General features: G+C 44.6%; 2 protein-coding genes across 2 annotated transcripts; both read right to left on the bottom strand.

Moving 5' to 3' along the window:
* Nucleotides 1-26486: 26486 nt before the first annotated feature.
* On the bottom strand, nt 26487-92112 carry LOC133151130 (uncharacterized). Its single transcript, XM_061273896.1, has 9 exons — nt 92006-92112; nt 61060-61625; nt 60008-60980; nt 38597-38658; nt 38473-38502; nt 37779-37852; nt 29673-29869; nt 26749-26958; nt 26487-26510 (listed from the first exon to the last, which is right to left on the bottom strand). The coding sequence occupies exons 3-9, from the start codon at nt 60599-60601 to the stop codon at nt 26487-26489; spliced, it is 1191 nt and encodes a 396-aa protein (XP_061129880.1). The 5' UTR covers nt 60602-60980; nt 61060-61625; nt 92006-92112.
* Nucleotides 92113-113517: 21405 nt separating this feature from the next.
* Nucleotides 113518-140879, bottom strand: LOC133151129 (H/ACA ribonucleoprotein complex non-core subunit NAF1-like; the record flags this gene model as incomplete). The annotated part of the gene is made up of 7 exons (XM_061273894.1): nt 113518-113930; nt 114029-114101; nt 136931-136982; nt 137404-137564; nt 139514-139596; nt 139784-139877; nt 140778-140879. Coding segments are annotated over 7 exons (978 nt in total), but the record flags the coding sequence as incomplete, so codon positions are not given.
* Nucleotides 140880-141451: the final 572 nt, after the last annotated feature.

The following is a 141451-nucleotide window of genomic DNA, read 5'->3' as shown; positions in this document are numbered from 1 at the left end:
AATGAATCCCCTCACAATATTTATGAACGTGTCGTAAACAAGCACTGTCAAGCTACGACGTAAGCTGATTTTAAAAGCAAATAAAGTCGATCTTCCATGATACATGTCCTTTAAATATTTATTTTTATCTTGTACACAAACAGTTGCAGAGAGCAGCTTACTGGTCAAATGTTCTGATGACACATCACCATTACCACTTCCTAATGTCTCTGAGTCTAACCGTGGTGGTGCCCTCACTGACTTTTTTTAACTGGTTTGCTGATAACCTTCCTGACTTAAATGTTGCCAAAACTACAGAAATTGGCATTGAGTTCAGGAAAATAAAGTCAGAACCCAAAGCCAGCATTATACACAACCAAGATGTTGAGTTGTGGATCAATATACATAAATGCCTGGGAACTAGGTATGGGAATCTTCACCATCAAAGCGATACGATACACATCTCGATACACTGCCAACGATTCGATGCATTCACGATTCATGGAATTGCCAATGATAAGATGCGATACGATTCTCCCAACTCCTGCGATACGGTGCGATACAGTACGACTTAATTTTAAAACAATGCGATCCAGTGCGATACGATACGATGCAATGCAGAAGAAAAATACACCTTGGAATACATACAGTGCCTTGCGAAAGTATTCGGCCCCCTTGAACCTTTCAACATTTCGCGACATTTCAGGCTTCAAACAAAGATATAAAAGTTTAATTTTTTGTCAAGAATCAACAACAAGTGGGACACAATCATGAAGTGGAACAAAATGGATTGGATAATTTACACCTTTTTAACAAAATATTTTAACTGAAAACTGGGGCGTGCAATATTATTCGGCCCTCTTGCGCTAATACTTTGTAGCGCCACCTTTTGCTGCAATTACAGCTGCAAGTCGCTTGGGGTATGTCTCTATCAGTTTTGCACGTCGAGAGACTGGAATTCTTGCCCATTCTTCCTTGCAAAACAGCTCGAGCTCAGTGAGGTTGGATGGAGAGCGTTTGTGAACAGCAGTCTTCAGCTCTTTCCACAGATTCTTGATTGGATTCAGGTTTGGACTTTGACTTGGCCATTTTAACACCTGGATATGTCTATTTGTGAACCATTCCATTGTAGATTTGGCTTTATGTTTTGGATCATTGTCCTGTTGGAAGATAAATCTCCGTCACAGTCTCAGGTCTTTTGCAGACTCCAACAGGTTTTCTTCCAGAATGGTCCTGTATTTGGCTCCATCTATCTTCCCATCAGTTTTAGCCATCTTCCCTGTCCCTGCTGAAGAAAAGCAGACCCAAACCATGATGCTGCCACCACCATGTTTGACAGTGGGGATGGTGTGTTCAGGGTGATATGTGTTGCTTTTACGCCAAACATAGCGTTTTGCATTATGGCCAAAAAGTTCAATTTTGGTTTCATCTGACCAGAGCACCTTCTTCCACATGTTTGGTGTGTCTCCCAGGTGGCTTGTGGCAAACTTTAAACGAGACTTTTTATGGATATCTTTGAGAAATGGCTTTCTTCTTGCCACTCTCCCATGAAGGGCGGATTTGTGCGGATTTCCCCTCCGGACGGCGTTACAGAGCTCGGTACGCCAAAACCAGCAGACACAGAGACAGCTTCTTCCCCCAGGCTGTGGCTCTGATGAACTCACACCACTCTTAGAGTCTCAGAGTTATTACTGTGCAATAACATCCTGCTCTCCACACCTTTTTTGAATTTGTCTACACTGTTTGTACTATGCGTCCTCTCTGCATCCATTGCAGCCTGGTCATCCTGGAAGAGGGACCTTCCCATCTGTGGTCTCTTCTCAAGGTTTCTCATTTCCCCTAGCTGGAGTTTTGAGTTTTTCCTTGCCCTTTTGGGAGTTTAAGATCAGGGGATGTTTGAGAATATTTGCCATTTTTCACATGTCCTGTGTTGTTAGTCACCTAAATGTTGAACAGAGGGTGTGATTTACCAAAGTCAAATTCCTTGTTTGGCACGCTCAAACATGGCGAATAAAAACTCTTGAATCTTGAATGTTTGGTGTGTCTCCCAGGTGGCTTGTTGCAAACTTTAAACGAGACTTTTTATGGATATCTTTGAGAAATGGCTTTCTTCTTGCCACTCTTCCATAAAGGCCAGATTTGTGCAGTGCACGACTGATTGTTGTCCTATGGACAGACTCTCCCACCTCAGCTGTAGTTATCTGCAGTTCATCCAGAGTTATCATGGGCCTCTTGGTTGCATCTCTGATCAGTCTTCTCCTTGTTTGAGATGAAAGTTTGGAGGGACGGCCGGGTCTTGGTAGATTTGCAGTGGTCTGATACTCCTTCCATTTCAGTATAATTGCTTGCACAGTGCTCCTTGAGATGTTTAAAGCTTGGGAAATCTTTTTGTATCCAAATCCAGCTTTAAACTTCTCCACAACAGTATCTCGGACCTGCCTGGTGTGTTCCTTTGTCTTCAAAGCGCAGAGAGGCTTTAAACAGAACCCTGAGACTATCAAAGAGCAGACGCATTTATACGGAGACTTGATTACACATTCCCTCTGGAAGAAACATGGCCCACAAGGGACAAGGAATAGTGAGGCAACACTGAGTTGATAATGACCTCAAGTCGACGCTTCAAAGTGCCCCTAAGGAAAACCAATAGGTAGTCCAAGTCATTTATCTCATTTACTATCAGGGTGCTGAATACTGACATAAGTTTGGTTTAAATTACTATGTGGGTGGAGTTTATAACTAACCTATTTAGGCTATCCCTCTCTTGTGACAAGGATTATGTGAGACCTGCTGTCTGACTTTCTTATGAGCTTGAGAATTTTTGGAAATTCTTATTTATGTCTTCATGCACGGGATTAATTCATGAACCTGTTCTGAACTTGAATTGCCCTGAGCCCTTGTGTGCACCTCTTGTCCATATGCTGTCTGTGTATCTCTAACACTGTGGTTTACTGGTTTTGTAAGATCGATTGCGTTTGTGTGCAGTAGACTGAAAAAATATTATTTCCTATTTTCAGGACAAAAAAGGCCATTTGAATCAGAAAGTAAACCTGATGGAAATGATCAGTTCATCAGCAAGTACTTCAGAAGACCCTGATGATTTGAATTTGGTGTGTCAAGAGATGGAAAGCATCTAAAACATATGTGTCAAACTCACGGCCCGCGGGCCACATCCGGCCCGGCATGCAATTATATCCGGCCCGCGAGATCATTTTATATTATTGTTACTAGTGGCCCGACGATATGAAGCGATGATAACACAATAAACTACAGATCCCATAATGCAGTGCTTTCGCTGCCTTGCCGAGCGTTTTTCCGCGGCAATCAGGACAAGTGCTTGTTGCTGCAAGTTATTGCGAAGCTGGCCCTTCATGATGCCGAAAAGAAAAGTTGATTCTGAAAACAGAGCCTTTAAAAACCGATGGTAGGTTGAGTACATGTTTACTGACATTGCCGGTAAACCCGTTTGTCTCATTTGTGGCGCTAATGTGGCTGTATTGAAAGATTTTAATCTAAGACGGCACTATGAAACAAAACATCTGGATAACCTGAAAGACCTGAATGCAGAGCAGAAGATACAGAAGGTAGAAGAGTTAAAGAAGAAGCTGACATTCCAGCAGACGTTTTTCACCCGCGCAAAGTCACAAAGTGAAGCTGCTGTGAAAGCGAATTTTCGAAAAGATCGCCAAAGCAGGTTGTTACTGCTGAAAAGCACATATTATTTTTATATTTCCAGGTTTTGTTTTGTTTTGCAGCATGTTCATATTTCTATCTTGTATAATTTTGACAGGAAATATTTTTATGGAGAGTAAAATCATTTGGGATATTTAAAATGTAGGTTTTTTATTTAAAATGACATAAAAGCAAAGAAAATCAAACATTTTGATTTATTATTTTAATGTTTACTTGAAGTACAAGCACTGTCACCATTTTAATTTATTTTTTCAGGCGGTTTTTTTGCAGCGTGTTCCAATTTCTAACTAATTTTAACGATATATTTTTATGGAGATCAAGATATTAAGTTATTTAAAGTTTAAGTTTATTTATTCCAGAATAACATTCCTGTCCGTTTATGTTAAAAGTTAGTTTTAGTGTATTCAATAAATGTTTGTTCTGTTCGGCCCGCGACCTGAAGTGTGTTTTGAATTTTGGCCCCCTGTGCAATTGAGTTTGACACCCCTGATCTAAAACATGCAGGACAGTGGCCTTCGAAAACTGGGTCTCGACACCCCTGCTCTAAGCCATCTGGAACTCATTCTTTCTCCATGACCTCACTGAACTCCTCCACCGCCTATCTTTTTTTTTTTTTTGCCGAAAAGATAAACCAAGCGGCACTTCTATTTGCCTGTCAACACCAATCAGGTACTTCCAAAGTCCCAGAGGCCAACAAGGCCAATTGAGACTATCCCTTCATTTTGATAGTTGGTGTCAATCAATCTAGGATTGAAAGTTCTAGGATTAGATAGTCAGAGCTGTGGTCAGCCGCACGCACGCAGGCACACACACACGCACGCACGCACGCACGCACACAATTTTTAAGAATATTTTATTGTTAAAGCTTAGCTGCAGCAAAACATCTGGTTTCTACTATTTTATTCAATAGTTATTTCATGTTTTATTTAAGTTTTCATTGAACCCATACTCTTATTATATCAAGATATCTGCCGTGATTATAGTGCTTCGAAACTTTGTTCAAATCATTCAGCCCTAGACGCAACCTGAACTGTGTTACACAAGAGTAAAAAACAAAAAATCTGATTTCTCACCAGAGTCTTTCTTTTGAGAGTTCTTGTCTGAGTCTATAGTAGGTCTACTGTAAACAAAACAAAAAAAAACACAAATTCAGAGAAGCCAGAGTGAGTTTAACAATGGTAACAGGTGGAAGAGAATGTGGCCTTTAAAAACACAAACCTGTTACTGCAGACAGAATCAATTGTTGGCTCTGGTGTCTAAAAAGGGGAATTATAACAATTTTGAGTGCAATGTACATTTCACAGACATTAAATATATTACCTTAAGAAAGTTTCTGAAAATCAGTTCCCAACATTTAAGTAATAAAAAGGAGATTCAGTGATTTTTTAATCACATACTTCGGTGAAATATAATAGTCCTGGTTTTGCATCAATGATCATATTTTATGCTCTAAAGCAGTGGTTCTTGACCTGGGTTCAATCGAACCCTTGGGGTTCGGTGAGTCGGACTCAGGGGTCAGCAGCGCGACGACGCGTCAGCAGCGCGACAACGCGTCAGCAGCGCGACAACGCGTCAGCAGCGCGACGGGTGTTTACATAAAGGACAAAGATTGACTCGACGGAGCTCTCTTTCACTTCCGTGGATTGAAGTCGGGGGCCGGCGCTCGGCCGGGTGGCTGTCCAGGGACGGCGGATGGGGCTCGGACAATGCTTTAACGCACGCCCGGTCCTACTCTACCGAGCTGTCTTTCACCTCCGTGGATGGAAATCGAGGGCCGGCGCTCGGCCGGGTGGCTGTCCAGGGACGGTGGATGGGGCTCGGTCATGGCTTTTACGGACGCCCGGTCCTATTCTATGGAGCTCTCTTCCACTTCCGTGGCTGGAAGTCCACGCCGCCACACGCCTGGAAGTTTGTTTTGTTAAATAAAGAGCCGTTTACCAAACCCACGTCTTTCCTTGAACTTTGTTAACGCTACAATATAGTTATATAGTAGATCTGTGGAATAACGACGAGGCTGACGTCAGGGCGCACGCCCGGCGTTGTTCAGAGACAAAGGACGAGGAATTTGATCGATGGATTTAATGATTTAGAGTGCACAGATGGTTTGCTAACATTATTGCTTATATAATAGTTATTTGATATACAATTCATATATCGTTATATGGGCCTGTGGAATATTTTGAAGTGCAAGAGCCGTCAGCGGCGCGCACGAATTGTTGACAAAGGACGATTGATGGATTTAATGAATTGGAGTGACACAGATGGTTTTATTAACGTGTTATTTATGTAATCGTTTTTTTTAAATAACTGAATTTTACGTCAGGCCCGTTCTCAGCTCCTCGTTTGTGTTTGTCACATTAGCATACCGTATCGTTTAGCCTGTTGTTGCTCGTTCATGACTGTTCTTGGTGTTGGATTTTGTCGAATAAATTGCCCCCCAAAATGCGACTTATACTCCGGAGCGACTTACCGTTTTTTTCCATGTGTAATGCGCAAAATTTAACTAATTTATTGTCCTAAAATCTGGGGTGCGCATTATACATGGGTACAAAAAAAAAAAATTATTATTATTTTTTTAATTTTTATTTTTTTCTCCTGATATGATACGGAGGCTGCCATTACAGATGCGCTTTCTTCTCGGCTGTTCACTTCAAACACGCTCCATACGAACACAACGCTCTCATATCAGACGCTTGCTCGATCACCTCCTCGTTTGCTGTCACAATGTACCCTAGACAAATCCGAAACATTTCTTCGCTATAGAGTTTGCTAGCGCATGCGCAGTGATACTGACCGGCAGAATAACATCCGGTTGTTCACAAAGATGATTTTTCTGAAATAATTTTAATTCATCACAATTAATTACAACGCATGTGCCTTAAGTTGCAAAGTCTGTCACTTTCACCATCCCGGTGAATTATTGTCGAGAAGAAAGGGACCAACATGGTAGCTATACGCCCAATGGGGCACGAGAAGACGGCTTTTACTGTGGTACTAGCTTCCCATGCTAATGGACAGATACTGCTTTTCAAGATGGTGCTTTTCAAGAGGAAGACGCTGCCTAAAGAAATGTCTCCATGTGGACTCGGGAAATCAAAAGGGCTGAATGGACGAGGAGAAAATGAGAGAGTCACTGAGTGAGGTCTACATAATGAGACCGGATGTTTTTCCACACGTCAGCGTCCTTGTTGAGCTGTGACTCCATGCGCGCCCATCCCACAACCCCTGTTAAAAACCTCGTGCGGCAAACGAACTCTGGGTTTGCCATCATTCCATGAGGCTTAACAAGCACTCGTATGCGCTGCTGTGACAAGTAAATTTCCCCACTGTGGGATGAATAAAGTTCTACCATCATCATCATCAACTCCAACCGCTGGACATTGATTTAAACAGGGCGTTCAATGTGAAGTTGCGAGCGTCATGGGAGTGATGGATAACAGATGGTGAACACGGCTTTACAAAAACTGGGAGGCAGCGTCGAGCAAGTTCATCCCTCCATCCATCTTCTTCCACTTATCCGGGGTCGGGTCTCAGGCGCAGCAGCTTTAGGAGGGACTTCCAGACTTCCCTCTCCCCAGCCACTTCGTCCTGCTCATCCCGGAGGATCCCAAGACGTTCCCAGGCCAGCTGAGCGACATAGTCTCTCCAGCGTGTCCTGGGTCGTACACTGGGTCTCCTGCCAGTGGGACATGGCCGGTACACCTCCCCAGGGGGCGTCCAGGAGGCATCCTGATGAGATGCCCGAGCCACCTCATCTGGCTCCTCTCAGCGTGCAGTTGCAGCGGGTCTACTCCGACTCTCTCCAGGATGACCGAGCTTCTCAGCCTATCTCTAAGGGAGAGCACGGACACACAACGGAGAAAACTCATTTCGGCCGCTTGTATCTAGTTCTTTCGGTCACGACCCACAGCTCGGGACCATAGGTGAGGGTAGGAGCATAGATCGACCGATGAATTGAGACCTTTGCCTTTTGGCTCAGCTCTCTCTTCACCACGGCGGACCGGTACAGAGTCTGCATTACACATCACTGTCTGGTTTGGATCGGCCACCAAACAAGACAAGCACAGACTGCAACGGACAATCAGGACCACGGAAAAGGTAATCGGGACCAACCTCCTATTTATCCAAGACTTGTACCTGTTCAGGACCAGGAAACGTGCAAGTAACATCTCTACAGACCCTTCACACCGAGGTCACAGTTTGTTCGAACTACTCCCCTCCCGACGGCGTTACAGAGCGCTGTATGCCAAAATCAACAGACGCAGACACAGCTTCTTTCCCCAGGCTGTCGCTCTGATGAAATCACATGACTCAGAGTGTCAGAGACATCACTGGGCAATAATATCCTGTTCTTGCCACTTCAATGTTGTTAGTCACTTAAATGTTGTACAAAGACTGAGATCAACCAGAGTTAAATTCCTTGTTTGACATGCACAAACTTGGCCAATAAAGCTGATTCTGATTCTGATTACAGCCGACGTTGCTCCGATCTGCCAGTCGATCTCATGCGCCATCCTGCCCTCGCTCGTGAACAAGACCCCAAGATACTTGAACTCCTCCACCACCCTTTTCCGACCGAGGACCATGGACTCAGATTTGGAGGTGCTGACCGCTTCACAATCGGCTGCGAACCACTCTAGTGAGAGCTGGAGATCATGGCTTAAAGAAGCCAACAGCACCATACTGTCTGCAAAAAGCAGAGACGCAATGCTGAGGTCCCCAAACCAGACACCCTCAACGCCTCGGCTGCGCCTAGATATTCTGTCCATAAAGGTTGTCCCCCACCGGTGGGTGAGGTTGATGCTGACTTCCTAAATGGTCTAAATAACTTATTTGGGCGGTTTGAGGCACTAAACAGCACTCCTGCAGTTAAATCTGTTCCTCATCAGGAAGAGGAGGCACTCTGCCTTGACTCAGCCGACATGTTGAAGACTCTGAGAAGAGTCAACCCACGTAAGGCCCCAGGCCCCGACAACATACCTGGGCGGGTGTTCAAGGAATGTGCAGGTCAGCTGGCTGGTGTCATCACAGACATTTTTAACATCTCGCTGGGCCAAGCCACAGTGCCTGTATGCTTCAAGGCTGCCTCCGTCATTCCGGTGCCGAAGAAACCTCAAATCACCTCATTTAATGACTACAGACCTGTGGTACTGACTCCCATCATGATGAAGTGCTTCGAAAGGCTGCTCAAAGAACACATCGTCTCCAGACTCCCCCCAACATTTGACCCGTTCCAGTTTGCCTACCGGCAGAACCGCTCTACTGAGGATGCCATCTCCTCCGTTCTCCACCTGAGCCTGGCTCACCTGGAGGAGAGGAACACCACGTGCGGTTGCTGTTCCTGGACTTCAGTTCAGCGTTTAACATCATCATTCCAACGCATCTGGTGGGAAAACTGGAACGCCTGGGCTTCAGCACCCCCCTTCGAAACTGGCTGCTAGACTTCCTCACCAACAGACCTCAGTCAGTCCGGGTCGGACAGAACACCTCAGATGTCATCACCCTCAGCACAGGCTCCCCTCAGGGCTGCGTCCTGAGCCCCCTGCTGTTCACCCTGATGACACACGACTGCGTCCCCAGGTTCACCAGCTCAGTGGCCTAGTGGTAGAGTGTCTCCCCTGAGACTGGAAGGTTGTGGGTTCAAACCCCGGCCGGGTCATACCAAAGACTATAAAAATGGCACCCATTGTCTCCCTGCTTGGCACTCAGCATTAAGGGTTGGAATTGGGGGGTTAGATCACCAAATGGTTCCCGAGCGCGGCACCGCTGCTGCTCACTGCTCCCCTCTCCCCCAGGGGATGGATCAAAATCACATGGGTTAAATGCAGAGGACAAATTTCACCACACCCAGATGTGTGTGTGACGATCATTGGGACTTTAACTTTAACTTAACTGTCACCATCAATCACATCGTGAAGTTTGCAGATGACAACGGTGGTGGGCCTCATCAGTGACAACGACGACCTGGACTACAGAGAGGAAGTGGAGCAGCTGGTGGGCTGGTGCAGAGACAATAGCCTGATCCTGAATGTGGAGAAGATGAAGGAGATCATCGTCGACTTCAGGAAGAACCAGCCTCACCACGCTCCACTGATCATCAACAGCTCAGCTGTGGAGGTGGTCAGCAGCACTAAATTCCTGGGGGTCCACATCACAGACGACCTCACCTGGACTGTGAACACCACGACACTGGTCAAGAGGGCACAGAAGCGCTTGTACTTCCTGCGGAGGATGAGGAGAGCCCACCTGCCCCCACCCATCATGAGGATGTTCTACCGAAGCACCATAGAGAGCATTCTGACAAGCTGTCTCTCGGTGTGGTGTGGAGGTTGCAGCGCCTCCGATTGGAAGAACGTGAGGAGAGTGGTGAGGAGGATCATCGGGGCTCCTCTTCCCTCCATTCAGGACTTGTCATCCCAGCGCTGCGTGTCCCGAGCTGCGTTATCAGTCACCCATCACACCCCCACCATGGCCTGTTCTCCCTGCTGCCCTCTGGGAAGAGGTTTCGCAGCATCCGCTGCAGGTCCACCAGGTTCTGCAATAGCTTTTTCCCTGCTGTCGTCAGACTGTTGAACATTCAACTTAGCATTCCTCTGCACACTTTATAAATACTGTTTTTGTTTCCTGCACTGTTTACATACTTTTTCACTGCTGCACTTTATACTTATCTTATTTCATATTTTTATATAGAAATTTCACTTTTTTATTCAGCCGAAATATCACTACATTGTTGAAAGCCGTATGCAACGAAATTTCGTTTTGTGTGCACCCAGTGTTTACAAAATGACAATAAAGTTTGTCTAAGTCTAAGTCTAAGAACAGAATCGGTGACAAAAGGCAGCCTTGGCGGAGTCCAACCCTCACTGGGAACGAATCCGACTTACTGCCGGAAATGCGGACCAAACTCTGGCATCGATGATACAGGGACCGAACCGCCCTTATCAGTTGGCTCGGCACCCCGGGCTCCCGAAGCACCCTCCACAGAACTTCCCGAGGGACACGGTCGAACGCCTTCTCCAAGTCCACAAAACACATGTGGACTGGTTGAGCGAACTCCCATGCCCTCTCGAGGATCCTGCCGAGGGTATATAGCTGGTCTACTGTTCCACGGCCAGGACAAAAACCACACTGCTCCTCCTGAATCCAAGGTTCGACCTCCCGACGGACCCTCCTCTCCAGCACCCCTGAATAGACCTTACCAGGGAGGCTGAAGAATATGAATCCTCTGTAGTTGGAACACACCCTACTGTCCCCCTTCTTAAAGAGGGGAACCACCACCCCAGTGTGCCATTCCCGAGGCACCGTCCCCAATGTCCACGCAATGTTGCAGAGGCGTGTCAGCCAGGACAGCCCCACAACATAGAGAGCCTTTAAGAACTCCGGGCGGATCTCATCCACCCCTGGGGCCTTGCCCTCGAGGAGTTTTTTAACTGCCTCAGTGACTTCAACCCCAGAGATTGGAGAGTCCACCTCAGAGTTTCCAGGCCCTGCTTCCACAATGGAAGGTATGTTGGTTGAATTGAAGTCTTCGAAGTATTCTCTCCACCGACTCACGACGTCCCGAGTGGAGGTCAGGAGCACACCATCTCCACTGTAAACAGTGTTGAGGGTGCACTGCTTCCCCCTCCTGAGACGCCTGATGGTGGACCAGAATTTCCTCGAAGCTGTCCGGAAGTAATTCTCCATGGCTTCGCCGATCTCCTCCCAAGCCCGGGTTTTTGCCTCAGATACCGCAGAAGCTGCGTTCCGCTTGGCCATCCGGTCCTGTCGGCTGCCTCCGGAGTCCCGCAGGCCGAAACGGCCCGATAGGACTCCTTCAGCTTGACGGCATTCCTTACCGCCGGTGTCCACCGGCGGGTTCGGGATTACCGCCACGACAGGCACCGACCGCCATACGGCCATAATTCCGGTCGGCACGTAACATGGTCTACTCTGACCCAACGTCCTGCGCCTTCTCCAGGACGTGGGAAAAATTCTGCCGGAGGTGGGAGTTGAAGCTCTTCCTGACTGGGGATTCTGCCAGACGTTCCCAGCAGACCCTCACAGTACGTTTGGGTCTGCCAGGTCGGACCGGTATGTTTCCCCACCATCAGAGCCAAACCAGCACCAGGTGCTGATCAGTTGACAGCTCCGCCCTTCTCTTCACCCAAGTGTCCAAAACATGCGGCTGCAAATCCGATGACAAGACTACAAAGACGATCATCGCACTGCGGCCTGGGGTGTCCTGGTGCCAAGTGTACACATGGGCACCCTTATGTTTGAACATTGTGTTCATTATTGACAATCCGTGTCGAGCACATAAGTCCAATAACAGAACACCGCTCGGGTTCAGATCGGGGGGGTGTTCCTCCCAATCATGCCCTTCCAGGTGTCAAGTGGCATGGTGGTACAAGATGGTGTATAATTGGGTATCGGATTTGGTCCAGGCTGATTGGCTATCCTAAAACATGTAGTCGTTCCAAAATGTCACAAGGAGATGATGTTAAAGCTTGACATAGGGGTGACCTGATGGAAACTAAAAAATATAATAAATTAAATTGTTCGCAATTGCGAGGACACGACCTGTTCAAACATGAAGCAACACACAACTTTTGAATATGATTTTGCTTTGGTATAATTTTAATCTGTAACATCTTGAGCAATATCATTATATGTGTTAAAGTTAGAAGAACCCATGATTACGGCTAATGAGGATTATCTGTTAAGTTGACTATTGTGAAAACATGGTTTATTGGTGTTGCAATGTTTAATCGATATCCAACATGTACAGTGCCTTGCGAAGTTATTCGGCCCCCTTGAACTTCCCAACATTTCGCCACATTTCAGGCTTCAAACTTAAAGATATAACATTTTAATTTTTTGTCAAGAATCAACAACAAGTGGGACACAATCGTGAAGTGGAACAACATTTACGTGGTCAAAACGGCCACTCAGCAAACTCACTCCAGAAGTTCAGTGAGGATCTTTGAATGATCCAATGTTGTCCTAAATGACTGATGATTATAAATAGAATGCTCCTGTGTGTAATCAAGTCTCCGTATAAATGCACCTGCTCTTTGATAGTCTCAGGGTTCTGTTTAAAGCGCAGAGAGAACCATGAAGACAAAGGAACACACCAGGCAGGTCCGAGATACTGTCGTGGAGAAGTTTAAAGCCGGATTTGGCTACAAAAAGATTTCTCACGCTTTAAACATCAAGGAGCACTGTGCAAGCAATTATATTGAAATGGAAGGAGTATCAGACCAATGCAAATCTACCAAGACCCGGCCATCCCTCCAAACTTTCATCTCAAACAAGGAGAAGACTGATCAGAGATGCAGCCAAGAGGCCCATGATCACTCTGGATGAACTGCAGATAACTACAGCTGAGGTGGGAGAGTCTGTCCATAGGACAACAATCAGTCGTGCACTGCACAAATCCGCCCTTCATGGGAGAGTGGCAAGAAAAAAGCCATTTCTCAAAGATATCCATAAAAAGTCTCGTTTAAAGTTTGCCACAAGCCACCTGGGAGACACACCAAACATGTGGAAGAAGGTGCTCTGGTCAGATGAAACCAAAATCGAACTTTTTGGCCACAATGCAAAACGATATGTTTGGCGTGAAAGCAACACAGCTCATCACCCTGAACACACCATCCCCACTGTCAAACATGGTGGTGGCAGCATCATGGTTTGGGCCTGCTTTTTCTTCAGCAGGGACAGGTAAGATGGCTAAAATTGATGGGAAGATGGATGGAGCCAAATACAGGACCATTCTGGAAGAAAACCTGTTGGAGTCTGCAAAAGACCTGAGACTGGGACGGAGATTTATCTTCCAACAGGACAATAATCCAAAACATAAAGCCAAATCTACAATGGAATGGTTCAGAAATAGACGTATCCAGGTGTTAGAATGGCCAAGTCAAAGTCCAGACCTGAATCCAATCGAGAATCTGTGGAAAGAGTTGAAGACTGCTGTTCACAAACGCTCTCCATCCAACCTCACTGAGCTTTTGCAAGGAAGAATGGGCAAGAATTCCAGTCTCTCGATGTGCAAAACTGATAGTGACATACCCCAAGCGACTTGCAGCTGTAATTGCAGCAAAAGGTGGCGCTACAAAGTATTAGCGCAAGGGGGCCGAATAATATTGCACGCCCCACTTTTCAGTTTTTTATTTGTTAAAAAGGTTTCAATTATCCAATCAATTTCGTTCCACTTTACGATTGTGTCCCACTTGTTGATTCTTGACAAAAAATTAAAATTTTATATCTTTATGTTTGAAGCCTGAAATGTGGCGAAATGTTGAAAGGTTCAAGGGGGCCGAATACTTTCGCAAGGCACTGTGTTTAACTTTGTTGTTCCATCTATACATGAATGTATTAAGTTGTGGGGAGACACAAGAGGTTGTTTGCTATACTGGTGGAGTCTGCTGAAAGAACGAGCTAAACAGGAAACAGTTGCATCCGGTAGCAGGGAAATTCACTTGTCACAGCAGCGCATATGAGTGCAAGAATAATACGAGTGCAAGAATAAAACAAGTGCCGAAATTTCAAAAAAGGGTAAATAACAGACAAGGACAAACAAGTGCCGCTAGTAGAGACGAAACACATTAATCTTATCAGGTGACACACATGTTGTAAAGTCTGACAGCAGAGGGAATGAAGAACCTGCAGAACCGTTCCTTCCTACACGAGGGTGCAAAAGTCTGCCACTAAAGGAGCTGCTCAGGGACCGCACAATCTCACGGAGGGGATGAGAGGTGTTGTCCATGATGGATTTAAGCTTAATCAACGTCCTCCTCTCACCCACAACCTCAATGGAGTCCAGGGGACAGCCCAGGACAGAGCTTGCTCTTCTGACCATCTTATTCAGCTTCTCCGTCTTTTTCCTATTCCCTGCTTATATCTTAATATTTCACGCCCCGACCTGGAAACTCTCGTCTCCCCATGACAGCTGCGTTACAGCAGAGGGGTCAAAAGGGAGTAGGGTCGGGTCACTTACATTGGATAAATGCGGATTTGACACAGGTCTCACTGTCATTGCATTGAAGTCACCCAGTAGAACGATGGAGTCCCCAGAAGGAGCGTTCTTCAGCACTTTTTCTAAGGACCCCAAATGGGTGGGTACTCTGAGCTGCTGCTCGGTGCATAGACACAAACAAAAGTCAGGACCCGCCCCCCCCACCCGAAGGTGGAGGGAAGCTACCCTCTCGTTCACCAGGGTGAACCCCAATGTGTAGGCGCCCACCCGGGGGGCAGTAAGTATGCCCACACCTGCTCGACGCCTCTCACCGTGGGCAACTCCAGAGTGGAAGAGAGTCCAGCCTCTCTCGAGAGGGCTTGTACCAGAACCCAAATGTGTGTGGAGGCAAGTCTCGTCTGAACTTTTCTGCCTCACACACCAGCTCCTTTGCAGCCAGACAGGTGACATTCCATGTCCCTAGAGCCAGCTTCTGCAGCTGGGGATTGGACCGCCAAGTCCCCCGCCCTTGGCCGCCGCCCAGCTCACTATGCACCCGACCCTTTTGGCCCTTCCAACAGGGGGTGACCCCATGGGAAGGGGGACCCACGTTCCCTTTTCAGGCTGTGCCCGGCCGGGCCCCATGGGCGAAGGACCGGCCACCACACGCTCGCCTTGGAGCCCCACCTCCAGGGCGTCGAGCAAGTTACGCCACAATTTGTGAATGGATTGTGGTTGTTTGGGCTAAAGTCTGCTTGCATTGTTGTTTGAGCTGGCATCATTTTTGAGGAGACGCACAGCAACGAAAATGACATGAGGAAATCTGGCGTGTTTTATGGAGAACATGCCCAGCTGTTCATTTCAGACACAGACGATGAGGACTTTGATGGCTTTGTGGACGAGGATTGATAAAAAAATAATGTGCGCACATTGTTAAATACTTCAATTAAGTACAAAGAAACTCAGCTTTGCCCCTGCCGCCTTTTCAAAACAACTTGCGTCCATGTACCATATGTTTTAAGCTAGCATATGTTGTACCATGCCATACCAATAATACGGTGAGCCTTATGTATGTGTTAAATACAGAAATAGCACCGGTAACTGAGACTCCACCTTTTAATACAGTGCACCCTACAGTTGTGAAAAGACGGTAGGAAATATACAAAGGGTACCTTGGCCCTAGAGGCATCAATTGGCTGCTCTCCAGTGAGGTTATTTGAGTTTACCAAAGCCTGGGGATCAGCAGCTTTCAATATGCACAGAGATGCCTGAAACATGAAATGACAACATGACTATGAGAGAAAGATGGCATTTTGATACATAGAATCTTGCAATGTTAAACAGAGTATGATGTATCAAAAGTGATTGACGGGCAGATCTGGACGGAACACCATTCAACTGCAGTAGGGCTGGGCAATATGGCCTTAAATTTAAATATCTTATTTTCAACCGTCCAAAAAAATTCAGATTTTAATTGGATATTTATTACCTAAATCAGGGATGAGAACGGCAAATGAAAAAAAACACTGACAAGTAGCTGAAGCTCTGGGGGCCGCATGCCCCACTGGGGGGGCCGAAGGCGCCCCACTTGCCTCAGAGGGCCAGGGGCCACAGGCCCCCATTGGGGACTAGAGGGGCCACAGGGCCTACAGGCCCCCATTGGGCGCTGCAGGGGGCCAGGGGCAACGCCCCGGAGGGAGCTCAGGGGGAAAAGTTCCCTGGAAACTCCTGGATTGTGGCAGTATAGCAACCCCAAAACCATTAATTTCATCACTCAATTTCAGCAGTTTTGTTAAAAAAGTATTCCTTCTTAGTGGGCTACCAAGGTGAATATAATACAGTCAAGCCTCGGTTTTCGACCACGATCCGTTCCAGAAGGCGGTTCGAGAAGCGAATCGGTCGAATTCCGAATCTATTTCTACCATTACAAATGATGGAAAATTTTTAATCCGTTCCGAGAATTTTTTAAGCATTTTCTAATTTGCGCATATTTGTCCGATCGCGCGACTGCAGCGCACCGCTGAACCCGCAAAAGTACTGTGTCGCCGACCGCGTAACTGCACCACGCTGATCGCATTATTGTGACAGAGCCGTCGCTGAATTTTAGAAAATATTTTTAAAGTCCTGATGTATTTTCCAAAATTTAAGTGGACCTCAGTGCGCAGGGAGCTTAATTAAGTCCGATCGCGCAAGCGCAGCGCGCCGGGCGCTCACTGTCGTATTGCTTTAAGAGCGTCTTTGTGTTCCGAGTTGTAAGATGACGCTGCTCTCGAGCCATGTCCATCTGAAGCAGTTCCTGATCCCGTTCGACTTGTCTATTTCCCTGGCACGATCTTCGTCTTTTTTCTCTAAAACTTTCACCATGCTGGCTAAAACTTTTGCTAACTAGGCAAATGAGTAGGCAAAGCTCAGTGGCTAATGGTAGAGTGTCCGCCCTGAGACTGGAAGGTTGTGGGTTCAAACCCCGGCCGGGTCATACCAAAGACTATAAAAATGGGACCCAATGCCTCCCTGCTTGGCACTCAGCATTAAGGGTTGGAATTGGGGTTAGATCACCAAATGATTCCCGAGCGCGGCACCGCTGCTGCTCACTGCTCCCCTCTCCCCCAGGGGATGGGTCAAAATCACATGGGGACGGGTTAAATGCAGAGGACAAATTTCACCACACCCAGATGTGTGTGTGACGATCATTGGGACTTTAACTTTAACTTTAAATGATGTGACGAAAGTAGCGCCAAAATGCTGCCAAAAATAAGGCGGCTGTTGTCGCAATACTGCTGCCAGCCCCCCCATATAAATTTTAAACATATAATTTTCCATCATTTATATCTAAAATGTAACTGATGAGGTGAAACACACAATGAAGTCAACTTTTGGCCCACCCTGTATATCCTGTAGCAGTCCAGGTACATAGCTTTATTTTAATAACGTTTGTTTGGCAAGTAAAATTATCTTCAACATGAGGCATTATGTTGCACAAGCTGAGCGTAGCTGGCGGCGTGTTTCCATTATTTGATAGGTTCTCTGTCAGGCACATTTGCTTTGCAGGCGGCACGGATGAAGCATTTGAAGCGAAAATTTGGTCCTTTACCCATTTAGCTGACGTGAACTTCTGTCATGGGGGCATTGCCCACAGCCAATCAACGTCAAGAACATACTATGTATGTCACTATGTCCTTCTGTTATTACCGTATTTTCCGGACTATAAGCCGCACCGGACTATAAGGCGCGCCTTCAATGAATGGCCCATTTCAAAACTTTGTCGTTATATAAGGCGTACCGGACTATAAGGCGCACCATTAATGCATCATGTCAGATTTTTAATCCAAATCAAATCATTCTCCATTTTATCTTTAAGTCAACTTCAGACGCAACAAATTACTTTATAATCACAAAATAATGATCTATAGTCTTTTTGATTCATGATTCATAGTCTTCAGCGGGCCACTTATGATTGATTTCATGACACAATGCTTCGAGCCAGTTTAAATTTAGGAATTTGGTCCATATATAAGGCGCACCGGACTATAAGGCGCACTGTCAGCTTTTGAGTAAATTTTAGGTTTTTAGGTGCGCCTTACAGTCCGGAAACTACGGTCCAACGAAAATGACTACATACCGTATTTTACGGACTATAAGTCGCTTTGGAGTAAAAGTTGCAACAGCAATAACATGCATAATAAAGAAGAAACACAGTTCTGTAAAATTAGATGGAGAAGATGGCGGCGCACGCAGTTGCAGCGGCTCAGTGCTCTCCCGATCTACGCATTGTTTGTTTTTGTTAGTGTTTGTACCCACTGTATGTCGATCATACACAACCTACAACCGGCAGGAGCTCCTCAGGATAGGTGTTTGCTGCGAGTTGAGTGTCGCAGCGGAGTTTCACCGCTCGAAAAACATACCGAAGGATATCATCAGACGCCCCGGCTCCCCTTGGATCACCATCCCCGCTGGGAGGAAGCGAAGGCAGCACAGAGAGAGGAGGCAGAAACGAGGCTGCAGGGCCGGCGCGCTAACCAGGCTACGGAAGCGGCCGTTCAAACCACCGCTCCCTAGCCTGTTTCTTACCAACGCCAGGTCTCTTGCTAACAAGATGGATGAACTAAGGCTACAGATGTCTGCGAACCAGACCGTGAAGGACTGCTGCATGGTACTGATCACCGAAACCTGGCTTCATCCACTCATACCGGACTCTGCTATCGAGCCAGCAGGCTACACCACACAGCGTCATGACAGGACTGAGAACTCCGGCAAGAGCAAGGGGGGGGGGGGGGTCTGTATGTACGTCAATAACAACTGGTGTACTAATATGGTGACTGTAGACAGTCACTGCTGCCCGGACCTGGAGTATGTGACTATTAAATGCAGGCTCTTTTACCTCCCTCGTGAATTTACCGTAGTCATGACGACTGTTGTTTACATACCTCCGGATGCTAATGCTAAGCTAGCTGTTGGACTATTACATGGCAGTATTAGCAGCCAGCTGAGCAGTTATCCTGACGCAGTCCACATCCTGGCAGGGGACTTTAATCATGTAGATTTGAAAGCAGCACTCCCTAGTTTCCACCAGCATGTTAAATGTGCCACTAGAGGAGTTAACACTCTGGACAAGGTCTACTCTAACATTAAGCTAGGCTATAGGGCAAAACAGCTACCTCACCTGGGCCAGTCTGACCATATGTCACTGCTATTAATCCCGGCATATACCACCATCAGGAGATCAGCTCCTGTCATCACTAAAACTGTTAAAACCTGGCCTGATGACGCCTCTCAGCAGTTGCAGGACTGCTTCGACAGGACTAACTGGGACATCTTCGAACACCGGGACTTGAACGTGTTCACGGACAGTGTTCTGTGCTATATCAAGCACTGCACAGACACTGTCACAGTGGACAAACCTATACGGATATACCCCAACCAGAAGCCCTGGATGACCCGGGAGGTCCTTCGGCTGCTGGAGGAGAGGGACATCGCTCTGTCCCTCAGGTCTGAGGACGGGGCTCTCTACAGCACAGCCAGAAGCAACCTGCGGAGAGGCATCAGAGAGGCCCAGCTTGCCTACAAAAAGAGGATTGAGGATCACCTGGACAACAACAACAGCAAGCAGGTGTGGCAGGGAGTTCAGCATCTCACCAACTACAGAACCACCATCGGAGCTGCTGAAGGGGACGCCTCACTGGCAGGGGTCCTCAATACCTTCTTTGCCCGGTTCGAGTCCGAGCCACCTGAAGCGGCCACATCACATCCCGCAGACCACAGCAGCTTCACCTTCACAGTGAAGGAGCACGAGGTGAGGCGTACGCTGCGGACCATCAAGGAAGCCTGCGGGTCCTGACGGCGTCACTGGGCGTGTTCTGAAGGACTGCGCAGATCAGCTGGCTGGAGTTTTCACAAAGATTTTCAACCAGTCCCTTACCAAGTCCACCGTCCCATCCTCCACTATAGTCCCCCTGCCCAAGAAACGTCACATCACCAGCCTTAATGAGTACGGGCCAGTCGCACTCACCCCAGTGGTCATGAAGTGTTTTGAAAAGCTGGTACGGGGTCACATCACACACACATCCTGTTCAGAGGTTTTGACCCCCACCAGTTTGCCTACAGGGCAAATAGAGGACGCAGTAGCTACAGCCCGCCACGCTGCACTGTCCCACCTGGAGCAGCCGGGGAGCTATGTGCGGATGCTCTTCGTGGACTTTAGCTCTGCTTTTAACACCATCCTCCCCCACAGACTGGTGGACATACTGGAGGGCCTGGGACTTCCACATAATACTTGTAGGTGGATTAAAAGCTTCCTGACGGGTCGCAGCCAGAGGGTGAGAGTGGGCCGTCATACATCCACACCTCTCAGTCTTGGTACCGGCTCCCCACAGGGCTGCGTACTGAGCCCACTGCTTTACACGCTCTACACACATGCATGCACCCCCGCCCACCGCAGCAACATCATTGTGAAATTTGCGTGGTGGGACTCATCTCAAAGGGGGATGAGTCTGCCTACAGGACCGAAGTGGTCCGGCTATCGAATTGGTGCGGAGAGAACAATCTGCTCCTAAACACGGCTAAAACCCAAGAACTGGTCATTGATTTTAGGAGGAAAAATAAAACGAACATTGCACCACTTATCATCAACGGGGTCTGTGTGGAGAGGGTGTCCTCCTTCCGCTACCTGGGTGTCCACATCGAGGAGGACTTCACCTGGGGCGTGAACACCTCTGAGCGGCTCAAAAAGGCCCAGCAGAGACTCTACTTCTTAAGGGTGCTGAGGAGAGACAGCATTATACAAAGACTGCTGGTGTCCTTCTATCGCTGCTCCATAGAAAGCACTTTAACGTACTGTATATGTGTTTGGTACTCCAGCTGCACTGCTGCTCAGAGCAAAAAAATCCAAGGGGTCATCAACACAGCACAGAAGATCATTGGCTGCCCTCTCCCCACACTGGAAGAGCTACACAGAACCCGCTGTCTCAAAAAAACACAGAACATTCTGAAGGACACTTCCCACCCTGGCCATTCCCTTTTCGAACTGTTGCCATCAGGCAGACGCTACAGAGCAATTAGGTCAAGGACTAGCAGATTTGCCAACAGTTTTTACCCTACAGCGGTAGTCGCATTGAATGCAGCTAAACATAAATGATTATTTCTGTGTATGTTCTTCTGTGGGTTTTAGCTTGTATTTTTTTAATCTTTTTTTTTTATTCTATTTATTCTGTTTATTTTTTTTTATCTCATGCGCGGATCGGTTCGCACATTTTAAATCTCGTTGTACAGGTGACAATGACAAATAAAGATCTATTCTATTCTAAGAAAATATATATATATACAAGTCGCACCGGAGTATAAATTGCATTTTTGGGTAAATGTATTTGATAAAATGAGACGCAAAGAACAGACATGAATAGGCAACAACAGGCTGAACTGTATAGTATGCTAATGTTACATAAACACCGCCGCTGACCATCGACGGCGCTGTGGTGGAGAGAGTGAGCAGCGCCAAGTTCCTGGGGGTGCACATCAGTGAGGATCTCTCCTGGTCCACCAACAACGCATCACTGGCAAAGAAAGCCCAGCGCCGCCTGTACTTCCTGCGGAAACTCAGGCGAGCGAGCACTCCTCCGGCCGTCATGACTACATTTTACCGCGGCACCATTGAGAGCGTCCTCTCCAGCTGTATTGCTGTTTGGGGTGGCGGCTGCACTGACTACAACTTGAAGGCCCTGCAGCGCATAGTGAACACGGCTGGTAAGATTATTGGTGCTTCGCTCCCCTCCTTGAAGGACATTTACACCTCCCATCTCACCCGCAAGGCGACCACGATCGTGAGTGATGCGAGTCACCCCGCTCACTCTTTGTTCGAGCTTCTGCCCTCTGGGAAGAGGTACAGAAGCCTGCGCTCCCGCACCACCAGACTCTCAAACAGTTTCATACTCCAGGCTGTTAGGATCCTGAACTCGCTTCCCCATTCTGCGTAGCGTCCTGTACTTTTACTGTCTGTATGCACACTGGCTCTTATTTGTTGTGTTATCTGTTTATTTATTATTTATTATTACTCTTATTATTTATTGTTTGTGCCTTCTTGTTTTTTATATTGCGTCGTTTACTTGTATGTCTATCGTGTAATATGTCTTATCACCGTGGGATAGAGAAAACGTAATTTCGATCTCTTTGTGTGTCTCGGCATGTGAAGAAGTTGACAATAAAGCAGACTTTGACTTGACTTTGATATTAAGGGTTATTCAAATAACTATAGCATAAATAACATGCTAACAAGTTTTTTTAACCATTCGTGTCATTAAATCCAAATAAATCTTCATCCTTTATGTCAGTGGTCCCCAACCACCGGGCCGCGGACCGGTACCGGTCCGTGGGTCACTTGGTACCGGGCCGCGTTTTTTTTTTTTCATTGACGATCAATTCATTCAGGTTAAGACGCTCGTCCCGGTCACGTGACATGTTTCCCCAGTCGAGCCCGCAAAGCTAGCAAGAATGAGTAAGAATTTATTTTGAAAAATATAAAAGAATTGGCGAATCTCTCCCAATTACATCTGTCGGTGCATCTGAAAAATAAGGACTCTTGACACAGGGCGCTCGTCTCGGTCACGTGACATGTCACCACAGTCAAGCCCGCGAGGCAAGCAAAAATGAGCAAGAAACAGAGAAGTTTGGAAAGCTTCTTCGGAAAGGGAAAAACGTCCAATGAGGACACTGAAGAAGAAGAGGCTACGACTTCTAAGACAAGGAAAGCTGCATTTAAAAGAACATTTCTGGAGTCCTACATAAAAAGCATGCTGCATTTAAAGACAAACCTTAACCACTTCGGGTGTCATTGTCTCCGATTACGCCTAGATGGGAACGGCTCATTTCTGAGAAAAGAGCTCGGTGCTCCCACTAATTCAACGTTTTATTTTTATGTGGTTTATATTTGTTTTTATGCCAGTCGTATCATTTTATTTCATCCTATTTATATATATAAATATTTAAATAATAAATATGTAAATATATTTATTTATACAAAGGCCGGTCCGCGAAAATATTTCTGACACGTAACCGGTCCGTGGTGCAAAAAAGGTTGGGGACCACTGCTTTATGTCACTTATAAACAACTCTGATAACCCCGGAAGTACAAGATGCTTCCTCTTTTACATGGCTTACTTCACACTCATAGTCAGTTTCAGTTCCAATTATTCCACATGCCTCATGTTATTTAGTGTGAAAATAACATGTGAAGTGATATAATGTGTATAAGTCGGTCCTAAGTATAAGGCGCACCCCAGGCCAAACTATGAAAAAAATGTGACTTAAAGTCCGGAAAATACGGTAAATACACGTACCGTTTTTTTCCATGTACAACGCGCCCCCATGTATAATACGCACCCTAAAAACGGCATGTTGATGCTGGAAAAAATCCTGTACCCATGTATATTACGCACCCAAATTTTGACTCCTACTTAAGTCCGTAAACGTAAAATTATTTCAGAAAAAAGATCATCTTTGGGAAAAACCGGATGTTGTTCTGCCGGTCAGTAGCACTGCGCATGCGCTAGCAAACTCAATAGCAAAGAAATGTTTCGGATTTGTGTAGGGTACATTGTGACAGCAAACGAGCAGGTGATCGAGCAAGCGTCTGATACAAGAGCATTGTGTTCGTATGGAGCGTGTTTGAAGTGAACAGCAGAGAAGAAAGCGCATCTGTAATGGCGGCCTCCGTATGATATCCGGATTAAAAAATAAATAAAATAAAAATTGTACCCATGTATAATGCGCACCCCAGATTTTAGGACAATAAATTAGTTCAATTTTGCGCATTATACATGGAAAAAAACGGTATTTAGGTCCATGCATCTGACGCTCAACTAGCAGAATTACACAAAGAGGTTAATAAACATGGCTAAACTCAGACGCAAGACTGTTTTATGCCTATGATGAGTGACAAATATAATGCATGTTTTATTAATGGTTGACAGAAAGAAGCAAAAATGATTCAATTTGGATCATAATGATATCCATATGGTGCCTGTTTATATCAACATTTTCCAAATGATCTTAACAGTGGGTTTCTCCTTCTGTAGTGCACACAAAACACCATTTGCTGCTACAGGTCACCTTAACAAATAAAAGAAAAATATTTTGGTTGTGATACTTCCATTGATCACTAATTCACTAATCATTGTTCTGGGTGATCTTAACAGGGCGAACCTCGCACATGTACTCCCCAGATACAGACAGCACATAACGTGTCCCACCAGAGGGGCACAGACACTGGACCACTGCTATACCGTAATTAATAGGGGTGTAACGATTCATCGATACACATCGATTAGTCGATATAATGCTCGACGATTTATTGGCATCGATGCTAAACGAAAACATAGATTTATATCGCCGTGTTTGACCTTGGACATTAGACGCGACTTTATTTTGAAATCCAGTTCATTGTTGCTTGCTTCCTCTTTCCGGGAGCAGTGCACGCGTGTTGTGTTGTGTGCAGAGCAGGCACGTGAAAGGGGAGTCGACAACTAGTACGCGGCTCCTGGGCTGGTGCTATGGCTAGTGTCCAAAAAGACGAGGAAATTTGCTCCCCTTTAGGCTTCAAGTCATTCGTTTGGAAGCACTTTGGATTCCAAAGAAAAAATGGCTCAACGGACAAGACACGTGCAGTTTGTAAATCCTGCCATGCGGTGATCAAATATTCAGGGACCACAAATCTCGCCGCACATTTAAAGAAAAAACACAAAATCAAAGTTCAGTGTTAAAATAAGCACTTTGTATACTACAATACTCTTGTAATTTCCTAAATAAAGAGTTTGCAGTACCTTGTTGATTTTGCATATGAATTGTTATAACTCAGGATATTGTTCTATATTTTTTATTAAAAAAAAATATATATCGATCGTAGAGCACTATATCGTGATGTATCGTGAATGAATCACAGCAGGCTTTAAGATATCGGCAAATATCGTATCGTGTTTCTTTGTATCGATATGATATCGTAAGGTGACAAAACCCGCGATTTACACCCCTAGGAATTAAGGATGCATACCACTCTGTGGCTCGTGCAGCTTTAGGCCTCTCGGACCACTGTCTAGTTCATCTGATCCCGGCCTACAGGGAGAAACTAAAAACCTCTAAGCTTGTGGTGAGGACTGCGAGGAAGTGGACAGTGGAGTCAAGGCAGGACCTCCAAGCTTGGTTTGACTGCACCGATTGGGGAGTTTTTGAAGCTGCAACTTCAGACGTGCATGAACTCACTGACACTGTCACATCATACATCAGTTTTTGTGAAGATCTGTGTGTGCAGAGTAAGACCTTCTGCACGTACAAAAACGACAAACCTTGGTTTACACCGAACCTCAGGAGGCTGCGCAAAGTCAAGGAGGAGGTCTACAGGCGCGGCGACCGAGACCTGTTCATGCAGACCAGAAACACACTGAACTGAGAGGTCAGGAAAGCCAGGAGGTGTTACGGGGTTAGAGCCTGGAGAGACACCTCTCTGCCAATCCTGATCCCTCAACAGTGTGGAAAGGTGTGCAGAGCCTCACAGGCTTCAAGAAACGAACGCCCCGTCCTGTGGAGAGCCCAAGGCTTGCTAACCAGCTAAACAGGTTCTACTGCAGGTATGATCGGTCCTCCCACGCAACGGGACCTCCTGCAGCACAATCTACATACTCAACCCCCCACCCCCACCCCCAGGACCAGGAAACGTGCAAGTAACATCTCTACAGACCCTTCTCACCCAGGTTGCAGTCTGTTTGAACTACTCCCCTCCGGACGGCGTTATAGAGCTCTGTACGCCAAAACCAGCAGAGACAGAGACAGCTTCTTCCCCCAGGCTGTTGCTCTGATGAACCACTTTTAGAGTCTCAGAGTCATGACTGTGCAATAACATCCTGCTCTCCACACCTTTTTTGAATTATCTACACTGTTTGTACTATATGTCCTCTCCGCATCCATTGCAGCCTGGTCATCCTGGAAGAGGGACCCTCCCATCTGTGGTCTCTTCTCAAGGTTTCTCATTTCCCCTAGCTGGAGTTTTGAGTTTTTCCTTGCCATCTTGGGAGTTTAAGATCAGGGGATGTTAGAGAATATTTGCCATTTTTCACATGTCCTGAGTGTTGTTAGTCACCTAAATGTTGAACAGAGCCTGATTTACCGAAGTCAAATTCCTTGTTTGGCACGCTCAAACATGGTGAATAAAAACTCTTGAATCTTGAATTCAATTGTCTTTAACAGTACCAGCCATTTTCAGACCTTTTTTTACTTTTGTCTCTCTAAACAATTTTGAAAAAACGTAAGTATTGAGGATTGAATGTGTGGAATGTAAAAAAAAATAAAAAATTGGGGAGGAAATGGGTTTTAAAAAAAACACTCTTAAGAGGATTTATTTTCATTTTTGACTGATGCTGCAATTCTGAACCATTGGATTCATAAATCAAAAACCTAAGTGTAATTGGCAGTTGAAGTGGTGCTATTAGCTCCTCACACTTCACTGCAATGTCTTCAATGTATAAACTGTCTAAAAAATGTTCCCCAGCAGAAAAGGACAAATATTATTGTTTATAAAAAAAAAAAAAAAATCAAAAGAAATCTATCCTCAAAACTTGCTTATTACAGCAGTTGTTTGAGTAAAAAATTAAATCCACAAGTACCTTTTGCCCATCACCCATTTCACTATCTTCCTCAGAGCTTGGCATCAAGACCACATTGTTGATCTTGCCAAAAGACGTGACAAATTTAGTAACTTCTTGCTCTGATGCTTCCTGTGGAATCCCAGCCAAATACACTTGAGGGCCTGCTATGTTGTCCTGGGATGCTGGAACCACAGTCTTTTTCTTCTTGGCAGGTGGTGGAATGGACAGCTAGGAAAAGCAACAAATGATTGAGGTTAGTTTATGTGACACATGGGGATGGATGCAGTCTTGCACCAAGTACTGATACCAGTATCATACCATCAATTTTAGATTGTAAAAATGACACAATCATGCCCAAATACAAGTACCCATGGCAAAAAATAAAAATGCTGCAATTCAGTGACAGGGCAGTCTATTGCCGCTGTCGCACAGAATGCAGAAACCCGTCTCGGACGCGTCAGCCGGTTACATCTGTATATTTGAGTTGCCATAAAACCAAAAAGTATTGGTGTCAATGTTAGTGTTACTTTTTTTCTCAGAAGCAGGATTTTCAGTTAAACTTGCCGATGTTCTGTAGCAGATTTCTAAGTAATGACAAATTGGAGAAATATACATTTTTTCTGATTAAATAATATAGTCTATATTTTCATGGGTTCCATGTTTATATCGCTATAGAACACAATATTCTGTGGGCCTTCAAAGATTGGTCAAAATCTGTAGAAATGGATGGTACTGAGGGGCTTGGCTGTGCTACAAATGGCTGGCATTTATTGAGTTAAAGGCTTTGATCAAGACCTTTAAAGGCTTTGATTGAGTTCACAGACTATGCACTTACTCACAAATTGTCTGATAATGATCGGCCACCGATCGATTGGTGCATCCCTAACACATACGTACACAATTAGTCTTTATCTTCGTTATACGAAGGTAAAAATACAGTGGAACCTTGATTTAACAAACAGAAATGGTGAAGGGCCGATTGTTGCATCTTTTTTTCTGAGGTCTAAACACACCCAGTACAATGCTAAATTATTTGGTATTTATTGCAGACTAAAGATGCCGGTACAGTACTACATACAATAAAAAAAGTGAAACTGTTGAAAGCTTTCAATTATATCCAAATTTACCTTGATGGTGCTTGGGGTAGGACTGGTCGCATCCTATCGCAAGCATGATCAAGTCGCGTTCATGTCACATTTACATGTCATTGATAAGGGCTTTACAAAACAATGAATATATAAATAAAAATAACTGTACTTTATCAAAAAAGGATGCATGAAGGAGAGACGTGTACACGGCTCACTCAAGCAGGAACAACAGAAACAGATATGAATAGATCAATACTGTGCCTGCAGATGCTAACGACATTTAAAGGTTCATACAAACCTTTTTTTATGAGAAATTTGCCTCCGCCAACATGGCTTTGACATCATTATCAGCCTACTCTAATCTACAATAATGGTTTTCTGTGATGAGAGAGCAATAGAAATCGTAAAGTGGTGGCTGCGGAGAATTGCGGCAAATTTCTAGAACTAATAAAGGGAAAATTTACTGTACAGTGAGGCATTTTGAAAGGACTAGACAATTCTGTCCGATGAATCCGGGATCCGTTGGCTCGAGGTTTGTTCAAGGTTCCATTGTATTTTTATTTTTTAAATTTCTGTACAGTGAGGCCTCGGTTTTCGAACGTCGCGGTTCTCAAACAAATCAGTATTCGAAAAAAAAAAGTGAGATTTTTTTGCTTCGGATGTCGGACGAAATTCGGTTGTCGAACCTCGCGAGATGAGCCGAGAGGACCCCCATGCCAACTGACTCCGTTTGTTCTTACATTATCGTTACTCTGAGGATTGCATCAACTCTAATCATGCCTCCAAAGGAAACAAGTGGGAGCAGTAAAGCCATCCTAAAACACAAAGACGCTCCTAAAGCAATGCGACAGTGAGGGCCCGGCGCGCTGCGGTTGCGCGATCGGACCAAATTAAGCTCACTGCGCAATTAAATTTTGGAAAGTACATCAGGACTTTAAAAATATTTTCTAGATTTTAGCGACCGCTCTGTCACAATAATGCGAACAGCGCGGTGCAGTTGCGCGGTCGGCGGCGCGCTACAGTTGCGCGTTCGGCGGTGCGCTGCAGTTGCGCAATCGGACAAAATTAAGCTCCCTGCGCACTGAGGTTCACTTAAGTTTTGGAAAGTACATCAGGACCTTAAAAATATTTCCTAAATTTCAGCGACGGCTGTCACAATAATGCGACCAGCGCGGTGCAGTTGCGCGGTCGGCGACGCGTCACGGTTGCGCGTTCGGGGGTGCGCTGCAGTTGCGCGATCGGACAAAAATGCGCAAATGAAAAAATGCTTAAAAAAGGCGGGGTTTTTTGGGCTTGGAACGGATTACCGTTTTTTTCCGTGTATAGTGCGCCCCCATGTATAGTACGCACCCCTAAAAATGGCATGCTGATGCTGGAAAAAAGCTTGTACCCATGTATAATACGCACCCAATTTTTATGAATTTTTTTAAAAAAAAACGAAGCGCGGTGGTGCGTTTACGGGCAGTCGGAGAAATCAACGCCAACAAAAAAAATTACATCCAGCCTAGTTAAGACCATACCAAAGACTATAAAAATGGGACCCATTGCCTCCCTGCGTGTGTGACGATCATTGGGACTTAAAAAAAAAAAAAAAAAAAAAAATTAAAAAAAAAAAAATTATTATTATTTTTTTTTGTACCCATGTATAATGCGCACCCCAGATTTTAGGACAATAAATTAGTTAAATTTTGCGCACTATACACGGAAAAAAACGGTACATTTTTTTCCATTATTTGTAATGGGACAACATGATTTGGAATTCGAAGGATTCACTTCTCGAACAGCCTTCTGGAACGGATTGTGGTCGAAAACCGAGGCTCCACTGTATCTTGTAAAAAGGAAAATCACACCCACTGGTTTGACAGCTTTGGCACTCGTATTGATTCTGGTCCCAGGCTTCGTTGACTTTTCAACAGTTGTAGTGGAAGAATGAAGTCCATATTTCGAGCTTTGCTCAGCCTTGGAGAAGGATGCATTGGAGCTGGTGTCAGCAGAGTGCGTATCCAGCTCATCACAAGTGTGTTCTACACCACTGTGATGTGATGAATCGCCTAAAAGTGTGTGGATGTGCGTGTGTGTGTATGGTGTGTCGGGTGGGGGTGCGGGGGGGGGGGGGGGAGAAAGGTTTCAGTTACTTATTCATTTCAATATAGACAATTAAAACTCACAAAAGAAAGTATGACCAGTCTGCCACACATGGGACATCTCTTGTGATTGGACTGTTTCGTTAAAGGTAATTTTATAAGTAATTTATTATATACCACTACAATAAAAAAATCAGGCCTGGACTTTCCTTAAATTTGTGAAATTTTACCAAGGTAAGATCACGTGGATGAACTTAAAGTTAGCCTTGCCTTGACTAGTAAAGCTGCTTTAAGTGAATTCAAAATGGCAGACTTTCCGTTATGTTAAACGCTAAGAAACTTTTTTGTAGGTCTTTGGGCTGTTACGCATGCCAACACATTTTCATACCTCGTGGTGAAAATGTGAGTCTGCAAAGATTTATGCATTCAGATATGAAAGACATTACATTTCCATCCATCCATCCATCCATCCATCCATCCATCCATCCATCCATTTTCTTCCGCTTATCCAGGGTCGGGTCGCGGGGGTAGCAGCAAGGCGTTCCCAGGCCAGCAGAGAGTCATAGTCTATCCAGCGCGTCCTGGGTCGTCCACGGGATCTCCTACCGGTGGGACATGCCCGGAACACCTCCCCAGGGAGGAATCCAGGAGGTATCCTGATGAGATGCCCGAGCCACCTCATCTGGCTCCTCTCAACGAGGAGTTGCAGCGGCTCTACTCCGAGTCTCTCCCAGATGACCGAGCTTCTCACCTTATCTCTAAGGGAGAGCCCGGACATCCTGCGGAGGAAACTCATTTTGGCCGCTTGTATCCGGGATCTCGTTCTTTCGGTCACGACACATACATTACATTTCCTTCAATTTAAATGGTAAATGGTGTGCACTTATGGCACTTTTTTCTACACTGCATGGTGCCCAAAGCGCTTTAAAATGCCTCAAATTCACCCATTCACACACAAATTTCGACACCAATGGGAGGCTGCTGCCATGCAAGGGGTTTCCAGGTCCACACTGCAAGGTTCAGTGTCTTGTTCAATGACACTTCGACATGGTCACCGGGGTTAAGGATTGATCCCACAACCTTAGAGTTGAGAGGCAAACACTTTACTACTGAGTCCCCACATTGTTAACATTTTTTGTTTCAAATGTTTGGAGCTCATTGTCTTTGTAATGTTAGCCCTACATATACCTCTTTCTGCGCTTTGTCGTACAGTGAAACCTCCACACACAAATTAAATAAATTACGGTGTATTTTCATGGAAATATTTTAGCCAACATACAACCATTTCAACATGCAAAGTACAGTGACTCTAAGTCGCTCCGTGTCCTGGCTGACCTCTACAATTTTGCGTTAACATCGGGGACAGTGCCTCTGGATTGGCAGACTGCAGTGGCGGTCCCACTTTTTAAGAAAGGGCACCGGAGGGTGTGTTCCAACTTCAAAGGAACCACAGTCCTCAGCCTCCCTGATAAGGTCTATTCAGGGCTGCTTGAGTGGAGGCTCTGTCGGGAGGTCGAATCTTGGATTCAGGAGGAGTGGTTTTCGTCCTGGCCGTGGAACAGTGGACCAGCTCTATACCCTCGGCAGGATTATCGCGGGTGCATGGGAGTTCGCTCAACCAGTCCACGTGTACTGTGTCTCGTCACCGTGGGAGAGGGGAAACGTAATTTCGATTTCTTTGTGTGTCTTGGCATGAAGGAATTGACAATAAAGCTGACTCTGACTCTGACTTGGGGAGTTCTGTGGGGGGTGCTTCGGGAGTACGGTTTGCGAAACCGACTGATAAGTTTGGTTCCTGTATCATCGATGCCAGAGTTTGGCCCGCATTTCCAGCAGTAAGTCTGACTCACTCCCAGTGTGGCTTGGACTCCGCCAAGGCTGCCCTTTGTCAACGATTTTGTTCATAACTTTTCTGGACAGAATTTCTATGCGCAGCCGAGGCGTTGAGGATGTTCGGTTTGGTGACCTCAGCATTGCATCTCTGCTTTTTGCAGACGATGTGGTGCTGTTGGCTTCTTCAGGCCGTGATCTCCAGCTCTCACTGGCGCGGTTCGCAGCCGAGTGTGAAGCGGTTGGAATGAGTGTCAGCATCTCCAAATCCGAGTCCATGGTCCTCGATCGGAAAAGGGTGGAATGCCCTCTCCAGATCGGGGATGAGATCCTGCCCCAAGTGGAGGAGTTTAAGTATCTTGGGGTCTTGTTCACGAGTGAGGGGAGGATGGAGCGCGAGATCGACAGGCGGATCGGTGCAGCGTCGGCAGTAATGCGGACTCTGTATCGGTCCGATGTGGTGCTGTTGGCGTTTAGCAAATGGCTGAGAGACAAGGGGGTCGTGGTGTGACAGCCAAATGATACCACTACTGCTGTGCATGGATGAGCATAGCAAGATAGCAGCAAAACAGGTGCCAATACATGATGTTGAGGGTAACTACACTCAAATGTTAGCCATTGTATTCGTTCCTTTGTTCAGACAATTTGAGCAGGTCTTACCTTAACAAACTTTTCTGACAGTTTCGGCAGCAACTTCCGCCTTCTTCAGAGAGTGTCACACGATGGTGTGTGTGACATCTTTTTCAGCTGTTGTTACTACGAGGGCGCGACCCTCCTGTCAGATTTGACGGGTAGTTCACGCCCCCTGCTTTCCTCTCGCCGCTCCAAAACGCTGGTCCAGGTGTGTGAGAGCATGTATGCTCTAGGGGTGTAACGATTCATCGATACGCATCGATACGTTCTGCGTAGCGTCCTGTACTTTTACTGTCTGTACTGTCTGTATGCACATTGGCTCTTATTTGTTGTGTTATCTGTTTATTTATTATTTATTATTACTCTTATTATTTATTGTTTGTGCCTTTTTGTTTATGATGTTTTTTACTTTTTGCGCTATGCTTGCTGGCTCCGTTTTGCTCCTCTTATTTATTGTGTTATCTGTTTATTTATTATTTATTCATCACTCTTACTATTGATTGTTTGAATTTTTGCCTTCTTGTTTTTATATTGTGTCGCGTACTTGTATGTCTATCGTGTTATGTGTCTCGTCACCGTGGGATAGAGAAAAACGTAATTTCGGTCTCTTTGTGTGTTGTGACGTGGAGAGATTGACAATAAAGCTGACTTTGACTTTGATCGATATAATGCTCTACGATTTATTGGCATCGATGCTAAACGTAAACATCGATTTATATCGCCGTGTTTGACCTCGGACATTAGACGCGACTTTATTTTGAAATCCAGTTCATTGTTGCTCGCTTCCTCTTTCCGGGAGCAGTGCGCGCGGCATTGTTGTGTTGTGAGCAGAGCAGGCACGTGAAAGGGGAGTCGACAACTAGTACGCGGCTCCTGGGCTGGTGCTATGGCTAGTGTCCAAAAAGACGAGGAAATTTGCTCCCCTTTAGGCTTCAAGTCATTCGTTTGGAAGCACTTTGGATTCCAAAGAAAAGATGGCTCAACGGACAAGACACGTGCAGTTTGTAAATCCTGCCATGCGGTGATCAAATATTCAGGGACCACAAATCTCGCCACACATTTAAAGAAAAAACACGACATCAAAGTTCAGTGTTAAAATAAGCACTTTGTATACTACAATACTCTTGTAATTTCCTAAATAAAGAGTTTGCAGTACCTTGTTGATTTTGCGTATGAATTGTTATAAATCAGGATATTGTTCTATATTTTTTATTAAAAAAATAAATATCGATCGTATAGCACTATATCGCGATATATCGTGAATGAATCGCAGCAGGCTTTAAGATATCGGCAAATATCGTATCGTAGTTCTTTGTATTGATATGATATCGTATCGTGACAAAACCCGCGATATACACCCCTAGTATGCTCCCTCATCTCGGTTCATGGTGTGTTGTCGATTTTTTCTTATTTATATTGCCTCCATAATCCAGTGGTGGTGTCTGTTTTCTTCGGTACTCATGACTCGGGCTTTGTTCCAATTCATGATATCCTTTTGCAGTGATCTGTTATAGCTGATTTGTGGGTCTCTTGCAGTGCCTTTTCCTTTGTCGCTCTTGTGTGTATTTTGTCCGTCTTCTTCTCGCATTCCTTTTGGTGTTCTTTCTTCCTTATGCTGAAGCTCCTTCCCGTTTCATAGATGTATACTTTATTGGATATTTGACAGGGTATTTCGTATATTGCGTTGCACTTGTTGTCTTGTTTTATTTTGTTCCTTGGGGTGTACTAACAACTGTCTCAGTTTTCTGTGTGGTTTGACCGATGTGCTGATGTGGTATTTTTGCATTGCTCTCTTTATTTTTTCTGTGACTCCTCTGATGTACGGTAGTGTTACCATTCCTCCGTTATCTGTCTTATTGCTGGTTTTTTTTTTTTTCCGTTTATTGTTTCTTTACTTGTGCTGCTCCTTTGTTTATTGCCCTTTGTGGATATTGACATGTTTTTAGTGCTTGTTGAATGTGCTTCTCTTCTGTTAGGGTCACACCCTTGTAGTAACAGTAGCTTTTGCCCGCATACAGACAAATGGTGAGAACATCCAGACTGGTTCGCAAGCGGGTACGGGTGTGGCCTGAGGGCGCCTCTGATGCGCTTCGTGACTGCTTTGGCTCTACTGACTGGGACATGTTTAGGAGGGCTGCCACTTGCGACGATCGGACAGACATTGAGGAGTATACTGACTCTGTTTCCTCCTACATCGGGAAGTGCATTGATGATGTGACTCGCTCAAAATCCATCGTCTCTCGGGCCAACCGGAAGCCATGGCTGAGGGCCGGGTACAAAGCCTTTAGAGCGGGGGATGAGGCTGGCTTGAGGACTGCGAGGGCCGACCTGTCCCGGGGCATCAAAGAAGCGAAGAGGGCGTTCTCTTGCAAAATTACCGCCCACTTCAAGGACAGCAGGGACGCACGGAGCCTTTGGCAGGGCATTCAAACAATCACGGACTACAAGCCCGCCCCGCAGAGCTGTGATGGCGACGTCCGTCTGCTCAATGACCTTAACCGCTTCTTTGCTCGCTTTGACGCTCAGAACAGCACTTGCCCGCTGAAGGCCACTCCCCCTTCACACGAGCTGCCCCTGTGCCTCTCCGCCGACAGCGTGAGGAGGGCGCTTGCCGTTATCAACATCCGTAAAGCGGCGGGCCCTGACAACATCCCGGGTCGAGCGCTTAAGGACTGCGCTGGTGAGCTGACGGGTGTCTTCACGGACATCTTTAACACTTCCCTGCAGCAGGCCATCGTCCCGTCGTGTTTCAAAGCTGCCACCATCGTACCTGTGCCGAAGAAACCTGCTCCGTCCTGCTTCAATGACTACCGCCCGTGGCACTGACGCCCATCATCATGAAGTGCTTTGAGCGGCTTGTCATGGAGCACATCCGTTCCGTTCTCCCCCCCACCATTGACCCCTTCCAGTTTGCGTACCGAGCCAAACGGTCCTCTGAGGATGCCGTCTGCTCTGCCCTCCACTCGGCCCTCACCCACCTGGAGAGAAGGGACTCTTACGTGAGATTGCTGTTTGTGGACTTCAGTTCTGCCTTCAACACCATTGTGCCACAACGTCTCATCAGCAAACTTGACAAGCTGGGCCTCAGTACCTACCTCTGCAACTGGCTACTGGACTTCCTCTGTCAGAGGCCACAGGTGGTACGTGTTGGCGACAAAATCTCCGCCAGCATCACGCTGAGCACAGGAGCCCCCCAAGGCTGCGTGCTCAGTCCGCTGCTCTTCACCCTCCTGACGCATGACTGCACTGCAACCTACAGCGACAACCGCATGGTGAAGTCTGCTGACGACAAGACTCTGGTGGGTCTCATCACCGAGGGAGACGAGACTCAATACAGACTGGAGGTTGACCTTCTGACCCAACAACCTCCTGCTGAACGTCGACAAGACCAAGGAGATTGTTGTTGACTTCCGGAAGGATCACACCCAACACCTGCCGCTGACCATCGACGGTGTTGTGGTGTTGAGAGTGAGCAGCGCCAGGTTCCTGGGGGTGCACATCAGTGAGGATCTCTCCTGGTCCACCAACACCGCATCACTGGCGAAGAAGGCGCAGCGCCGCCTGTACTTCCTGCGGAAACTCAGGCGAGCGAGCGCTCCTCCGGCCGTCATGACTAAGTTTTACCGTGGCACCATTGAGAGCGTCCTCTCCAGTGGTATTGCTGTTTGGGGAGGCACCTGCACTGACTACAACTTGAAGGCCCTGCAGCGCATAGTGAACTCGACTGGTAAGATCATTGGTGCTTCACTCCCCTCCTTGAAAGACATTTACATCTCCCATCTCACCCGCAAGGCGACCACGATTGTGAGTGATGCGAGTCACCCCGCTCACTCTTTGTTTGATCTTCTGCCCTCTGGGAAGAGGTATAGGAGCCTGCGCTCCCGCACCACCAGACTCACCAACAGCTTCATACTCCAGGCTATTAGGATCCTGAACTCGCTTCCCCGTTCTGCGTAGCGTCCTGTACTTTTGCGCTATGCTTACTGTCTGCTGTATGCACACTGGCTCCGTTTTGCTCCTCTTATTTATTGTGTTATCTGTTTATTTATTATTTATTCATCACTCTTATTATTTATTGTTTGTGCCTTCTTGTTTTATATTGTGTCGCTTACTTGTATGTCTATCGTGTAATATGTCTCGTCACCGTGGGATAGAGAAAACGTAATTTCGGTTTCTTCGTATGTCTTGACATGTGAAGAGATTGACAATAAAGCTGACTTTGACTTTGACTTTTGAAAAAGACGCGTCACACACACCATCGTGTGACACTCTCTGAAGAAGGTGGACGTTGCTGCCGAAACTCTCAGAAATGTTTGTAAAGGTAAGTCATTAATGGAGACATAATGAACACAATTCCACTACACTCAAATGTTTCGACAAGATTTTTATACTGTTTAACCACAATTACTTACATTTGGGGATTTTACGACCCGATGCCAACCCTGAATTGGCAATAGAATGCAGACCAAACTCAACCCTGTGTTGTCCTAGCCCAGGGCTCCCCAAACACCGGTCCGTGGGTCACTTGGTACCAGGCCGCCAGGCCACACAGAATTTTTTTTTTTTTTTTTATCGACGATCAATTAATTGAGGTCAAGACGCTCGTCCCGGCCACATTTTACCAGTCGAGCCCGCAAAGCTAGCAAAAATGAGTAAGAATATATTTTGAAAAATATAAAAAAATTGGCGATTCTCTCCCAATTACATCCGTCGGTTCAGGTCAAGACGCTCGTCTCGGTCACGTGACCTCGGTCACCTCAGTCGAGCCCGCGAAGCAAGCAAATATGAGCAAGAAACAGAGATGTTTGGAAAGCTTCCACGGAAAGGGAAAAAAAACAATGAGGAGACGGAAGAAGAAGCTCTGACTTCTAAGAAAAGGAAAGCTGCATTTAAAGGAAAATTTCTGGAGTCCTGCTTAAAATATGGATTTATCGCCACAGGTGACTGACACGCCAAGCCCACTCTGCATAATATGTGGCGACAGGCTAGCTAACGAGGCAATGAAGCCTTCAAAACTGCTTCAGCACATGAAGACCAAGCATCCTGCATTAAAAGACAAACCTTAACCACTTCGGGTGTCATTGTCTGCGATTACGCTTAGATGGGACCGGCTCGTTTCTGAGAAACAAACTCAGTGCTCCCACTAATTCAACGTAATGGTGAGTTTCATTTTTATGTTGTTTATACTTGTTTTTATGCCAGTCGTATCATTTTATTTCATCGTATTTATATATTTATTATAAATGCATTATTTATTTATATAAATGTATTATTTATTTATATAAAGGCCGGTCCGCGAAAATATTTTTGACACGTAATTCATATTCACTAGACTTCTTCACCATGTAAACAAATACCAGAAAGTGATAGAATAAAGGGGAAGAAAAGAGCAAATACTGTCTGAGTAGTCAACCTGTGCAGTGAAGTTGGCGATCATCCTGAGGAGAATGTCTTGCATGCAGCCTGTGAGATTTCACTCTGCATTTGCTGTGGAGTGGATGTTGGAAACAAGAATGCAAAGGTAAATTAAGTATAAACAGAGGTGAGTGAGCACTAAATTTGGAATTTGTTTGACAGTTGTAAACCAGTTGCAATGCAAAGGACAGCTATGTAATTATAGCACATAATGTTACAAAAAAATACAATAAGATATCAAGCACCATTATCAATACATATTGATGATGATGATGATGAGAGAACTTTATTCATCCCACAGCGGGGAAATTTACTTGTCCCAAATTTAAAAAAGGATAAATAACAGACAAGGACAAAGACAAGTGCCACTAGAAGCGGTAGAGACGAAACACAATTTTATCCGGCACCACACATGTTGTAGAGTCTGACACCAGTGGGAATGAAGGACCTGCGGAATCTTTCCTTCATACACCCTGGGTGTAATAGTCTGCTGCTAAAGGAGCTGCTCAGGGACCGCACAATGTCATGGAGGGGGTGAGAGGTGTTGTACATGATGGATTTCAGCTTAATTAACATCCTCCTCTCACCCACAACCTCTATGGAGTCCAGGGGACAGCCCAGAACAGAGGTCATTCTCCTGACCATCTTAACTAAGACTGATACAATTGTGGTTAGATCAAATATAAACTAACCTTTTCAGATATGGGTTCCATTCAGGATACCTTTAAGAAAACAGACAACGTATGTTCAATTACATTCATGAAGTTCGGAGCAAAGGCTGTAAAAAAGGTTTTGGCAAAGCAATAATATTCTCACTTGTTGCGCAGGTCCCTGCAGGCGGCTGTGTGGTTAACAGTATTTATATGGTCAATCCAGTCCTACAGAAAACCACAAAAATCACAATCACACTCATGGGAACCATCCAAAGACAGATTCCCATTCACAAACATAACATAAAACTGCAACATTTTTTTAAGCTGTACAACACGGCCATCTTGCAAAACGTGGATTGGAGTGGTGTGAAACAATCCTGCTGTTGTTCCTACAAAAACTAACGTACTGAAACATAGCATTGATTAAATGGCAAAAGCTGCAAATATACTTCTCTCCTCTTTGAACAAACCTTTTGAAACAATGGCCACATTTAAAGTACTGTATTTTCTGCACCAGAAGGCACACTTAAAAGCTCAAAAACTTAAGGTGCACCTTTTAAAAATGTGCGCCTTTTGAGTAAACCGAATTCCAAAATCTGTAAATGTTGTTGTGTGGCTGCCTCCCACCACAGGGACGTAATAAGCAGAATATGTAATATGTAACTGATCAAAGAACTGCACGCAATACATTGAGTACGGAGGTACATACAGTTCTCTGATTGGTTTACCCCCACACCCCCTACGTATTTTACATACGTCATGTCTTCTGATTGGTTTCTTGTGTCTAAATATTACGTCTCCGCAGCGGCAGCCACCAACACTTACAGATTGTGGAATTCGGTCCTCACAAAAGATGCACCTTATTAAAAGGCGCATCTTCAGTTTTTGAGAAAATTAAAGGCTTTCACCGTAAATTCCGGACTATTAGCCGCACCGGACTATAAGCCGCACCAGCTAAAATTGGGGGATATTTTAGTTTTTTTCTTATATAAGCCGCACCGGTGCACGTGCACACGCGTTTTTTACAAAGAAAGACCGTTCACAGAAAGCCTTTTTAAAGTTTTAATAACATACTTTAACATGTCTTTCTAAACATTGCCTGTGACGCAGCAGTAGTACCGCAGCAACACGGAAGTGTGCACGCGAGTTATTAACAAAGAAAGACTGGACACAGAAAGCTTTTTTAAAGTTTTAATAACATAACTTAACATTTCTTTCCAACGTGAGTTATTAACAAAGAAAGACTGGACACAGAAAGCTTTTTTAAAGTTTTAATAACATACCTTAACATTTCTTTCCAAACACTGCCCGTGCCGCGGCAGTAATACCGCAGCAACACGGAAGTAACACAAGACTAATAGGGCTGGATTAAAAAAAACATACCCGGTAAAAGTCACTGAGACGCGGCGGTAACACAGCAGCAACACGGTAGTACAGCACCAACAGGGCTCGTTAAAAAACATACCAGTAAATGTAAAAAAAGAGCTTCATCGTCTTCATCTTCCTCCTGTGCAATGGTGAAACCATCGAAGCCTTCCTCCTCAGCGTCCGATTGGAATAGCGTTAGATATCCTTCGCCTTGAGGTGTGCAAGGACTGGAGTCGGAGGCGGAGTGACAAACGACGGTGCCAACGGCAGTTGTTTTAATAACATTTATAATTATTCTCATTCGACAACGGGCAGACTCTTTTCCCTTTGGGATCCTAACACACGCTAAACTAAACAGGAAATTCCCACACGTGTAAACTGTCCCACCGGAACTATGTAACGTGAACTTAGGTTCCGGGTGAATTATGTCAACCCACTACAGCCTCTCGAGTGTGATGAGGGTCTGTTCATGGTAATTTTATTCATGCACGAAGCGCTAAATTACATTAAACTATCGAGCGACACGTATAGCTCCAAGAGTAGACGGGACCACGAAATAAAGAAAAGGGTGACGCAACCGTCTTGACAAACTAGCACGTCTTCTTCGGCGCATTATCTCTTCTTCGTCTGTCTCGCTCTTGCTTCCTGCTAGAGTGCCCCGGAGGCCGTAAAAATCCATAAATACGCCGCGCCGCCATTTAAGCTCTATTTCCCTATTTGACAGCCAAATCGATTGCTTTTAACTTAAAAGCTGCATCAAATGCATTTCTTCGTGTGTTTTCCATGAGGGTGTGTGCGTGATGCGCGAAATGTTCAAAACACAAAGTAGCACGTCTTCTTCGGCGCATTATTTCTTATTATTTCTTCTTCGTCTGTCTCGCTGACAAACAAAGAAGAAATAATAATAATAAGAAGAAGAAGCAAGAGCGACTTGCTTCCTGCGAGAGCGCCCCCTGGAGGCCGTAAAAATCCATAAATACCCCGCGCTGCCATTTAAACCTCGGGGTTAAAAGTAACCTGAATAAAATCCATTAAAAGTTCACGTTCATTACAACTTGTTTTTGATGAGCAAAATGTCAGAAGAATTTAATTTAAATGCTGATTGATTGGGTTTTAATACAATGCAGATGGTCCAAACAGCGCCACTGCTTTGTGTAATCTCTGAGTCACATGGCAGAGTAAGAGAAAGGGTTTAGAGCCCTTTGACGCAGGTCACCTAGCGTGCATTCCTACTAAAGCTCATAATAGTCACAAGTATTATTTATTCATCACTCTTACTATTGATTGTTTGAATTTTTGCCTTCTTGTTTTTATATTGTGTCGCGTACTTGTATGTCTATCGTGTTATGTGTCTCGTCACCGTGGGATAGAGAAAAACGTAATTTCGGTCTCTTTGTGTGTTGCGACATGTGGAGAGATTGACAATAAAGCTGACTTTGACTTTGACTTTGAAGTAGGGGTGTAACGATTCATCGATACACGTCGATTAATCGCTCTACGATTTGTTGGCATCGATGCTAAACGTAAACATCGATCTATATCGCCCGTTTTTGACCTCGGACAATAGACGCGACTATTTTGAAATCCAGTTCATTGTTGCTTGCTTCCTCTTTCCGGGAGCAGTGTTTGGCGTGTTGTGTTGTGAGCAGAGCAGGCACGTGAAAGGGGAGCGGACAACTACGCGGCTCCTGGGCTGATGCTATGGCTAGTGTCCAAGAAGACGAGGAAATTCGCTCGCCTTTGGGCTTCAAGTCATTCGTTTGGAAGCACTTTGTAATTTCCTAAATAAAGAGTTTGCAGTACCTTGTTGATTTTGCGTATGAATTGTTATAAATCAGGATATTGTTCTATATCGATCGTAGAGAACTATATCGTGACGTATCATGAATGAATCACAGCAGGCTTTAAGATATCGGCAAATATCGTATCGTGCGTCTTTGTATCGATATGATATCGTATCGTGACAAAACCCGCGATTTACACCCCTAGTCACAAGCAACACAGCCAGAATAAGCAGCAGCCATAGTAGCGTTTCAAAATAGTATTTTTGTTGTTGTTTTTTTCTTCAAGATACCGCAGTGTATAAAAGTGAAATTTATTTTTTTTGCCATTTTTCACATGTCCTGAGAGTTGTTAGTCACCTAAATGTAAAATTCCTTGTTTGGCACGCTCAAACATGGCGAATAAAAAACTCTTAAAACTTGAAGTGATCAAGTCATCACAAAAATCACGAAAAAAATCTTATATAAGCCGCACCTGACTATAAGCCGCAGGGTTCAAAATTTTGGAAAAAAGTCGCGGCTTATAGTCCGGAATTTACGATAATTGTGCCGTATAATGCAGAAAATATTGTAATATTGTCACGTACCGCCTGCTCCTACACCCCAGTGCTTTTCTCTCACGTGTGACCAGCTGCTACGTCTCCCGCACTTGTCCTCAGTCACATCCGCAGTGACGCACATTGCTCACAGGTGCTAATTGCCGCCACCTGTCCCTTGTTACCTGCTCATCAGAGCATATGATGCACTGCGCGACTACTTTGGCTCTACTGACTGGGACATGTTTAGGAGGGCTGCCACTTGCGACGATCGGACAGACATTGAGGAGTATACTGACTCTGTTTCCTCCTACATCAGGAAGTGCATTGATGATGTGACTCTCTCAAAATCCATCGTCACTCGGGCTAACCGGAAGCCATGGCTGACAGGTGCTGTCTTCAGGCTGCTGAGGGCCAGGGACAAAGCCTTTAGAGCGGGGGATGAGGCTGGCTTGAGGACTGCGAGGGCTGACCTGTCCCGGGGCATCAAAGATGCAAAGAGGGCGTTCTCGTGCAAAATTACCGCCCACTTCAAGGACAGCAGGGACGCACGGAGACTTTGGCAGGGCATTCAGACCATCACGGATTACAAGCCCGCGCCGCAGAGCTGTGAAGGCGACGTCCGTCTGCTCAATGACCTCAACCGCTTCTTTGCTCGCTTCGACGCTCAGAACAGCACTTGCCCGCTGAAGGCCACTCCCCCTTCACACGAGCTGCCCCTGTGCCTCTCCGCCGACAGCGTGAGGAGGGCACTTACCGCTATCAACATCCGTAAGGCGGCGGGCCCTGACAACGTCCCGGGTCGAGTGCTGAAGGACTGCGCTGGTGAGCTGACGGATGTCTTCACAGACATCTTTAACACTTCCCTGCAGCAGGCCATCGTCCCGTCGTGTTTCAAAGCTGCCACCATCGTACCTGTGCCGAAGAAACCCGCTCCGTCCTGCTTCAATGACTACCGCCCCGTTGCACTTACGCCCATCATCATGAAGTGCTTTGAGCGGCTTGTCATGGAGCACATCCGATCCGTTCTCCACCCCACCATTGACCCCTTCCAGTTTGCGTACCGAGCCAAACGGTCCTCTGAGGATGCCATCTGCTCTGCCCTCCACTCGGCCCTCACCCACCTGGAGAGAAGGGACTCGTATGTGAGATTGCTGTTTGTGGACTTCAGTTCTGCCTTCAACACCATTGTGCCACATCAGCAAACTTGACACGCTGGGCCTCAGTACCTACCTCTGCAACTGGCTACTGGACTTCCTCTGTCAGAGGCCACAGGTTGTACGTGTTGGCGACAAAATCTCCGCCAGCATCACGCTGAGCACGGGGGCCCCCCAAGGCTGCCTGCTTAGTCCGCTGCTCTTCACCCTCCTGACGCATGACTGCACTGCAACCTACAGCGACAACCGTATAGTGAAGTTTGCTGACGACACGACTCTGGTGGGTCTCATCACCAAGGGAGACGAGACTCAATACAGGCTGGAGGTTGACCTTCTGACCACGTGGTGCAGGGACAACAACCTCCTGCTGAACGTCGACAAGACCAAGGAGATTGTTGTGGACTTCCGGAAGGGTCACACCCAACACCTGCCGCTGACCATCGACGGTGCTGTGGTGGAGAGAGTGAGCAGCGGCAACTTCCTGGGGGTGCACATCAGTGAGGATCTCTCCTGGTCCACCAACACCGCATCACTGGCAAAGAAAGCCCAGCGCCGCCTGTGCTTCCTGCGGAAACTCAGGCGAGCGAGCGCTCCTCCGGCCGTCATGACTACATTTTACCGCGGCACCATTGAGAGCGTCCTCTCCAGCTGTATTGCTGTTTGGGGTGGCGGCTGCACTGACTACAACTTGAAGGCCCTGCAGCGCATAGTGAACACGGCTGGTAAGATTATTGGTGCTTCGCTCCCCTCCTTGAAAGACATTTACACCTCCCATCTCACCCGCAAGGCGACCACGATTGTGAGTGATGTGAGTCACCCCGCTCACTCTTTGTTCGAGCTTCTGCGCTCTGGGAAGAGGTACAGAAGCCTGCGCTCGCTTCCCCGTTCTGCGTAGCGTCCTGTACTTTTACTGTCTGTATGCACACTGGCTCTTATTTGTTGTGTTATCGGTTTATTTATTATTGATTATTACTCTTATTATTTATTGTTTGTGCCTTCTTGTTTTTTATATTGCGTCGTTTACTTGTATGTCTATCGTGTACTATGTCTTAGGGATAGAGAAAACGTAATTTCGATCTCTTTGTGTGTCTCGGCATGTGAAGAAGTTGACAATAAAGCAGACTTTGACTTTGATATACAGTAATCCCTTCACGGTTCACCTATCGTGGCCTCGGTGCATTGCGGGTTTTTATGAAAACAAATATTGCGAATATATTCGGTACATCGCGGCTTTTTGCAGCTTCACTTGGAGCACGGGAGTTTGTCTGCCCATATGACTTTACAGCACACTATTGGCCGGTAGGACACCAATGGGAACATGTTGATCTGTATTCTTGCCGATGATTAGCTTAGAGCTGTAAGAGCAGCTCTATCCAGGCTTTATCTCAAGCTCCTGCTACGTATCCACTCCTCCACCTCGTTAGTGTCAGCTGAATCAGCAACATCTCCAATTTGCGCTTCGTTTCTTTGTCACAAACGAGGCATGACAACCAAATCCAACACAAAATCTTTATTTGGGCAAAGTTTATAGGAAACAAGTACCGTTTTTTTTTCCCTTGTATAATGCGCGAAATTTAACTAATTTATTGTCCTAAAATCTGGGGTGCGCATTATACATGGGTACAAATTTTATTTTTATTTTTTTTAAGAAAATCATGGTACAACAAAACCAACAACAGGACTGACCGCCAAAGACGTGGAACAAAAAGACAGGGTGACATTACCAAAGACAGGAACAGAAACCAAACAGACATCATGACAGTAACACATGCAATGATCCGACGGTGAGCGAGGGGCAGACAGGACTTAAATACAAAACACGTTACATTGATTGAGGTGACACAGGAAGGGAGGGGCGACGCGAACAGAAACTATGGCAACCTAGACACATAGCAAAACTGGGGACGAGACATGACAAATCTCCCTCGAAATAAAACTTGAAATTACCTTTCTTCTTGTTTGTTGTCAATCGCGCATCGCATTCAGCCATCCTGCCCAACACACTTAGTCAGTAAAATTCATAATTGACGACATCGTTTGATGCGATGGTGCAATCCTTGATGGTGTGTTATTGTCAAATATTGTTTGTTTTTTAATCTCCATCGCGGACCGGACGTCATACGGAGGCAGTATGACTGCGCATGCGCACTATGGATCCGATGCGCAGAACGGATGCGCAAGACACGTCAGCTATATAAAGAGCGAGAGTTGTTTTCTTCCTATCAGTTTCAATTCACAGTTTAATTAGCAGTTTCAATCAGCAAATAACAAAACGCGTATTACAGGTAATATTTTATTTCACAACACTTTGCCTTGTTCCTTTCGTCTCTGCTGTTCACTTCAAACACGCTCCATACGACCGCAATGCTTTCGTATCAGACGCTTGCTCGGTCACCTGCTCGTTTGCTGTCACAATGTACCCTACACAAATCCGAAACATTTGTTGGGGCTCCGAGTCACGACGAGGGTCAAGTTTTGGTTTCCAAGGGACTTTTTATTCCTCTTCAACGTCTCTCCCATACAGAGCCGCCTTTTTCACGTCCGCAACTGATCGCGGTGGTGCGTTTACGGGCAGTCGGACAAATCAACGCCAACAAAAAAAATTACATCCAGCCTAGTTAAGACCATACCAAAGACTATAAAAATGGGACCCATTGCCTCCCTGCGTGTGTGACGATCATTGGGAAATTTTAAAAAAATTCATAAAAATTGGGTGCGTATTATACATGGGTACAGGCTTTTTTCCAGCATCAACATGCCATTTTTAGGGTGCGTATTATACATGGGGGCGCATTATACACGGAAAAAAACGGTAGGGCTCAAATGCACAACGATGAGGCAAGCTGATGATTCGGTCAACGAGCTCGCGTTGTGCGGGCATCTCGTAAGACCGCGGGTCAGGCAAACGAGAATCAGGTGGCAGCCGTGTGTGTCAAAGCAGACAAAACTGTGAGGACTGATGGTTAGCAGTTCCGTATTGGCGATGCGTGGAGTGCACGTGAGCCGGCCAGCAGGGCGAGAGAGGAGACGTGACACAGCCGCGTACTACGGAAATATGCATCGCCGTGCAGAAACAGTCGAGACAACGGCAATGAGCGCTGATAGCATGGGGCGGGCACTGAGGACAAGCGCCGGGTGCTGAGGTAGCTGCCGCGCACGTGGGAAAAAAACACTGCCGTCCAGGATTTGAGACTAAATCCTAGTAATTAGTGAGACAATCAGCACTAATAGCAAGGGGGGTGCCTCTGAGCGATGTGTGGATGCGCCCGTCAGCCAGTCAGCACGGGAAGAGCAGAGCGGAGCCGTGACACGTTTAGACTTTAAAATGTTTGAAAATACAATAAAGTGTTTAAAAAAATAAGACGGTGCGGATGCCCTCGCGCTGGGCTACAGGGGTGCATCAGCAGGGTCAGCTTGGCAAGAGCAGAGCGGAGCCGTGACACCTTTACACTTTAAAATGTTTAAAAAAGTGTTTAAAATATAGTAACATTTAAAAGTAAAATAAGAGTGTATACAAATGAAATTTTAATAGTTTTATGAGGATGCCCTTGCGCTGGGGTGCATAAGCCGGCCAGCATGCAAGGGCAGGAGCCAGACACGTTTACACTTAAAAAAAAAAGGTTCATTAAAGTCTTGTGTGGATATTTTACCAAAATATATTTACTCTTATTTATATCCTTATTTATTTAAAGTCAGTTTGACTTTTACATTTTTACAAAAGTGTTTAAAAATACAAAAAAGTGTTTAAAAAATAACTAAGTGTATAAAACTACAATAATGGTTCATAATAGTCTTGTGTGGATATTCTAACAATAAATGTACTCTCATTTAAAGTCAGTTTGACATTAACATTTTTACAAAAGTGTTTAAAAATACAAAAAAGTGTTTAAAAAAAATAATGAAGTGTACAAAACTACAATAATGGTTCATAATAGTCTTGTGTGGATATTGTAATAATATATGTACTCTTATTTCCTTTATCTTCTTATTTATCAAAGTCAAGTCAAAGTCAAAGTCAGCTTTATTGTCAATCTCTCCACGTCACACAAAGAGACCAAAATTTAAATAAAGAAGAATATTTATGAATTAGTTGGACTTTAAAATGTTTACAAAAGTGTTTAAAAATACAAAAAAAAACATTTAAAAGAAAATTACAGTTTAAAAACACAATAAAGATTCATAAAAGTCTTTTATGGAATAGTGTATCCGCAATAAACGATGGATTATTGTATTTAAACATCGTTCTCCCGTTACTCCTGGTCTCGTCATTATTTTTTTTCATTAAATTCTATTCCTTTTTGTGAGAAATAAAAAAATGGATAAAAAATGCTGTGACAATACATCAGTTAAACCATGTTCATCGGTTCAAATAATTGAACCAATGAACAACATTGGATGTCCAACAGCGCTTCACAGTGCTCTCAGAAAGGAGAAAAAAATGCTGTCAATGAACCCCAGAACAAAAAGCTTAAGACTTTGTGAAGATGCTGGCTGAAGTGAAACAAGTCCTGCACCGACATTGGCGTAAAGGCTATTCAGCAGGAATGAAGCCATTCATTCTGAGGAAAAGTAAAAAGCCAGATTTCCAAACTGTGGTTTAACAAAAGACCCAAAGAAAAAATTGTCAACTTCTGGAAAAAACTTCTATGGTATGATGAAGTGGAGCTGTTTGGCCATAGACCACCATTACATTTGGATAAAAAGAGGGGAAAACTTGAGATCATACCAACTGTGAAGCACAGAAATGTGGTAGTATTGTGTGGGGTTATTTTACTGTACCAGCAATTGGAGCTCTACATAAAGTACCGTTTTTTCCCCAGGTATAATACGCAAAATTTAACTAATTTATTGTCGTAAAATCTGGGTTGCGCATTATACATGTGTACAATTTTTTTTTTTTTTTTTTTTAAAACAAGAAAATCATGGTACAACAATTTTTTAAGAAAATCTTGTCACGGATGGAGTGTGGAAAGGAGCGGGGCGACCAAGTGCAGCTTGGACCAGGGTTTATTGGAGGAACTCAAAACACAGACTTGGTAAACTAATTGTGATAAATAACTGGAACATCACTCAAATATTGGTGATCCCGTTGAGAGTCTCACATTTTTCTTCGCTATCGAGTTTGCTACTGCATGCGCAGTGATACTGACCGGCAGAATAATATCCGATTGTTCCCAAAGATGATCTTTTTTCTGAAATAATTTTACGTTTAAGGACTTAAGTAACCCGGCCGGGTCATACCAAAGACTATAAAAATGGGACCCATTGCCTCCCTGCTTGACACTCAGCAGTAAGGGTTTGAATTGGGGGGTTAGATCACCAAATGGTGTGTGTCGATCATTGGGAAAAAATAAAATAAATAGTCAAAATTTGGGTGCGTATTATACAGTGCCTTGCGAAAGTATTCGACCCCCTTGAACCTTTCAACATTTGCCTTACAATGAAAAGATGTCAAAAGATAGTGTCAAAAGAACAAACAAACAAATGCATTGTAAGTGGTGAGTAAGAACTTTGCATAGTCAGGGAACATTAACAAATTGATGATGTCACAGCCAAAAGTTCAAGTAATTCCGTACAAAATGACAAATTTGAAAGAATGATGAATGGGCGGTGTGCGACCGCGGGCAAAGTGGATACAGTGCCTTGCGAAAGTATTCGGCCCCCTTGAACCTTTCAACATTTCGCCACATTTCAGGCTTCAAACAAAGATATAAAATTTAATTTTTTTGTCAAGAATCAACAACAAGTGGGACACAATCGTGAAGTGGAACGAAATTTATTGGATAATTTAAACTTTTGTAACAAATAAAAAACTGAAAAGTGGGGCGTGCAAATTATTCGGCCCCTTTACTTTCAGTGCAGCAAACTCACTCCAGAAGTTCAGTGAGGATCTTTGAATGATCCAATGTTGTCCTAAATGACTGATGATGATAAATAGTATGCCCCTGTGTGTAATCAAGTCTCCGTATAAATGCACCTGCTCTTTGATAGTCTCAGGGTTCTGTTTAAAGCGCAGAGAGAACCATGAAGACAAAGGAACACACCAGGCAGGTCTGAGATACTGTTGTGGAGAAGTTTAAAGCCGGATTTGGATACAAAAAGATTTCCCAAGCTTTAAACATCTCAGGGAGCACTGTGCAAGCAATTATATTGAAATGGAAGGAGTATCAGACCACTGCAGATATACCAAGACCCGGCCGTCCCTCCAAACTTTCATCTCAAACAAGGAGAAGACTGATCAGAGATGCAGCCAAGAGGCCCATGATCACTCTGTATGAACTGCAGATAACTACAGCTCAGGTGGTTGAGTCTGTCCATAGGACAACAATCAGTCGTGCACTGCACAAATCTGGCCTTTATGGAAGAGTGGCAAGAAGAAAGCCATTTCTCAAAGATATCCATAAAAAGTCTTGCTTAAAGTTAGCCACAAGCCACCTGGGAGACACACCAAACATGTGGAAGAAGGTGCTCTGGTCACATGAAACCAAAATCAAACCTTTTGGCCACAATGCAAAACGATATGTTTGGCGTAAAAGCAACACAGCTCATCACCCAGAACCCACCATCCCCACTGTCAAACATGGTGGTGGCAGCATCATGGTTTGGGCCTGCTTTTCTTCAGCAGGGACAGGGAAGATGGCTAAAATTGATGAGAAGATGGATGGAGCCAAATACAGGACCATGCTGGAAGAAATCCTGTTGGAGTCTGCAAAAGACCTGAGACTGTGACGGAGATTTATCTTCCAACAGGACAATGATCCAAAAATTAAAGCCAAATCTACAATTGAATGGTTCACAAATGGACGTATCCAGGTGTTAGAATGGCCAAGTCAAAGTCCAGACCTGAATCCAATCGAGAATCTGTGGAAACAGCTGAAGACTGTTGTTCACAAACGCTCCACCCAACCTCACTGAGCTCGAGCAGTTTTGCAAGAAAGAATGGGCAAGAATTCCAGTCTCTCGATGTGCAAAACTGATCGAGACATACCCCAAGCGACTTGCAGCTGTAATTGCAGCAAAAGGTGGCGCTACAAAGTATTAGCGCAAGGGGGCCGAATAATATTGCACGCCCCACTTTTCAGTTTTTTATTTGTTAAAAAAGTTTAAATCAGCCAATAAATTTCGTTCCACTTCACGATTGTGTCCCACTTGTTGATTCTTGACAAACAATTAAAATTTTATATCTTTATGTTTGAAGCCTGAAATCCGGTTTTCGGGATCACTTCCGGTTTAAAAAGGTCACTTCCTGTTTATTTGGGTCACTTCCGGTTTGATTTGGGTCACTTCCGGTTTGATTTGGGGCACTTCCTGTTCACTACCTGTTAAAATTGGGGCACTTTCGGTTCACTTCCTGGTCATACTGGGTCACTTCCTGTTCATTTTGGGGCCCTTCCTGTTTGTTTTGGGGTACAGCTCAGTGTCCGCCCTGAGACTGGAAGGCTATAAAAATGGGACCCATTGCCTCCCTGCTTGGCACTCAGGATTAAGGGTTGGAATTGGGGGGTTAGATCACCAAATGATTCCCGTGCGCGGCACCGCTGCTGCTCACTGCTCCCCTCTCCCACAGGGAATGGATTAAAATCACACGGGGATGGGTTAAATGCAGCGGACAAATTTCACCACACCCAGATGTGTGTGTGACGATCATTGGGACTTTAACTTTAACTTCCGGTTCACTGTGTTCATTTTAGGGCACGTTTGGGTCAATCCATGATGGCCGCCACACTGTTGAAGTGGGGGTGAAGGGGTGAATTTGGTAAGCATAGTGGAAGTGGGGGTGTCGGGGGTGAATATGGTAAGCATAAAGGGAACAAAGTGAATAAAGTTGGAATGGGTTGAATCGGTTGAAAAATGTAGAAATTAGAAGGGAAAAACTAAATTTTGGAAAATTTGGTGTGAATTTCAAAATTTAAAATTTGGAATTTTTGGTAAGTGCGAAGGTGTGGAAGAGCTAGGCAAACGATGAACAGTTGAAAGTTGGAACGAGTCAAATCGGTTGCAAAATATGGAAAGTCAAAGCGAAAAACGAAATTTTACGAAATCTTTTGCAAATTTTAAACGGGAAAACGTGAAATTTTTGAATTTGGCAAGTTTGGCAATGTCCCTAATGTGATTTGAATGATGTGAATTTTAAACTTGAACGACGTAAATGTGAAATGTTGAATCTGCCATTAAGAATGAATGGGGAAATTTGTGAATTTTGTGAAAACGGAAAATTTAAGGAATTAAAAAAAATGTAAGCAACGGTGTCCTTAATATTTGGAATGAGCTAAAAGTGGAACGGAGTGAATCGGTTGAAGTGTGTGGAACTAGTTAAGCGTCAAAAAAGTGGGCGGAATTTGTAGAATAACTACAATTTGCAATTTCTGAAGAAATTGCGTGTGAAGGTGAAGAAGTTGAATAAATACTTGGGGAATGCTGCAGAATGATGTTTAAAATGGAATGGGTTGAATTGGTTGAAAAATATAGAAATTGGAAGGGAAAACAAAATTTGGGAAAATTTGGTGTGAATTTCAAAATTGAAATTGTGGAATTTTCGGTAAGTGTTAATTTGCTGTATAGGTAGGCAAAAGATCAACAGTTGAAAGTTGTAACGGGTTGAATCGGTTAAAAAGTGTAGAAATTATGAATGAAAAACGAAATTTTGGAGAATTTGGGGTAAATTTCAAAATTGAAAATTTGGAATTTTTGGTAAATTGAAAGTTGTGGAATACGTAGGCAAAAGATGAACAGTTGAAAGTTGGAATGGGTTGAATCGGTTGAAAAATGTAGAAGTTAGAGCAAATGTTCAATCCCCATAGAGAATGAATGGGAATTTTAAAAAAGAATTGCGTCCAATTTTTCTTTTAATTTGGAGCTAAACGAAATCTACGGGTTCAAGAGGTTTACTTTCGAGTTCAAAAGTTGAAACGGGTTGAATCGGACAAGAATTGTAGAAGTTAGAGCAAATGATGAATCCCCATAGAGAATGAATGGGAATTTAAAAACAAAAATTGTGCCAGAATTTTTCTAAATTTGGAACAAAACGAAATATACGGGGTTCAGACGAAATATACGTGTCCAGGAAGTTCACTTTTGGGGTAAAAATGTTGAAACGGGTCTAATCAGACAAGAATTGTAGAAGTTAGAGCAAATGTTGAATCCCCATAGAGAATGAATGGGAATTTTAAAAAATGAATTGCGCCAAAATGTTTTGAAATTTGGAATGAAACGAAATATACGGGTTCAGGGGGTGCACTTTTGGGGTTCAAATGTTGAAACGGGTTGAATCGGACAAAAAATGTAAAAGATAGAGTAAATGTAGCTATTTAGGGCACTTCTTGTTGAAATAAGGTCGCTTCCAGTTTATTTAGGGCAATTCCGGTTAATTTGGGGTCACTTCCGGTTAGAAAAGGTCACTTCCAGTTTATTTGAGCCACTTCCGGTTTGATTTGGGACACTGCCGGTTTGGTTTGGGGCACTTCCGGGTCATTCTGAGTTCATTCGGGGGCACTTCAGGGTCAATCTAAGATGGCCACCACACTGGAAGTGGGGGTCAAAGGTTGAATTGTGTAAGCATAGTGGAAGTGGGGGTGAAGGGGGTGAATATGGTAAGCATAAGGTGAACAAAGTGAATAAAGTTGGAATTTTAATATAGAACCTGGTCTAACACTTTTCTAACATTTTTGGCGGTGGTGTGCCTCAAGATTTTTTTCAATTAAAAGATGTGCCGTATATGGAAAAAGGCTGGGAAACACTGGTGTAGAGTTAGTACGAAGTAGACAGCTCTCATCAGTAGTTTTTAGGGATTTTTTTGCCTTTCCCCGTGCAGCGTCACTTGCAGCATCTCTGATTTTAGCGTCGCCTTAGTCCTTCGTGTGTGGACATTTAAATGAGGTGTTGTCTGTGGAATGGAATTGTCTGTCACTTGTCTTGCAAACGGACACTTGTGTGCGCGTGAACTGGGAAGGGACGGAGGAGACACGCTCGCAACCGATCATGAGCGCTGGCTCATGTGCGCGTTCCCGTTAGGATGAGTTTCATTTCTGTGGCCCACTTCGGGGCGCGCAGGTCCCCGCGCCAGTGCCAGTGGGCCACTTATTATTGATTTTATGACACACAGCTTCGGGCCAGTTTAAATTTAGACCGGGCCGGACTTTGGACATGCCTGCATTAGAAGATGGATGATTGGATTTACATGTTGTATGATGTATTGAAAAAGTTAGCTTGGGATAAAAACAGCCCTACGGTGGAATAATACACACCGGGCGGACTTTGGACATGCCTGGCATAGATGAATCTGCGCACATTTGCTGGAGAAGGTTGGTCATTGGTGTATATATTGAATAGCAAGACTGAACCCTGTGGTAGACCATTCTTCTGCATCCGCTATCTGCTTTTGACGCCATTCATCTCTACATAGAATTTGCGGTTTTCTATGAGACTTCTAATTACTTCTACTACAGTCCTATTTTTCAGCATTTTGGACACTTTCAGAAGTAGACCTCTGTGATTGACGGTGTCATACGCTGCAGCTGGGTTGTTTGGGCCTTTATTAGGCTTTAGAAGAGCAGCTACTTTGGCTTTTCTCCACTTTTTTGGGATATTCTTTGTTCTTCGACATGAGTTAAAAAGGGACAGTAGTCATTGTCTTGCCCTGGGTCCAAGGTGTTTGAGGAACTCATTTGGGATCCCATCTATTCCTGCAGCCTTGTTAACTGGTTGATTTCTTTCTCCAATTCTTCTAGAGAAAAGGGTAGGAAGTAACCATTACCATCTAAGAGGGTTGCCTTCATCTCCTCCTGTTGCCTTTTCCTTTGATGGTGTTCTTATTTGGACAGCCATTTACAATCAATTGGTGAGCAATTTGATTTGGATGCTGCTATACTTTGAGGTGGTTTATTCTCATAGTTTAGTCTACGAATGGTTGACCATGCCCTTTTGCTGTTTTGAGTCATGTCTAGATTTTCTACGAGGTCAAGCCATTGTTGTTGACTCTCCTGGCTCAGTTGAGATAGAACTCTCTCCCTTTTCAGTGGTGTCTCTGCTAAACGGGTCTTCATGTGTTATAATTCTCGTATAGTTCCTCCAGCGGCTGCATGTTGGGATGGAAGCCAAAGTGCTCAGAGGTGGACTGCAGTCAGAGCCCTTCAAGGTGAATGTTGGGGTGAAGCAGGGCTGTGTCTTGGCTCGAGTGCTTAAAACTGAAGTCATGTCCCAACTCCCTACCGCTACCTCCTCACCCCCCAGTTTCCATATAAATGGCATTCCACTCAACACAGTGGATCACTTCACTTACCTTGGCTCCACTTTGTCCTCATGCTGCTCCCTTGATACTGAACTGCACACCCGCATCAATAAAGCCTCATCATCCTTTGGTCGCCTACGCCGCAGAATTTTTTGAAAACCGTAACCTGAAGCACTAAGATCGCCGTGATCGCGGCCGTGGCTAAGAAGCATGTTCGGTGGATTGGACACACCATCCGTATGCCTGGCGACCGTCTGCCCCGCCAAGTCCTCTACGGCCAACCGGGAGGTGCAAAGCGCTCTGTTGGGGGGCAAAAGCGGTGCTTTAAGGACTACACCAGCTCTTAGTAATCCAACATCAACACTATGCAGCTTGAAACTCTGGCACTCGACAGATCAACCTGGCAGATCACTTGATTGATTGTATTGATTGATTGAACTTTATTCATTCCACAGAAGGGAAATTCACTTGTCACAGCAGCGCATATGAGTGCAAGAATAATACGAGTGCAAGAATAAAACAAGTGCCAGAATTACAAAAAAAGGGGTAAATAACAGACAAGGACAAACACAAGTGCCGCTAGTAGAGACGAAACACTTTATTTGGGCGTGCGTATAAGCCATGTACGAGCCCCATCCACCGTCCCCGGACCGCCACCCGGCCGAGTGCCGGCCCCCGACTTCCATCCACGGAGGTGAAAGAGAGCTCCGTAGAGTAGGACCGGGCGTGCGTAAAAGCAATGTCCGAGCCCCATCCACCATCCCTGGACAGCCACCCGGCCGAGCGCCGGCCAACAACTTCAATCCACGGAGGTGAAAGAGAGCTCCGGAGAGTAGTACTGAGTGTGCGTAAAAGCCATATTAGTTTTTCAAACCTTCTGTGTCACTCCAAATCATTAAATCCTTCAAACTCTTCGTCCTCCGTGTCACTTACAAACAAAGCCGCTAATGATGCCGGTAGTACGTGGGGCCGGTAGTCATTTTCGTCATCCCGTGATCGAACCTTTGTCCTTTATGCAAACAACCGCCGCGCCACGCCACTGACGTCACCTAAAATTCAAATTACAGTACCGTTTTTTTCCGTGTATAGTGCGCCCCCATGTATAATACGCACCCTAACAATGGCATGCTGATGCTGGAAAAAAGCCTGTACCCATGTATAATACGCACCCAATTTTTATGAATTTTTTTAATTTTTTTTTATTTTTTTTATTTTTTTTTAAGTCCCAATGATCGTCACACACGCAGGGAGGCAATGGGTCCCATTTTTATAGTCTTTGGTATGGTCTTAACTAGGCTGGATGTAATTTTTTTTGTTGGCGTTGATGTCTCCGACTGCCCCTAAAAGCACCACCGCGCTCCGTGCGCGCATGTGAAAAAGGCGTGCGGACGTGAAAAAGGCGGGTCTGTATGGGAGAGACGTTGCAGAGGAATAAAAACACCCTTGGAAACCAAAACTTGCCCCTCGTCGTGACTCGGAGCCGCAACAAATGTTTCGGATTTGTGTAGGGTACATTGTGACAGACAGCAAACGAGCAGGTGATCGATCGTCTGATACGAGAGCATTGCGGTCGTATGGAGCGTGTTTGAAGTGAACAGCAGAAACGAAAGGAACAAGGCAAAGTGTTGTGAAATAAAATATTACCTGTAATACGCATTTTGTTATTTGCTGATTGAAACTGCTAATTAAACTGTGAATTGAAACTAATAGGTGGAGAACTGAACTCTCGCTCTTTATATAGCTGACGTGTCTGTAATGGCGGCCTCCGTATGACGTCCGGTCCACGATGGAGATTAAAAAACAAACAATATTTGACAATAACACACCATCAAGGATTGCACCATCGCATCAAACGATGTGTCGTCAATTATGAATTTTACTAAGTGTGTTGGGCAAGATGGCTGAATGCGATGCGCGATTGACAACAAACAAGAAGAAAGGTGATTTCAAGTTTTATTTCGAGGGAGATTTGTCATGTCTCGTCCCCAGTTTTGCTATGTGTCTAGGTTGCCATAGTTTCTGTTCGCGTCGCCCCTCTCTTCCTGTGTCACCTCAATCAATGTAATGTTTTGTATTTAAGTCCTGTCTGCCCCTCGCTCACCATCGGATGATGTCATGATGTCTGTTTGGTTTCTGTTCCTGTCTTTGGTAATGTCACCCTGTCTTTTTGTTCCACGTCTTTGTCGGTCAGTCCTGTTGCTGGTTTTGTTGTACCATGATTTTCTTTAAAAAAAAAAAAAAATTTTTTTTTTAATTTGTTCCCATGTATAATGCGCACCCCAGATTTTAGGACAATAAATTAGTTAAATTTTGTGCATTATACACGGAAAAAAACGGTATATCTTTTACTATATCCTTTGCAGATAGGTTGATATTGCAAATGGGAATCTGTTGTCAATTGCACTACCAGAAAAGTTAAAGATTAAAATAATAACTACCGTTTTTTTCCGTGTATAGTGCGCCCCCATGTATAGTACGCACCCCTAAAAATGGCATGCTGATGCTGGAAAAAAGCTTGTACCCATGTATAATACGCACCCAATTTTTATGATTTTTTTTTAAAAAAAAAATTATTATTATTATTTTTTTTTTTTTTTTTTAAGTCCCAATGATCGTCACACACGCAGGGAGGCAATGGGTCCCATTTTTATAGTCTTTGGTATGGTCTTAACTAGGCTGGATGTCATTTTTTTGTTGGCGTTGATTTCTCCGACTGCCCGTAAACGCACCACCGCGCTCCGTGCGCATGGAGCGTGTTTGAAGTGAACAGCAGAGAAGAAAGGAACAAGGCAAAGTGTTGTGAAATAAAATATTACCTGTAATACGGATTTAGGTAGAGAACTGAACTCTCGCTCTTTATATAGCTGACGTGTCTTGCTCATCCGTTCTGCGCATCTGTAATGGCGGCCTCCGTATGATATCCGGTTTGCTTGTGTGCGAGAGCGAGAGAGAGCGAGAGGGAGAGCGTGCGAGAGAACGCTCAACCGTAGCGCGCCGCCGACCGCCCAACTGCACCGGGCTGATCGATTATTGTGACAGAGCCGTCGCTGAAATTTAGAAGATATTTTTAAAGTCCTGATGTACTTTCTAAAATTTAAGTGGACCTCAGTGCGCACTACGCAGGGAGCTTAATTTGGTGCGGTCGCGCAACCGCAGCGCGCCGGGCGCTCACTGTCGCATTGCTTAAAGAGCGCCTTTGTGTTTTAGGATGAACAGCAGAGACCAAAGGAACAAGGCAAAGTGTTGTGAAATAAAATATTACCTGTAATACGCATTTTGTTATTTGCTGATTGAAACTGCTAATTAAACTGTGAATTGAAACTAATAGGAAGAAAACAACTCTCGCTCTTTATATAGCTGACGTGTCTTGCGCATCCGTTCTGTGCATTTTATTTCACAACACTTTGCCTTTCTTCTCTGCTGTTCACTTCAAACACGCTCCATGCGACCGCAATGCTCTCGTATCAGACAAGGCTTGCTCGATCACCTGCTCGTTTGCTGTCCCGTGCGCGCACGAAGCGCGGTGGTGCGTTTACGGGCAGTCGGAGAAATCAACGCCAACAAAAAAAATTACATCCAGCCTAGTTAAGACCATACCAAAGACTATAAAAACGGGACCCATTGCCTCCCTGCGTGTGTGACGATCATTGAGATTTAAAAAAAAAAAAAAAAAAAAATTTAAAAAAAAAATTTTTTTTTTTTTTTTTTGTACCCATGTATAATGCGCACCCCAGATTTTAGGACAATAAATTAGTAAAATTTTGCGCACTATACACGGAAAAAAACGGTAACAATTTTATGAAAGTTGAATGAATTATTTGTTAGATGTATTAAGTTTGTTTTATTGTTGTTATTGTTGTATGAATGAGAAGGGTGATGTTAGGGTTTACAGAATATCTTCATCGTATGATTATGCTGGAATGTACACAACGTCGTAAAAGACCCCCTGCTATGCTTTAATCAGCAGGCCAGGGGCTTCACCCCATCCTGTCTTCCCACACCCCCACTTTCAACCCCACTCTGTTTCTCTCAATAAATATGCACCTGATGAGGCCTGAGTCAGACCTCCCTTCGACCATCGCTGTAAGCACAGCGACGAGTGGACTCTCCACCTGCAGGTGTCTAAAATGACTTGGTTGTCTCCAGTGTGGTTCTTGCAAAATAGGTTAGAGTGAGCACCACCCTAACAGATGATATTGGTGTTTGTGACTGCAGTAAACAGGCCAAGGTTGCATCATGTCAGATTTTTAATCCAAATCAAATCAATCTCCATTTTATCTTTTTTATTTCAACTTCAGACGCAACAAATTACTTTATAATCACAAAATAATGACCCATAGTCTTTTTGATTCATGATTCATAGTCTTTAGCGGGCTACTTATGATTGATTTTATGACACAATGCTTCAGGCCAGTTTAAATTTAGACGCGGGCCGCATTTGGCCTGTGGGCCGGAATTTGGTCCATATATAAGGTGCAACTGACTATAAGACGCACTGTCGGCTTTTGAGAAAATTTGAGGTTTTTAGGTGCGCCTTGTAGTCCGGAAAATACGGTACTTTATTGATCCCGAGGCCTAAATGTAAATAATGCAAATGTCGTAAATCTGTCATTTGATGGTTTTTTTTAGAGATTTTACTATCTTTCCTTGGCTTCCTCAAGCACATTAAAACATTTTTTTTTTATCTGAGGTATCTAAACTTTCAAACTGGTATATTGTGATTTATGGCTTTTTGTGATCATATTTATGATTTTCATGGAAAAAATAGTGGTGCTTGTAAAAATACTCTCACAATCCACACCTTACCGTTCCATTCAGGTGAATAGGAGCGAGTCTCGCTCACTCAAGACCTACCGTTTTTTTCCATGTATAATGCGCCCCCATGTATAATACGCACCCTAAAAATGGCATGATGATGCTGGAAAAAAGCCTGTACCCATGTATAATACACACCCAAATTTTGACTCCTACTTACGTCCGTAAACGTAAAATTATTTCAGAAAAAAGATCATCTTTGGGAACAACCGGATGTTATTCTGCCGGTCAGTATCACTGCGCATGCGCTAGCAAACTCGATAGCGAAGAAATGTTTCGGATTTGTGTAGGGTACATTGTGACAGCAAACGAGCAGGTGATCGACCAAGCGTCTGATACGAGAGCATTGTATTCGTATGGAGCGTCTTTGAAGTGAACAGCAGAGAAGAAAGCGCATCTGTAATGGCGGCCTCCGTATCATATTTTTATTTTTTTTGTACCCATGTATAATGCGCACCCCAGATTTTAGGACAATAAATTAGTTAAATTTTGCGCATTATACATGGAAAAAAACGGTATTTCTGCAGCAATGCGCATCTTCCTTGACGACCATTATCTTTATTGAGGACCCTCACACGCAATCACAAACAATTCTGTTGTAGCATGAAATTATTTGTAATAATAGCACAGTTGCACGTCATTAACACATTCCTTTAACATAACCTTTAATAAGAGAATGGTTACACTCACCTTGTTATGATCACACTGAATGTGACACAGGCAGCAGGTATGAGGAAACACTTTTGGACTTGTGCCAGAGCAATCACGTATAAAGATAGAGTCAGGGATTGTCTTCTGGATGCTGTGCCCACTCGTGCCAGGAGAAGATGAACGAGATCGCCTTGAGTACGTCTCTCTCCTCAATTCAGATGACAGCCTTTGCTTGGATATGTTGCGCCTGTAGTCTTTGTCAATGATACGAGATTTAGATGGTATACTGTCACTACGAGGTGAAAGACTGCTCTTTTGATGGCCACCACTTGTCCTACGATAGTCCCGGTCTCCATGCTTGCCTGATTCCATGTGTACCAAACGTATTTGCCGTTTTTCTGCTTTTTCCACTTTTGATGTAGATGCAGATGATAACATCTGGACCACTCCTTCACTTGAAAGTTTCTCTCTTTTGAACATCTGCTTGTTTGTATTGTCCTCAACCCGACTGGCATGGCCGTAGTCAATGACTTTTCCTGCTGTCTTTGTCACTGTCAAAAGACTCGGCACTTCAGATGAAACGGGATCTATCTGTTGGGCAGTGTTTGACGGAGAAAGGATCTTGCCTTGCATCTTGCGTGACACTGTTTTTTGGTTGTCCGACTTGTTGATTTGTATATCACGAAGTATAAAAGGTAAAGTATCAGGGGTCAGCTGATCATCTGGGTAATGACTCAGCACTTCAAGGTCATCATTTGATAGTCCAAAGCTTGCCAAGATGCTTCCTGCACTTTCAGGTGTATACAAACCCTGGCCATCTCCAGCACCACTATTGGGTGGTTTGCCTTGGGACAAAGATGAGCCACTTGAAACCCAGCTTGCAACAGCTGGTCCAGTTCGGCTGCTCTGAGCAAGCTGGTGAGGCCCTTGGAGTTTCTGAGAGTTATAAGTGTCATCAGATGCAGAGTTGACAAACAATTTAGATGGCGGTTGGAAGTTTGACCAGTCTGGCCTACGACGACTACTAGTTTGATTATCAGAAGTCAGCGTTGAACAGTAGCCACCGTGTTGACTGGTTACGGACACTGTACCTTGGTTCTGACGTTGATTTGGCCGACTTGTGTGATCAGTGATGCGACGGTCCGTGTCCCTGGCACCACGAATAGCCAGCGCTGATTCCAGCTCATCAGGAAGTTGAGTGGGGCGAGAAAATGGGAAGTCAGACAGCATGTTCGAGGCAGGGGAATTACGTTGATTTGGATGTTGCTGATGATGATCGGGCTTTGGCATGTTGAAGAAAGACTGTGGGCCTTGTGACTGGGGCTTGTGATGATACATTCCAGCAGGCAAATTTTGCAGTTGGAGTTTTTTTTTTTTTTTTTAGAAATACAGTTTACTGAGGAAATTGAGGTGGATGAGACAAGGGGATAACTCAGCAGTCAGCCTGTTGTGGCTGCATCAGCTATAGTCCAACCATTATCATCACAAGGAAGAAGAGCTAACCAATGAATGTAAGTCTGATCCAAGTATTATCATTGGAGTGGCATCCGCAGCAGGTCCAATGTGAAAAGGGTCCCTCTGGTAACTTTGGTGCCGGAGAAGGTTGGACTCCAAATTAAGGGTGCAAGATGCAAATTATTCTGTATGCACAGGGTGACTGTGAGGTGAAAAGCAGAAAAACGGTTTTACCACTTCAAATTTCATCCACAATGTTCCTTTGAAATGAACTGTATAGTACAGAACTGTGTTGTCACAATCTTTTGACTGCACAGATACGACACATTATTACTGTGGGCCCTCATGGAGAAGTTATTATGTATGTTACGTCCTGTAAGTTAAAGTTAAAAGTCCCAATGATCGTCACACACACATCTGGGTGTGGTGAAATTTGTCCTTTGCATTTAACCCATCCCCGTGTGATTTTAATCCATCCCCTGGGAGAGAGGGGAGCAGTGAGCAGCAGCGGTGCCGCGCTCGGGAATCATTTGGTGATCTAACCCCCCAATTCCAACCCTTAATGCTGAGTGCCATGCAGGGAGGCAATGGGTCCCATTTTTATAGTCTTTGGTATGACCCGGCCGGGGTTTGAACCCACAACCTTCCAGTCTCAGGGCGGACACTCTACCACTAGGCCACAGAGCTGGAGACAAGGCGATATTACATATATTATGACTGGGCGCTCGTGGAGAAATTATTATGCATCTTACTTCCTATAAAACAAGGCAGTAAGTAGATTTTTGGAATTTGAATTCACCTCATGAAACTCGACTTTTTTTGCATTTAAAATCATTTGAGTCTCTGAGAGTGTAGACCAGTGGTCACCAAACTACGGTGTCTACAAGCCTACTGGAACCTACAAAAGGATTATAAGGAAGGAACACAAGAACTTTAAGAGACTGCTCATATGTGTCAGAGATATTCTGCTCTGACAACTGAGCTGAACTTTTATCTGTTAAGATTGTGCATGGCACTACAGAAAGTTAATGTTCCATGGCTTTTTTTTCTATGAAGAACCCAGAGAGAGTTATTTAGTTATTATTTATTTACTGTTTTTTCTGTGAAGAACTCAGAGAGGGTTATTTAGTTATTATTTCATTAATAGTGTTATTTGTTTCCTGACTTTTTTTCTGTAAAGAACCTGGAAAGGGTTATTAAATAACCGTTATTTGGTTATGTGTGGCTTTCTGGAAAATAATAAATTTTTTAAGCTCCCCTACGATCGTCACACTTTTTCTGTTACAAACTGACACCGGCCCCCCAATCAGAGAAGGGAAAAGTTATGTGGCCCTCACAGGAAAAGGTTTGGGGACCCCTGGTGTAGACAAATGTAATGTATCCCTCCAGGTGCTGCAAAGATACTTTTATGATCGTTTGGGGGGCTTTTTGTTACTCTGTCCGGATTTCCCCGTTTTCTATTTCGTATTTTTACCTATTACATCACATTCGTTGGAGCGGAACAAACCAAACAAGGTAATGGGTGTTGCCAAATGGAAATCCGAGTAATAAACAAAGGCCGATTTGCAAATCAGCCATGTTTATTACTCGGGGAGACTTTTGTACTCCAAACAACTCAATTATGTCAAAGTGGAGAGATCAAAATGTTCCATTGTTGGATGCATTAATCCACACAAATCATTGCACCATCCTCAGTAATGCTATTCCCACCACAGACACCTTCAAGTTCCTGGGATCCCCAATCTCCCGTGACCTGAAATGGACCGGCTACATAGACTGTCCGGAAGAAGCCCCAGCAGAGGCTGTACTTTCTGAGACAGCTCAGGAAGTTCAACCTGCCACAGGAGCTGCTGAAAACCTTCTACACCAGGGGTGTCAAACTTATTTTTGTCGCGGGCCGCATCAGTCATAGTTTCCTTCGGATGGCCATTGAAATTGCCAACCCAAATAAATGTGCGAATGATTATATATAGTGTAGGCTACACAACAAACACTAGTTTGACTGAACTAAAGACTAGATGAATAACTAGCTTTCAAAACAGAGACTAAGAAAAACTAGCAATATCATTATTTTTTGAAAGTGAAAACAATTAGTAATTTTAATATTGACATGAATTTGATGCATAATTTGTCTTCGCAGGCCACATAAAATGATGTGGCGGGCCGTATTTGGCCCCCGGGCCTTGAGTTTAACACGTGTTCTACACACATCCAGTCCATCCTCTGCACCTCCATTATTGTCTGGTTTGGATCGGCTGCCAAACAAGACCATCACAGATTGCAACGGACAATTAGGTCTGCGGAAAAGATAATCGGGACCAACCTCTCATCTATCCAAGACTTTTACCTGTCCAGGACCAGGAAACGTGAAAGTGACATCGCCGCAGACCCTTCTCACCCAGGACACATTCTGTTCAAACTCCTACCCTCCGGACGGCGTTACAGGGCGCTGTACGCCAAAACCAGCAGACAGAGTTTCCTCCCCCAGGCTGTCGCTCTGATGAACTCACACCACTCATAGAGACTCAAGACATCACTGTGCAATAACATCCTGCTCTCGTCACTTAAATGTTAGTTACCTGAATGTTGTCACTCACTTAAATGTTGTACAGAGGCTGAAATCAACCGAAGTCAAATTCCCTGTTTGGCATGCACATCTTGGTCAATAAAGCTGATTCTAATTCGGATTCTGAATGCTCTGCAGGAATGTTGTCAGTGACTTAATCGTGGTACAGATGCTGAGATCATCCATCCATCCATCCATCTTCTTCCGCTTATCCGGGGTCGGGTCGCGGGGGCAGCAGCTTCAGGAGGGACTCCCAGACTTCCCTCTCCCCAGCCACTTCATCTAGCTCATCCCGGGGGATCCCAAGGCGTTCCCAGGCCAGCTGAGAGACATAGTCTCTCCAGCGCGTCCTGGGTCGTCCCCGGGGTCTCCTCCCGGTGGGACATGCCCGGAACACCTCCCTAGGGAGGCGTCCAGGAGGCATCCTGATGAGATGCCCAAGCCACCTCATCTGGCTCCTCTCAACGTGGAGGAGTAGCGACTCTACTCCGAGTCTCTCCCGGATGACCGAACTTCTCACCCTATCTCTAAGGGAGAGCCCGGACATCCTGCGGAGAAAACTCATTTCGGCCGCTTGTATCCGGGATCTCGTTCTTTCGGTCACGACCCATAGCTCGTGACCATAGGTGAGGGTAGGAGCGTAAATCGACCGGTAAATTGAGAGCTTTGCCTTTTGGCTCAGCTCTCTCTTTACCACGACGGACCGGTACAGAGTCCGCATTACTGCCGACGCTGCACCGATCCGCCTGTCGATCTTGCGCTCCATCCTCCCCTCACTCGTGAACAAGACCCCAAGATACTTAAACTCCTCCACTTGGGGCAGGACCTCATCCCCGATCCGGAGAGGGCATTCCACCCTTTTCCGATCGAGGACCATGGACTCGGATTTGGAGGTGCTGACCCTCATCCCGACCGCTTCACACTCGGCTGCGAACCGCTCCAGTGAGAGCTGGAGATCACGGCCTGAAGAAGCCAACAGCACCACGTCGTCTGCAAAAAGCAGAGACGCGATGCTGAGGTCCCCAAACCGGACACCCTCAACGCCTCGGCTGCGCCTAGAAATTCTGTCCATAAAAATTATAAACAGAATCGATGACAAAGGGCAGCCTTGGCGGAGTCCAACCCTCACCGGAAACGAATCCGACTTACTGCCGGAAATGCGGACCAAACTCTGGCATCGGTGATACAGGGACCGAACCGCCCTTATCAGTTGGCTCGGTACCCCGTACTCCCGAAGCACCCCCCACAGGACCTCCCGAGGGACACGGTCGAACGCCTTCTCCAAGTCCACAAAACACATGTGGACTGGTTGGGCGAACTCCCATGCACCCTCGAGGATCCTGCTGAGGGTGAAGAGCTGGTCCACTGTTCCACGGCCAGGACGAAAGCCACACTGTTCCTCCTGAATCCGAGGTTCGACCTCCCGACGGACCCTCCTCTCCAGCACCCCTGAATAGACCTTACCAGGGAGGCTGAGGAGTGTAATTCCCCTGTAATTGGAACACACCCTCCGGTCCCCCTTCTTAAAGAGGGGAACCACCACCCCAGTCTGCCAATCCAGAGGCACTGTCCCCGATGTCCACGCGATGCTGTAGAGACGTGTCAGCCATGACAGCCCCACAACATCCAGAGCCTTTAAGAAATCTGGGCGGATCTCATCCACCCCCGGGGCCTTGCCACCGAGGAGTTTTTTAACTACTTCAGTGACTTCAACCCCAGAGATTGGAGAGTCCGCCTCAGAGTCCCCAGGCCCTGCCTCCACAATGGAAGGCGTGTCGGTGGAATTGAGGAGGTCTTCGAAGTATTCTCCCCACCGACACACGACGTCCCGAGTCGAGGTCAGCAGCACGCCATCTCCACTGTAAACAGTGTTGACGTTGCACTGCTTCCCCCTCCTGAGACGCCGGATGGTGGACCAGAATTTCCTCGAAGCCGTCCGGAAGTCATTCTCCATGGCCTCGCCAAACTCCTCCCACGCCCGGGTTTTTGCCTCAGCAACCGCCGAAACCGCGTTCCGCTTGGCCACCCGGTACCTGTCAGCTGCCTCGGGAGTCCCGCAGGCCAAAACGGCCCGATAGGACTCCTTCTTCAGCTTGACGGCATCCCTTACCGCCGGTGTCCACCAGCGGGTTCGGGGATTGCCGCCACGACAGGCACCAATGACCTTACGGCCGCAGCTCCGGTCGGCCGCCTCAACAATGGAGGCGCGGAACAAGGTCCACTCGGACTCAATGTCCCCCGCCTCCCCCGGGACCTTGGAAAAGTTCTGCCGGAGGTGGGAGTTGAAGCTCTTCCTGACAGGGGATTCCGCCAGACGTTCCCAGCAGACCCTCACAGAACGTTTGGGTCTGCCAGGTCGGACCGGCATCTTCCCCCACCATCGGAGCCAGCTCACCACCAGGTGGTGATCAGTTGACAGCTCCGCCCCTCTCTTCGCCCGAGTGTCCAAAACATGCGGCCGCAAATCCGATGACACGACTACAAAGTCGATCATCGAACTGCGGCCTAGGGTGTCCTGGTGCCAAGTGCACACATGGACACCCTTATGCTTGAACATGGTGTTCATTATAGAAAATCCGTGTCGAGCACAGAAGTCCAATAATAGAACACCGCTCGGGTTCAGATCGGGGGGCCGTTCCTCCCAATCACGCCCTTCCAGGTCTCACTGTCATTGCCCACGTGAGCATTGAAGTCACCCAGTAGAACGATGGAGTCCCCAGAAGGAGCGCTCTCCAGCACCTCCTCCAGGGACTCCAAAAAGGGTGGGTACTCTGAACTGCCGTTTGGTGCATAGACACAAACAACAGTCAGGACCCGTCCCCCCACCCGAAGGCGGAGGGAGGCTACCCTCTCGTTCACCGGGGTGAACCCCAATGTGCAGGCGCCCAGCCGGGGGGCAATAAGTATACCCACACCTGCTCGACGCCTCTCACCGTGGGCAACTCCAGAGTGTAAGAGAGTCCAGCCCCTCTCGAGAGGGCTTGTACCGGAACCCAAACTGTGCGTGGAGGCAAGTCCGACTATATCTAGTCGGAACTTTTCTGCCTCGCACACCAGCTCGGGTTCCTTTCCAGCCAGAGAGGTGACATTCCATGTCCCAAGAGCCAGCTTCTGCAGCCGGGGATCAGACCGCCAAGGTCCCTGCCTTTGGCCGCCGCCCAGCTTGCAATGCACCCGACCCCTTTGGCCCCTCCCACAGGTGGTGAGCCCATGGGAAGATGCTTTATGCTGAGATCAACCGGAGTCAAATTCCTTGGTTGGCATGCGCAAACTTGGTCAATAAAGCCGATTCTGATCCCCCAACATCAGAACCTCAAAGAAGTGACTGGTCAAATTTCATTTTTCAAGCAGTGTTCTCACATCTGTGGACAAAGTCCACCGCTTGTTCAAGGAGTGTTTCAGAAATCTTTTGTCAGTTAAATAGAGGATTAGGCGAAAGACTTTGTTTTGTTGATGGTTCAGTTCCTTCAATCTATGGAAACAACCAACACAGTAAAGCCTTAAGATTGAGATGACACAAATTATAAACTGTATATCACTTTGTCTATGCACTCGTTTTTGTAGCATTAGCGTCAGTCTTTCTGCTGATTTTGGAGCTGTGCGTGCTATGTTTTCACTTCTTGTAGGTATATTTTGAGTAGTTGTATCATTTACGTCATAAAATGACGCCGCGGATGGCAGCCTCGGTGACTCGCTCTCTGATTCTGATTCTGAGATGAATTGCATCAAAGGTGCTTTTTATTCCTCTTAATGCTTTTGTTCGCTTCTCGCTAACGCTAACATTAGCTTACTTTGTAGCTTGACTGCAGTGCTTGTTTAAAAGAAGTCCATAGCATTAGTGTCAGTCTTTCTGCTGATTTTTGAGCTGTGCGCTCTATGTTTTCATTTCTTGTGGGAGTATTTTGAGTAGTTGCATCAGATAAATTGCATCAAAGGTGCTGTATTAGTTTTGGGGAACACAATAATGTGTTAAATGCATCCGTTAGCTTCTCAATAGCCCTAGCATTAGCTTACGTCGTAGCCTGACAGCAGTGGTTGTTTACAAGACGTTCATAAATATTGTGAGGAAATTTATTTTATTAAGTGTTATTTATGGTTGTATGGACAAGTCTTTTGCCATTGATGTCTTTTAATCAATCAAAAATTAGTGGCGCAAGGAAAGGCTACCTTGGCTAAAAAAACTAGAAATATGTCAACCGGAAAGGGAGGCGCACATCTTGGTGCCTGGGGGATGTGGGGTGTGAAGTATCTCATTTAAAGAGACCGCACCAAAACGGTTTGCTCTGAGTTGCACCTAGTCGCACCGAATAAGTAGAAAAGAAAGACCTGTGATGAGGAATTCAGACAAAAGCATCGCTGTTCCACCTTATATAGACCACAATTAAATGAGTAAAACGTAAAACAGTAGAATTTATTACCATGAAAAGACCACCTCACCGTTGTGCCTGTGCCGCTTTGACATTTTGTGGACAAAGACCCAAGCACACACTCATTGAACTTCATGCCAATATATTTGCATTGTGACAAACCACCTGTGTGGACTCGCCAGGTGGCACAGGGACGTAAGGATGCATGATTATTACCGTTCCGATAGCTACTGGCCTGGTATTAAAAATTACGTGAAATATGTCCGTTCTACCGTTCCAATCCTGCAAAATAGGCCAATATTTAGGCCAATATTGAAAGCTACATCAAATACACTAACGCAGCTCTATTCAACTCACAGCCGGCTGCCGCGTACATGGGAAAAAAGTACTGCCGTCCAGGATTTGGGACAGCGGTGGGCTACAGGGGCGCATCAGACAGTCAGAACGGCAAGAGCAGAGCGGAGCCGTGACATCTTCACATTTCAAAATGTTTGAAAAAGTGTTTAAAATACAATAACGTATTTAAAAGTACAATAGAGTGTGTAAAAACAAAATTATAAAAGTCTTGTACGGATGCCCTCGCGCTGGGCCGCAGGGGCGCGTCAGCCAGCCAGCACGCAAGAGCAGAGAGTTTACACTTCAGGAAAGCTTCATAAAAGTCTCACGTGGATATTGTAACAATATAACTCTTATTTATTTTCTTATTTGTCATAACAAATACCGTAATTTTCCATGTATAATGCGCAAATTATTTCAGAAAAAGATCATCTTTGGGAACAACCGGATGTTATTCTGCCGGTCAGTATCACTGCGCATACGCTAGCAAACTCGAGAGCGAAGAAATATGTGAGACTCTCAACAGGATCACCAATATTTGAGTGATGTTCCAGTTATTTATTATCTTTCTGTGTGTTCACAATTGTCATGGTGATCTTTCTGGTGATTTCTTAACTAGGCTGAATGCGATTGACAACAAACAAGAAGAAAGGTGCTTTCAAGTTTTATTCCGAGGGAGATTTTCTTAAAAAAAGAAAAATTAGTTAAATTTTGCGCATTATACATGGAAAAAGACGGTAAGAACGTTTCTGAAAGTCAGTTTAACTTTAAAATATTTACAAAAGTGTTAAAAATACAAAAAGGTAGGGGTGTAACAATTCATCGATTTATTGGCATCGACGCTAAACGTAAACATCGATTTATATCGCCGTGTTTGACCTCGGACATTAGACGCGACTTTATTTTGAAATCCAGTTCATTGTTGCTTGCTTCCTCTTTCCGGGACCAGTGCGCGGCGTTGTTGTGTTGTGAGCAGAGCAGGCACGCGAAAGGGGAGTCGAAAACTAGTACGCCGCTCCTGGGCTGGTGCTATGGCTAGTGTCCAAAAAGACGAGGAAATTTGCTCCCCTTTAGGCTTCAAGTCATTCGTTTGGAAGCACTTTGGATTCCAAAGAAAAGATGGCTCAACGGACAAGACACGTGCAGTTTGTAAATCCTGCCATGCGGTGATCAAATATTCAGGGACCACAAATCTCGCCACACATTTAAAGAAAAAACACGACATCAAAGTTCAGTGTTAAAATAAGCACTTTGTATACTACAATACTCTTGTAATTTCCTAAATAAAGAGTTTGCAGTACCTTGTTGATTTTGCGTATGAATTGTTATAAATCAGGATATTGTTCTATATTTTTTATTAAAAAAAAATATATCGATCGTAGAGCACTATATCGCGATATATCGTGAATGAATCGCAGCAGGCTTTAAGATATCGGCAAATATCGTATCGTGTATCTTTGTATCGATATGATATCGTATCATGACAAAACCCGCGATTTACACCCCTACAAAAAAAGTGTTCAAAAAACAATTGTATAAAACTACAATAAAGGTTCATAAAAGTCTTCAGATATTGTCACAATATATTTAATCTTACCGTAATTTTCCATGTAAAATACGCCCTCGTGCATAATACGCACCCTAAAAATGCCATGTCGATCCTGGAAAAAAGCTTGTACCCATGTATAATACGCGCCCAAATTTTGACTCTTACTGAAGTCCGTAAACGTAAAATTATTTCAGAAAAAAGATCATCTTCGGGAACAACCGGATGTTATTCTGCCGGTCAGTATCACTGCGCGTGCGCTAGCAAACTCGATAGCGAAGAAATGTTTCGGATCTGTGTAGGGTACATTGTGACAGCAAACGAGCAGGTGATCGAGCAAACGTCTGATACGAGAGCATTGTGTTCGTATGGAGCGTGTTTGAAGTGAACAGCAGAGAAGAAAGGAACAAGCCAAATTGTTGTGAAATAAAACATTACCTGTAATACGCATTTTGTTATTTGCTGATTGAAACTGCTAATTAAACTGTGAATTGAAACTAATAGGTAGAGAACTGAACTCTCGCTCTTTATATAGCTGACGTGTCTTCTGCATTCGTTCTGCGCATACTGTCATGGCGGCCTCCGTATGATATCCGGTCTGTGATGGAGATTAAAAAACAAACAATATTTGGCAATAACACACCATCAAGGATTGCACCATCGCATCAAACGATGTGTCGTCAATTATGAATTTTACTGACTAAGTGTGTTGGGCAGGATGGCTGAATGCGATGCGCGATTGACAACAAACAAGAAGAAAGGTGATTTCAAGTTTTATTTCGAGGGAGATTTGTCATGTCTCGTCCGCAGTTTTGCTATGTGTCTAGGTTGCCATAGTTTCTGTTGGCGTCGCCCCTCCCTTCCTGTGTCACCTCAATCAATGTAACGTGTTTTGTATTTAAGTCCTGTCTGCCCCTCGCTCACCGTCGGATGATGTCATGATGTCTGTTTGGTTTCTGTTCCTGTCTTTGGTAATGTCACCCTGTCTTTTTGTTCCACGTCTTTGTCGGTCAGTCCTGTTGTTGGTTTTGTTGTACCATGACTTTCTTAAAAAAAAAAATTAAAAAAAGAAAAAAAAAATTAAAAAAGAAAAACATTTAAAAAATTTTGTACCCTTGTATAATGCGCACCCCAGATTTTAGGACAATAAATTAGTTACATTTTGCGCATTATACAAGGAAAAAAACGGTACTCTTTGATGCCAGCTGTTTTAAGTACAGTAGAAGACAAAGAAGCAAGGTCCTGGTCTCTCCTGGGTTTGGGAGGAGGAAAAAGTCCAAAGTAGTGGGTACACTTTTGGAACAAGCAAGTGAAAACCTACACTTTTGGAACAATCAAGTGAAAACTAGGGGTGTAAATCGCGGGTTTTGTCACGATACGATATAATATCGATATAAAGAACTACGATACGATATTTGCCGATATCTTAAAGCCTGCTGCGATTCATTCACGATATATCGCGATATAGTGCTCTACGATCGATATATATTTTTTTGAATAAAAAATATAGAACAATATCCTGATTTATAACAATTCATACGCAAAATCAACAAGGTACTGCAAACTCTTTATTTAGGAAATTACAAGAGTATTGTAGTATACAAATTGCTTACTTTAACACTGAACTTTGATGTCGTGTTTTTTCTTTAAATGTGCGGCGAGATTTGTGCTCCCTGAATATTTGATCACCGCATGGCAGGATTTACAAACTGCACGTGTCTTGTCCGTTGAGCCATCTTTTCTTTGGAATCCAAAGTGCTTCCAAACGAATGACTTGAAGCCTAAAGGGGAGCCAATTTCCTCGTCTTTTTGGACACTAGCCATAGCACCAGCCCAGGAGCCGCGTACTAGTTGTCGACTCCCCTTTCACGTGCAGCAACGCCGCGCACTGCTCCCTGCTCCCGGAAAGAGGAAGCAAGCAACAATGAACTGGATTTCAAAATAAAGTCGCGTCTAATGTCCGAGGTCAAACACGGCGATATAAATCGATGTTTACCTTTAGCATCGATGCCAATAAATCGCAGAGCATTATATCGATTAATCGATGTGTATCGATGTATCGTTACACCCCTAGTGAAAACCTTAATCTATGACCGCCAACAGGTGAGTTTTCTTTAAAAAAAAAAAAAAAAGAAGCCCAAACAGATGACACGCAGACCTGGCAACCATGGCTGCACAGGACAATCACAATAGCCCAAGAATGTGAGCACAACAGCAATTGGACATGCACTTGTGGAGTGCTTGAACGACAGCTCAGAGATGCACATATACATAAACGGTGGCCTGTAAATGCATCCGTGTAAAATGACAATCTGCACGAATTTTATTCCAAAGTCAAAATGGGGCAGCAGTACAATTCTACAACGCCACCTTGTTCACTAGCACAGTGAACACGAAGGGTAACCAAAAAAGCCGACGATACCGCTGAGATGCTTCCCTTTGGGTTCGCCGAGGGCAATGTGTAACACCTAGTCCAATGCTGAATTTACAAATGCCTCATGACTTCAATATCAGAATGCAGTGCACGGTCCTGTTGTACATAAAGCGTGCTGTATTTTCCACACCATAAGGCACACTTAAAAGCCTTCAATTTTCTCAAAAAAAACGAAGGTGCACCTTTTAAAAAGGTGCGCCTTTTGTGCGGGCCAAATTCCAAAATCTGTAAAGTTGTTTTGTGTGGCTTCCGTATTATACAGGCTTAATATGAGGACCTGATGAACCAATCAGAGGACATTACCTTTTACGTAGATCGGGGCAAAAAAAACCAATCAGAGGACTGTACGTAACACGTACGAGAATACGTACCTCCACCGCCATTCATAAATAAATACTATCATTTGTGCAAATCTGTAAAGTTGTTTAGTGTGACTTCTGCCACACAGAGACGTAACATACTGGCCGAAGGACTACAATTGGGGGGGCCTGTGCTGGGCTGGGGGCCGCAGTGGGCCACTTGCCCCCTGGGGGCTGCAGAAGACACAGGTCCCACACGCCCCCATTGGGGGCCACAGGGGGCACGGGGCAACACCCCGGAGGAGGCTCAGGGGGAAAAGCTCCCTGGAAACTCCCGGATTTTGGCAGTATAGCAACCCCAAAAGCATTCATTTCATCACTCAATTTCAACAGTTTTGTTAAAAAAATATTCCTGTTTGGTGGGCTACCAAGGTGAATATAATACAGCCAAGCCTCGGTTTTCGACCGCAATTATTGATTGGTTATGACAAAAGACTATACAAGGTGGTTACATGTAAAGAAAGACTAGTCAAAGATTTGAATCACTTAGAGTTAAAAAACAACAACTAAAAATGACATTGCAAGGGGGCACTTTTTATTAAAAGAACACCAAGTAAAGTATTAAGTAGGGGGGCATTTCATGATTGGGATTAAATTAAGGATAAAATTAGGTCAATGATTAGAAATGAATGGTGCTCTATACAAAAAGGCTAAAATTTTAATGAGGAAATATTTGGAGTACTGTGTTGGTCCATATATGTCATATATGGTCCTAGTTTATTTGGTTTTGATTGTGGGTTGGGTTTATTTTGTTTAGCGTTAGGTTTTCCTTGTGTTCTTGGGCTAGTGAGGGTTCAGGTGTTTCTTGTTACTCTCTTATCCCCTGAATTGTAAATGTCTTCTTTATGCAGACAGGTTAACAGGCTAGGAATTTAGTGAGGAGATAATTGATCAATTGATGAGGTTTAATAATTGTCCAAATTCTAGTCAAAGGTTTTGAGGGACAACAACGACAACATTATGATTAATTTGCAGGCCATTATTTAGTATGTGATGACAGTGTCTAGATAAATAGACCGTTTTATAACAATTGTGAGAGTGAAGGAGGAGGTGTAATTTGTAATCTGGCATTTGGGTGCCACTTTTAAGAGTCAACAGGCAAGGTCTGTGCAGGATCTTAGATTGTTTTTGTTTGTTTTAAAGATATATTTAACAGTTTATCTCGGTGCAGTAAGGATATAGCAATTTTGAAAGACTTAAAATTAAAAGCAAAATTAGATTTTAATTCTGACATATGCCAGCTAACATGAGGATGGAAAATAAATACCGTATTTATTCTAATTATCGCCCATATTCTAATAATCGCCCAATGTGTGTTAGCCATGACATAAATAAAAAACATTGATACCTCTAATTATCGCCAATGCTGCTAAAAATTCCCCCCAAAACTTACGTTTTCCTCCGCGACCGCATTCCGACGTCATTGCACAAGTTTAAATATGACTGATTTGACAGCACGTCGAATGTTCCTTTTAAATCGTTTTTCTCCATAAACTATGATACAATTACATTCGTCACTCCGCTACAATATCCTCACACAATTAGGTTATCGGGGCGTGCGCTCGAACAAGACGATCGCGATAACATGCCCTGCACAACATGTGATGTGCGACGGTAACGTGTTGCATCGATGGAGCGTCAATTGACGTACCCCGCTGTTAGAGGTAGATCAAAACAGCCGCTGTTCTAGTAAATATACAAAATATATTTAATAGAAAATATACAAAATATATTTACTAGAAAATATACATATTATCGCCCATTTCAGTGCCCCTTGGCGATCGAACAAAAAGTGTTCTCTATTAATCGCCCACCCCCCTGTTGGACATAAACCTTCTCTAATTATTGCCCTGGGCGATAATTAGAATAAATACGGTACATAAATAAATACTGGCTCAAATGTGGCATGTGTTGTAAAATGGGCAATGAGACATTCACTTTCAAGCACTATCCTTTAGCGCTGCTGACAACAATAACTTATGAGATGGTAAATCAAAGGGGAGTGTCATATTTGGAACACAGGCGCTGTATGACCTATAGATTGAACAATAACATTTGCCGCATATACAACCATGTTCGTAGAATGTTGAATTACATTACAGTTTATTACAAAGGATTTTTTTAATTTACCGTATTTTCCGGACTACAAGGCGCACCTAAAAACCTCAAATTTTCTCAAAAGCAGACAGTGCAGTGCGCCTTATAGTCCGGTGCGGCTTATATATGGACCAAATAGAGAATGATGGATGGATGGAACTTTACCTTTTTAAGTTTACTGATCTATCTGACTGTTTTGTACTTATTAAAGTAAGCTTTACATGTTTGGTTTGTGTGTTGTGTGATATTAACATTATTTATATATTGTTATTGTTTTCACTATTTTAAGTTATTATATTGTGATTGCATTAATGGTGCGCCTTATAGTCCGGTGCGCCTTATATATGGACAAAGTTTTAAAACGGGCCATTCATTGAAGGTGTGCCTTATAGTCCGGTGCGCCTTATAGTCCGGAAAATACGGTAATTTGATGATAAACACTGGAAGTAAAAAAAAAAAAAAAAAAAACAGCAATGTAGAAGGGGGTGTGAGTGATGTGTGAAGTGAGAGATGGGAAGAGGAAAATACATTATTTACGTGAGACCAGTTTATGATCAAAGGAAAAAGGAATCAAAGATTGGAATCAGGATAAAGGAAAAAGGTGGGTTGAATATTTGAATTTGAATGTTGGAATCTATTATTGAAAAGTTGTGGAACAACTTTGAAGAAAGGATTTTAGCCACGTTAATGGGTAGGGTGGATGGATAACAAAAAAAAAAAAAAGCATTTGATAAGGGTGGCTTGATAGTAAGATGATGAGTGTGCGCAACTGATAGGATACAAAATGTTCATAGGAGGTGTTGGGGTGTAATAAACAAATGCTACACCGGAAGACTGATAACACGAAGATAGTTTTGTAAAATTAGTGTCCCATGTGTTCTGCCCTAACGCGTGGCACGATTCCTGAACTGAGTATTCTTACTCCACTGGCTGTCTCAAAATCAACAGAGGACTGTCCCTGATCATGAGGTACCTTTGACCTTTGGGAGAACAGGAACTATAATAATGCTTGAAGGGGGCAAGCACAGCTCTTCACAGAACAAGAGCCATACAGTTGGTGGAATACACACAGTTGCAGGTCCTATAAAAAAAATAAAAATATAAAAAAATGGGACTGAAAAAACAAAGACATGATGGACGCATTTGAGAGTGGTGGACGGTCCAGCCCTGAATTATCATAATGAGACTAAGAGGAGAGGCTGCGAAAGACTTGCGCGAATCACATGAAGTAAAACTGGACACCTTGCGACTGCTCAAGCATTACAAAGTTGCTGGAGTTTGAGACAAAAGGGATGGAAGCGTGTTTGGGTGCATAGGGCCGACATAACGAACATTTGGATTCGGGCAACAGGAATTTATCAAAACGACAGAATTTAATTACACATTAATTCCGACTGATTTATAGGATGCATATTTGAGCTTGAAGGGGTGAGGAGCCATAAGAAATTTGGAATTCTGGACCATCAGCAAAATAGTAATACAGGGCACTAATTAATTAAAAAAGAATACAGTGGGGCTTTAAATAAACACATTGACATTACCCTTGCGACAATTGATTTAAATGGCAATATATGATAGACACTTGGGGTTACGATTAACAATCCATCCATCATCAGCGCCAGGTTCCTGGGGGTGCACATCAGTGAGGATCTCTCCTGGTCCACCAACACCGCGTCACTGGCGAAGAAAGCCCAGCGCCGCCTGTACTTCCTGCGGAAACTCAGGCGAGCGAGCGCTCCTCCGGCCGTCATGACTACATTTTACCGTGGCACCATTGAGAGCGTCCTCTCCAGCTGTATTGCTGTTTGGGGTGGCGGCTGCACTGCCTGCAACTTGAAGGCCCTGCAGCGCATAGTGAACACGGCTGGTAAGATTATTGGTGCTTCGCTCCCCTCCTTGAAGGACATTTACACCTCCCATCTCACCCGCAAGGCCACCACGATGGTGAGTGATGTGAGTCACCCCGCTCACTCTTTGTTTGATCTTCTGCCCTCCCGCACCACCAGACTCTCCAACAGCTTCATCTTCCAGGCTGTTAGGATCATGAACTCGCCCCCCCTTTCTGCGTAGCGTCCTGTACTTTGCACTATGCTTACTCTCTGCTGTATGCACGCTGGCTCAGTTTTGCTCCTCTTATTTATTGGGTTATTTGTTTATTATTTATTTATCACTCATTTTATTTATTTGTTATTTATTATTTATTGTTTGTGCCTTCTTGTTTTTATTTTGTGTCGTCTACTTGTATGTCTATCATGTACTGTGTCTCGTCACCGTGGGATAGAGGAAACGGAATTTCGGTTTCTTTGTGTGTCTTGACATATGAAGGGATTGACAATAAAGCTGACTTTGACTTTGACTTTGATCTATCCATTATTGTTGCGGCTTGTCCTTACGAGGGTCGCGGAGGATTAACAAGGATAACTAGAATTTGTAATTCCTGTAGAAATTGTGTGTGAAGGCAAAGAAGCTGAATAAAAACTTGGGGAATGCTACAAAATTATGTTTAAATTTGGAACGTGGTGAATTGCTCAAAACATTTCTGAAAATATAGAAAGAATTTTGTAAAATTGTGCGTGAATTGAAAGTAGAACCTTTTACATTTTTGGTAAGTGGGAAGTTTTGGAATAGGTAGGCATAAGATGAACAATTAAAAGTTGAAATGGGTGGAGTCAGTAAAAAAATAAACTACCGTTTTTTTCCGTGTATAGTGCGCCCCCATGTATAGTACGCACCCCTAACAATGGCATGCTGATGCTGGAAAAAAGCTTGTACCCATGTATAATACGCACCCAATTTTTATGATTTTTTTTTAATTTTTTTTTAAATTTTTTTTTTTTTTTTTTTAAGTCCCAAAGATCGTCACACACGAAGGGAGGCAATGGGTCCCATTTTTAAAGTCTTTGGTATGGTCTTAACTAGGCTGGATGTCATTTTTTTGTTGGCGTTGATTTCTCCGACTGCCCCTAAACGCACCACCGCGCTCCGTGCGCAGGGGAAAGAGGCTCTGTATGGGAGAGACGTTGAAGAGGAATAAAAACAACCTTGGAAACCAAAACTTGCCCCTCGTCGTGACTCGGAGCCGCAACAAATGTTTCGGATTTGTGTAGGGTACATTGTGACAGACGGCAAACTAGCAGGTGATCGAGCGAGCGTCTGATACAAGAGCATTGCGGTCGTATGGAGCGTGTTTGAAATGAACAGCAGAGACGAAAGGAACAAGGCAAAGTGTTGTGAAATAAAATATTACCTGTAATACGCATTTTGTTATTTGCTGATTGAAACTGCTAATTAAACTGTGAATTGAAACTAATAGGTGGAGAACTGAACTCTCGCTCTTTATATAGCTGACGTGTCTTGCGCAACCGTTCTGCGCATCTGTAATGGCGGCCTCCGTATGACGTCCGGTCCGCGATGGAGATTAAAAAACAAACAATATTTGACAATAACACACCATCGAGGATTGCACCATCGCATCAAACGATGTGTCGTCAATTATGAATTTTACTAAGTGTGTTGGGCAGGATGGCTGAATGCGATGCGCGATTGACAACAAACAAGAAGAAAGGTCAGTTTTATTTCGGGGGAGATTTGTCATGTCTCGTCCCCAGTTTTGCTATGTGTCTAGGTTGCCATAGTTTCTGTTCGTGTCACCCCGCTCTTCCTGTGTCACCTCAATCGATGTAACGTGTTTTGTATTTAAGTCCTGTCTGCCCCTCGCTCACCGTTGGATCATTGCATGTGTTACTGTCATTCTGTTCCTGTCTTTGGTAATGTCACCCTGTCTTTTTGTTCCACGACTTTGTCGGTCAGTCCTGTTGTTGGTTTTGTTGTACCATGACTTTATTTAAAAAAAAAAAAAAAAAAAAAATTAAAAAAAAAAAAAAATTACAATTTTTTTTCTTTGTACCCATGTATAATACGCACCCCAGATTTTAGGACAATAAATTAGTAAAATATTGCGCACTATACACGGAAAAAAACGGTATAAGAAATTAGAAGGGAAAAATGAAATTTTTCAAAATTTTACCGCAATGTTAAAAGTGAAAATGTGATATCTAGGAAGTGAAAGAATGTGAATTGGAGCAATTATGTAGAAGAAAATGAGAAGTATTGAATGTGCCATGAAGAATGAATGGTTTTTGGCTTAAAATTTGTGAATTTCTCAAAAACAGTAAATATTTGGAATATGTGGCATGACTATTTGGAATGTGTTAAAAGTGGAATGAAGTGAATCAGGTAAATTATGTGGAAGTAGTTAAGATTAAAAAAAAAGAGGCAGAAGAATGCAGATGAAGTTGAATAATAATAAAGTCAAGGCAAGTCAAGTTTATTTATATAGCCCTAAATCACAAGCAAGTCTCAAAGGGCTTCACATGTACAAAAATTGACAATTTACTGTACAGGAATTACAAGTGTGAAGGCCACAATAAAGATCATGACAGCAAAAAATATTTCTTTTGATCTTTTGTTTCTTTTGGTTTTGATAGATACAAAGGGGGAACGTGGAAGAAGGTTTTCAAAATTTGTGATATAGCATGACTCCATTATCAAGCGTAAGCATTTCTTTCTAAGAGTCTCATTGCTTTTTTTTTTTTAAAGAAAGTCATGGTACAACAAAACCAACAACAGGACTGACCGACAAAGTCGTGGAACAAAAAGACAGGGTGACATTACCAAAGACAGGAACAGAAACCACATCATGACAGTAACACATGCAATGATCCGACGGTGAGCGAGGGGCAGACAGGACTTAAATACAAAACACGTTACATCGATTGAGGTGACACAGGAAGAGAGGGGCGACGCGAACAGAAACTATGGCAACCTAGACACATAGCAAAACTGGGGACGAGACATGACAAATCTCCCTCGAAATAAAACTTGAAATCACCTTTCTTCTTGTTTGTTGTCAATCGCGCATCGCATTCAGCCATCCTGCCCAACACACTTAGTCAGTAAAATTCATAATTGACGACACATCGTTTGATGCGATGGTGCAATCCTTGATGGTGTGTTATTGTCAAATATTGTTTGTATTTAATCTCCATCGCGGACCGGACGTCATATGGAGGCCGCCATTACAGATGCGCAGAACGGCTGCGCAAGACACGTCAGCTATATTAAGAGCGAGAGTTGTTTTCTTCCTATTAGTTTCAATTCACAGTTTAATTAGCAGTTTCAATCAGCAAATAACAAAATGCGTATTACAGGTAATATTTTATTTCACAACACTTTGCCTTGTTCCTTTGGTCTCTGCTGTTCATCCTAAAACACAAAGGCGCTCTTTAAGCAATGCGACAGTGAGCGCCCGGCGCGCTGTGGTTGCGCGACCGCACCAAATTAAGCTCCCTGCGCAGTGCGCACTGAGGTCAACTTAACTTTTAGAAAGTACATCAGGACTTTAAAAATATCTTCTAAATTTCAGCGACGGCTCTGTCACAATAATGCGACCAGCGCGGTGCAGTTGGGCGGTCGGCGGCGCGCTACGGTTGAGCGTTCTCTCTCACGCTCTCTCTCTCGCTCACACGCGCACACACGCACACACGCAAACCGGATATCATACGGAGGCCGCCATTACAGATGCGCAGAACGGATGCGCAAGACACGTCAGCTATATAAAGAGCGAGAGTTCAGTTCTCTACCTAAATCCGTATTACAGGTAATATTTTATTTCACAACACTTTGCCTTGTTCCTTTCGTCTCTGCTGTTCACTTCAAACACGCTCCATACGACCGCAATGCTCTGGTATCAGACAAGGCTTGCTCGATCACCTGCTCGTTTGCTGTCTGTCACAAGGTACCCTACACAAATCCGAAACATTTGTTGCGGCTCCGAGTCACGACGAGGGGCAAGTTTTGGTTTCCAAGGGTGTTTTTATTCCTCTTCAACGTCTCTCCCATACAGAGCCGCCTTTTTCACGTCCGCACGCCTTCTTCACATGCGCGCACGGAGCGCGGTGGTGCGTTTAGGGGCAGTCGGAGAAATCAACGCCAACAAAGAAAATTACATCCAGCCTAGTTAAGACCATACCAAAGACTATAAAAATGGGATCCATTCCCTCCCTGCGTGTGTGACGATCATTGGGACTTAAAAAAAAAATAAAAAAATAAAAAAAAAATTTAAAAATTCATAAAAATTGGGTGCGTATTATACATGGGTACAGGCTTTTTTCCAGCATCAGTATGCCATTTTTATTTATTTTACAACACTTTGCCTTGCTCTCTCTCTCGCTCACACGCGCACACACGCACACGCGCACACACGCAAACCGGATATCATACGGAGGCCGCCATTACAGATGCGCAGAACGGATGCGCAAGACACGTCAGCTATATAAAGAGCGAGAGTTCAGTTCTCTACCTAAATCCGTATTACAGGTAATATTTTATTTCACAACACTTTGCCTTGTTCCTTTCTTCTCTGCTGTTCACTTCAAACACGCTCCATGCGACCGCAATGCTCTTGTATCAGACGCTTGCTCGATCACCTGCTCGTTTGCTGTCTGTCACAATGTACCCTACACAAATCCGAAACATTTGTTGCGGCTCCGAGTCACGACGAGGGGCAAGTTTTGGTTTCCAAGGGTGTTTTTATTCCTCTTCAACGTCTCTCCCATACAGAGCCGCCTTTTTCACGTCCGCACGCGTCTTTCCCGTGCGCGCACGGAGCGCGGTGGTGCGTTTACGGGCAGTCGGAGAAATCAACGCCAACAAAAAGAATTACATCCAGCCTAGTTAAGACCATACCAAAGACTATAAAAATGGGACCCATTGCCTCCCTGCGTGTGTGACGATCATTGGGACTTAAAAAAAAAAAAAAAATAATAATAATAATAATTTTTAAAAAAAAAATTATAATTTTTTTTGTACCCATGTATAATGCGCACCCCAGATTTTAGGACAATAAATTAGTTAAATTTTGCGCACTATACACGGAAAAAAACGGTATGTTGAAAATAATTGATCATTTAAACAGTGGCGTGATTGGGACATGAGAAAGAGAAAAGAATGAACATACAAACAAATAAATTCAACATTTTTTTTCCCTATAAGATGGTGGAGTTTGAGTACATAGTCGCTTCGGAGGGGGAAAACCATGATTTAAGATACGTGATTGATCAATCATTAAATGTTAGTAAAACAACGGATTGAAGAAATTACGATGACTATGCTTTGAGATGCCTATCCCTTATACAAAGGTAAAGTATGATTAGAATTTGATTAAACTGATATGGACATTCATTAGAGTTTAAACTGCTTGCAATACTATTACGTACAACTTAGTTAACACTTATGTATGTATTTTGTTATTTATGGATTTTTCTCGCGCATTTTTTTCTTCCGGTTCTTTTGGTTGCTCCTGTTAGGGGCCGCGACAGCAGAGCAATCGTTTCCAAATCTTTCTGTCCTGTCACACCAACCGTCTGCATGTCCTCCCGCACCACTTTTATAAAATTAAAATGCAACATCTTCATCTCTGCCACACCCTCCATTATTTTGGCCAGTTGACATTTCCAAGCCTCACTTCTATCATTCTCTCCCATAACTTCATGCTGTGCCTGATCAACATAACACCTCTGTAGCTACTTGAAGCGGCACCACAGAGGGACGTGGTCTGCCAACAGAAGGACCCTGGGGGTATCAACGGTTTTGGTGACCTCAGTTAAACTGAGGTCAACAGAGGGAGTGAAGGAATGGGGTCGAAATACAAAAAGTCCTGCCTAGCTACAAAAACAGCTATTCCCATACTATAAATTTAAAATATACATATAGACCTATCATTAGCTACACCTTGTAAATGTTACGATTTGGAAATGTTTTCAATACATAATTTTTTGCAACTTCTCTCTGGTGTCCTGTACAGTTATTCACACTTTGTGGCTCCATCGCCAAACCTACTCTGTTTGCCAGCATTGTTAAAGTAAACGGCAACATTTGGCAGTGGTCAGTCCTATTAGGCTTAGCCTGCTAGCCTCGCTCACACCGGGTGCAGAATGGCTGCAGCGCGGTAGCGCGGCGCACTTCACTAGGAATAGAAAGCATGATCAACTTTATAGACACATAAGGAATGGGTCCAAGCACTAAAGCAACGCTGTCACCAATGTTATATTGATCGGATTTGCGTATTGATAAGAGTGTGGAGAGAAAAGAATTTCACGAATGGTTGTCTGTCATGCGAAGCGTCAGGTCTTACCCAATAGACTAACTTCCAAATCTCCCGCCCCACACACACTAAATATATTTAACAAATCATTGCGAGTGTATTCAAATGGCTCTAAGGACTTTTGAAAGTCAACATAGTGCAAAGGTGACAGTCAGTGGGCTGTTCTTCATTACTTTGCGTCACGGGTTCAAATCCCGCGTATAACTTCTATTTTGTATATATTTTTTTTTTTTTAGTGTTTGCTATTTCTTGCAGTCAGTCGGAAATGTAAATGAGACGTTTCGTTCAACATTTTTATTGAGAATTTGAACAGTTTTGGAATCAGGAAAGTTCCATGTCGCTTGTGATGAATCTGCAGTCACGAAAGACACAGGGATGAGTACCTTCCGCAGATCCGCGGATTTCCGTGTTTTTTTCCGTCGGGAGTATCATTTTCGGGAATCGTGTTGATCCGTTGAGAAAATTGTTTTTATATGGGGGGGGGGGCTGTGGGCCCTGTGGCCCCCAAGAGGGGCCTGTGGCCCCTGGCCCACTGCGGCCCCCCCAGTGGGGCATGCGGCCCCCAGACCCCGGCTACTTTTCAGAGTTTTATTTCATTCGCCGTTCTCATCCCTGAAGACAAGACTGCGCAACTCGCTTTACCCTAACAAGCGTAACTCGAGACGGGGAGCAAGATAACATGGGAGTAAGTTGACATGTAACACAGGTGTGAGCAAGGCGTTACACCTGCTTCACGCTACTCTACACCCGAAAACAGTGTGTCTCCACAGCCATTGCACAGGAGCCCCTCCTCACCTTGCTAGCAATGTCATGTTACAGCAACTGTCGCTTGCACGCACTGCACGCACACACTAACAAAAACAATGGAGTGTGATTGATTGTTGTACCTGGTGCTTGGTTTGTGGCTGTTTTAGCCCGATTCTAAATGATGACGTAAATATTTTGTGTGAAGAATGGAGCTCCGAGCCATATTTAACAGGCAGTGTTGTACTTGAACGCATTCAATGAATGAAAATTCAGAACTCATATTCTCACTCATACGTTCATATTTTGGATGAACGTGAACTCAATGTAGCGCATTTTTGCTCCATTAACGATTTTGTCAAGGGCATTTTACTTACCGTAAATTCCGGACTATAAGCCGCGACCTTTTTCCAAAATTTTGAACCCTGCGGCTTATAGTCAGGTGCGGCTTATATAAGGATTTTTTCGTGATTTTTGTGATGACTTGATCACTTTTATACACTGCGGTATCTTGAAGAAAAAAACAACAAAAATACCATTTTGAAACAGTACTATGGCTGCTGCTTATTCTGGCTGTGTTGCTCGTGGCTATTATGAGCTTTAGTACGAATGCACGCTAGGTGACCTGCGTCAAAGGGCTCTAAATCCTTTCTCTAACTCTGCCATGTGACTCAGAGATTACACAAAGCAGTGGTGCAGTTTGGACCATCTGCATTGTATTAAAACCCAATCAATCAGCATTTAAATTCAATTCTTCTGACATTTTGCTCACCAAAAACAAGTAGTACTGAACGTGAACTTTTAATGCATTTTATTCAGAAGGTTACTTTGAACCCCGAGGCTTAAATGGCGGCGTGGCGTATTTATGGATTTTACGGCCTCCAGGGAGCGCTCTAGCAGGAAGCAAGAGCGAGACAGACGAAGAAGAGATAATACGCCGAAGAAGACGTGCTAGTTTTTGTTTTGAACATTTCGCGCATCACGCACACACCCTCATCATGGAAAACACACGAAGAAATGCATTTGATGCAGCTTTTCAGTTAAAAGCAATCGATTTGGCTGTCAAAGAGGGAAATAGAGCTCAAATGGCGGCGCGGCGTATTCATGGATTTTTACGGCCTCCAGGGGGCGCTCTAGCAGGAAGCAAGAGCGAGACAGACGAAGAAGAGATAATGCGCCGAAGAAGACGTGCTAGTTTGTGTTTTGATAGGCGAATAGTGCCGTATAATTCACACAAAGAAGAGACAGAACGAGATCAAGATGGACATTACTGAAAGGAAGCTTTTATACACAAACCGTCATTATGGGGGACAAAAGAAATGCATATGATGCCGCTTTTAAGCTAAAGGCAGTCGATGTTGATGACATTGTGTTGCGTCACCCTTTTCTTTATTTCGTGGTCCCGTCTACTCTGGAGCTATACGTGTCGCTTGCTAATTTAATGTAATTTAGCGCTCCTAAACCTCCGTAATTTTCCCCTTTCCCTGCAATACCCACGTTCCCCAAAAGATGGCGCACTTAGAACACATTGACCGTTGTTGGAGTGTCGCGTGTTTCTCTTTATTTCACTTTGTTTCATGTCACCATTTGAGCCCTTCTGTGAAAATGAGTGGACCAAAAAGAAGGAAAGTGGACAGTGAATGCCGAGTTTTTAATAAGGAGTGGACAACAAAATACTTCTTCACTGAAGTCCGATCAACGGCTGTATGTATGTCTGATATGCCAAGAAGCTGTTGCGGTTTTCAAAGAGTACAATATCAGCCGTCACTTTGCCACGAAGCATGCAAACTATGCTAGCAAGCAGTCAACACAAGAACGGGCGGCTACTGCTCAAAGGTTGGCAGCTAGTTTACAGAGTCAACAAAACTTTTTTCACAGGAAAACTACAATTCAAGAGTCAAGTACCAAGGCTAGTTATTTGCTGGCATTCAAATTAGCAAAGGCTAGCAAGCCTTTCTCCGAAGGAGAGTTTTTGAAAGAGTGCATGGTAGAGACAGCAGTCACTTCAACTGGTGTCCTGTCCCCTGTCACAAGACCCCGAATCAGCACCGCAGGAGCTGCAATTGGAACTGATGGATCTTCAGTCTGACTCCGTCTCAAAGGAGAAGTTCAAGTCTCTTAAACTGAATGACTTTTATGCTTCACTTAACGGGACCATGTTTCCAAACCTTCGAAAGACTGCACAGAAGATGCTGGTGTTGTTTGGCTCGACCTACGTGTGTGAGCAGACGTTTAGCGTCATGAAAATCAACAAAGCTCATCACAGATCCAAGTTAACAGACCAACACCTCAGATCTGTCCTGAGAATTGCCACAACAAAACTAACTCCAGACTTTGATGCACTGGCAAAAAATGGAGACCAACAGCACTGTTCCCACTGAAATTGGTGAGTTTTTCTGCTGTGTTATGAAAAAGGAGTTTGCAAAGTTTGATTTTGAGGAGTTTAACACGAGTAGATTTTATTGAGCTTGGGTATATCGTTGTGTAATAATATGTTTTGAATGTTGAAAGTGATTCTTTTTTTTAAATAAATGTTGATTTATTTAACTTTGCACCTTCGATTGAAACTTATTAAAAACAGATGCAATCTTGATAAATCACAGTGCGTATGCTATTTTAATCTATTTATATTTTCTCCTCCCAATATCATGCGAAATAGTATGTATGTAAACGCTATATCTTGCATATTGCTTGAGACAAACTTATTAACTGATAAGGGCTATTTTCATATTTGAAAGATAGTTAATAAATTGGGTTGTAGTGTTCTTACTGTGCTATGAGGTTTGCATACACTACATGTAATGCTTTAGTATATCCGGCCCAAACACTCCATCCAAATGCTCCTGGCCCGGCCCCCCAGTCAAATTTTAGAATCCAATGTGGCCCGCGAGCCAAAAAGTTTGCCCACCCCTGGTCTAGTGTGAGCCGTGCTTTGTCTGGCCCCTCACCTAGGACCCGTTTGCCATGGGTAACCCTACCAGGGGCGTGAAGCCCCAGACAACATGGCTCCTAGGATCATAGGGGCACGCAAACCTCTCCACCACGATAAGGTGACGACTCACGGAGGCGCTTAAGAAAACTCAAATATCTTATCTTAAAATATTAGAATATTTCCTCGAACAGTGTTTTGTTTTGTCGTTTAATGTCCGACAGTTTTGTGTGTTCGTCTCGTCGTACTGGGTTGTGCTCCAAGTACAGCGGGCTGGCTCTGCTCGACATCAGCGAAAGTGAGTTTTGTGGCGTTCTGGACTTTGAAGCGGGGACATTAAAGGCGCTCGGTCTGCTCCGTCCTGAAGTGTCGCCGGACTCGCTGCTATTCCTCCCCCGGTTGGGAAAGCGTCGGGAGGGGTGTGTGAGGAGGCTGAAGAGGGGTGAGAGCTGGGGCGTCCGGGCCAGGCTGGCGGCAAACCCAGCTCACCCGGCCGTGCCTTCCATTCTTCTGACGAATGTTCAGTCGCTGGTCATCAACATGGCTTGCTTTCGCCTGCTGAGATCTACGAACCGGACAGTGCGTAACTGCTGTGTGCTCGAGATCACTGGGCCTTGGTTGACCGTCATCATTCCGGACTCTGCTGTGCATCTGGAGCGGCTAGCGTGCTATCGGGCAGACCGGGCCATTGTACGAGGGGGAACATCGCGAGGAGGTGGAACGTGCGTCTACATCCGTGACGAATGATGCCGGGACTCTGTAGTGGTATGCAAGCACTGCTCGCCACTGGCGGAGTTTGTGATCTCCAGGCTGTTAGGGTCCTGAACTCTCTCCCCCCTTCTGCGTAGCATCCTGTACTTTTGCGCTTTGTTCTGACTGTCTGCTGTGCACTCTTGCTTCGTTTTGCTCCTCTTATTTACTGTGTTATTTGTTTATTTATTATTTATTCATCACTCTTATTATTCCTTGTTCATTGTTTGTGCCTTCTTGTTTTTATTTTGCGTTGTTTTACTTGTATGTTTATCGTGTACTGTGTCTTGTCACCGTGGGATAGGGGAAACGTAATTTCGATTTCTTTGTGTGTCTTGGCATGAAGGAATTGATAATAAAGCTGACTCTCTGACTCTCTCTGACTCTCAGACCGACAAAAAAAAAAAAGTTATAACAGCAAAAAAAAAATCAAACATTTGAAAATGTCCATTGATGCACTCAATACTTGGCTGGGAATCCTTTTGCCCAGATTACTGCATCAATGCAGCGTGGCAATCAGCCTGTGGGATTGCTGAGTTGTTATGGATTCCCAGGATGCTTCAATAGCAGCCTTTAGCTCATTTGCATTGTTGGGTCTGGTGTCTTTCAGCTTCTTCTTCACAATACCCCACAAATTCTCTATGGGGTTCAGGTCAGGGGAATTGGCTGGCCAATTGAGGACAGTAATGCTATGGTCAGTACACCATTTACTGGTGGTTTTGGCACTGTGGGCAGATGCCAGATCATGCTGGAAAATGAAATAATCATCTCCATAGAGCTTTTCAGCAGACGGAAGAATGTAGTGTTCTGAAATCTGCATTTATTCTGGACTTGATGAAACACAGTGGACCAAAACCAGCAGCTGACATGGCTCCCCAAACCATCGCTGACTGTGGGAACTTCACACTGGATTTCAAGCAACTTGGATTTTGCTCCTCTCCAGCCTTTTTTTCAGACTCTGGCGCCTTGACTTCCAAATGAAATACAAAACTTGCTTTCGTCTGAAAAGAGTACTGGACCACTCTGCAACTGTCCAGTGCTTCTTTGCCATAGCCCAAGTCAGACACTTCTTCCGTTGTCTTGAGTTCAGAAGTGGCTTGACCATGGGAATACGGCTATTGTAGGCCATTTCCCAGCCACGTCTGTGAACAGTGGCTTTTGATAGCTGGACTCCAGCTTCAGTCCACTGTCTTTGAAGCGCCCCCAAATTCTAGAAGTGATTCGAACGATTCACTTCTCGAACAGCCTTCACAATGCTGTTAAGGCTGCGGTCATCTCTCTTGGTTGTGCAGCGTTTCCTGCCACATTTCCCCCTTCCAACAGATTTTTGTGGATGTGCTTTGAAACTGCACTCTGTGAACAGCTTGCTCTTTGAGAAATTTCTTTTTATGTCTTATCCTCCTGATGGAGGGAGTCAATGAAGGTCCTCTGGACAGCAGTCAGATCAGCAGTCTTCCCCATACTTGTGGTTTAGTTTACTGAACCAAGCTGAGTGTTTTTCAAAGCTCAGGAAGCTCTTGCAGGTGTTTCGAGTTGATTAGACGATTCAAGTGATTAGTTGAATACCCTACTAGTATACTTATTCATGATGTTCTAATATTTTGAGATAGGATATTTGAGTTTTCTTAAGCTGTATGCCATAATCAGCAATAATAAAATAATAAAAGGCTTGCAATATTTCAGTTGATTTGTAATGAATCCAGAACGTATGACATTTTTGTTTTTTTACTTGCATTACAGAAAATAAATAACTTTATCACAATATTCAAATTTTCTGAGACAGTCCTGTATACAGTGATTGCTACATCGCGGTTTGATTATTAGCCTTCAGTACATCGCATACATTCACAAATTTAAAATAAACCTTCTAAATTGAGGAATTATGGCACGAAAGATGCCCACACGCCAGCAGAAGGCAGGGAGTGTCCACACAATTGCAGTACATACACTTGTACCTTTTAATAAAAAAGTTGTTATAATAATAGAGTTCTAAAAATATATTTACAGTAGCTATGTATACTTTAGCTACATGTACATATGTCTCATACACACGCGTATCATATTTATATTATTTATACATTATCATTTATCTTGTATTTACATGTTTAAAACTATTACCGTATTTTTCGGACTAAAAGTCAAATTAGACATAAAATGAAACAATAACGTGAAAAAAAACATATAAGTCACTCCGGAGTATAAGTCGCATTTTGGGGGAAATTTGTTTGACAAAATCCAACACCAAGAACAGACATGAACGAGCAACAACAGGCTAAACGATAGGTATGCTAACGTGACATAAACACAAACGAAGAGCTGAGAACGGGCCTGATGTAACATTCAGAGTTATTCAAATAACTATTACATAAATAACACGTTTATAAAACCATCTGTGTCACTCCAATTCATCAAATCCATTGCTCGTGCTTTAAGTCAACAATGCCGATAGGTATGCTAACGTGACATTAACACAACCGAAGAGCTGAGAACAGGCCTGATGTAACATTCAGAGTTATTCAAATAACTATTACATAAATAACACGTTTATAAAACCATCTGTGTCACTCCAATTCCTCAAATCCATCGATCGTCCTTTATGTCAACAATGCCGGCCGGGTGCTCGCCGCTGACAGCGGTTGCGGTTCAAAATATTCCACAGGCCCATATAACAATATATAAATTACAATGGAGCCTCGGTTTTTTAACGTCCCGGTTCTCGAACAAATCGGTATTCGAACAAAAAATTTGAGATTTTTTTTGCTTTGGATGTCAGACAAAATTCGGTTGTCGAATGATGAGCCGAGAGGAACCGCATGCCAACTGACTCCGTTCGTTATTACGTTCTCGTTATTCTGATCTCAACTCTAATCATGCCTCCAAAGGAAGCAAGTGGGAGCAGTAAAGCCAAAGCCAAAACACAAAGATGCTCCTAAAGCAATGTGACACTGAGCGCCCGGCGCGCTGCTGTTGCGCGATCGGACCAAATTAAGCTCCCTGCGCACTGAGGTCCACTTAAATTTTGGAAAATACATTAGGACTTTAAAAATATTTTCTAAATTTTAGCGACCGCTCTGTCACAATAATGCAACCAGCGCGGTGCGTTTGCGCGGTCGGCGGCGCGTAACGGTTGCGCGTTCGGCGGTGCGCTGCAGTTGCTCGATCGGACAAAATTAAGCTCCCTGCGCACTGATGTCCACTTAAATTTTGGAAAGTACATCAGGACTTTAAAAATATTTTCTAAATTCCAGCGACGAAATCCATCGATGGATTTGATGAATTGGAGTGACACAGTGTCACAATAATGCGACCAGCACGGTGCAGTTGCGCGGTCGGCGACGCGCTACGGTTGCGCATTCGGCGGTGCGCTGCAGTTGCGCGATTGGACAAAAATGCGCAAATGAAAAAATGCTTAAAAGAGGCGAGGTTTTTATAGCTTGGAACGGATTATTTTTTTATTCGGAATTGGAACGATTCACTTCTCGAACAGCCTTCTGGAACAGATTGTGTTCAAAAACCGAGGCTCCACTATATATTATATTGTAGTGGGTTGACATAATTCACCCGGAACCTAAGTTCACGTTGCCTAGTTCCGGTGGGATGGTTTACACGTGTGGGAGTTTCCTGTTTGGTTTAGTGTGTGTTAGGATCTCGAAGGGAAAAGAGTCGGCCCGTGGTTGAATGAAGATAATTATAAATGTCATTAAAACAACTGCCGTTGGCACCGTCGTTTGTCACTCCGCCTCCGACTCCAGTCCTTGCACACCACAATATTATATATTATATATTACATATATACACACACATACACACACATTTTATGGGCGCCTAGTGTTTGTGTGTGCGAATGTGTGCTGGACTCTACACCAGAGGATCCTCGCTGCTTGGCGGATAATTAGTTACAAATTAAAATAAAAGTAAGCCGCAACAGCCATCTTAATTTTTTTATGGTCGTCTTTGCGGCAGTAAATTATTTCAAACTGATCGGTAAACTGATCGGTAAATTCAGGAGCCTGTTTTCTGCCCATAACAACGCTTTGTTATTTGGCCCATTAACGTCCTCTGAGATACCGTACATTACGTTAATTTACGGACGGATTGCATCCGTCAAACGCTATTAAAAAGGAGTAGGGAATGTTCGGGGGCGGTTAAAACGTAAAATGACTAGCAAGACTGCACAACAAAGCGTCCATTAACTACGAACTCGGTGGGCATAGGTTTTAGACATCGATTCAGTGGAATTTTACACACACGTGAGACAATTCAGTGTCCGCAAATATAGCGTTAAAATACCTTTTTGGATTGAAGGATGCCCGAGATGGTTGACGACTTGACGTTACCAATTGGGAAATAGCCGTGTTTAAAACCGTAACACCATCCTCTTACTCGTCTTGTGGTCCGTCTGCTTTTTTTTGTTTCGTTAAATGGCGGTTGGTAACCAGCTTTTACGGAGCATTACCGCCACTATCTGGACTGGAGTGTGAACCAAGTGTTTCCCTCCCCTAAATACTAACGGAGCATAACAACGGCATTGTTGCTCGTGAAGGAATGAGGTTAAGAAACAAAACCTAGCTACAAAAACACATATGCTCACACGTCATTGAATAAAGTACATAAGCAGACAAGTATATTCACATATTGCATTGTGGTGAATGGTCTTTTTTGCTTCGCTGGTCTACAAAAAACACTCGGTGGACGATGGCTGGCCCAGGGAAGTAAGCACTCCAGTGACACACGGCTGATTGGGAAAAGATTTTATTCAACCGATGTCAGAGTGATGTATCTCCAAAAGTTCGAGTGGCCCCAAAAGCAAAGATGTTCGCAGCCCCCCTTCCTGACAGACAAGCCTATCTTATACCTGCCCAAACCGTTGATGTCATGGCTTGGAGTAACAGCTGCCGTTCGTATTTTAGTCTACTCGTTGCTCTCAAATGTCCTAAAAAGGACATGTAGAAGACTCTTCCCCTGAATAACAGCAGCTGCGACATTCCATATTCTAAGTTGCTATACATTGATAGCTTATGGTCTCCTCTGTCATGATCCGTCCCCGGTCACGTCCATGTTGTCTGTCATGATTCGTCCCCGGTCACGTCCATGTTGTCATTGTTTTGTCCGTCTGTCTGTGTGCTCATGTCCGTGGATCATGTCAGGGTGCTTCTGTCATGTCTCGTCCCCAGTTTTGCTAGGTTGCCATGGTTTCTGTTCGCGTCGCCCCTCCCTTCCTGTGTCACTTCAATCAATGTAACCGCGTTCACCTGCCTCGTGTTTTGTATTTAAGGCCTGTCTGCCCCTCGTTCACGGTCGGATCATTGCTTGTCAGTTGTTGCGTGTGTTGTTGTCGTCAGGTCCTGTTGTTTTCTTGTCTTACGTCCTGGTCAGTCAGTCTAGTCATTGTTGTGTGAATGTCATGATGTCTTTTTGTTTCACGTCCTTTTTCAGTCAGTCTTATTTTGTCAGTGAGTTAGGTTAGTGTACCAAGTATGTATTTTGAGTTCTTCCAATAAACCCTGGTCCAAGCTGCACATGGTCGCCCTGCTCCATTTCCTCATCCGAAGCCTGACATCCTCACTGCGGCCAGGTCGCCATCTAAGGTGACATACAGAGACGCATAAACTCCAAATTACACTACAGCATCAATAAAAGAAACATTTTAAGCATATTATTATACCTGCACACCTAATCAATAAAGAAGACATAACTAGACCTTTTTCTGTGTACTTTGAAATAACAAATGTTTTTGATATTTTGCCTGAATAGCATAATGACACTTAGGTAACTACTTAATGCATGCCTGATTTTATTCTAATTCACAGACACTGCCCAAGGTGTCTAAGAATGTTCTGTACTTGATTATATCTTGTGTTTTGATTAATGCTTGATCGTATTTGCCTAATGCTGGACGCCTGCCTTTGATGACTATTGAAGGTTCTGGATAGAAGGAAATTGTTTTGGCGACAAGTACATGGAGTGTCCAAAGAACAAACAAACAAATGCATGGTAAGTGGTGAGTAAGAACTTGCATAGTCAGGGAACATTAACGAATTGATGATGTCACACCCAAAACTTCATAAGTCCGTAGAAAATGACAACATTGGAAGAATGATGTAGGGCCAAGGCGCAACAGTGGGGGAAGTAGGTGCATGTGCAAGAATGGAAGAGAATGTTTACAGGAAGGTCACTTGGCGATAAAACCAGCAGGTGCCAGAGGGAGACAGCCAAGAACCCGGCCAAAGATGATCGCCAAGGCCGAAAGACGAAAAGGAGAACAACAGCCCCCACACACATCCAATCGCCCATGATCAGCACCCAACCCCACGGAACCAGCTCTCATCGAACCAACTCCCACTCCCATGGAATCAAACTCTTCTGCGAACTTGCCCCACCCCCCTGGACTCATCACCCATCAAACTCGGCCCATGTGCAACTGAATATAAGCTGATCAAAGAAGCTTGAACGTTGCCTTTTCTGAAGGAAGACTTTTTGATCTTGAGCATTGTTACACTAAGGGCCCAGTGCTGTATTGTATTTTTCCTGAAAACAGAGCTGTCAAAGTCAAAGTCAGTTTTATTGTCAATCTCTCCACATGTCACAACACACAAAGAGACCGGAATTACGTTTTCTCTATCCCACGGTGACGAGACATATTACACGATAGACATACAAGTAAGCGACACAATATAAAAACAAGAAGGCAAAAATTCAAACAATAAATAGTAAGAGTGATGAATAAATAATAAATAAACATAACACAATAAATAAGAGGAGCAAAAGTACAGGACGCTACGCAGAACAGAGAAGCGAGTTCAGGATCCTAACAGCCTGGAGTATGAAGCTTTCTTAACAAGAATTGCGATTGAACTCAACCAACCTGTGTAAGTCTAATTTTGTTTCGGTGTCTCAGTCTTTTCCTTACACTGAAAAAGAAAACGAACACGCAGAGAGTAAATTGGCTAACAGGGGATTGGCTCTGGGTTTTGCCGTGAAGCGCGACTAGTGCGCTCCCCAAATTGTGGACCAAATCCAACACTAGCCATATTGTTCGTGCTGAAGTTTATGTGTAGTTTATTGTATATGTCCTTTATTACTTTTTGTGAATGTTATCCTGTAAATATGTGTTTTGTCAAAGTCAAAGTCTGCTTTATTGTCAATCCCTTCATATGTCAAGACACACAAAGAAACCGAAATTCCGTTTCCTCTATCCCACGGTGACGAGACATAGTACACGATAGACATACAAGTAGACGACACAAAATAAAAACAAGAAGGCACAAACAATAAATAATAAATAAATAATGAGTGATGAATAAATAATAAACAAATAACACAATAAATAAGAGGAGCAAAACTGAGCCAGTGTGCATACAGCAGACAGTAAGCATAGCGCAAAGTACAGGACGCTACTATTCTATGTCTGTGTGTGTGTTTGCACACAGGTCGTTGTGATGCGAAGTGCAGTGGTGTTGGAGTAATAGTGCTCGTAGTTAGTGCATGTTGCATGCTTCTTCCTGCTTGCTACCTTCTGCTTTCAGCTACTTCCGCCGGCTAGCCCCCTGTTTCCGGGGGCGAAAAGAGGAGCCAAATGCGTAAGTCTCCTCAGCCGGTACATAGCCTCTCCACCGTCAAGACTTCTGCATGCCTCCTCGTGGCCACACATGGTAACTGGATGCCTCACGGCTCCAGGCCAAATTGCAGGGGATCGATCAGGGGAGCAACAGTGGGTGCCTAGGCGTGACGTACAGGTCCACCGGCGTGTGGATGTCCTGGCGCCCGCTAACCACTGTCCCAGCTATGGGGACAATAGCAGCACCACTGCCTTGTGGGTATCGTCTGAAACGAAAAGGCTAAGGGAGCAAACCCTGACAGGAAACCCGGCTAGGACTCCGTTAGGCAGACTCATGCTATAAAAAAGCATAGTTCTGGCAACTCCTGCAGCCAACCTGATGCCAAATGTATCGGTTCACCGTTCCTTTGGATAACAACAGGAAGGCCGAGAGGGAAGCCCTGATGCCTGGGAAACTCAAGGCTTCCATAAAAACTTGCCCAGGCTTCTTGCGCACTGGAGAGGAAACTTCAGCTCCACTAACCAGTGGAGACACAACACGGGAGGTTAGGAGTTACCGGTTATAAGCCCTTTCTTAGTGGCGTAGAGTATGGGTGCCAGGGGCTACCTCCGACGGTGGGAGAGATGTTCGGTCTCATTGGACAGCTACCGCCCGCCTCAAGCTGGGCAGCCCCCAGCCAATAAGGTGCATTTCCAAGATGGCGGCGCGTGCATACGCAGCGACCTCTCTCTGTCCCGCCCGAACGGTGTTTTGTCCGTCTGATGAGTGTTTGTCCGGCAGTTTTATTTTTGTTTGTCTCGTTGTACTGAGTCGTGCTACAAGTACGGCAGGCAGGTTCTGCTTGACATCGGCGAAAGCGAGTTTTGTCGAGTTCTGGACTTTGATGCGGGGACATTAAAGGAGCTCGGACTTCTACGTCCTGAAGCGTCGCCGGGCTCGTCTGCTATTCCTCCCCCGGTTGGGAAGCGTCGAAAGCGGTGTGCGAGGAGGCTGAAGAGGGGCAAGCGCGGGGGCGTCCGGGCCAGGCTGGCGGCCAACCCTGCTCGCCCGGCCGTGCCTTCCATTCTTCTGGGAAATGTTCGATCGCTGGACAACAAAATGGATTACATTCGCTTGCTGCGATCTACAAACCGGGCAGTGCGGGACTGCTGTGTCCTGAGACTTGGTTGACCGCCAACATTCCGGACTCTGCCATACATCTGGAGCGGCTAGCGTGCTATCGGGCGGACCGGGCCATTGTGCAAGGGGGAAAATCTCGTGGAGGTGGAATATGCGTCTACATCCGTGACGAATAGTGCCGGGACTCTGTAGTGGTATGCAAGCACTGCTCGCCACTGGCAGAGTTTGTGATCAAGTGCCGTCCTTTTTACCTGCCAAGGGAATTTACCGCGATTCTGCTGGTCGCGGTTTACATCCCGCCTTCCAACATCGAAGGCGACAGGATCGCGGCTCTTAGTGAACTGTACCAGGCTGTCAGTGAACAACAGACAGCGCACCCTGACAGTTTAACCATCTTCGCTGGGGATTTTAATCATGCTAATCTGAAGTCTGTTTTTCCGAGGCTTCACCAGCATGTTAATTTTCCTACGCGTGGCGACAGCTTCCTGGACCTGGTCTACTCTTCGCATAAAGGAGCTTTCAAAGCCGCCCCCCTCCCCCATCTTGGCCTTTCTGACCAGATCACTGTTATGCTTTTGCCCGCATACAGACAAATGGTGAGAGCATCCAGACCGGTTCGAAAGCGGGTACGGGTGTGGCCTGAGCGTGCCTCTGATGCGCTTCGTGACTGCTTTGGCTCTACTGACTGGGACATGTTTAGGAGGGCTGCCACTTGCGACGATCGGACAGACATTGAGGAGTATACTGACTCTGTTTCCTTCTACATCAGGAAGTGCATTGATGATGTGACTCACTCAAAATCCATCGTCACTCGGGCTAACCGGAAGCCATGGCTGACGGGGGCTGTCTTCAGGCTGCTGAGGGGCAGGGACAAAGCCTTTAGAGCGGGGGATGAGGCTGGTTTGAGGACTGCGAGGGCCGACCTGTCCCGGGGCATCAAAGAAGCAAAGAGGGCGTTCTCTTGCAAAATTACCGCCCACTTCAAGGACAGCAGGGACGCACGGAGCCTTTGGCAGGGCATTCAGACCATCACGGACTACAAGCCCGCACCGCAGAGCTGTGAAGGGGACGTCCGTCTGCTCAATGACCTTAACCGCTTCTTTGCTCGCTTCGACGCCCAGAACAGCACTTGCCCGCTGAAGGCCACTCCCCCTTCACACGAGCTGCCCCTGTGCCTCTCCACCGACAGCGTGAAGAGGGCGCTTGCCGCTATCAACATCCGTAAGGCGGCGGGCCCTGACAACATCCCGGGTCGAGCGCTGAAGGACTGCGCTGGTGAGCGGACGGATGTCTTCACAGACATCTTTATCACTTCCCTGCACCAGGCCATCGTCCCGTCGTGTTTCAAAGCTGCCACCATCGTACCTGTGCCGAAGAAACCTGCTCTGTCCTGCTTCAATGACTACCGCCCCGTGGCACTTACGCCCATCATCATGAAGTGCTTTGAGCGGCTTGTCATGGAGCACATCCGTTCCGTTCTCCCCCCCACCATTGACCCCTTCCAGTTTGCGTACCGAGCCAAGCGGTCCTCTGAGGATGCCATCTGCTCTGCCCTCCACTCGGCCCTCACCCACCTGGAGAGAAGGGACTCGTATGTGAGATTGCTGTTTGTGGACTTCAGTTCTGCCTTCAACACCATTGTGCCACAGCGACTCATCTGCAAACTCGCCAAGCTGGGCCTCAGTACCTACCTCTGCAACTGGCTACTAGACTTCCTCAGTCAGAGACCTCAGGTGGTACGTGATGGCGACAAGATCTCCGCCAGCATCACGCTGAGCATGGGGGCCCCCCAAGGCTGCGTTCTCAGTCCGCTGCTCTTCACCCTGCTGACGAATGACTGCGCTGCGAGCTACAGCACCAACCGCATGGTGAAATTTGCTGACGACACGACTCTGGTGGGTCTCATCGCCAAGGGCGACGAGACTCAGTACAGGTTGGAGGTTGACCTTCTGACCACGTGGTGCAAGGACAACAACCTCCTGCTGAACGTCAACAAGACCAAGGAGATTGTTGTTGACTTCCGGAAGGGTCACACCCAACACCTGCCGCTGACCATCGACGGTGCTGTGGTGGAGCGAGTGAGCAGCACCAGGTTCCTGGGGGTGCACATCAGTGAGGATCTCTCCTGGTCCACCAACACCGCATCACTGGCGAAGAAGGCCCAGCGCCGCCTGTACTTCTTGCAGAAACTCAGCCGAGCGTGTGCTCCTCCGGCCGTCATGACTACATTTTACCGTGGCACCATTGAGCGCGTCCGCTCCAGTTGTATTGCTGTTTGGGGTGGTAGCTGCACTGACTACAACATGAAGGCCCTCCAGCGCATAGTGAACACGGCTGGTAAGATTATTGGTGCTTCACTCCCCTCCTTGAAAGACATTTACACCGCCCATCTAAACCCGCAAGGCGACCACGATTGTGAGTGATGTGAGTCACCCCACTTGTCAGGTTTAATTCGATGACTGAATAACTATTAAGAGAAGAGCAACAGCAAACAGACCACAAGTGAGACAGAATATTAAGTCTTTTCTAGCGAGGAGTGCAGTACAGATAGTTTACAACAATCTCACTACACTAAAATATCTGTATGCACTCCCGCTCTTTTTATTTGGATTTGCCCTACCCAGAGTGTGAGACATAAGCCACTAAAGGGGAGGAGGAAAGCATGTGGGCTTTGTCTCGTAAGGAAAAATCACTAGGTGTTTACATACTGATAAGAACATCTGGGAAGAGGAGTTTGAGTGGACTGGATACAGAAGAAAAAACCTTTGACCTCTAGTTAAAACATAGCAAGGGGAGTTTTACGACATTGTGTAGGATGCAACAAGCTAAGTTATTTATTACTGGTTATATACATTCCAACCTAATCCTACGATAAAGATAGTTAGGAAAAACCCTGACTTTAATGGTCACTTGGAGGTTCATCTGGGGTGCAAGACAGCAATGAGGCATGTTGTCTAACAAAGTGGTCTTTGTTAGAAAGGACATGTCTTCTCTTTGCTGAGTTGTCACTGAGTTGCCAGCTGCATCCTGTCTGACCCAGCTGTAATCTCTCTTCTGTGGTACATCATAAAAACAGCAAGACCAAACAGCAAGTATATATTGCAGTAATATTGCGGTAAAGCATTGATTAGAGCAGTGTTTCCCAACTGCTGTGCCGCGGCACACAAGTGTGCCGTGACGAATCATCAGGTGTGCCGCCCAGTTTCGTCTAATTGGTTCAAAGTGAGAAGCATGTAGTGATAGACAGGGCAATTAAATGCTCTTCCAATAGAGGGCAGTGTATCAGCGCGATATGTCTACTCTAGGAGTAGGAAGTTCATAGTTATCCTCGAGTGAGACAGTGCAGGTAATAGCAATGGATAAATATTTGAAAAGAAAAAGTACTCAATCTGACCTGGGTCCTGAAGAAAATTCTGACCCAGATGAAGGCCCTAGCATGAGCACTGGTCAGAAGAAAGCAAAAAAGGTGAGCTTAAGACAATACAATGAAGGCTATCTTGCTTTTGGATTTACTTTTGCCGGAGAAAAAAGTGCGGCAACTCCGCTATGCCTGGTGTGCGGGGAAAAGTTGTCCAACAGTGCCATGGTTCCCAGTAAACTCAAACGCCATTTAGAGACAAAACACCCGTCACTACAAAACAAGAGTATGGACTATTTTGTTCAACTGCGTGAAAGGACTGGGAAACAGGCAGAGCTACTGAGCAAAACCACCAAGACGGGTGAGAAAGCTCTTAGAGCTAGTTACCAAGTTGCTGAACTCATCGCCAAATCAAAACAGGCACACACCGTAGGAGAGACGTTAATAATGCCCGCCTGCAAAATTATCTTGAAAGAGATGCTCGGCCCTGGCGCTGTTAAAGAAATAGCCCAAGTCCCTCTATCAAATAATACAATTTCCAGACGTATTCAAGACATGTCTGCAGACATTGAGAAGACAGTTTTAAAGACTAAGAAAAGAGCGAGACTCAGAGCTGTTGAGGAAGATCTTCGTGTTTGTCTTTCTTCAATTCCTGCAAAAATATCGGCATTGTGTTCAACCAAACAGGGCCAAATTTCACACTGAGTAAGTGAATTGACAATAAATGTTCATTATATTTCATTATATATACGTTTTGTGACATTTTTGTTTGGTGGTGTGCCATGTGATTTTTGTAACATAAAATATGTGCCATTGCTCAAAAAAGGTTGGGAAACACTGGATTAGAGAACGCATGATAACATATACCGTTTTTTTCCGTGTATAGTGCGCCCCCATGTATAGTACGCACCCCTAAAAATGGCATGCTGATGCTGGAAAAAAGCTTGTACCCATGTATAATACGCACCCAATTTTTATGAATTTTTTAAAAAAAAATATATATATATATATATATTTTTTTCTAAGTCCCAATGATCGTCACACACGCAGGGAGGCAATGGGTCCCATTTTTATAGTCTTTGGTATGGTCTTAACTAGGCTGGATGTAATTTTTTTTGTTGGCGTTGATTTCTCCGACTGCCCGTAAACGCACCACCGCGCTCCGTGCGCGCACGGGACAGCAAACGAGCAGGTGATCGAGCAAGCGTCTGATACGAGAGCATTGCGGTCGCATGGAGCGTGTTTGAAGTGAACAGCAGAGAAGAAAGGAACAAGGCAAAGTGTTGTGAAATAAAATATTACCTGTAATACGGATTTAAGTAGAGAACTGAACTCTCGCTCTTTATATAGCTGACGTGTCTTGCGCATCCGTTTTGCGCATCTGTAATGGCGGCCTCCGTATGATATCCCGTTTGCGTGTGTGCGAGAGCGAGAGAGAGCGAGAGAGAGAGCGAGCGAGAGAACGCTCAACCGTAGCGCGCCGCCGACCGCCCAACTGCACCGCGCTGGTTGATTATTGTGACAGAGCCGTCGCTGAAATTTAGAAGATATTTTTAAAGTCCTGATGTACTTTCTAAAATTTAAGTGGACCTCAGTGCGCACTGCGCAGGGAGCTTAATTTGGTGCGGTCGCGCAACCGCAGCGCGCCGGGCGCTCACTGTCGCATTACTTAAAGAGCGCCTTTGTGTTTTAGGATGAACAGCAGAGACCAAAGGAACAAGGCAAAGTGTTGTGAAATAAAATATTACCTGTAATACGCATTTTGTTATTTGCTGATTGAAACTGCTAATTAAACTGTGACTTGAAACTAATGGGAAGAAAACAACTCTCGCTCTTTATATAGCTGACGTGTCTTGCGCATCCGTTCTGTGCATTTTATTTCACAACACTTTGCCTTTCTTCTATGCTGTTCACTTCAAACACGCTCCATGCGACCGCAATGCTCTCGTATCAGACGCTTGCTTGATCACCTGCTCGTTTGCTGTCCCGTGCGGAGCGCGGTGGTGCGTTTACGGGCAGTCGGAGAAATCAACGCCAACAAAAAAAATTACATCCAGCCTAGTTAAGACCATACCAAAGACTATAAAAATGGGACCCATTGCCTCCCTACGTGTGTGACGATCATCGGGACTTAAAAAAAAAAAAAAAAAAAAAAAAAAAAAATTTAAAAAAAAAAAATTAAAATTTTTTTTGTACCCATGGAAAATGCGCACCCCAGATTTTAGGACAATAAATTAGTTAAATTTTGCGCACTATACACGGAAAAAAACGGTATATACATTTTTCTAACAATTCCCTCCTGTTTATCATAAGTTCTCAGAGACCATCTCATCACCTAAAATTGGCCACTTTAAAAAGATTTTCAGCCGTAGGATCATAATTCATAAGAACAAATTTACACCCGGGAGGAGATCGAGCCTAAATAATCAATGTCAGAGTCGGGAAACAAATCGGACAGGTTTACCACAGGAGCTTCAAAGATGGAGCCATCGCTAGAGCGACAACCCTCGTCAGTCGCAAAGTCGTCCCCTTGGAGCAACGGAAAAGTCTCAGCTGCTGGTGAGATAGCAGTTGTAATTAACCTGTTAATTAGAGACCGGAGACACGGAATACAACAACATCCACACAAGGTCAAAACAGCAGAAAAAACGGCAAGGGAGACTAGGACCGAGGACACCAGGGTACGGTACTTTCCGAACACGTTCAGCCAGTCGTTCCAAACCTCCGTGTTCACCCCACTGTGTTCCTTCATTTTCCCATTCAAGGTCCTCAGGCCCTCAAGGGCCTGGGACAGGCTTCCATCAGCGGCAGTATCATTTGGAATAAATGTGCAGCATTGCTCACCAAACATGGCGCAGACACCGCCCTCTTTTGAGAGTAGCATGTCAAGGGCCATTCGGTTCTGGAAAGCCATGAGGGAAGTAGCGGCCAGTTGGGAGTGGACCGCCTTGAAACCCGCCTCGATCCAATTTCCAAGCCTCTGCACGTTGTAATGGATGTAGTTGATCCTGTCGACATTTTTGTTAAGAGTACACGACCAACACAGGGTGAATTCAAAACCAGCTGCTATTTGATTCACCAGCCTACACTTATCCGGTACTCCTCTGGGAACACCAATTGCATCAATTTCGGTCAGATCATCGTCGGCTCTCAAATTCAAAAATATTTTGTTTTTTACCAGCTTTTTTTTTCTAGATCTTGGGATGTTGATACATGTACAATTTAGCTTGACTACATTCTCTGAAAGCAGTGGCTTCTTTTTCCCTTTCTTCAATGGATATTACTATATAGAATGCTCTGTCACACATTTTACAATCCAATAGACGTGATAGATTTCACACGATCTTTGATCAATGGTGACGGTACAACATAAAGCAATGGTCGCAAACCCATACATACGACATATTCAATTGTCTTTACAGCTTGTTTTGCCATTAGCAATCAATTGTTTCGTTTTTCAGTTACTCTTATAGTTACCTGAAACAAATTATCCACATTTTAGATATATTTATCCCAATCTTTAACATCTACAGCAGTTGTTGACAAAGTACACATATAAACATCATACTTTCATGGCAGTCCAGATCTGACACAGCAGATCATCCTGCAAAGGTAAAATTGATCTTTTAAATCGCTACAATGCAGCATAATTTTTTTTTGGAGTGATCGATATAAGTTGTTCACTCATCTCTCCCCTACTCATTATGACTTAGTTCCCACAAATACCATATTGCTGAAGTTAACAAAGTGGCAACAAAGGTGGCCACCTTACATGCAATAATGTCATTGTTCCATTTTCTTGTTCCCGGCATTTCTCTAAGAGGTAAGGCTCCCTTTGGGTCACTTTTTCCCGATTGAACGTTACCTCAAAAGAAATTACCCTTTTTTAATTTGCTAGGACCACCTCAACTGACCTTTCTGCTATTTTAATGGCAGTTGATGTAATTATCAATATTCAATGTGGCCCTTCCCCCTTGGAAGAACACCACTGTTTCGTTTTCAATGCTCTTAATGAGAACGTGCTTTGTTTTTTTTGCCTTTAAATATTAATTTTAAATGCCAAATTTAAATCATCCTTAGTTTCCCACTTGGTTTTAAAACATGGTAATCTATATTGTCCCCCAAACTAGGGATGGGCGGATCGATACCAAAATATCGATATATCGATCCAGGCTGCTCATTTTTGAGTATCGATCTCCCTAGCTAAAATATCGATACTTACAATTATTTAATTATATTTTTCCTCATTTTTTTCTGCTCCAATTTGACGACTTGCACTCATGCTAGCACTACTTTTCCTTCCGCCTGCTGCACCGGCCTGCTCTGCTCCCGCCCCCTTTTCTCACAAGCCAAGCCCTCCTCCTCCGACTCCCCCCCCCCCCCCCCCCCGTTCCAATCCAAACAAACACAAACAAGCATGGCCACGGCGGCGGCCCAGTCCGAACGCAAGAGAAGTCTGGTTTGGGGATATTATATTTTGCTTAATAACAACGAGGCATAATGTGAAATATGTCACAAAACAATTAAATATTGTGGCAACACCACAAACTTGACAAAACATTTAAGCAAAATTCACCCCACGGTTCATGAAGAGCTGCAGTTGAAACGTGCCGCAGACACTAAGGCAGCGACGGAAAACCCTGCAGCCACACCGAGGCTAAGGTACCAAAGTACCTTAGAAGCAGCGTTTCAGAAAGGCAAGACATATCCAGGTATCAGGTGCTAACCAAAAATCGTAAGCATTTGTGGTTGATGTGCTATTTGAAGCAATAATTACTACGCTTTAGTCAGTCATTTATAAATAAAGTTTTCCCCTTTTCAATTTGTGGTCGAACGCCATACGTTTTATTTGTAACTCCACTTCCTATAAACAACACTAAAGTATTACAATATTAAATGTAAGTATCCAGTGGCTTTACAAATTGATAGTTTTGCTGCTCATGACGATTAAGCGCTGCATCTCTGTTGGTACCATGTCTCTTTTTAGATTATACTAAAAGACAAAACTTTTTCCCAACAACAGAGAGAGAGAGAGAAAAGTAAAGAATAGCTCCTTTTTATTAAAGTTATACTATTAATATGCATCTTCCACTAATGCGCTAATGTCTAAAAAGGTTAATAATTCATGTACATGACATAATACTTTTTTCTACAAAATTCAATAGATGACTCTCCAAGAGCAAGAATGCCACTGCATTTAAATTGTTTTTTTGGCGGGAAATTACACTTCCGGTATCGATATCGGATCGAATATTGGGTATTTTGGGTAGGAAATACTTGGTATCGGATCGATTCCAAAATCATTGGTATCGCCCATCCCTACCCCAAACAATTTTTCATACGGGGTTAAACCCACATTTATATATTTATTTATATATCATTTATACAACCCATATTTATGAACAGTTTGACCAGGTCTAAACATTTTGTCCATGATCTTCCATTTTTTCCATGCACATTTTCACACTTTATACCAGTTCTGTCACGAGAATTAATTTCCGAAATCCCATATCTCGGTATTTTTTTTTACATAACGTTTTTGCCACTGTTAAGGCATTCAGTGTTTTTGTTGAAGCCAATTCAAACCATTTTGAGAATGCATCTATTATGACCAGGCATTATAACCCTGTGGATTGTGTTTAGCACATGTTAAACAAGATCTACAATTGACTGAACTGCCCCATTATCCCTTCTCTTGAGCCATGCGACACACAACCATGGCTCAATATTGCCGCCCATTTGTATAGGTGTTTTGTAGGACAGGTCAGTCTTCTGGTCATTTATAGATACCATTCGTCACTCATGCCCCACTTTTCGTCCATAATTGAATTTCAGTCTACGGACTTTGTCGCTCCACATCTTTAAAAACGTTTCAGTAATTTAATCTGCTCCTTGTGTGTATAAAATTTGAAGCGTCTCTTGCACCACAGCTATGCGGTTCCGTCTGCAAGCTTGTTACCTCTTGAATTTAATCAGCTTCTTGTGTGTGTGCCCTGCACACGTGCATATAGCTATTTTTCGTGGCAATTGGACTGCTTCCACAACTAGCTTAGTTGTAGTTTCTTGTAGTTTCTTTAGTTACTTTTCAATCATTTTCTCATCGTTTATCACAAGAATCTTAGCAATTTGAATAAAAATCAAAATGTATGTTTTATTTTACCGTTTTTTTCCTTGTATACTGCGCCCCCATGTATAATACGCACCCTAAAAATGGCATGTTGATGCTGGAAAAAAGCCTGTACCCATGTATAATACGCACCTAGGTAGCGGAAGGAGGACACCCTCTCCACACAGACCCCGTTGATGATAAGTGGTGGAATGTCCGTTTTATTTTTCCTCCTAAAATCAATGACCAGTTCTTGGGTTTTAGCCGTGTTTAGGAGCAGATTGTTCTCTCCGCACCACTCCAATAGCCGGACCACTTCGTCCCTGTAGGCAGACTCATCCCCCTTTGAGATGAGCCCCACCACGGTTGTGTCATCCGCAAATTTCACGATGGTGTTGCTGCGCTGGGCGGGGGTGCATGCATGTGTGTAGAGCGTGTAAATCAGTGGGCTCAGTACGCAGCCCTGTGGGGAGCCGGTACCAAGACTGACAGGTGTGGATGTATGACGGCCCACTCTCACCCTCTGGCTGCGACCCGTCAGGAAGCTCTTAATCCACCTGCAAGTATTATGTGGAAGTCCCAGGCCCTCCAGTATGTCCACCAGTCTGTGGGGGAGGATGGTGTTAAAAGCAGAGCTAAAGTCCACGAAGAGGATCCGCACATAGCTCCCCGGCTGCTCCAGGTGGGACAGTGCAGCGTGGAGGGCTGTAGCTACTGCGTCCTCTGTGGATTTATTTGCCCTGTAGGCAAATACCGGGGGTCAAAACCTCTGAACAGGAGTGCTGTGATGTGACCCCGTACCACCTTTTCAAAGCACTTCATGACCACCGGGGTGAGTGCGACTGGCCGGTAGTCATTAAGGCTGGTGATGTGGCGTTTCTTGGGCAGGGGGACTATAGTGGAGGATTTTAAACAGGATGGGTTGAAAATCTTTGTGAAGACTCCAGCCAGCTGATCTGCGCAGTCCTTCAGAACACGGGCAGTGACGCCGTCAGGACCCGCAGCCTTCCTCGAGTTGATGGTCCGCAGCGTGCAGCCTCGTTTCTGCCTCCTCTCTCTGCGCTGCCTTCGCTTCCTCCCAGCGGGGATGGTGATCCAAGGGGAGCCGGGGCGCCTGATGATATCCTCCGGTATGTTTCGCGAGCGGTGAAACTCCGCTGCGACACTCAACTCGCAGCAAACACCTATCCTGAGGAGCTCCTGCTGGTTGTAGGTTGTGTATGATCGACATACAGTGGGTACAAACACTAACAAAAAACAAACAATGCGTAGATCGGGAGAGCACTGAGCCGCTGCAACTGCGTGCGCCGCCATCTTGTCCGCCATCATTATACAATTTAAAACAATGGGGAGTGCTTTTAAACCCACCCTTGGGTTTTAGAGGGTTTTTCTGCCAGGCACTCTAGGCTTTAATGGGTTAAGCAAGGTGGTGTAAAGGACAAACATTTAACTCATATTTACTGACTAAATCTTCAGGGAGCTATTTAATTACGTATTATGCTTAATGTAACTACATTGGAAAAAAGTACAATAGCCATAGGAGAACCTAATAATTACTGACCCTGTTTTAAATTGATCACTTATTGGTTGTTGGATTAATAACGGATTAATAAGGCTGATGCCAACTACCAGTAAATGCCAAATATGGGTCCATGTATTGATTGATTGAACTTTATTTATCCCACTGCGGGAAAACTTTCTTATTTTCTATATAGAGGGATGCGGCATGGTTGCGCACTGGTTAGCACGTCCGTCTCCGAGTTCAGAGATGCCTGCACGGGTTTCCTCCGGGCGCTTCGGTTTTCTCCAACATTCCAAAAACATGCGTGATAAACCAAAAAAACACTCCACATTGTCGGTAGATGTGATTGTCTGTGTTGCTCTAAAGACTGCTATTGACCCTGTAAGGATATGCGGTTCCGAAGATGAATGAGATGAATGTATCTGTGTGTGCGCGCGCATGTACCGTAATTTTCGGAGTATAAATCGCTCCGGAGTATAAATCGCACCAGCCATAAAATGCCCCAAAAAGTTAAAAAAAAACCCATATATAAGTCGCTCCGGAGTACAAGTCGCATTTTGGGGGGCAATTTATTCGACAAAATCCAACACCAAGAACAGACATGAACGAGCAACAACAGGCTAAACCAGGGGTGGGCAAACTACGGCCCGCGGGCCACATCCGACCCACGGGACCGTTTAATCCGGCCCGCCAACCCTGAACAAATTGTATTATTAAACTTTTTTTTTTGGGTCATTTTGCCTGCAATGACTGCGTTTCCCCAGTAGATGGCGAAGCGCTCCCCTGCGCATTTACTACCGGAAGCCGTGTCAGAAAGCTCGGTGCACACTCACAAGTGCGTGTACGTACTCAGTAGTACGGACATGGCGCACTCTCGCTCTATTCGTATCAGTCCCGAATTTAGAGCGTGGGCTTTGACGAAAGCATTCTTGTAATTCGCGCGCTGAGCTTTCAGATGCAGTTTTGCGCTAAAGCCACCCACAAACCTTCCCCTGAAATCCTTCCATTAAAATGAGTCGCCCAAGGAAAAGCAAGGTGGACACAGTGCCGAGCGTTTAAAAGAGAGTGGCCAATTTGGCTCGACGTACGCGGCGTGACGTTCAGCCACATGAACGTCATCATCAACCCGTCACAGATCGAGGTAAACGGACCAACACCTCGGATCTCTCCTAAGAATTGCCACAACAAATTTTACTCCAGACTATGACGCACTAGCAAAAAAGGGAGACCAACCACACTGAAAATGAAGGGGAGGCATTTTGAATATGATTTGTACACAGCAGGGATTGAAACTAGCGACCATTCTCATTTTCAAACAATGCAGGATGCTCAAGGACATTGATGCACCACCTATTTGCGACTAATCTTAACCTGTAAAGTTCTTAAGGCTTACTTTAAGGAAGTGTTTCCCGTTTCCTCACCTCTGTTACCAGGTGTTTGTGAGTTAAAACTGCTCTGATTTTCAGATACCCCTCACCGTGTTGCTGTTTTGATTACTTTATTTGGATGTATGCTTTCACCGATTCTTCAAAATGATATATTTGGTCAGAATGTTTGCCGTTTGATGTGATCTCATAAGATAAATATCTTTCATTAATCTGACCTGCAGGCACTGAAGTGATGGAGACTGTTATTCATAATAACATTGTCGTATTTTATGAGAATCACTGATAGCAGTTTTTTAGTGTGGTTTTTTTTTTTTAAATGCTGTTAATAAATGCATTTGTTTTCAAAAAACTTGTTTGGAATATCCATGCTTTACTACCTACTAAAGGCCAAAATCTTTTATGCAATGACCTTTACAGGTTGCTTATATGACTTCACACAAAGCCTACGTCCATTTGCTCCTGGTTCGGCCCTCCGGTCCAAATTTAGAACCCAGTTCGGCCCGCGAGTCAAAAAGTTTGCCCACCCCTGGGCTAAACAATACGGTATGCTAACGTGACAAACACAAACGAGGAGCTGAGAACGGGCCTGACGTAACATTCAGTTATTTTAAAAAAAACATTACATAAATAACACGTTTATAAAACCATCTGTGTCACTCCAATTCATTAAATCCATCGATCGTCCTTTGTCAACAATGCCGTGTGCCGCGCCGCAGTTCAAATTATTCCACAGGCCCATACAACGACATATAAACTATATTTTAAATAACTATCACATAAACAACAATATTATCAAACCATTTGTATCACTCCAAATCATTAAATCCATCGATCAAATTTCTCATCCTTTATTTCTTCCTGGTGACAGAGGACATGTCCAGAGGAAATGGCTATAAAGTGTTAATTACTTTATTTGATTTTTTCTCCCTATTTTTCATGTTTTGAATATGTTCAAGATAAAGATATCAAAGCATGTGAAGTGATCAACTATACTAAAAATAACATGTGAAGTGGTCAACTATACTTGTAAGTAAGTGATATGTTAATGATCAAGTAAAAATTTGTGAAAAAAAACATATAAGTCGTTCCTGAGTATAAGTCGTCCCCCCCCCCCCCACCCAATCTATGAAAAAAAGCGCGACTTATAGTCCGAAAATTACGGTACTAGGATTGGCAGAAATCTGCCAAATTTGCAAAATTTTCACATTTCACAAATTACCCATTACAAATAACAAAATGACTATTAGATCACCTTGAAACGTTGATATTTCGAGGTCTCCTGGTTTAGTTCTCAGCTCTTAGAGCGAACCCACCGTGTCCATGGCAACATGATTTCTGAGCTAAATAATGTTGTATGTGGTATCCCACAGGGATCAGTACTTGGACCTCTAGTGTTCACTGTTATGCTTCCGCTAGGTGACATTGTACATAAAGTTTTGATTTTACCGTTTTTTTCCGTGTATAGTGCGCATAATTTAACGAATTTATTGTCCTAAAATCTGGGGTGCGCATTATACATGGGTACAAAAATTTTTAAATTTTTTTTTTTTTTTTAATTTTTTTTTTTTTTTTTTTTTTAGAAAACAAAACCAACAACAGGACTGACCGACAAAGTCGTGGAACAAAAAGACAGGGTGACATTACCAAAGACAGGAACAGAAAGCAAACAGACATCATGACAGTAACACATGCAATGATCCGACGGTGAGCGAGGGGCAGACAGGACTTAAATACAAAACACGTTACATCGATTGAGGTGACACAGGAAGAGAGGGGCGACGCGACGCGAACAGAAACTATGGCAACACATAGCAAAACTGGGGACGAGACATGACAAATCTCCCCCGAAATAAAACTTGTAATCACCTTTCTTCTTGTTTGTTGTCAATCGCGCATCGCATTCAGCCATCCTGTCCCAACACACTTCGTCAAAAAAATCCATAATTGACGACACATCGTTTGATGCGATGGTGCAATCCTTGATGGTGTGTTATTGTCAAATATTGTTTGTTTTTAATCTCCATCGCGGACTGGACGTCATACGGAGGCCGCCATTACAGATGCGCAGAACGGATGCGCAAGACACGTCAGCTATATTAAGAGCGAGAGTTGTTTTCTTCCTATTAGTTTCAATTCACAGTTTAATTAGCAGTTTCAATCAGCAAATAACAAAATGCGTATTACAGGTAATATTTTATTTCACAACACTTTGCCTTGTTCCTTTCGTCTCTGCTGTTCATCCTAAAACACAAAGGCGCTCTTTAAGCAATGCGACAGTGAGCGCCCGGCGCGCTGCGGTTGCGCGACCGCACCAGATTAAGCTCCCTGCGCAGTGCGCACTGAGGTCCACTTAAATTTTAGAAAGTACATCAGGACTTTAAAAATATCTTCTAAATTTCAGCGACGGCTCTGTCACAATAATGCGACCAGCGCGGTGCAGTTGGGCGGTCGGCGGCGCGCTACGGTTGAGCGTTCTCTCTCGCGCTCTCTCTCTCGCTCTCTCTCGCTCTCGCACACACGCGCACACGCAAACCGGGTATCATACGGAGGCCGCCATTACAGATGCGCAGAACGGATGCGCAAGACACGTCAGCTCTATAAAGAGCGAGAGTTCAGTTCTCCACCTATTAGTTTCAATTCACAGTTTAATTAGCAGTTTCAATCAGCAAATAACAAAATGCGTATTACAGGTAATATTTTATTTCACAACACTTTGCCTTGTTCCTTTCGTCTCTGCTGTTCACTTCAAACACGCTCCATACGACCGCAATGCTCTCGTATCAGACGCTTGCTCGATCACCTGCTCGTTTGCTGTCTGTCACAATGTACCCTACACAAATCCGAAACATTTGTTGCGGCTCCGAGTCACGACGAGGGGCAAGTTTTGGTTTCCAAGGGTGTTTTTATTCCTCTTCAACGTCTCTCCCATACAGAGCCGCCTTTTTCCCGTGCGCGCACGGAGCGCGGTGGTGCGTTTACTGGCAGTCGGAGAAATCAACGCCAACAAAAAAAATTACATCCAGCCTAGTTAAGACCATACCAAAGACTATAAAAATGGGACCCATTGCCTCCCTGCGTGTGTGACGATCATTGGGACTTAAAAAAAAAAAAAATTCATAAAAGTTTTTTTATAAAAATTGGGTGCGTATTATACATGGGTACAGGCTTTTTTCCAGCATCAGCATGCCATTTTTAGGGTGCGTATTATACATGGGGGCGCACTATACACGGAAAAAAACGGTAGTTTTCTTTGTTGTGTTTGTACATAAAGTTTTGATTTTAGTTTTCTTTGTTGTGTGGACGATACAGCAACTGGTTCTGGGTGTCCCCCACCTCATGCCTGAAGACTGCTGGCTCCAGCACGCCCGCGACCCCCGTGGGGACAAGTGGTATAGAAAATGGATGGATGAACGGATGGATATGGACGATACCCTATTATCGTATATATGCCATTGGAAATGACAAATTCATGGGATTACTGTAATCTTGAGGCATGTCTTGAGATTAAACAATGGATGTCCCTCAATTTCTTTATTCTCAACTTCTTAAAATGTACTATTACCCAAAGTGATTCTGTAATGAATGTTACATTCAGCCAAACTCTCTACCTTGAGAAACACAAACACATTACTAGAGCTGGGTATTTTCACCTCCGCAATATCGCTAAACCTCATCCCATTCTTTCAACATGCGACACAGAAATTATTATACATGCATTTGTTACGTCACGCCTCAATTATTTTAATGTATTATCTGGTCTTCTTATGTCTAGTATTGAAAGTCTACAGTCAATTCAAAATGCTGCAGCGAGACTGCCCACAAGGAAGAGTAAGCTCGATCATATTACCCCAATACGAGCGAACTTGCATTGAATCCTGGTCCACTTGAGATGTAATTTTAAGGTTCTGCTACTAACCTATAAAATATTACATAGGTTAGCGCCTTCCTATCTCGTCGACCGAATTCTACCATATGTTCCGTCTTGAAACTTAATTCACAAAACGCAGGTCTTAGAGTTTAGTGACCCCCAAGAGCCAATAAAGAAGTCTGCAGGGTCGAGAGCATTCTCTCTTTGGGCTCCAGAGATCTGGAATGCCTCACCAACAGATATCAGAGCTGCTACCTCAGTAATAGCATTCAAGACATGATTAGACACATTTCTATGCTATTGCCTTTGATTAAGCCACACTGGCCGATTTGGCTGCAGTTTGTACTCTTCTGCCCCCTCCTCTACAGCTTGGGGAAGGGGCTCGGTGACACAGAAACTGGACGTTGGATTGTGTTCATTATATCTTCAGTACTAATAGCTTCCGAGGCGGAAGTTGCAGCCGAAACTGTCGAAAAATGTTTTAAGGTAAGACCTACATATTTTGTCTGAACAAAAGAAAACAAAAGGCTGAAACTGGACGTTGTTTGTCTAGATTCTAAATCAACTAACCATGAAAAATACTGGGTTGGACCATCTCTAACAACTTCTTCTCACTGTTGTAATGTTGAACAAATACTAAAGGACAAAGAAAAAAAAAAAAGTAAAATGGACAAATGTCATTTATATCTTTTATTGACCCCAAAAAATTACTTTGTCCATTAAACATTTAAAATTAATCAAATGGTTACAAGGTCATTAGAATTTTGTTCTGAAAATTGATATGCCAAATATTATAATTAGCATAAAAAATCCATATTGATCAGACTCTTCTATAGATGCACACACTGCAGACTTTATACAGTTAGTCCAATGTGTTGAATTTTATTGTGGTGGTGGTGGTGATGGAGGATGGAAATTTGAAAAAGGGACAGAAATTGGTGGACAGAGTAGAGAGGTGTATGATGGACTAAAGAATGATGGAGGAGGGAAGCGAGGGAAGTTGATTGAGGGAGGAGGATAGGGTAGATCAAGGCAGGGAGGAGCATGGTACTCGCCGGTAGAGGTGTATGATGGACTAAAGAAAGAAGGAGGAGGGAATGTGACTGAGGGAGGAGGATAGGGTAGATCAAGGCAGGGAGGAGCATGGTACTCGCGGGTAACATCTGTGTGCAGGGGTGGCTGATGAGAATGACGAAAAGGATGGTGGGGGTTGTTTCCATTAAGATGCCTGAATGGAGCGGCTGAATGTCTTGGTGTTACACGGTGCGGCTGCAGAGTCTTCACCATAAGAATTTCTATGAGGGGACAAAACGTCAAGAATAAAGCCATGACAGAAACGCTTAACCTTCTTCTAAAGTAAGACGACATTTTTTTTCGCATGATCTTATTTTACCTGTGTTGTGCTTTGTGTTTTTCACTCTCCTCTTGGCTTGCTGCTCCTTCTCATCATCACTGTAGTCTAAAGCCTGGAGAGTAAAACAATAATTTGCTGTAAGACATAAACCATGGACTGGAAAATGGAAGAAAAATCACTTCCGTTGCATGCTTGAGATATGGATTACTGTAATCACAAAAAGGCCTTGTTGCTCATAAAGTACAGAGTGGTACGACCAAAATCTGTTCAGAAATGCTGGTTGAACTTTGAGTTTAGTCAATTTGAAAAGAGGCTGAAATTCACCAAATCAGTCATATGGGTGCCTTCTTTAAAAAAAGGTGCCTGTTAAGTTATTTTTATGAAATTTTATTAGCGACATCAACACCATATCTTATTTATGGTGCCGCGGATGGCAGCCATGGTGAGTCGCTCTCCGTTTCTTTGTCTTATTTTGTGTGTTTTCTGTGTCCTCTGCTGCCCATCCCGGATCACTTTTACCAGAGAAGCGCTGTTAAACATCGGACAGTCTTTTTCTGGTATTTTCTCTCCTGTTCTCTCTGATTCAGACTGTTTGTCGGAGATTCTAGCCGGAGCGGCGGTGCTATCAAGCTAGCGCGACGGCGGCGGCGCGGAAAACGAGCGGGAGCCCTCCTAAAGCTGAGGCAGAGAGGGTTCCGTTCTGCCCTACCGTCAATTCATCTGGCAAATGTCCGCTCCCTGGCGAACAAGATGGACGAACTGCTGCTCCTCACTTCAAGGAACACGGACTTCAGCAGATCAGCCGCGCTGTGCTTTGTTGAAACGTGGCTCAGCGAACGAACCCCCCACCACGCCGTGGAGCTAGCAGGGTTTCGGCTAACGCGTGCAGATCGCAGCGCGGAGCTCTCTGGAAAATCAAAGGTAGGTGGTCTCTGTTTCTACATTAACGAACGTTGGTGTATTGATGTCACGGTGTTGAAAGAGTTTTGTAGCCCTCTCCTAGAAACACTTTTCATAAACTGCCGGCCGTTCTATTCACCACGGGAGTTCTCCTCGATCGTCATGGCGGGTGTTTACATTCCACCACACGCACGTGCAAGTGAAGCCACGCAGATGCTGGCTGACCAGGTAACAGACATGGAGAAACTTCTACCAAATTCACTAATCATTGTTCTGGGTGATCTTAACAGGGCGAACCTCGCACACGAACTCCCCAGATACAGACAGCACGTAACGTGTCCCACCAGAGGGGCACAAACTCTGGACCACTGCTACACCGTGATTAAGGATGAATACCACTCTGCGGCTCGTGCAGCTTTAGGACTCTCGGACCACTGTCTAGTTCAGGGGTGTCAAACTCCTTTCCTCGGGGGCCGAATCCCTACATGTTTCCCTTGTTAAACACACCTGATTATAATGACCAGTTCATCCTCACTTTCAGCAGGAGCCTGATTAATTGAATCAGGTGTGTTTAACGAGGGAAACTTGGAAAACATGTAGAGATTCGGCCCACGAGGAAAGGATCCTGGCACCCCTGGTCTAGTTCATCTGATCACGGCCTACAGGCAGAAACTAAAAACTTCTAAGCCTGTGGTGAGGACTGTGAGGAAGTGGACAGTGGAGTCAAGGCAGGACCTCCAAACCTGCTTTGACTGCACCGATTGGGGAGTTTTCGAAGCTGCAACTTCAGACTTGCATGAACTCACTGACACCGTCACATCATACATCAGTTTTTGTGAGGCTCTGTGTGTGCAGACTAAGACCTTCTGCACGTACAACAACAACAAACCTTGGTTTACACCGAACCTCAGGAGGCTGCGCAAAGTCAAGTAGGAGGCCTACAGGAGCGGCGACCGCGACATGTTCAAGCAGACCAGAAACACACTGAACCGAGAGGTCAGGAAAGCCAGGAGGTGTTACGGGGAGAACCTGAAGAGACACCTCTCTGCAAATCCTGATCCCTCAACAGTGCGGAAAGGTCTGCAGGGCATCACGGGCTTCAAGAAACGAACCCCAGCTAACCAGCTAAACAGGTTCTACTGCAGGTTTGATCGGTCCTCCCACACAACGGGACTTCCTGCAGCACAATCTACATACTCACCTCTCCCCACAACTGCTCTGTCCACACCTCTATCATCGTTGTCACCCACTCTCTCTCTTGCAGAGGCCGCGCCCGCACTCCAGATCCGCGAGGAGGAAGTGCGCCAGATGTTCCGGAGACAAAAGACCAGAAGAGCACCGGGCCCAGATGGCGTGTCACCTTCCTGCTTGAAAGTCTGCGCTGAGCAACTGGCGCCCACCTTTGCACGGATCTTCAACCGTTCTCTGGAGCTGTGTGAGGTGCCCTCGTGCTTCAAGAGCTCCACCATCGTTCCATTGGCCAAGAAGCCCGCCATGGCAGGTTTGAATGACTATAGATCTGTCGCACTGACATCTGTGGTCATGAAATCTTTCGAGAGGTTAGTGCTGAACCACCCGAAGGATGTCACGGGCCCCCTGCTTGACCCCCTCCAGTTTGCCTACCGGGATGATGCGGTCAACATGGGACTGCACTACATCCTGCACCACCTGGACACCCCAGGAACGTACGCCAGGAGCTTGTTCGTGGACTTCAGCTCGGCGTTCAACACCATCGCTCCTGACATCCTCCAACAGAAGCTCATCCAGCTTGCGGTGCCTGCCTCCCCCTGTCAGTGGATCATCAGCTTCCTGACCAACAGGAGACAGCGTGTGAGGCTGAGGGGCATCACATCTGACACCCGGACCACCAATACTGGAGCCCCTCAGGGGTGCGTTCTCTCCCCACTGCTCTTCTCTCTCTACACCAACGATTTCTCCTCAGGTGACTCTCCTGTGAAGCTCCTGAAGTATGCTGACGACACCACTCTCATCGGACTGATCCAGGACGGTGATGAGACTGCGTACAGACAGGAGGTGGAGCAGCTGGTCCACTGGTGCAGCCAAAACCACCTGGAGCTGAACCCGCTCAAGACCGTGGAGATGACAGTGGACTTCAGGCGAGACCCTTCACCACCTTTACCCCTCACTATCCGCAGTAATACTATTCTCTCTACAGACACCTTCAAGTTCCTGGGAACCACAATCTCTCGGGACCTGAAATGGACCGGCCACATAGACTCTGTCCGGAAGAAGGCCCAGCGGAGGCTGTACTTCCTGAGACAGCTCAAGAAGTTCAACCTGCCGCGAGAGCTTCTGAAGACCTTCTACACTGCCATCATCCAGTCTGTCCTCTGCACCTCCATCACTGTCTGGTTTGGATCGGCCTCCAAACAAGACAAGCACAGACTGCAACGGACAATCAGGACTGCAGAAAAGATCATTGGAATCAACCTCCCATCTATCCAAGACTTGTACCTGTCCAGGACCAGGAAACGTGCAAGGAACATCTCTACAGACCCTTCTCACCCAGGTTGCAGTCTGTTTGAACTACTCCCCTCCGGACGGCGTTATAGAGCTCGGTATGCCAAAACCAGCAGACACAGAGACAGCTTCTTCCCCCAGGCTGTTGCTCTGATGAACTCACACCACTCTTAGAATCTCAGAGTCATTACTGTGCAATAACATCCTGCTCTCCACACCTTTTTTGAATTTGTCTACACTGTTTGTACTTTGTGTCCTCTCTGCATGCATTGCAGCCTGGTCATCCTGGATAAGGGACCTTCCCATCTGTGGTCTCTTCTCAAGGTTTCTCAGTTCCCCTAGCTGGAGTTTTGAGTTCTTCCTTACCCTATTGGGAGTTTAAGAACAGGGGATGTTTGAGAATATTTGCAATTTTTCACATGTCCCAAGTGTTGTTAGTCACCTAAATGTTGAACAGAGGCTGTGATTTACCGAAGTCAAATTCCTTATTTCGCACGCTCAAACATGGCGAATAAAAAACTCTTGAATCTTGATACAAGAAACACCAAACAGTTTTTTTGTTATATACCGTAATTTTCGTACTAAAAGTCGCACTGGAGTATAAGTCGCACCAGCCATAAAATGCCCAAAAAGCGAAAAAAAAAACATATATAAGTCGCTCCGGAGTATAAATCGCATTTTGGGGGGCAATTTATTCGACAAAATCCAACACCAAGAACAGTCATGAACGAGCAACAACAGGCTAAACGATAGCTATGCTAACGTGACATAAACACAAACTAAGAGTTGAGAACGGCCCTGACGTAAAATTAAATAAAGAGCCGTTTACCAAACCCACGTCTTTCCTTGAACTTTGTTAACGCTACAATATAGTTATATAGTAGATCTGTGGAATAACGACGAGGCTGACGTCAGGGCGCACGCGCGGCGATGTTGACAAAGGACGAGGAATTTGATCGATGGATTTAATGATTTAGAGTGCACAGATGGTTTGATAACATTATTGCTTATATAATAGTGATTTGATATATAAATCATATATTGTTAAATGGGCCTGTGGAATATTTTGAAGTGCAAGAGCCGTCAGCGGCGCGCACGCATTGTTGACAAAGGACGATTGATGGATTTAATGAATTGGTTTTATTAACGTGTTATTCATGTAATAGTTTTTTGAATAACTCTGAATTTTACTTCAGGGCCGTTCTCAGCTCTTAGTTTGTGTTTATGTCACGTTAGCATACCTATCGTTTAGCCTGTTGTTGCTCACGTGTCGTTGCAATGCTGCGACAGCAGCGCGGAGGTTGTTTACATAAAGGACAAAGATTAACTCGACGAGCTGCTGCTGACGCGACGTTGCGCTGCTGTCGTCACTTGAAATTCAAATTACAGTAATCCCTTGCTACATTGCGGTTCGTTTATCGCGGTTTCATTTTATTTTATTTTTTTGAAAATTTTTGAAAAAAAAAACATATATAAGTCGCTCCTGAGTATAAGTCGCCCCCCCACCCAAACTATGAAAAAAAAACGCGACTTATAGTCCGAAAATTACGGTAAATAAAACATAAATAAGCTATAAACATTCTGGCCTCAGAATTACAAATGACTGTAGTAACTCCTAGGGTGAAAGCATACATTTTTAAGGGAGATAGAAGCATTTAAGCCTGGTTCACACAACATCATTTTAAAACTGTCGGTAAACTAACAAACTCTGAGACCCCCCACCCACGTGACAATAAATAAGTCACGGGTAATGTATTGCGTGTAGAGTGCAACCATGTGGGAAGAGCAACAGATCACATTTCATTAAAAAATATTCCCATTAATGAAGGTAAACCTTGCATAACCTCCAGAGATCACAAATGATTTCAGAGTAAGCAACCAAGCAGTCGTTGGTTTGTTTTTCGCAGTGAAAAATCAAAACGGCAGCGGTCAAAGGAGTGGACCCAGAACAAGCACAGACTTTCTGTTATGCCATGACTATTTTGATTTTGGATTCCACACTGTTCTTCTACGCCTATTCAACTCAATTTCTGATTTGCTTTACAACACAAAACAAGTGTCGATATGACACTTTTCAGTCTGGTTTTAGAGCTAATCATTCCACTGAGACAGCACTTGCTAAAGTGACTAACGATCTCCTCATAGCTATGGATTCAAACATTTCATCTGTACTGTTACTACTCGATCTTAGTGCTGCCTTCGACACTGTAGACTTCGATATTTTATTAGGGCGTCTTAAAAGTTGTGTTGGTATTTCAGGGTCAGCACTAGGCTGGTTCCATTCCTATCTATCAAACAGGACGCACCGAGTGGTCCATGGTAATGCGTCCTCGGAGCTCTATAATGTTACATGTGGTGTCCCACAGGGATCGGTTCTCGGACCAATTCTTTTTAATATTTATATGATTCCGCTTGGGGACATAATACATAAATATAATATTAGTTTTCAATGCTATGCGGATGACACCCAATTATATATGCCGTTATCGATGACAGATCCGCGGGATTGTTGTAATCTTGAGAAGTGCCTTGCGGAGATCAAGCAATGGATGTCTCTCAACTTCCTTCGTCTTAACCCAGATAAAACTGAGATGTTGATAATTGGTCCAACTCGTTATCAACACTTATTCAAGGAAACCGCTATAACTATAGATAACCGTACTATCACTCAAAGCGATACTGTAACTAATCTCGGGGTAATATTTGACCAAACTCTCTCCTTTCAAAAGCATATTAAGAATATAACCAGAATTGCGTTTTTTCACCTTCGTAATATTGCAAAGATTCGTCCGATCCTCTCGACCGGTGATGCGGAAACTATTATACATGCGTTCGTCACGTCGCGCCTGGACTACTGTAATGTACTATTTTCGGGTCTTCCTAAGTCCCGCATCAAAAGTCTACAGTTAGTACAAAATGCTGCTGCAAGGCTGCTCTCTCGGACAAGAAAATTTGATCACATTACCCCAATACTAGCCAACTTACATTGGCTCCCGGTCCATTTAAGATGTGACTTCAAGGTTCTTCTATTAACCTATAAATCGCTGCATGGCTTAGCGCCTTCATATCTCGTCGACCTCGTTGTTCCTTATGTTCCGTCTCGTAACCTTCGTTCGCAAAACGCTACCCTTTTAGCGACACCGAGGGCCAAGAAAATGTCTGCAGGCTCTAGAGCATTTTCTATTCGGGCTCCAGAGCTTTGGAATGCCCTACCAATGGATATTAGGACTGCTACCTCAGTAGAAACATTTAAGACACGTTTAAAGACATATTTCTATGACATGGCCTTTAACTAACCTGTAGTGGCCGATTCGGCTGGAGTTTGTTTTCTCGTGAAGCTGGCCCCCCACCCCACGCAAAATTTAATGAAAATAGTCTGTTTCGTTTGTTCTTCGTTTGTGCTGGTTTGCGCCGTAAATATTTGCGTTTTTGTGCAGCAACGGTTTTCCAGTTATAAAAGATTATTTTATAGGTCATCCAGAGTTCACCCAGCACCCATCTGCTCAAAATTAACCCAAAATGGTACCGTTCGTTTGTGCTTCGTTTGTGCTGGTTTGTGCTGCAAAAACTTTTGTTTGTACTGCTACGGTTCCGTAGATATTACACATTTAATTTATAGCGATGACGTCACCCAGCCCCCCATTTTACTCCAAATGGACCCAAAATGGTACCGTTCATTTGTGCTTCGTTTTTGCTGGTTTGCGCTGCAAAAATTTTCGTTTGTGCTGCTATGGTTTCGTAGATATTACATATTTAATTTATAGCAATGACGTCACCCAGCCCCCATTTTACTCCAAATGGACCCAAAATGGTATCGTTCGTTTGTGCTGCAAAAAAATTCGTTTGTGCTGCTATTGTTTCGTAGATATTACACATTTAATTTATAGCTATGATGTCGCGTAGCTCCCCCCCCCCATTCACTTCCAAATGGACCCAAAATGGTACCGTTCGTTTGTGCTGGTCTGCGCTGCTACGGTTTTGCAGATATTACACATTTAATTCATAGTGATGACGTCACCGTATTTCGTCGTGAATTTCAAGCTCCTGGAATGCCCCTGATGCAGGACGAATACAAGGTAAATATGTTCTTGGCCTTTTATTTTTATCTTACAGAAAACTTTCACTGCGGGAAATGGCTTTTAGTAGGAGGATATTTCAGTAATTATGTTTTTATTGTGCTCATTGATTAGCTTCCTTGTTATAAATAAGCCTATATGATTTTTTATTAAATTACATCAGACGTGAAAAAGGCTCACCGCAACCTAAATACCTGGTGAGTCCATGTCTGTTCCAAAACATTAATTAATGCAACAATTAATACATGTATGTGAAGTTGATGACAGCCAGAAAAAGAAACTTGCAAACGTGAAAAAATAACTATTTGTCCAAGGGAACATTATCAACACTGGAGGGAAATTCAAGCAAGACTGGAGGGAAATTTAAGTAAGACAACTTCCTTAGAACTGCCACCAAGGTCAGTGTCAATCCACACAAACTCTCCCAGATTGTAACTGTGAGTAACATTCCCTGAACACAGAGCCTGGCCTGTACTGAACAGCAGAACAGCACTTGCCCGCTGAAGACCCCTCCACACGAGCAGCCTCTGTGCCTCTCTGCCGATAGCGTGAGGAGGACGCTTGCCGCTATCAACTCCCGTATGACGGCGGGCCCAGACAACATCCCAGGTCGAGCGCTGAAGGACTGCGCTGAGGAGCTGATGGGTGTCTTCACGGACATCTTTAACATTTCCCCGCAGCAGGCCATCATCCCATCATGTTTCAAGGCTGCCACCATCATACCTGTGCCGAAGAAACCTGCTCCATCCTGTTTCAATGACTACCGCCCCGTGGCACTGACACCCATCATCATGAAGTGCTTTGAGCGGCTTGTCATGGAGCATATCAGATCGTGTCAACAACTCCTCCCCCCACCGTCTGTTGTCTTCCGGGTTAGAGCACGCTGGCGTCAGATTTGTTCACTGCCGCTTCTGTCCCGGACCGTGTCCGTTACTTGTTTTTTGTTTTCCAGTTTTCAGTGCACCCGTCTCTTCTTTTATTTTTCTCGTGTTGTCTTCCGTCCACTTCGCGCTCCCGCAGCTCCGCTCTCACCTATCTGTTTCCTCTCCCTCGGATTACCAGCTACGTTAGCCAGCTAGCCAACTGGCCAAAACCACCACCGGACCCTCCTGCCTCTGAGCCTGTGGCCGCCTGCTGTGGACTCGAAGGCAGCTCTGGCCTGGCTCTCTGGCCTTCCGTCCGGCGTTCTCGGGCGACGGGCTCCACTCCCTGCGGGATCACCAACCATGGCTCTGCTGTGTGCCGCCGTCGTGCGTTGGGGCCTGCCGTTCGAGCAGGTGCAGTCGAGGTCGACCGGCATCACCACCTGGTCCACTGCTGCTTCCACACGAGGCTGGGATCCTTCGCCGTCGTCGCTACATCTGGACCGGCACTTCCCCGATGGCTCACCCATCTCCTCTTTTTGGACTACCAACCCCCCGTCACCCCCACCTCCCGTACTGCCAACTTCAACAAACTCTGCTCCCGCCCCTCCTGCTCCTCCATCCTTCTCCTTCGCACTGCTGACCGATGTCCTGTTATTAATTATATCTTATTGTCCACCCCCCCATACGTCCCCCCCCCCTTTTTGTTACCTGTAAAGCGTCTTTGGGTCATTGAAAAGCACTATATAAATTGAATGAATTATTATTATTATTATTATCAGATCCATTCTCCCCCCAACCATAGACCCCTTCCAGTTTGCGTACCGAGCCAAACGGTCCTCTGAGGATGCCATCTGCTCTGCCCTCACCCACCTGGAGAAAAGAGACTCGTATGTGAGATTGCTGTTTGTGGACTTCAGTCTGCTCTTCACCCTGCTGACGCATGACTCCACTGCAACCTACAGCAACAACCGCGTGCTGAAATATGCCGACGACACGACTCTGGTGGGTCTCATCACCGAGGGCGACGAGACTCAATACAGGTCGGGGGTCGACCTTCTGGCCACATGGTGTAGGGACAACAACCTCCTGCTGAACGTCAACAAGACCAAGGAGATTGTTGTTGACTTCCGGAAGGGTCACACCCAACACCTGCCACTGACCATCGACGGTGCTGTGTTGGAGAGAGTGAGCAGCACCAGATTCCTGGGGGTGCACATCAGTGAGGACCTCTCCTGGACCACCAACACTGCATCACCAGGGAAGAAAGCTCAGCGCCGCCTGTACTTCCTGCGGAAACTCAGGCGAGCAAGTGCTCCTCCAGCCATCATGACCACATTCTACCGTGGCACCATTGAGAGCGTCCTCTTTAGTTGTATCGCTGTGTGGGGTGGTAGCCGCACTGAATACAACATGAAGGCCCTGCAGCGCATAGTGAACACAGCTGGAAAGATTATTGGTGCTTCACTCCCGTCCCTGAAGGACATTTACACCTCCTATCTCACCTGCAAGGCGTCCACGATTGTGTGTGATGTGAGTCACCCCGCTCACTATTTGTTTGATCTTCTGCCCTCTGGGAAGAGGTACAGAAGCCTGCGCTCCCGCACCACCAGACTCACCAAAAGCTTCATACTCCAGGCTGTTAGGATCCTGAACTCTCTCCCCCATCCACCCTCGGCTGCATAACGTCCTGTACTTTTGCGCTATATTCTGACTGTCTGCTGTATGCACACTTGCTCCATTTTTACTCCTCTTATTTATTTATTTAGATTTCTTTGTGTGTCTTGGCATGTGAAGAAATTGACAATAAAGCAGACTGACTTTTTGTCCTGTGTTTTGAATGCAGATGGACACTGGGAAGGATTTTCAATTGGTCAGGAAGGCTGAGTCCCTCTTCAGCAGCAGTCTGAAGATAAGCTATGCCACAAGTCTGCAGGACAGCAATGTTTGTACAAACAAGTAAAACTTGCCTTAATACTGCAGTACTGTGAGGAGCATTGTTTTATCAAATATACACTTGGAATATTCCTCATTGCGCTCTCAATTACAGTGGAGATTTAGCATTGTGCATGAATTTGGAGAGCACCAGAGGTTTCTTTTTTTCGGTGGAACCGCCAAACCTCTCCAGTTTTCAACTGCATTGTCATCCATTGGAAGACTGTCAGTAGATGCATCTGGCTCCCCCCAGGATGAGATTTGTTTACCCTATTGTTTACTACTTCCGTTTGAGAAGTAGTGCAGACATTCTCAGGCTCTTTGACAGTCGTGGCATCACACACATCCTTTTCACTTTTTCTGATGGGATAGGGGCTCCAGAACTGTCATTATCCTCGGTTTCACTCAGTGCCACAATGGTGATAGCACGAAGAAGTTCTTTTGCATGTTGCAAACATTGTGACTTAAGAAGCTGTGCTATTGACCTGACGAAGAAATCCTTAACACTAGGTCTTTTGGTTTTCAGGCAGTCCCATCGACAGATCATCTTAATGCAGGGTGCTACATCTCCCCTGACAAAACATGGGGGTAGATGTCCAGGTTGATTCCCACATAAAATGTTTTTTTTTAAAGTCCCAATGATCGTCACACACACATCTGGGTGTGGTGAAATTTGTCCTCTGCGTTTAACCCATCCCCATGTGATTTTAATCCATCTCCTGTGGGAGAGGGGAGCAGTGAGCAGCAGCGAAGCCGCGCTCGGGAATCAGTTGGTGATCTAACCCCCCAATTCCAACCCTTAATGTTGAGTGTCAAGCAGGGAGGCAATGGGTCCCATTTTTATAGTCTTTGGTATGACCCGGCCGGGGTTTGAACCCACAACCTTCCAGTCTCAGGGCGGACACTCTACCACTAGGCCACTGAGCTGGTGTTAAAGCACTCATTGATGTAGCTCTTCAGATCAGGATGAGGGGTAAAAGCCTTGACTCCAAAGCTCCAATAATCGCCAGAGAAAAGTCACTCACTGCTTCTTTAGGAACAGGTGCACCTGCATGGATCCATTCCTTCAGCTACTGTGTGATAGCATTAACATCATGCTTCTCTGACAGCATCTGCACGACTGGGACACTGGAGCTGGTATGCCCTGTCATAACACCCTGATACAGGAAGATATGGCCAGACATGCCATTCGGTCTCATCAGTTTTTTAACTATTGAGACAGTTGCATCAACACATAATATTGGGAGGGATTTCTTTAAGCTCTTGTACACATGCATTTGTGTTTGACTCCAATAGTGACAGAAAAACTTGTCAAGTCCAATGTCTTTGATGCTGTCACTGTGAGGTGCACTGTATTTCAACATCTGCAATGAGAAAATTGGATTTTTGTCACCTAATGCCAAATAATTTTTCTCTTGTTTTGCCTTGTGCAGGGTGGTCAAATTTGGCAGGTGGCTTGGCTCAGTCTCCGAAGTCCATCAGTTTATTTGCCTGTGATGCCCGCCATACATGTTGTTCCACTTTCTGTCACTCACTGTTCACACAATCTTCACAATCTTCAGAGATAGTTGTGCACTTGTCGCTTGAAAAAATACATGAAGATGCATGATTTTAGTAATGAAAAATTGCAATGCCACAAACAAATGATCAATTAACGATCCATGGAGCAAGGATTTGACATCTCTAGAAAATAAATTAATATTAAATAAATGACAAATTGAATGATTCACTGAGCGCAAACAAATTTTTTTGCGGCACAAACAATCGGTACCATTTTGGGTCCATTTGAAAGTGAATGGGGGGGGGCGGGGCTACGTGACGTTATTGCTATAAATTAAATGTGAAATATCTACGAAACCGTAGCAGCACAAATGAAAATTTTTGCAGCACAAACCAGCACAAACAAAGCACAAACGAACGGTACCATTTTGGGTCCATTTGAAGAAAAATGGGGGGCTGGGTGATGTCATCGCTATAAATATGTGTATTATCTACGATACTGTAGCAGCACAAACAAAGGTTTTTGCAGCACAAACCAGCACAAACGAACGGTACCATTTTGGGTCCATTTGGAAGTGAATGGGGCGGCGGGGCTACGTGACGTCATCGCTATAAATTAAATGTGTAATATCTACGAAACCGTAGCAGCACAAACGAAAATATTTGCAGCACAAACCAGCACAAACGAACGGTACCATTTTGGGTCCATTTGGAGTAAAATGGGGGGCTGGGTGACGTCATCGCTATAAATTAAATATATAACATCTACGAAACCGTAGCCGCACAAACGAACATGTTTGCAGCACAAACCAGCACAAACGAAGCACAAACAAACGGTACCATTTTGGGTTCATTTTGAGCAGATGGGGGGCTGGGTGAACTCTGGATGACCTATAAAATAATCTTCTATAACTAGAAAACCGTTGCTGCACAAACGAAAATTTTTACGGCACAAACCAGCACAAACGAAACAGACTATTTTCATTAAATTCTGCGTGGGGTGGGGGGCAAGCTTCACGTTCCTGCTTGTTCCTGCTTGTTTGTTCCGTTTATCCTCTCCTCCAACACCTTTTTCCCTCAATGAACCCTGGTCCAAGCTGCATTTGGTCGCCCTGTTCAATTCCTGCACGGGACACTTGGTCTCTGAGTTGTATGAGGTTGATCTTTGCCTCTTCAGAACACAATACCACATCGGGCCTCGGGTTGTCTCAACAACCCGGGGGATTTGCAGTCTTCCCCCCAGGGACATGCGGTCAGAGGAGGCAAGGGAGGCCGTGCCTCCCCTGCCATCATGAAAAGGGGAAAAAATAAATTCAATTGTTTTGATTATAAAGTCATTTTCCTTTTAATTTCAGAAGTTTTGTATCATTTTGAACCAAAATCGCTGAATTTTTATAGTTATGTTAAAACCGAAGACGAGTCGCTCGGAGGAGGCAACTTCCTGCCTTGCCTCCTCTGAGGATTGCGTAATCCCACGGCTGCGGATGCTGACAGGCTATGCAGTTAGACTGAACTGCTCTCTGTCTTTATGTCCCTGTTTAAGTGTTCAAACACTGTGGCTATATTAATTGATTTCCGTAGTTAAGCTGGTGTATACTGTATAATATCTTGTCTTTTTTGTCATCTGTCGGTAATGTCGTGTTTCTTTACATGAACAAAACGGCTTTGAAAAGAGATCTTACGGAGGCTACGAAGAAAGTTTCTCCAGCCTTATGGCAGGGGGTGCTAGTGATCCCGGGATGCTTCCTGTCGAATAAGACATCTCCGGAGTAAAAAGGTTTGATTTGGACAACGGGACTTTGGAACGGAGTGGTACGCACGATCGAAAACACGTTTTTGATTTCATGTGCTTTATTGAGTGTTTTTATGTGAGAAGACTGCTGATATGAGATTTTAATCAAAATAGTTCAAATTAAATAATGAATAAGCCACACAAGAGCAGCGTTCTCCAACCTTTTTTGTGACACAGTTAGGTGCCGGACAAATTTTACCGGATGGGGGGTGGGTGACGTCAGTGCCCCCCCAGTCATGAACCTCACCGCACGTCACTGATCAATATCAAGCATCATATTCTGAGTAGCAGCTGGTTTCAGAATCTCATTTAAGTGTTTATGTGTGAGTTTTGAGCGTAGCTTTGTTTTATTAATGTTCATTAGTGAGAAAACTTGCTCACAAAGGTAGGTAGTCCCAAACATGGACAACATTCTTGCAACCAGTGCTGTCAATTTAGGATATCGTGGAAGGAAATACTTGTAAAATGTGTCCAAGCCCACAGAGGCAAATTTGTCATTCAATTCTACATCACACTGCAAATCAATGATTTCAAGTTGTGTCAACAGGCACGTCAGAAGCTCTGACTGTGAATGGTGAGCGAAAAACTACAAATTCAGTCTCGAGTTTGCTAAAGACCTGAAATTGTTTCTCAAACTCCCTCAGCAACCCTGAAATATTGTCTTTGTACTGTTTCATGTCAGGATTAACACTTGCTGCGGCCACATCTCGGAGACTCGGAAAAATGAGCAGGGTCTGCGCTTGCTATCAGTTTCAGCTGCATTGGTGTTCATGAAATTAACAACAGATGCACTAGAGGGGCAACAACGAGATGGTCCCCAAAACAGGACTGGTTTTGCAGGTGGAGGCCATTTCAAGTTTATCCCTCTTGATCTTTTTCAACTGTTTTTCCAAAAGTGTTGGCTTTAGCTACAGTCATTATCACGACTGGGAGCATGAGGCGATTTCTTAACCCTCCTGAAGTTGGGCAGATTGTCCAACAATTTTGCATATTTTACAGTTTAGGTATTGTGCAGGTAGGTAAGTCGCACTGGCGTTTAAGTCGCATTTTGGGGGAAATTTATTTGACAAAATCCAACACCAAATAAAGACATGAACCAGCAAAATCAGGCTAAACGATATGGTATGGTAACGTGACAAACACAAACGAGGAGCTGAGAATGGGCCGGACGTAACATTAACGGTTCTTCAAATAACTATAACATAAATAATACGTTTATCGAACCATCTGTGTCACTCCAAATCATTGAATCCATCGATCGAATTCTTCGTCCTTTCTGTAAACAACGCCGCGTGTGCGCCACTCCGCTGACGTCGGACTCGTCGTCAGTTGCAGTTCAAATTATTCCACATGCCCATATAACGATATATAAACTACCATGTATATATATATATATATATATATATATATATATATATGACCTTAACCGCTTCTTTGCTCGCTTCGACGCTCTGAACAGAACTTGCCCGCTAAAGGCCACTCCCCCTTCACACGAGCTGCCCCTGTGCCTCTCCACCGACAGCGTGAGGAGGGCGCTTGCCGCTATCAACATCCGTAAGGCGGCGGGCCCTGACAACATCCCGGGTTGAGCGCTGAAGGACTGCGCTGGTGAGCTGACGGGTGTCTTCACGGACATCTTTAACACTTCCCTGCAGCAGGCCATCGTCCCGTCGTGTTTCAAAGCTGCCACCATCGTACCTGTGCCGAAGAAACCTGCTCCGTCCTGCTTCAATGACTACCGCCCTGTGGCACTTACGCCTATCATCATGAAGTGCTTTGCGCGGCTTGTCATGGAGCACATCCGATCCGTTCTCCCCCCCACCATTGACCCCTTCCAGTTTGCGTACCGAGCCAAACGGTCCTCTGAGGATGCCATCTGCTCTGCCCTCCACTCGGCCCTCACCCACCTGGAGAGAAGGGACTCATATGTGAGATTGCCGTTTGTGGACTTCAGTTCTGCCTTCAACACCATTGTGCCACAACGTCTCATCAGCAAACTTGACAAGCTGGGTCTCAGTACCTACCTCTGCAACTGGCTACTGGATTTCCTCTGTCAGAGGCCACAGGTGGTATGCGTTGGTGACAAAATCTTCGCCAGCATCACGCTGAGCACAGGGGCCCCCCCAAGGCTGCGTGCTCAGTCCGCTGCTCTTCACCCTCCTGACACATGACTACACTGCAAACTACAGCGACAACCGCATAGTGAAGTTTGCTGACGACACGACTCTGGTGGGTCTCATCACCAAGGGAGACGAGACTCAATACAGGTTGGAGGTTGACCTTCTGACCACGTGGTGCAGGGACAACAACCTCCTGCTGAATGTCAACAAGACCAAGGAGATTGTTGTTGACTTCCGGAAGGGTCACACCCAACACCTGCCGCTGACCATCGACGGTGCTGTGGTGGAGAGAGTGAGCAGCGCCCGGTTCCTGGGGGTGAACATCAGTGAGGATCTCTCCTGGTCCACCAACACCGCATCACTGGCGAAGAAGGCCCAGCGCCGCCTGTACTTCCTGCGGAAACTCAGGCGAGCGAGCGCTCCTCCGGCCGTTATGACTACATTTTACCGTGGCACCATTGAAAGCGTCCTCTCCAGCTGTATTGCTGTTTGGGGTGGCAGCTGCACTGACTACAACTTGAAGGCCCTGCAGCGCATAGTGAACACGGCTAGTAAGATTATTGGTGCTTCACTCCCCTCCTTGAAAGACATTTACATCTCTCATCTCACCCGCAAGGCGACCACGATTGTGAGTGATGTGAGTCACCCCGCTCACTCTTTGTTTGAGCTTCTGCCCTCTGGGAAGAGGTACAGGAGCCTGCGCTCCCGCACCACCAGGCTCACCAACAGCTTCATACTCCAGGCTGTTAGGATCCTGAAGTCTCTCCCCCTTTCTGCGTAGCGTCCTGTACTTTGCGCTATGCTTACTGTCTGCTGTATGCACACTGGCTCAGTTTTGCTCCTCTTATTTATTGTTATTTGTTTATTATTTATTCATCACTCATCATTTATTTATTATTTATTGTTTGTGCCTTCTTGTTTTTATTTTGTGTCGTCTACTTGTATGTCTATCGTGTACTATGTCTCCTCACCGTGGGATAGAGGAAACGGAATTTCGGTTTCTTTGTGTGTCTTGACGTATGAAGGGAGGGACAATAAAGCAGACTTTGACTTTGATATTTTTCGGACTGAAGGTCGCTCCGAAGTACAAGTCGCATCAGCCATAAACTGCACAATAAAGTGAAAAAAACCACATATGAGTCGTACCGGAGTATAGGTCACATTTTGGGAGAAATTTACTTGACAAAATCACACCAAAAACAGATATAAACCAGCAACCACAGGTTAACGATATGATATGCTAACGTGACAAACACAAACGAGAAGCTTAGAACGGGCCTGATGTAACATTAATAGTTATTCAAATAACTACATAACATAACATAACATAATTAACACGTTTAGCAAACCATCTGTCACTCCAAATCATTAAAGCCATTGATCGAGTTCATCCTCCTTTATGTAAACAAGTCCGACGTCAGCGGCGCGTTGCAGTTCAGAATTTTCCACAGGCCCATATAACAATATATAAACTATGTATGAAATAACAATAATATAAACAACTATTTTATCGAACCACCCTTGTCACTCCAAATCTTTGAATTCATCGGAAATCTTCTTGTGTGACTTAAAAAAAAAAACGCGCGCGCGCAGTGTGGGCAGGGGAAAGTGGTGCTGGGTTGTGGTCGTGCTGGAGCCTGAGGAGTTCCTGGAAGTGCTCTCTCCACCGGTTGTTTATGGACTCATTGTCCTTCAACAGCTCCTGCCCGTCTTTAGAGCGTAGGGTTTTTTGGCCGCGATGGCTTGGGCCGTAGACAGCCTTAGTAGCGCTGAAAAAGCCTCTGGTGTCACCAGAGTCTGCCAAACTCTGGATTTCCAGTGCCCTTTCTGTCCACCAGGAGTTCTTAATCTGTCTCACCCGGCTCTGGACGTCAGCCTTGGCTCTGGAGTGAGCCTGTCTCTTTGCTGTGCAGGTGATGTCATTTTGCCAGACACGAAAGGTTTCCTTTTTCTTGGATATGAGCTGTTCTATCTCTGTGTCGTTCTCATCAAACCAGTCCTGATGCTTTCTGGCCTTGTACCCGAGAGTTGCACGGCAGGTGTCGAGGATGGAAGACTTGAGCAGGCTCCAGTGTTCTTCAATGTCCTCAGGGTATTCCTGATTGAGGCTTTCTTCAAGAGAGGCCTGAAACAGCTGCAGGGCGACAGTGTTGTTCAGGGTCTCGAGGTTTAGTCTCTGCCGGCTCAGCTTCTTTTGCAGTCTCCTCTTCCTCTTGAGTCTGTTGGACATCTTGGATCGTATCAGGCGGTGATCTGTCCAGCAGGCCTCTGAATCCATCATGGCTTTTGTGATGCTCACGTCGCGCTGATCCCTGGCTCTGACAATGACGTAGTCAATAAGATGCCATTGTTTAGAGCGAGGGTGTCTCCATGAACCCTTGAGTTTGTTCTTCTGGCGAAAGATGGTATTGGTGATGGTAAGGTCGTATTGAGCACATTTGCTAAGAAGCAAAACCCTGTTGGAGTTGATGTTTCCAATGCCTTCCTTTCCAATGGTGCCCTTCCAGAGGTGGTGGTCCCGGCCCACTCTGGCATTGAAATCTCCCAATATAATAATCTTGTCCTCCTTGGGGATTTTTGACAATACCTCATCCAGACATGCATAGAAGGCCTCTTTTTTTTGTCCTCATCGGAAACGAGGGTACCGTTTGTTTCCGTGTATAGTGCGCCCCCATGTATAATACGCACCCTAAAAATGGCATGCTGATGCTGGAAAAAAGCCTGTACCCATGTATAATACGCACCCAATTTTTATGAATTTTTTTTAAATTTTTTTTTTTTTTCCCAAGTCCCAATGATCGTCACACACGCAGGGAGGCAATGGGTCCCATTTTTATAGTCTTTGGTATGGTCTTAACTAGGCTGGATGTAATTTTTTTTGTTGGCATTGATTTCTCCGACTGCCCGTAAACGCACCACCGCGCTCCGTGCGCGCACGGGAAAAAGGCGGCTCTGTATGGGAGAGACGTTGAAGAGGAATAAAAACACCCTTGGAAACCAAAACTTGCCCCTCGTCGTGACTCGGAGCCGCAACAAATGTTTCGGATTTGTGTAGGGTACATTGTGACAGACAGCAAACGAGCAGGTGATCGAGCAAGCGTCTGATACGAGAGCATTGCGGTCGCATGGAGCGTGTTTGAAGTGAACAGCAGAGACAAAAGGAACAAGGCAAAGTGTTGTGAAATAAAATATGACCGACCTGTAATACGCATTTTGTTATTTGCTGATTGAAACTGCTAATTAAACTGTGAATTGAAACTAATAGGAAGAAAACAACTCTCGCTCTTAATATAGCTGACGTGTCTTGCGCATCCGTTCTGCGCATCTGTAATGGCGGCCTCCGTATGATATCCGGTTTGCGATGGAGATTAAAAAACAAACATCGCATCAAACGATGTGTCGTCAATTATGAGTTTTACTAAGTGTGTTGGGCAGGATGGCTGAATGCGATGCGCGATTGACAACAAACAAGAAGAAAGGTGATTTCAAGTTTTATTTCGAGGGAGATTTGTCATGTCTCGTCCCCAGTTTTGCTATGTGTCTAGGTTGCCATAGTTTCTGTTCGCGTCGCCCCTCTCTTCCTGTGTCACCTCAATCAATGTAATGTTTTGTATTTAAGTCCTTAAGGCCTATTTAAGGCGTTTTTTCACCTTCGTAATATTGCTAAGATTCGTCCGATCCTCTCGACCGGTGATGCGGAAACTATCATACATGCGTTCGTCACGTTGCGCCTGGACTACTGTAATGTTATTCTCTGGTCTTCCTAAGTCCAGCATCAAAAGTCTACAGTTAGTACAAAATGCTGCTGCGAGGCTGCTCTCACGGACAAGAAAATTTGATCACATTACCCCAATATTAGCCAACTTACATTGGCTCCCGGTCCATTTAAGATGTGACTTCAAGGTTCTTCTATTAACCTATAAATCACTGCATGGCTTAGCGCCTTCATATTTCGTCGACCTAGTTGTTCTTTATGTTCCGTCTCGTAACCTTCGTTTGGAAAACGCTAGTCTTTTAGTGACACCGAGGGCCAAGAAAATATCTGCAGGGTCTAGAGCAGGGGTTCTTAACCGGGGGTATCCATACCCCTTGGGGGTGTGGGATCCATATAAAGTAGAGATGCACCGATCCGACTTTTTCAGTTCCGATACCGATACCGATGCCGTTGCTTTGCGTATCGGTCGATACCCGATACCGATCCGATATTATGGTTGACTTAACAAGCTACATAACTCTACATGTGGAACAGAAAAGACCAAAGGCAATGGCATCAGGCAGACTACACAGTTCTTTGCTCTAAATTAGGGGTGTCCAAACTAACGGTCCAGTTTTTATTGGCCCGCAGCAAATTCTGAAAACATAATTGAATATGGCCCGCACAAGAAGCTTGAGCTCAGCTTCTCAGTTTCCACACTAGATGATGTAATGTATTTGGACTGTGTGGTTACCCGTACTGGGGGGTGGAGCTAGAGGTATGGCGGGCGGATGGCATGTTGTAGCTAGGAGAGACTGCGGCTAAAAAGAAACGAACATCAATACATGATTGACTCACTGCTTCCCTAAAACCTGGTCGTCTTGTCAAGTTATTTCTCATGGTATAGAGAAACATTACAGATAGAGCCCGCCACACAAAGCGTTTGACGTCCCATTAACACCCCCCCCGGAATAGAAGCGAACACGCAGCGTTTGACATCCGATTAGCCGACCGCCCCCCCCCCCCCCCCATTCGGGAGAGAAGCGAACGCGCAGCCTTTGACGTCCCATTAGCAACCCGAAGAGAAGCGAACGCGCAGGGTTTGACGTCCGCTTAGCAACGTTCGCTCCATGTTTGCATTTGTTTAGAAAACTCTCGTGGCATGCGGCACACGTGCTGCTGACGTATGACGTAGCCCGCGTCCCAATAAATTAAGGAAAGTATCGGCTCACAGATCGGCTGCATTTTCCGATACCCGATCCATCTATTTTGTTGATATCGGGGCCGATATCCGATCCAGATATCGGATCGGTGCATCTCTAATATAAAGTCCAAGATTTCTGACTAGAGGGGAGGGAGATACAGAGTGGCCGTCAATGCAGCGTGTGAAGTTGTGGTAGGTGGGGAGGCTGGATTTAGGACTGAAGATGATGAATTCCGTTTAGTTTGAGAAAGTTTTGGGTCATCCAGTCTTTAATGTCTGTGAAGCAGCGAGTGAGGGTGGAAAGAATGGCAGGGGAGATAGTTTTGGAGGAGATGTAGAGTTGAGTATTAATGTCTGTGAAGCAGCGAGTGAGGTTGGAAAGAATGGCAGGGGAGATAGTTTTGGAGGAGATGTAGAGTTGAGTATCATCAGCGTAACCCAAAGTTACGCTGATGATAGTAACCCAACTCGTTGATCGGAGAACAGAGTCGTGACATGGCCACAAAAAAAACCCCGATGCTTGTTTTTATTCAAATGATCATATAGGAGCCTGACGTCAGCGAAGGAAGAGATTAAAATGTCCTTATTGAAAATAATTGTCAAGACTATCGCTTAAAATCTAAAATTCAGGTCTAAATTGGCACTAAAAATTTACATGGACCTCACTATTAATGACTACTTTAACATATCACAAAGATTAGCCTTTCTGCGGCTGATTTAAGAGAAAGGCGCAACCTCTCTGCAGCTGAAGTTGCCTGTCACGTCTGTCTATTTCCTAGCACCAGTCACCAACATACGCAAGCACGACTTGTTCCAAGAGAGAGAGAGAGCAGGCACTTAAATTTCATTTGGTCAGAGCAAACAAACCACACGTTATTTCACGAGCATACCCAAAGTCCCCTCACATTCAATTCTGTTATCAGTTCCTGCTTGCTATCTAACCTTAGTTGGGGGACGCAGAGGAGCCTTTTCTCCAAAGCCTGAATTGTCTACGGGGTTGCAGTCATCGCACGTCATCAACAGGGGTCGCCCATGATCCAAATAAAACACACGCTATCAGACACACACGCCAGACCGACGGGCGCACGCACGCAGGTACGCACGCACACTCGAGGAGACACGGGTCACACTGCAGTTCTAGTTCATTTGCCGTTCTTTTTTCTCTTGGTTCTTGCACTCAACTCAGTATTCTATTGTTTGTTCCTATCAGGGCCTAGTTGGGATGCGCACACACTTGACTACTTCCACTCACTCCACTTTCCTCCTTCAGACCACTTCACGGAAATGTACACTCCGTATAGACGTCACACATACACAGCTGTCAGTCGCGCACAAGCTGTCACAATACCGGCAACATGCCCCAAAGTTTTAAATTTAAAATGACTCACTTTAACCAGGTACCCATTCTGCATTACAACCAATTGTAAAATCAAATCCAAGTTGGAGATTGTGAAGTACTACAAAATATTATTTCCGAATTTTTGATAAACATTTAAAGCTCATCCATCCATTTTCAACACCACTTACCCAATTCAGGCTCATGGGTGTACTGAAGCCTATCCCAGCTGACTTCGGGCGAAAGGCAGACTAAACCCTGAACTGGTCGCCAGTCAGTCGCAGGGCACATTTAGAGACGAACAACCAATCACATCCAAATGCACACCTCCACTGAGCGGAAATCGATCCCACGGTGTCCACACACACAAGTCAGTCGAGTGTACCACTAAACCATCAGCGACAAATTTAAAGCACATTAGCAGGTTAATATACTATTCACAACTACTTAACTTATGGGCACCCACTTCCGAGTTAAAATTCGTATTTGGTCTGAACATACAAAATGCCGAAATGGTCCGAATGATGGCCTGAGAGATTAGTCTGCCTTTGACCTGGATAGGCATTATTACACGAAAAGATGAAAAACGGCTTGACAGTCCCCAATCCTTGCTTTTTTTTTTTGGGTCGTACCTCGTATATGGGCAACCGTAAGGGACGGTTTTACGTTTAGTAGTGGTTATTTCGTTAATTTTCGCCAACTGAAATAACCTTGCTCAGCACATACCCCTTTGAATAGTCGTATCGAGACAGAGTGATTGATTTTCAGTCTAAAAAAAAGTCTAAAAGACAATTTCGAATTTTGCAGCCCATGGTGATCCTAAGTCCTATATCCAGTAATTTTATTGCTAGTTTATCTGGCCGTATTGTGTTAAAGGCCAAAAAAAGTCAACAAAGCGCAATTTAGCATAGCTCCCCTGCTGTTCCGGGTGGGCGATATCAGTGTGGAGACTCACCAAATTGCATGGAGCTAAAACGGTTGGTTAAAACAATTGCATTTTAAACAATGGAGACAAATATTCAATCTGTAGAATGTACTACCTCTACTGGTGGTTCTTGATCATTTTTCCAGGAGGCATCTGAGCCCTTTGAACTGTGGAGGGGGAAAAAAAAATCAACAACAAATGAATACATTCTAAACCAGGGGTGTCAAACTCATTTTTTTCGTGGGCCGCATTGTAGTCATAGCTTCTTTTGGAGGGCCATTATGAAATGTATGAGCACCTCATATTATATACAGTAAAAGCTCCAAAACAAACTGACAAATAACTCGTTTTCAAATCAGACGAGTAAAAACTGGTCAAATATAGTAAAAAAAAAAAAAAAAAAAGAAATTAAAAGTGAAGACAATTTGCAATTCTAGTAATGACACATGAATTTGATGCACAATGTGTCTTCGCGGGCCACATAAAATGATGTGGCGGGCCGTATCTGGCCCCCGGGCCTTGAGTTTTACACCTGTGTTCTAAACATTCATTATGCCTCATACTGTAGACTTATGACTATGTACTCACAGTTGAAGTTGCTGTAGGAAGATGTATTCAGTATATTCTTTCACATGTGGTGCGTAATAAACAATCAATCCAAGTGTCAGCCCCTGAGAGTTGAGATCACCAGGAGAGTTGAAACGCAAGATATACAGAGGTCTGGCTACAGGACCAAAGACTTCGAAAACCTTGGACACAGAAATGGGAACTCAAATTTATTTCCTGATTACTCATTATTTTTGCATATCATCCAGAGGGGGTTTAACATTCTATTATTGGAATATCAGTGAATGTGGTCGAAGGAAAATGCATGTGTATTCTGTTGGTGCACACATCATCGGCTATTGCTTTGCACTGTCCTTCGCTGTGATTTTAGTTGGCAAGTGCTTCATATTTTCCGTTTTTCATTTTTGTTTTTCTGCCAATTCCCATAACATTCTCTGCTATTCGCTATCGTCTAAAACAGGAATGTGACGTACATTTAGTGTGTTCGGCCAACGCAACTATTTCCAGTAGAGCCCCCACAAAGCCATTTCAGGCGATATACCTGAAAAACTGACCTGAAACATACATTTTTTAAATGTTGTTGCAGTAAAGTTGCAGTGTTTGGAATAAGTTGCAGGTAAGTAGGATTTCGCGAGATTTTCTTGCGTTTTCTTTAATAGTGGCACGAAAACCTGGAAATCCCTTTTTGAGGCTGGTGCCGTGGCATGGCGCCATGGTAAGGACAAACAACCACTTGCACCACACTTGATTTTTGGCGTGTTAAAAAAAAAAATCATATAGTAAAATTACACATCGCCAAAACAACATTCACAACTTCGCAAACTATACATATCGCCCATCCCTACTGCGATGTCAGGAACTTGCCACTATGTACAAGGGATGCCGATATTAGTCAACTAATCACAACGTTGATCAAAATCGTCAAAGTTTTGAACTGTCAATGAGTTGTTTATTTATCCATTTATAAATTTTGTGCTGTATTTTTCTCCCAAAAATAAGAAAAAACACAAAATAGGGAGTTTAAACTAGAATAGATGACGTTGTGCTCACACAAGTAAACGGGTGATCGCGAAGCCTTGAAAAACAAACCGGGAAGTAATAATAATAATTCATATAGCGCCTTTCAAGGACCCAAGACGCTTACAGGGAAAAAAGGTGGGAACGTACAGAGAGGGGGGGTACGAGGGCGAGATAATAGGATACAGTTAGAAACAGGACATCGGTCAGCAGTGCGAAGGAGATGGATGGAGGAGGGGGGATGGGGGGTGTGGGTTGTTGAGGTTGGCAGTACGGGAGGTGAGGGTGATGGGAGGTAGTCCAGAAAGAAGGGATAGGTGAGCCGTCGGGGAAAGTGTTGGTCAAAAGAAAGTCCAGAGCCATGGTGGATGTAGCGGCGACGGCGAAGGGTCCCAGCTTTGCTCACAGCGGAAGCAGCAGCAGCAGGGAGACATGGGTTGTTGTTTAAACGGTGAAGATCAGCAACAGTTCAGATGCGTGAGCGAGAAGTTGGTGGAGTAGGAGCCTGGAGTAGCAGAAGTAATAGTCCACGGAAGAGATGAGACGTGACAGCAGCTGAGAATAGTCCAGGTAGTATGCTAGCAGTGGCTAGTAGCTGGTTAGCTAAAAGCTGGTGGGCAGTGAGATGTGTGGAAGCAGCAGTGGACCAGGTGGTGATGTTGGTGCAGTGAGTGGTGTTGGTCGACCCCGACTGTACCCGCATGAACGGCAGGCCCCAGTGTGCCATGGTGGCACACAAATGAGCCACGGCTGGCGAGCTCGCAGGGAGTGGAGGCTCCCCCTCAGGACGCCAGAGAGCTGGGTCAGAGCTGTTGCTATTGGTGTGGGAGGGACGCAGCGGGCCAGTTTGGGCTAGCACAACTACCACCACAAACACATGAGTGCACTCACTCGACTCCAGAGCAAGCAACCACAGACTCAGGAGGGTCCGGTTGTTTGGCCAGCTGGCTGTTGGCTAGCTGGCTAACGTAGCTAGTAGTCCGAGGGAGAGGAAACAGAGGTGCGAGCGGAGCTGCGGAGATACGCGGTGGACGGGAGCAGTAGCAAGAGAACAGTGTACAATTTTCCACCAACAGAATGTAAACACAGGTAATTTGCTCTGGTATTAGCCAACCTTGCCCAAAGCTCTTCGATCAGATTGGAAGATGATGCTGTCGTCATTCAAAGCGGGTGAGTCTTGCAGAGACTGGATTATTACTGCATAGACAGTTCATATTATGATTTAATTGAGAAAGTAAAACAACAATGAAGTGAGTGAGTGAGTGAGTGAGTGAGTGAGTGAGTGAGTGAGTGAGTGAGTGAGTGAGTGAGTGAGTGAGTGAGTGAGTGAGTGAGTGAGTGAGTGAGTGAGTGAGTGAGTGCGCACCCGTGCGTGTTTACTTACCAAGCTGCTGTATGATACTAGATACTGTTCCAACTGGGATTAGTTCTACATCATCTGGTAGTGACACAGTCAGTTCCTCCACTGCTGGCAAATCCTGTACATAAATATATGTTCATGTATGAACACCTTTCATATTTTCAAGGATCAATAACTCTACATATCCTGAGGAACAATACAGTGAATGCATTAAAATAAATTCTTGGCCCAAACCAAAACCTGAAAATGACGAAACCAATGTCGAATACCTAAGATTTTAAACAAATAACATGGGTCACTGCGGCCACCTTCTGGAGGCAGGCTGGCAGAGGCTTGCACCCAAGGAGCCCAGCAAGGACACAGTCCAAAGAGGAAATACGGAAGTTAGAATCTCAATCCCATCGACTCACTACCTTGTGGGAGTGGCCAAACTGGGTTGGGCGGGTGTGAGGAGAGGTGGGTGGCAGCCGAAGTCAGGGACCTCGGCGGTATAATCCTAGGCTACACAACCTTAAAAATGCTGGTTCAAAAACAACTTGGGTTACAAATTGAATAGACTCAATCTTATAGGTTGTTTTACACAAAACAACCAATTATTTTCACAAAACAACCCAGTGTTTTTTTTTTTTTTGCAAAACAAGCCAAAATTGGGTCAAATTGATCAAACGTCTTGGGTCAGTCCCAGCAGTTTTAAATGTGCAGAAGCTGGCTAAAGGGTCTTGGAATGTCACCTCTCTGGAAGAGAAAGCGTCCTTGCTGGTGCGTGAAAAGTTCTGACTTCATATTGGACAGGCGTGTTCAGAGATTTCCGTTATAAATTACGGACAATACAGAACACTTGGTAACTCTGTGAAAAGATGCTACTCTGCTTGCTGGCTACTGTTGAGGTGGCCTGTCCCAACCTCACCTGCTCAGACAGCACTCGTGTGTGATCGGTTTAAATATGCACCATGCAATACACACTGCCTTTTATCTCATATTGTATATTGTTTTTCAATATAGTACCAAAATGACTGACCTCAAGTAAAATTTCATCTTTTGTTTTAAAGGGAGCTGGTTGGTTTAAATCCTCATCTTCAGCAGCATTTTCAAACACAGTGTCAGGTGAAAAAGAGGATGAAGAGCTACAACAAAGAACGGAGAAGAAATGTTATGAGCAATAATTTTATATTCAAACTTTTCCACCCAGCATGTGAACTTATTTTATAGTGTTCTCATACCTGTCTGAATCTTCTGACATTTCAGTACCAAAGCCCTCTATGTTATGCTCAGAGACTAAAGATGGTATTGCTGCAACTGAAATTGTATGTGTATTTTCATGTGCCTCTTGATGCTCTTGTGTGTCTAAACTCTGCAATGAAGCTGGAGTTTCCGGTTGAACTGCCATCTCCTTCTCATGAGTGGATTGTTCCATCTGTTCATTCTTTTTCAGAAAATGTTCCCCCATCTGAAAGATTTAATTTAAGCAAAATACATTGTAAGTATCATCACAAGTCAGATGCATAAAAATCATTTGAAAGCTGAGAAAGGTATGGCTGATTTTCAATGTGGATAGAATGGCTTTGAACAGACATGACTGCCGGCAGAAGACTAGTATTAGCTTTAGCATGTCTTCGTTGCGCTCATTTTAGCAGTGAAAGCTTCAATGGCTGCAAAAAAAATCAGAATGGGTGGTGGTTTGACCACGGCAGT

This window comes from Syngnathus typhle, linkage group LG3 (assembly GCF_033458585.1).
Source record: "Syngnathus typhle isolate RoL2023-S1 ecotype Sweden linkage group LG3, RoL_Styp_1.0, whole genome shotgun sequence".
Taxonomy (NCBI): Eukaryota; Metazoa; Chordata; class Actinopteri; order Syngnathiformes; family Syngnathidae; genus Syngnathus; species Syngnathus typhle.
This window is presented reverse-complemented; position numbering and strand designations above follow the sequence as displayed.

Bases quoted from the DNA above. Each gene is read 5' to 3' on its own strand.
- LOC133151130 (XM_061273896.1), bottom strand. From the start codon at position 60,601: ATGCAAGGCAAGATCCTTTCTCCGTCAAACACTGCCCAACAGATAGAT. The intron at 38,659-60,007 runs GTGAGTGTAACC...GGTTTTCTGTAG, and splicing joins TTCAGTGTGATCATAACAAG to GACTGGATTGACCATATAAA. The intron at 38,503-38,596 runs GTGAGAATATTA...GTTTTCTTAAAG, and splicing joins TGCAGGGACCTGCGCAACAA to GTATCCTGAATGGAACCCAT.